Genomic DNA, 144,179 nt, shown 5'->3' on the forward strand with positions numbered 1-144,179 from the left:
GGTCTTCCTAGATTTTGCTAAAGCTTTTGATATAGTGCCACACAAGAGGTTGATAAATAAAATGGAGGACATGGGATTAGGGGCAAGAATCTGTAGATGGGTAGGGAACTGGCTGTGTAATAGAGAGCAGAGAGTGGTTGTGAACAGTGCCGTATCAAATCCGATACCAGTACTAAGAGGAGTGCCACAGGGTTCGGTTCCAGGGCCCATTTTATTTAACATTTTTATTAACGATATTGGGATGGGGTTACTCAGCAATGTATCCATCTTTGCTGATGGCACAAACTTGAGTAGAGTTATTATGTCAACCGAGGATGTCTCCGCGCTTCAGAACGATCTGAGCAATCTAGATGAGTGGGCAAAAAAGTGGAAGATGAGGTTCAATGTGGATAAATGCAAGGTTATGCACCTCGGGAGGCATAACCAGTGTGCTAGTTATAACCTAAGCGGGGAGGCATTGGGTATTTCAGTACTTGAAAAGGATCTGGGAGTCCAAATAGATAACAAACTGGGGTGTAGTGCTCAATGTCACATTGCAACAAAAAAAGGCCAACAGAATTATAGAATGTATTAAAAGGGGCATGGAAACTAGAGACTCAAAAGTAATTATGCCTCTGTACAAGGCATTGGTTAGACCTGGAATATGGAGTACAATTCTTGGCCCCACACTATAAAAAGGACATCATAGAATTAGAAAAAAAAACAAAGAAGAGCAGCAAAGCTAATTAGGGGAATGGAGAATTGAAGCTACAAGGAGAGATTGAGCAATTTGGGACTATTTACACTGGAGAAGAGACGTTTAAGGGGGGACATGCTCAACATGTACAAATATATCAAGGGCCAATATAAGGAACTGTCAAGCACCCTTTTTACTGCAAGAAAGGAATATAGGACACGCAGGCACGAGTTTAGATTAGAAGAAAGAAGATTTTGTTACCTTAGAAGGAAAGATTTCTTTATGGTCAGAGCAGTCAAACTGTGGAACTCTCTTCCTGGAGATGTAGTGTCGACAGACACATTAAATATGTTTAAAATAAGGTTGGACAAACATTTATTGGTTAAAAACATCCAAAGGTACTAATACGAATCATAATCTGTCATTAAAAATCTCAGAATATACTATATAACAAAGGATAAGCTATTAAAACCTAGGTTGAACTCAATGGGCGCATGTCTTTATTCAGCCTTATTTACTTTGTAACTGAGGGGTAGATTTATTAAGCTCGGTAAAGTGTCTGTTTTTTTTATCACCGGCCAATCAGCTCCTATCTGTCCTTTTTTAAACCAAGCCTGTAACTACACAGTTAGAAGCTGATTGGCCGGTGATAAAAACCAGACAAGTTATCACTTCACCGAGCTTAATAAATCTGCCCCTCAATGTGTAACAATTAAACATAGCACGTAGTAAATTAGCAGTGGGCTTACTGCTTGCTTAATCCTCTGTCCAAAATATTTAATTGCAGCCTGCATGCTCCACTTATAACATGTTTCTGCTCGCCCCTTCCTGAGGTGCGAGAGGATGCACATAGAAATCTGTGCTGTCTGGCTTTGTTGGCCTTACTGTGGCTGCTGAGGCCCATTGACTCTCCCATCCCAGAGTCAGCCACTGTATTTTCCCAGTGTCGCACAGTGCCGTGTCCCAATGTAATCCACTGCCTGTCACCCACTGCCTTTCCGCAGTGTTAGCCTCTGCCTCTCCCAGTGTTGCACTACCTTTCCTCAGTGTAAGCCTCTGCCTCACCCAATGTTGCACACTTTCTGTCCCAGTGTAATCCTCTCCCTGTCACCCACTTCCTTTCCTCAGTGTAAGCCTCTTCCTCACCCAGTGTCACACACTGCCTTGTCCGAGTGTCAGCATCTGTCTCTCCCAGTGTCACACACGACCTTTTCCCAGTGTAATCCACTGCCTGTCACCCACTGCCTTTCTCACTTGTAGAATAACATAAAAGAACGTCTCATGTATGTAAAACATGAGATTTTTCAAAACCATACTTGTTAAAACTCTCCCAATGTATTAATGAAATTCTGAAATGAAGCCTCATCAGGATTAATTTAAATCTTTTTTTTTTTAAACACTCTTTAGTTCTGCACAGAAATAATACCACAAATGATCCATTATTTTGGAGTTTATTTTGGGGTTCAGATTTTAGTTTGAATCCAACTTCATATTTTGGGGTTCAGATTTTAGTTTGAAACCAACTTCACCTATATTAAGAATTGGGTGTGACAAATCTTATCACCCATGAAATTCTAGTGGTTGGAGTCCCAGAGTAAGGAATAAGAGATTATTTATACAAGTAGAACAGAAGACTCCTTTTTAGGGCACTCTGAGTAAGTTCTAGAGTATATTTTCACTTGCACATATGTGAGTACACTGAATTAAACTCAAATATCACTTTTATTAATTTTCATTAAAAATGATTTACAATTAGATAAGTGTATATAATTTTTAATGAACTTATATATGTGCACATAAAAAATAAACCCTAGAACTTACTCAATGAGTGCCCCCGAAAAAGTCTTCTGTTCTACTTGTATAATTAATTTAAAACTTAACAAGTATTTTAAGTTTTGTGATGATAAAAACGAGGATTACTGAGAAAACCAAATGGGTAATGAAACTTTGGTGCATGTTCAGTGTTTTATTTTGTTTAAGCAACTAAATACAGCAAATGGAAAGTAATTATTACATTACATGTGTGCAAATACTGTATTCTATATCCTGTAAAGGTTCTGCTAACTACTTTTGACTTACAATTTATACTTCTGTGTGTCATGTACAGTCTCTACTGTATTATAACCATAATGGTTTCAAATAAGGCTCATATTAACTATTTGCAAAAAAACAATACCATGGCCCTTATTCTGGTTGGTGCGGCCAGAGCCGCACACGGGGCTCCGGCCGCACAAACCAATCCCCGCCCACCCTACGGATCGCCACGGCCGTCCGTACACGGACGGCTGGCGATCCGCATAAAAATGGTGGAGGCTACGCCTCCACCATGGTGGGAGCTGCCCCCTGCATTCGATGGTCGTCGACCATCGAAGGCAGGTCCGCACGCCGCGGCAGCTCCCGCAAGCTGAGACCACACGGACAATCGTCCGTGTGGTAGCTTGTATGGGGGCTGAAAGCTGACATCCGGCGACGTCAGCTTTCCGCCCCCATGAGCTGCGTCATGCCCTCATTTCCATGCATACGCCCCGCGTTTGCATGGGAACGCCCATGAAACGCGGGGCGTACACATAGGGAAATGAGGGGATGAAGCCCCTCACGCCCCTATCCGCCCCCTTTGCGGCGGACGAAATACGTCTGCGGCGAAGGGGGCTGCACATGCGCAGAATGACCTCTGCGCATGTGCAGAGTAAAAACATCGGCGGTACGGCCGCACGCGGGCCGTACCGATCCGATCAGAATAAGGGCCCAAATCTGTAGGCACTGTTCTAGCCACGGCTCAAGAGGTAGGTGTGAGTGTCCACTATGGGAATGCAGAACAATAGAAAAAAAGATGAGCAGCGCTGGGTTTAACTGAAAGAACAACTCATAACAGCATATTAAATATAAACAACTAGGTGATTCGTCGCGCCCTACGGGCACTCTTCACACATTCGTAAGGGGCTGCGCCCCCTAAATTTGTGAACGTTTGTATTGTGAGAAATATGGTTAGAATTTTATGAAAGATGCCCTGTATTGCAACTTGAGTTATAGGTGAAATGTGTTAAATAGTGTGCACATGATTTAAAAGGGGGTGTGTATTGTTTTGTTTAATTAAAAAGCGGTTACAGAGTAAGATGTACATTGATAGTGTGGAGGGTACAGTGACATTTGTGGGTGTGGGGGGGGGGTGCATGTTGTTTAGGTGTGTGTGAGTGTGTGTGCAATAGTATAGTAGGGTGTTTTTGAGTCAGCAGCTCCCCACTGGCGGAGTTCATGACACAGGAAAACAGGAGTGAGGGTAGTGATAGGGATGTGTGGGCATATGGGGGACTAAAGAGGAGAGTGGGGGACACTGTGCAGCTTCTGCCAGTGGGTGAGGGTCCAGCGTGGCAGCACAGGAGTACAGGACGGTGGCCCTGAGTCAGTGTCTCCTCCTAATGGGTGGGAGTTAGGGTGCATGAGAGCAGGAGGCTGGGTGGTAAAGCATGATAGGTGTATGTGGGCAACACAGCGTCAGCGACTCCCCAGTGGTGGAAGTTATGGTTCAGGAGAGCAGGAAGCTGGGTAGTGATAGGGGTGTGTGGGCATACCGGGGACTAAAGAGGAGGTTGGGGGACACTGTGCAGCTTCTGCTAGTGGGTGAGGGTCTAGCGTGGCAGCACAGGAGTACAGGACGGTGCCCCTGAGTCAGTGTCTCCTTCTACTGGGTGGGAGTTAGGGTGCATGAGAGCAGGAGGCTGGGTGGTAAAGCATGATAGGGGAATGTGGGCAACACAGGGTGAACGGGTCCCCACTAGCGGAAGTTACGGGGTAGGAGAACAGGAGGCAGGGAAGTAAAAGAGTTGTGTGGGCATGAGGGGTAGTAAAGGTTTTTGGCTGTTGCAGAGTAGGGATGGGCATTGGTGGAGACATCATCAATGGTTAGCATTGATGGCGATTTTGCACCCTGCCATCGATAGTAGTAACATAGGTACTCTTTACCTAGCACGGCGCCCACGATTTTGATCGTGGGCATCGCAGGTAAAAAAATCGCGGGCATTGAATGCACTAAAAATCGGGTGCGACGCGACCGACGCGATCCCCGCGATTTCCCATAGGGAACAATGTTAAATGTCTCAATTGACCCGATTTTTCTGTTCAATGCCTCAATTGACCCGATTTTTCCATAGGAAACAATGTTAAATGGCCCACAGAGGCCAAATAGCCACCCTGAAGTGTGAAATGGCCCCCACAATTGTTAACGCCACCCCACAATCAACGTGAACCCGAAGCGTGGCGAGCGCAGCGAGCCCGCGAGGGGCGGCGGTACGCGTCCTACGACCTTTTCATACCCCCACTATCCACGTCGCCGTGGAGTTGAGAATAGAATAGTGTGGCGAGCGCAGCGAGCCCGAAGCGTGGCGAGCGCAGCGAGCCCCGCGAGGGGACGCGGATACCTTCACAGGTAAACGCGTCCCTTCGCGGGCTTCACAGGTATCCGCTGCGCTCGCCACGCTTCGGGCTCGGTGGCTCTCTGCACTCGCCACACTATTCTATTCTCAACTCCACGCCGATGTGGATAGTGGGGGTATGAAAAGGTCGTAGGACGCGTGTCGCCGCCCCTCGCGGGCTCGCTGCGCTCACCACGCTTCGGGTTCACGTTGATCGTGGGGTGGCGTTAACAATTGTGGGGGCCATTTCACACTTCAGGGTGCCTATTTGGCCTCTGTGGGCCATTTAACATTGTTTCCTATGGAAAAATCGGGTCAATTGAGGCATTGAACAGGAAAATCGGGTCAATTGAGACATTTAACATTGTTCCCTATGGGAAATCGCGGGCATCGCGTTGCACCCGATTTTCTAGTGCATTCAATGCCCGCGATGGCCGCCGTGATAAGTAAAGAGTACCGTAACATATTACTTGGATAACCATCGATTGTTGTAGCTATCGATAGTCATCCATTATACAGATGTATCGGGATTCATCTTTGCAGGTGATGGCATCGCCATCGCCATCACCTGCATCCCCGCCATCTGTATGCCGGAAGGGGACGCGCGCGCACGAGGTGCGTGCGCTTCCCCTTCCGACGGTGCTGCCCTCGGTCGCCCGGTGCCCACACCGGGCGACCGCACCCCCCGCAGCCTCCTCGGGTCCCCCCCAGCACTATCGAGCGGGAGGCGGACAGTATTGCGTCCGCCTCGCCGCCCGGATACTGAGACGCGCGTGCGTGGGGGACGCACGCGCGTCTCAGTCAGATGGAGCACCGTGTTGCTGGCGGTTCGCCAGCAAAGATAAAACCGGCCCCATCTGTATCTGACTGAATAGGCCGTGGGTCAATCAGAACTCGGTGGCGGGACTTCCGGGTGTGGGGGGGTGGAGCTATCCTTGGGGGGGCGGGTTTGTGTATCCCGCTGGGCGGGAACGTTATACACATAGAACACTGGTCTTTTACCTAGGGGGGTGGGTTTGTGTGACAGATCTGGCTAAATAGAGATTTAATAAAATACACATAAATTTGAGCTCAAATTAACATAAAACCAATAATAATAAATGAGGTTAATAAAGGTATTTGAACAGGTCAATGCTGCATTTTTCTAATCAAAGAGGAAGTAAGATCTCAAATGAGAATGAAGTAAAGTCTCTATTGAGGTCCGTGGGCTCCCCAGTCTCAATTTGGATTGGGTCAGGCAAATGGGTGCATAATGCCTTTTAGTATGTACAGTTCTGGTGTAATACCCATCTTGGGAATAAAGGGTTACCCTGATTTGGATATGGTCGGCAGTCCGTCTGGGATGGTCCACAGTGGGCGAATAGCACTTTGTTGGCATAAACGGCAGGGTCCAGAGTGCTGGAGCTTAATAGCAGCTGCAGCCCTGATGAGGCTGGTAATACATGTGGACCATATGGATATATCATCCCTCTTATCTGCTCTATCCCATAGGGTATTGGCATGTATGTATTACATTTTATAATAACAATATGATTTGTATTCTGTTAATAATATTCAAGACACTATTCTGCCAGTATTATTATTCTAGATTACAAATGTCATGGCACTTCAGGATTTACCACCAAATATGTCAAGTCACAACCCTATGCTTTCTCTAAATTACTGAGGTGCAAAAGATGGGGAGAGATGGCTGGACATTAAATTTAATACAAATGGAGTGTGTAGATCTTCGAAAATAGGGATCATTCCCTAGGTGAGTTTTTTCTTTAAACATGTTTACAAAGCAGATGAGAACCAAAGATACCTTTAATGTGAAAATCTCCTAGTAACCCTAGGTGAGTGTTTGTTTGGGCCCACCAAGTGAAATGAAGAATACCCTGTGTTTCTAACATAGAGACTTTTTTCTTTTCCCTGTGGTTTGGAGACCCCTGATGGAACCTTCCAGTTAATTATAAAGAGTCGGATAAATCCTGAGAATAGCGCTGTGAAGATCTACACACTCCATTTGTATTGCATGTATTGTTTGAGTTTGGTAGCCCAGTTTTGTGTGTCTTCTAGCTGCAATTCCGTGTGAGCGCAGGTGGCTACGAATATTTTGCTTGTGGACATTAAATTTGTCCATAGTTGCTCCAACACTGTGGGCCTGATTCAGTTCCAGTTGTTGTAGCTGCTTATGCTGCAAAGATCTGATGTTTGGGACTTTGCGCATGTGCCGGACGACCCAGACCCTTACTGCGCATCGACAGAACAGGTCCGTGACTTCAGTCAAACTATGGGTTTAAAATCTTATGTTCAGACCAATGAGTTAAATAACGGATATAACCAATTTGTATACATTTTTTGTTAATTTTCCAGTGTTTGGGAGCAAATGGCCGATTTCCCTTTGTTCTCATCTATTACCAGATTTCATTCCAACCAGCCAGATCTGGCAGATTATTGTATAGTGCATGCCTAGAGTAAGAAATAAAAGCATGCGTGCTTGTATTAATGCAATGCAAGATGTACATTATAGTGTTCTCACGATGGATAGGGGTAGTCCTTGTGTCCGTAAATGCTAATAAAAATACACAGTATAATAATCATATTTCTTCTTTTTGCTTTAGCCCTACAGCTGATAAGTACAAATCTTCAGAACAGCACAAATGCTTTAGCTCACAGAACCGCGGACTACATGACCAAAGACCTCATTGTGAGAAGAGGGAAACCATTCAATATAGAACTTAAGTTCAACAGAACTGTACAGCCTGCAGACAAGCTCTCCTTAAAAGCTGACACGGGTAATGTAACATACTGTACAGTAATATACCAGCATTGTTGTTTGAAGAAAAGATGGACAAAGTTAATTTTAAATTTGTTTTTTAATTATGCAGTTTCCTTGAAAAATGTCAAAATTGATCTGAAATCTGTAATTATTTTTCGTAGGCCCTACCACATCAGGATCCAGAAATATAAGCTTTTTAATGCCCATCTCTAGCTCTGGAAGTGGAACAACATGGAGTGCTTTCAGTAACGACTCCTCCAAAGTCACCATCAACTCTCCAGTCAATGCGATTATCGGACGTTATCGGTTAGGGCTGCAGTTCTCCAGTGGAGGGAGTACTACCACCAAAAGCCTGGGGAATTTCATTTTGCTTTTTAACCCCTGGGCTACAGGTACATTGTTCAATGTACAATTCATCTATCTACTTATTTCATCAGGAAAACGTATAGACTGATACTGTGTATAATATTGGTATAGTACATTATCAAATCCAGTTAAAAATTAGAAAAATGTTCTATAATTCAACACACTCCCTCTTAGATGCATATTAATGTATTAAACAGAGCGTATCCTACAGGAAGCTTAGCATTTCTATAGATCAGACTTATAAATGTACAGTTCAAAGGTACATACTGTAATTTATGAGTAAGGCTGGGGCCACATTAGAACACAAACATGTCTTAGCATAATTGTCTGGCTAAAATTATTATTAAAGGGATAATACATTCAGAGAGGAGACGATGTCAAACCCAAGTTCTATGTAAGTGGCACGCCTGCTTGGCAAAGGGAGTAATGAGACAGTGGCCTGAAGCCTTCAACATGCAGCAGCTGGTAGCAGGAGAAAGAAATATGTGCTGGCCATAAGCAGTGTATACATAACCTGGTTACAGGGTGTCTCAGATGAGTTGGCTCTACCTAAACTTAAGGAAAGTAACCATTAGGTAGGGCTGCATGGCACATTTCTATTTCAAATTAGGGAAATCCTGTACAACTCAAGGTTTACATCTGAACACTCAGGGAGCTATTTACCAAAGCTTGGAGAGAGCTAATTTAAATGTTACAGACTGTTGTTGAAAAATGACAGGAGCTGATTGGTTAGTTCTTTAGCTCTCACAATTTTCTCTTACCAAGCTTTGACCAATATCCTCTAACAACCAATGAAGTGGGAGGGCAATTGCAGTAATTTGCTTGTACAGTCCTTTTGCTAAAAGCATGATGTAAGGGTATTGTGAATCTGGGCAGCTCAGTAGGTTCTGCCTGTGGACATATGAGCTGAGATCTACCCTACTTGAACCCCAAGACGCGCATGATAATTACCAGATTGCAGGGATGTATATCTTCTTTTTAAAATGTTACATCTTCAAATACTCTCTCATTTGAGCCAAGCAGGAAGAGACAAGTGCCGTACACCATTCCTTTAGATTATTATGCCAAAAGAGACTGTCATACTTTGCTATGGTGACTACACATCGAAGTCAAACTATTATTCAGATCTGATCGCTGTACAAATTTGTTCTCAAATGGGCAAAACCATGTGCACTGCAGGTGGGGCAGATGTAACATGTATAGAGAGAGTTAGATTTGTGTGAGTTATTTTGTTTCTGTGCAGGGTAAATACTGAAAAATAAAAAGTAGCGCTAATACAAGGGTAAATACTGGCTGCATTATTTTTACACTGCAATTTAAAATTTCAGTTTCAACACATCCCACCCAAATGTAACTCTCTCTGCACAAGTTACATCTGCCCCACCTGCAATGCACATGGTGTTGCCCATTTTGAGAACACATTTGTACTACTACTACTGCAGTCAGATCTGAATAAGGGCATATGTCCTCACAGAGCAATAGAGCTTGCCATTTAACCCATTTTCTGATCACATCATATACAGTATAATGGGATTTGAATTAGTTATCAGAACCAGTGTGCAATATCAACACTAAAAATATGTGAATTATACATAGCTACAATATAATCACTCTGCACATTATACATAGCTACAATATAATCACTCTGTACATTATACCTAGCTATAATATAATCACTCTACATTATACCAAGCTACAATATAATCACTCTGTACATTATACATACTGTAGCTACAATATGATCACTCTGTACATTATACCTGGCTACAATATAATCACTCTGTACATTATACATAGCTGCAAAAATGGGGGAGAGGGGAAAGTGGACTCTCTTTGTGGGGCACTCTTGTTTCTGATAATGAATTAAAATTTAACTTTTAATATTATTACTTTAATATAGGGCGGACATACTTTGTCTAACAGAAAGCATAGGACAGACAAAAACAAACGACATAAATTTTGCAGTGAGCTTAAAGTAATACGCTATGCAAATCGCGTTCTATATCGGAACAAAAAGTTCAATAACTCTGGAAATTGCAGTGAGCTTGTGATTGATATGCTATGCAATTGTTGTGTTCTATTTCAGAACAGATAGTTCTAGATGTGCCTAGCAAAGCTAATTGCTTTTTCCTGCTAGGTATCGTCTGAAGGGTATTTTATTAGAAAATTCAAGGGAATTATTCCCTGCTTAGACTGATGTCTGCACACTTAGATACTGATGTTATGTTGATGTGTTTTTAGTTTTAAACAGACTGTGTCAAATTGACTTGGCAAAGATTGCTTGATGTATTATGTGTCACAGTTGTAAACCAAAGTTTATCAAAATAAATTCTCCACTACTAATAGATAGCCTTTTTCACATGATTAAAGTATTAAACACTGTCTGTGGTACTCAAATAAATGTTTCAAAAACCGTTATGCAATTATAGCTCACCATTCGTACAGTATGCAGCCCACACACGCACCGATTCCAGCGTGCGTTGTGGGCTTAACTAGCACACACAGCATCGCATCGTATGCCTTGTGCATACGATGTGCATGCGATGCGATGCTGTGCTAGAAAAAGCTAGTACAAAAAGTATGTGCAGCACATACTTTTTGTACTGTACGATGAGGTGCCGCGGGAGCGCGCACCCCATCGTACAGCATCGCACCGCCGGCATCGACGCGTGTGTGGGCTGCATAAGTGTGATTGAACACAAGTATTAGCAGATTATTCTATACACAATTTATAGACTGCTGTTTGCACACTTGATAAGAAAATCCCAAGAAAATTGTCATCAAATTGTCATCAAATGGTAATGGTAATAGGTACAATTAGAGCTCACAGTTCATATTGTTTTAAATTAGCTGACACACAAACAATAAATGGCTTATCCAAACAAGCTTATTAGGTACAAAATCAACAGGCTGCTGTTTGTACACTTGATGGGAGGATCCCAGAAGGATGTCATCATTTACACCGGTCGACTGGAAATGGTCAACAGACCAGATTGGAGATTTAAATTGTATTCTAGACCAATTTCTTGTGTGGTTGATTAGCAATAAATTGTATGCAATAAGGTTTGTGCAGCAATTTCAATCTCACAGTATTGACCCATCAGCAAGTCAGATCGGACCTACTGCTTTCACTGAGTCTTGCAAACGTGCATTGGACTCAGGATGAGAGAGTCCTTCTCTGTGCTGCAGGGTCAGAGAGAGATATAGAATAGTTGCACTTCTGCTGTTGGGTAAACTGCGGATAAAGTTACCTTGTTGTCAAACTGACATTGCAATGCAAAAATGCCACGCAGTATTCCCAATGAGAGAGTGTCAGAAATAAAGGGTATAGATTCCCATTGACAGTGTTGGTGTTTAGAAAGGGTAAAGGATATCACAAAGTAGTTCACACGGAAACAGTGCCACCTTCTGCTTTTAAATAAGTCTTGCTCCAGCAGCGGACTTCAGTAATGTGAGAGGACAGGCACTGGTTCTCAGTGTGATAGGAATAAGTAGAAGAACACCGTTCTTACTCTTGCTGTTAGGTACCTGCTACCATGTTGTTTTATGCAACAGAGCATGGCAGGCTGTGTAAATCAGCAATTTCAGAGGTGGTGGGATACCTGTTTGACGGAGGAGGGTGCCCTGTGTGCAGTAAGAGAGTGGAGGGTTTGTTCAGAATCCGGTCTCTATCACTCGTTTGCAAGCAGGCTCCATACAGTATTGCTCCGTGTTTAGGTTCCCCAGCATGTGCGGCTGACTTGTGGCTGGATTGCCCGGCAGTCTAAGTGACACTGTCCCGCCGGCGCCGACGGGCAGTGTGATGGATGGATGACGCGCGTTTCGCCTTCCTACAGCTTGTTCACATCAATCACAAGCTCACTGCAATTTCCAGAGTTATTGAACTTTTCGTTCCGATATAGAACGCGATTTGCCTAGCGTATTACTTTAAGCTCACTGCAAAATTTATGTCGTTTGTTTTTGTCTGTCCTATGCTTTCTGTTGGACAAAGTATGTCCGCCCTATATTAAAGTAATATATTAAAAGTTAAATTTTAATTCATTATCAGAAACAAGAGTACCCCACAAAGAGAGTCCACTTTTCCCTCTCCCCCATTTTTGCATTTACATATTGGACTCAGGGGAGCACCACCAACACACAAAGACCACCTATCCCGTAAGGGACATTACGTCAACAAAGTTGGTTACAGGCAACTCAGGCCGAACCCCACCAGAGCGGTGAAAGGGGTCCCCTTTGACCCAATTCACACTCGGCAGGGAGAACCTTGTGCGGCTCTCAAACCCCTTTTCTCCGACATTATACATAGCTACAATATAATCACTCTGACATTATACATAGCTACAATATAATCACTCTGTACATTATACATAGCTACAATATAATCACTCTGTACATTATACATACTGTAGCTACAATATAATCACTCTGTACATTATACCTAGCTACAATATAATCATTCTGTACATTATACATAGCCACAATATAATCACTCTGTACATTATACCTAGCTACAATATAATCACTCTGTACATTATACCTAGCTACAATATAATCACTCTGTACATTATACCTAGCTACAATATAATCACTCTGTACATTATACCTAGCTTCAATATAATCACTCTGTCCATTATACCTAGCTATAATATAATCACTCTGTACATTATACCTAGCTATAATATAATCACTCTGTACATTATACCTAGCTACAATATAATCACTCTGTACATTATACCTAGCTACAATATAATCACTCTGTACATTATACCTAGCTACAATATAATCACTCTGTACATTATACCTAGTTACAATATAATCACTCTGTACATTATACCTAGTTACAATATAATCACTCTGTACATTATACCTAGCTACAATATAATCACTCTGTACATTATACCTAGCTACAATATAATCACTCTGTACATTATACCTAGCTACAATATAATCACTCTGTACATTATACATAGCTACAATATAATCACTCTGTACATTATACATACTGTAGCTACAATATAATCACTCTGTACATTATACCTAGCTACAATATAATCACTCTGTACATTATACATAGCCACAATATAATCACTCTGTACATTATACATAGCTACAATATAATCACTCTGTACATTATACCCAGCTACAATATAATCACTCTGTACATTATACCCAGCTACAATATAATCACTCTGTACATTATACCCAGCTACAATATAATCACTCTGTACATTATATCTAGCTACAATATAATCACTCTGTACATTATACCTAGCTATAATATAATGACTCTGTACATTATACCTAGCTACAATATAATCACTCTGTACATTATACCTAGCTACAATATAATCACTCTGTACATTATACCCAGCTACAATATAATCACTCTGTACATTATACATACTGTAGCTACAATATAATCACTCTGTACATTATACATACTGTAGCTACAATATAATCACTCTGTACATTATACCCAGCTACAATATAATCACTCTATACAAATTGGTTGTTGGTGAACATTTTATTGTAAGTGTGCAAGTGACCTGGGGATAGGGATGCTACTGTATATCATCCTTCTAATCGGGGACACATGAATTGCACAAGGTATGTGGCCGGCTGAATTCACGGGCTGCACATGCTTGGTCCATGAGGCCGCGCATGAGCAGTAACTGGGCATGTTGCAGGAACAGGCTATTCTGTGAATCTGGGTGCTAATAGTATATCCCCTACATTGCATTATAAATGCAGTTCTTGGAAAATTTGGCACTAGGTTAATAACACAAAGATAGAGATGATGCTGCATTAAGAAAGTACTCATAATGAGTCCATTTTTTATTGTAAAATTAACCTTTGTTTCAATGACGGTAGCCAATATTTCCAAGGTCTGTTCTACTGTACGCTTTTTGCTGTTTGGCTATTTACTAAGGCATGAGTTTCTTTAATATAATACTTCCTTGCCTCACATTTCCGTTGTTCTATAAAGGTGGGCTTCTTGTCATTGCTGATGTACTTGTTCTACAGCAGATCTAAACTCTGAAATCCTTTCTATGGAATCCCTTGTTTATAACATAATGTTATCATATGAACAAAGTTTAACCACAATTTATGCATTTTACCACCCATGCAGGGGATGCGGTATACATGGGAAGTGATGCCGAGAGGAATGAATATGTTCTGAATGAGACTGGAGTCATTTTCTATGGCAGCTCACAATCTCAATGGAGTAGGCCGTGGGACTATGGGCAGGTAAGTTTGAAGGACCTTTTCTAGTACATAAACCTGATATCTCTGAAATGAGAGAGGTGACTGTTGTGTGCAGTGTATTCTATTCTGATCACCACTATACAGTACAGAGCCAACTGGTGAGCACTTTACAAGCAGAGACCATTTTATAGTGGTCATCAATAGGTTCTATGTTGTATAATGGCACTTGTAACCAAATAAATCTACACAGTATATATGTAATAAAAATCAGAATATAAGTTTAAAAACCAAGACAAATAAAATGTAAATGATAATTAGAACACACTTCCATGAATAATACATAAAACAGCCCATATACAGTACTTCATGACAAGGCAGACCTTATGTTCTTGGGGGGGTACAAATTCCTGGCGGCCAGAAACAAGACTGATCAGGGTATCAAGTATTTTTACCCTACAGCCTAACCCCTCTCTAGATGTTACTATATAATATACAGAAATAAAATTAACTATGATATAACTATAACTACTAGCCAGCTGCCGGCTCTTTAATTAGCACATAGTATCTCATGGGAATTTTAACACTGCTTTCCGATTGGCTGCTGGACTTCTTCTGGACATTCAATCTTCAATTAGCTTGGCATGTTTATAATGTGCCATATATTGTAACCTACTTTTAACTGGTCCTGGGATGTTGCTCCTTACACTGTTACACTGGGTACTTGGAGAAGACATAATCCTTTTATTCATGACCCGATTCTACGTTTCTATTGCATCATTGCATCATTGTCGATGTTTGCAACTGTTTATTATTATTTTTTTTATTTTCTCCTTCCTTGCAGTTTGAAGAAGGCATCATAGATGCCAGTTTAAAAATACTGGACAGCAGTGTTGAGTACAGAAGAGATCCCACTACAGATTTGGCTCGGAGAAATGACCCAGCCAATGTTGGAAGAGTACTAAGCGCCATGGTGAGAAGCCAATAGTCATAATAATAATAATAATCATAATAACCTTTGTAAGAGACCACTGAATAGCAGAGGCCCAGAGTATGTTTTTTATGTTTAATAATGTATAGTTAATTATTATTACTATATCTGACACTCTAATATATGCAACGTACAAGTAGTGTATCAGGCAAAAATTCTTGGTTGCCTGATATTGAAAAAACAATACTCTTGATACAAACTGTATCAGAAACATTCTTTGCGCATTTGTAAAATGAATCTCCTTGTGGCATAGTTGTAATAATCTATTAAAAGTATTGTAGTCACTAATGGTTATGATAACATTGACCCAAGGGTATGGCGTCTAAAGGGGCTTGTTTTAGGGTTTGCTAAAGATTCCCACAAGGAATTGTGCTCTCCACGGCAGAGATACAGCATTGTTGAGAAGGAGCCTGACAAGCAGGGAGAGATGTTTGCCTATGAACTTAAGACTGGTTGTACACACCAAATATCCCTATTTAACAATAGTCCCAGCAGGATTTAGAAACCAAAGAGAAGAAAACCTCTCTATAACGTGGGTTTGTATGCCAGATTGGTGAATCATGGTATAGCCAAAAATTGTTATTGCCACCCATAGGTGGCAATAACATAGGCAGAATGCTCAGCAAGATCACTCAACACACAGCAATATGTCAGCGATGTATCGCTATGGTCCCTAAATATGGAGCGATGTAGGGGCATTTTGTATGCGATCTAGTTCTATAGATCCTATAGAAAATGCCTTGAAATCGCCCCGTGTGGAGGCATCATTAGAACGCTCAATAGTGAGTGTAATGAAGTGAAATCTGGACAGAAGGTAGAGGATTCCCTGCTGTTTATTAGATAAAAGTTGTTAATTACAACTTGATCACAAGGTGGTGATGTGATAAAACAAATCCCTAGAAGTGCTGCACGTGAAATTCTATGGCAATATTGCCTTCATCCATTGCTTTCAGACATCTTTACCACCCTGTTTACTGGAACTCGCCCCATGAACTTTTGGTTGTGATTTGGTTGTGAGTTTTGTTAAATTAACAGGTATATTAAGAAAAATGCCATATTGTACACTGTACATGCATCATGTGCTGGCTATTCTACCTGACATGTTAACTTCTGCTATAGAGAATGCTATCCTTTGAATGGAAACTGTTGTTGACCACAATAGAGGACACATTGAGTATTTGTAGCATAATTTAAGGGTAGGATGTACGAAAGGGAAGATGCGACCAAAAGCCAGTGTTTAAGCTTTGGTCGCATTTCACATATGTACTAAGCCTCAGTGCTGAGCAAGGCCTCAGTGCTGAGGGTAACACCAGCTCTTGCTGGTGTTACCCCACAGAAGCCTATGGGCTTCTTTCCACATTGTGCTCTGAGAGGTATGTGATCGGACCCTGCCACCCCACCCCCCTGCGGCCTTCTGCACATATGCCAAAACTCGAAAGTGCCAGCATCACCAGTACAGCTATTGTCAGAAGAGCAGTCCTTTGTAATACTAATTGCATATGTTTGTACTTATACGTATGTACAATAAATGCTTACTACAGTGAGCAGATAAGTCCTAATAGGTTTCTGTGGTGACTGTGATATAACTAAATGTTTCACGCTCCAAAAGAGCTGAGTAAGTTCCTTTAGTCACTAAAAGGCCAATAATGTGATTTAATAAAATATAGTATTTTGCATAATAACACAAAAAAAGGATTTCTTAGAGATTTGCAAAGGATTTTTATTACAGAAATGGGATAAATTCCTTAGATTAATCTAAATGGCTATTTAACATTAAACTTTTCATACAGTTTGTTACAAAAATAATTGACAATAACATATCACTGCAACCACAGTATTCTCAGTGTTGGCACAGTAACCATCAGTTGTTTTCTTTAGGTTAACAGCAACAATGATAATGGAGTCATTGTTGGCAACTGGAGTGGGGACTACACTGGTGGAGACACACCCACAAAATGGAATGGAAGCGTTGACATCCTGCGCCAATGGATGCAAAGTGGACCTGTGAAATTTGGACAATGTTGGGTTTATGCTGGTGTTCTTTGTACAGGTTTGCAAAATGACCTACATTGTTAAAGAAAATAACTAAACATAAAAGCCAGTTTGATATAAAAGTATATTTGAGGCAAGCTCATACAAACACCAAGCCAATGAACAATTGGACAGATCAAGCTGTAGCTCTAGGCCTCCATACAAAATACACCCAAAGTAATTACAACATGATGATGACCAGCCACTAGCTGACCACATGATCAGCTGTAAATCATAAGTATTGACATTGTGTTTCTATTTTTCTCACAAAATTATGCATTTTTTTCTATTTTTAAATGTGAAGAGAGTCATTGGGACTAAGGGGTTCATTTACTAAGTATCGGATGAAGATAAAGTAGACAGAGATAAAACATCAACCAACCAGCTCCTAGCTGGTATTTTTCAAACAGTGCAGTATGGCGGTTAGGAGCTGACTGCCCACATTAGAACCAACCAAGGCTTAGTAATTAGACCTCTCAGAACCGCTTTTCGAGAACTACAGTACCAACAATTCAAATTTTCCAGACCACCTAGCTGGTGCACATGTGTAGTTATTACTAACTGTCACATTTTCAAATGTTTGCTGCATTCAACTCTAACCAAGACATTCTACAGATACAAAGGTGGCTTGGAAAACATAAACTGTTGGTAGATATTTAGGATTGTTTCAGCCACCTCAGCTTTAGAGTGTAAGCGTGAAATTTAATAGGATGAAAGATTCCGAAAGTGAGAGATTTGGTAAGAAATCTCCAGTTTTTTTAAAGCGGCAATCATTTACACTGCAAAACCAGTTTGATTTTGCAGTGTAAATGATTGCCGCTTTAAAAAAAACTGGAGATTTCTTACCAAATCTCTCACTTTCTGAAACTCTCATCCTATTAAATTCCACCCTAAAGGTGTACACGACCACAAAGCACTGGTCACTACCGCACAGCACTGGCCACACCTCCTTTGTTTCTCATAATATACTTAAGAACATTTTCACCCACTGGCCCATGTGGCCTTTAATCCAGCCCTGACAAATACAAGTTTTAAAAGACCACTAAATCAAAATTATAATAAAATGAATCCCATTAATTCCAATATATTGCCATATCTTTGTTTGTATCTGTGTTTAGTGCTTAGATGCCTGGGAATACCTGCACGCGTGATCACAAATTTTGATTCAGCTCATGATACAGATGAGAACCTCAATGTGGACCGATACTTCGATGAGGATGGCAATGAAACTCCAGACACAGCTGACAGTGTATGGTAAGAGAAGTTACTTTTTATTTATTTATAGATAACTGGGCAGGTCATTATATCAGGATTCCAACAGGTCTAACCTACCTAAATGGATTGAGCACTATCTTAACTTACGCCATAACATAAAATTAATTCCTGTCATATTCAGATATTTGTAAACATTGTAAATTAGTTCGTTGTCATTAAGGCCAAGTTCATACTTGACACTGGGACCATGGATTGTAGGGGTTGAGATCGTTTGGTGTACAGCAAGATGGTCGACAAGCGTTAGGTCGATACCGTTAGGACGACTTGGGGAAAGGTCAACATGGTTCTAGGTCGACATGGGTTTAGGTCGACAGGTTAATAGGTTGACACAAGCAATAGGTTGACAGCTTCTAGGTCAGTCAAAAGGTCAACATGGGGTTTTCACTGGTTTTTTTACCCGAATGTCGTCACAGTAGACATGGACACAGTTTCCAATGCACCACATCCCCTCACTTTGCTCATAATGCTTAGGCACACTTCTTTATTCTCCCACCACACCCTAGTGGATGGTAGGGCATGAACTACCGTCTGTTGGCACATGTTGACTCAAAAACACAGTGAAAAACATAATGTAGACCTTTTGACTGTCGACCTAGACCCTGTCGACCTAATGCTTGTGTCAAACTAATGACCTGTCGATCTAAACCCAGGTCGACCTTGACCCATGTTGATCTAGAACCATGACGACCTAGAACAATGTCGACCTAACAGTGTCGACCCAACGCTTGTCGGCCATCTTGCTGTAGACGGTGACCCAATGACCGTATCCCGGATTGTAGGCCTCATCGTGCAAAAATTTAAGATAACCTTACAATCAGTGATGTGCAGTCAGGGTAGGTAGGGGAGGCAGAGCCTCACCTGTCATACATTTATTTATTTACAGTTTCTTATATAGCGCAGCAGATTCCGTTGCGCTTTAAAATAGTAGACAGTGATAAGACAAACTGGGTAACAACAGACATACATCAGTGTAACACAGAGTTTTGACTATAAAAATGACTAGAATAATACAAAAAAAGATATTTTTACTTAAATATCTCCCTTTTAGTTTAATAATTTTTATATTAAAAATTCACATAAGTTTTTACCATTGTAGCATGCCCACATGAATCATTGGGTACATATATGTGTATGTAAATCTAGCTCTGATACTAGCCGGATTCAGTATTAAATCCCGGCGGTCGGGATCCCGACGTTCAAAATCCCGACGCCGGAATCCCGACCGCCGAAATCCCGACAAGGGGGGGACGTGGATCGCCCCCCCTTGCGGGCTTGCAACGCTCGGCACACTAATTTATTCTCCCTCCGGGGGTGTCGTGGACACCCCCGGAGGGAGAAAGTGTCGGGATTTCGGCGGTCGGGATTTTGAACGCCGGGATCCCGACCGCCGGGATTTACACTGCATCCCTACTAGCCAGTGCCTACCCAGCCATAGACTTCTCTGTGCCTCGCTGTCTATAATAGACTTATAAATATAAGATTTCCACCTGCGAAGTGTTAAGTCGGACACTGTAAAGCTCAGTTTGTTTTCCAGCTGAACTATATTCTGTTACTTTGAACTGTGTTTAACAGGAATTTCCATGCATGGGTTGAAGCTTGGTTTACTAGAAAGGACCTTGGTTCTACTTATGATGGATGGCAAGTTTTGGATGCTACTCCACAGGAAGAAAGTCAAGGTACAATATATAACATGTAAAAATATTATTCTGCAACACTAGGGGTTTATTTCTCCTTAACTGGTAAGAGTATACATAACAGTAGGCATGCATAGGATATATGTTAAGAGTTATAAAAAAAAAAAAAAAAAAAACTGTAAACACCAAAAAGGAAAAATAGTTGTCCATAGACTTCAAAAGCAACAGTGCGATCACAACGGGTGCCGGATGACTGACCGGCAGTCGTAAATCCGACAGTCATTACACTGACGTCGGAATCCCGAATGCTAAAAACCCTGACAGACGGGCAGTGGCTATTCTCCATCGTGGGGTGCACGACCAACATAGAGGGAGAGTATGGGGTGAACCACTGTGCCTGCAGTGTGGTGAGCGCAGCTAGCCCACTAGAAGCTTCCTTTCGATTGTCCCGCTGTCTGAGTCCCGGCAGTCGGGATTCCGATGTCGGGCTAATGACTGTTGGAAATTCTATACTTCCATGCTTCCAAATGTCGCTGGAGAAAACAAGTGGCACAACAGCAGCACAGTTTTAAAAGTCATTGTTGGGAAACGTATGTGATTAACCCTGGTGCATACTGACTTGAACAAATATGCTACTGTTCGTCACAGAATGTGTCACCTAGTAACCCAAATCATAATTGATGGTACATATCTGGTGACCTTCAGTGGTGCTCCCGAGAGTCAAAAGGTACTGTCAGGAGCCAGGTTTTATGGTTCAGTCTGTTTTGTTTCTGTTTGGCCTTTTGACTCACTGGTGGCCTCCAGTGGTAGGTCTGTTGCCATTACAGCCCTGTGTTCTTTGAGCTATTATTCACAGGCTGTGAGGTATTAGCTCGGTAATCAGGAGCAGCCTGGAGATCCACCAGGTGTTTCAATCACCTGAGGCCTTTATAAGCCATGCTCTCCTGGGGATCTGTGCCAGTGATAGCATTCTGTTTAAGTTCCTGCTGCCTGTGCAGGGAACTTCTGTTTGCTCCCAGCCACGCTTCCTGGTCCCTTGTTCTGGTCTCCTGTTTGGATCCCAGGATATATCCTCTGCAGCTCAGCTTCTTGCTTCACAAGCATTCAGCGCCCATACCCGGTCCCAGGATCTCTTCTGTTCCTGTCCCTGGAGTTCTCTCTATTTGTTCAAGCTCCCTAGTCGTTCTGTCTGCAGGATTCTCATCTTGTCCCAGGCTGTCCCTGTGCCTGTTCCCATTACCCTCCTTGCCTGTGGGTCACGTAAGTGCTCCTTTGGAGCCTGGTTATTATTATTTGCTGTCACACCTCAGGCCCGCCGTGGCTGCGCCCCTCCGTGGGTCCATTATCTGGTTATTACATAAGTACCTGTCTTTTCCTCTGCTTTATTTTTGTCTGTCGCCCTAGCTTCTGTCAGGCAGGGGTTGTTCCCTTTTCCCACTGCACCTGGTTTTGGGGAATCATAGTCTCTCAGTGTCTCCATTCCGAGATTCCCTATTTCCCTCATTGTGTCTGCGACTGGGTCGCTTCTCCCCGCTCTTGGCCAGGTGCCGGCAGTCAGGGGTTCTCCCCTAGTTAGGCCCGGTAGTTAGACGGTCCTTTTGAGATACTCCCTGGCGATCGCTTACCCCTTGTCATCTCATAACACCTGGCTGCATCGGGGTTAGAGCCGGCTTAACTGGCTCTTTCGAACGCGGCGGCTACAGGCGAAGCCTAGCACTCTGCAGGGGTATTGCATCTGCCCGGGGGACTCAACAGAGTCAGTGTAGGTTTCGCTGTGGCCGTCCTAACCGGCGGTCCCAGCTACGGGCTCACGCCTGGATCTCCAGCTCCCTGCCTCCTGCAGCACCACACCAACATCCTCACGTCCCTGTCTTCGGACTCCAACAGTGGGTAACACCCAAATCCATAACAGGTAAAAGTTCAAATGTACAAAATAGAAAAAGAAAACTCTTATGTGGGAGCACACTTGCCAGGAGAGTATAGCTTCAAATGGCTATTTAAAAGAAATTTTAATAAAGTATACACTTTAAAATATTTATGAGTAAAGTTTACTTTACTTTTGTAATTTTGTAAAAATATAGTGATAATATAAAAAGTGAGAAGTTGTCACAATTATTATATTGTTGCCGTAGATGGGAACCTGTATATAGATAGATAGATAGATAGATAGATAGATAGAAAAAAAGGGACCCCAACCGCGCACACCTATATGGTTGCGGCACCTCTGAAGGCCCCCTGTTAGACAGGACCCGAATTGGTTTAGAGATGAAGTAGAGTGTGGTACAGAGTGCGCTACCAAGATTTAATCCACAATTGTTAAAAATATGATAAAATTTAATGACGCGATGCCTACAATAGGCAGCATAAAATACATACAGACTTTTTTACAGCATGTATTTGTCAATATCTCTGATTCAGGTTATATCTGTGATGAAAACAAAGGCCCAGATAGCTGACTTCATCAGGGGCTTACAAGCAGGGTTTGACAATCCAAATGACACTGTAAATTTAAATATACACAGTCATAAGTCCATAACATAACTGAAATTTGACATTTAATGAAAAGAGGAGAGGAGGATAGAACGAGAGGACTATAGTGGGGATTGATGAGCCATGATTAATATTATATAAGCTTCTGAAAGAAGAAAAAACGTGAATTTGTGAAATTTCTATTTAAACGTGTATTCATACAAGAGGTAGTGAACATACCATAGTTGGAAATTCAATTTATAAAACAATTTAAAATGATTTAGTGACGGTTGGGTTAATTTAAAGTTAACCACTTTTACACTTTGAAAACTGAAAATAGTGTCTACTGTGAAAAAACTTGTGATCACGTGAATAACATATAGTGAACTGGTGCTCTACGGACATAGGACCAACGGATATATAAAAGATACATATATATATATATATATATATATATATATATATATATATATATATATATATATATATATATATATATATATATATATATATATATATATATATACCTTCGTACAAAACATTAGTTTTATACACACTTTCAAATCGGCATCAATAATTCATGTACGGTATAGCATAAAAACCAAATGTCTGGAGGGAAAACAATATACAGATAGGGTAATCATTTTCGATTGCCATATACACTTTTACAGTAAAAAAAACTCATAAAGAGAGAGGATAAACTTTTTTCTACTTACAAAAACAGCCAAAAAGTTTTTTTTGGGCTGGTAACAATGAACGGACAGTTTTTTAGACTCAGTACATGGGAGTTGGTGTCCACCCCAAAAAGCAAATGTGACCGGAGTCCAATTTTCCTCCAATAGTATAGGCTTATCTATAAAATAAGCCAGAATGGGTGGCTTTCAATACAATCAGAATAATTTTGATGTGACAGTGATTTTGAGACACAAAAAATAGAGAATAGTACTTACATAGTCTGGACTACCAGATGTGCACTCTTTGGAATCCAAAAGCTGAATGGAAACCTGTGTGCTTAGGTGGCTTTATATAGGGAACCAAAAAACTGAATAGTATTCTCAGGCAGGAAGTGATGTAACATTTATATATATATTAACCGGACCTGGCACGGTCATCTATACCTAAGTGAAGCTGGTGCGATATTCTATACTGCCTATATATATATATATATATATATATATATATATATATATATATATATATATATATATATATATACTGTAGCCTTAGATAAGCTGTTACTATGAGTATATTGCAGACAGCAAAAGCATTGGTCTACCATGAGTATAGTCAGTGGCCGCTCTTACCCTTGTGGAGGAGGCGTGTCCGAGTCAGAACCAGTTTTGGGGGGCTGCCCCGCATTTGCGCACAGAGAGGCATCCTGAAGGAAGGAAACTCCTCCCAATGGGACTGCCTTTAGTGACTGGCAGTTCAGACTTTCAATAGATAGTCACTGTCAGTCACATTGAAGCGAGAGCAGTCTCACAGACTGCATCTGGCTTCACTTATGCACGGATTTTACCTGGGGCCCTGCAGCCCATAGGTAAAAACCACCACTGAGTATAGCACAATTATTTTGCCACATTACCTGTGCAATTATGGATGAATTGCAGAATTGATTTTATTAATGATGGTACAAGAGTATTCCCTGTGGGTCTTCCATTCAAGTACTAACCTGGCCCAACACTGCTTGGCCTACAAGATCAAAGGTTTTGGGCATATCCAGTGTGGTAACACCATAATCTAAAGATGGCCTTGAATCAGAACTGCTGATAAGGTCATAAAGCTGACCGATATAGTAGGCATAAGTCTAATAAATGTAATATCGCTAACAGTGTTGAAGAAATGACCAAAGAAGAAACTCATGGTCAGGCCATGAATATGTCACTGGTGGATTAATAGCTCAAATAAAACGGTTACCACACAGAGTTATCTTTGTGGTCTCTATCTCGGACATATGATGTCACTGGATAGGGATACGATGTCCTGGAATGTTAAGTAACCAAGGTGTGTTTTTGACAAATGCTAAAAGTACTGCAATAACAACCCAGGTTCTTCGGAGATAGCTTTCTCATCTTTTCAGCATTTGTGACAAACACACCTTGTAGCAAAGAGGGATAGTGTGTAATAATCAAACGCGCCTCTGCCCCAGCAGCCCGAATGGGCTCTCCAGCCGGTTCAATCAGCCGGCAATGCAATATGTCATAGAAGAGGGGTTGGAGAAGCCTATATAACACAGGCGCTTGGGGTCAGATGTTAGAAAATAGTAAATCTTCCAATCTTTTAATTATAGAGATTTATTTTTAAAAATGGAATATAAAAGGAAGAATAAAAGATAAAAATGGAAAAAAAACACTCACAAAAAACTCTGGTAAATCTCACAAGATCAGTCGGTCCCGTGTACTTAGTTCCAGGGTGTAAGGGGTGAATCTACACCTCCTCCTGCTTGTGCTCAAGCTCCCTTCAATTGTCAGTCCATTTAAAACTCCCCGCCAATTGCCGCAGCCGTGGTACCGGCTTCCAGGTTGGAGAGGAATCTGTGCACTACTACGGGTTGTGGAGAGATCTTGCGGCTCCGTCCAAACGGATGGTTGGGTAGTAGAAAGTGACCACGTCCACCTGCCTGTGGACGTGGTCACTTTTTTACTACCCAACCATCCGTTTTGCCACATTACCTGTGCAATTATGGATGAATTGCAGAATTGATTTTATTAATGATGGTACAAGAGTATTCCCTGGTGGTCTTCCATTAAAGTACTAACCTGGCCCAACACTGCTTGGCTTCCAAGATCAAAGGTTTTGGGCATATCCAGTGTGGTAACACCGTAATCTAAAGATGGCCTTGACGTGGTCACTTTCTACTACCCAACCATCCATTTGGACGGAGCCGCAAGATCTCTCCGCAACCCCGTAGCAGTGCACAGATTCCTCTCCAACCTGGAAGCCGGTACCACGGCTGCGGCAATTGGCGGGGAGCCAGACAGCACATTTTAAACGGACAGACAATTGAAGGGAGCTTGAGCACAAGCAGGAGGAGGTGTAGATTCACCCCTTACACCCTGGAACTATGTACACAGGACGGACTGATCTTGTGAAATTTACCTTTTTTTTGTGAGGGATTTTTTCCATTTTTTTATCTTTTATTCTTCTTTTTATATTCCATTTTTAAAAATAAAGCTCTATAATTAAAAGATTGGAAGATTTACCCCAAGCGCCCGGGTTATATAGGCTTTTGCAACCCCTCTTCTATGACACCTTGTAGCAAGAACAATAGCTGCTGAATCCTAGAGCTAAGGATTATTCTCTACCTAAGAAGTGAGTTGTTCTAACAATGAGAAAGTGACGGAGGTAGGGCACTGTTTGGATCATAGGCTCAGCTGGCCATGTGAGCATGGCTGCTGAGATGTGGTAGGACTTAGAGATCACATGACAGATTCCAATAAGTCAGTACCCATGCAGCTGGACTATTTCTTTACATCTGATAATGCACAGCTCAGGCATGTTGCAGAGTGCCAGTGGATGTAAGGTGCACAGGGAGACAGCACAGATAAACATGGTAACTAAGACACATTGGGTGAGATTTAATAGGATGAGACTTTCAGAAAGTGAGAGATTTGGTGAGAAATCTCCAGTTTTTTTTAAAGCGGCAATCATTTACACTGCAAAATCAAACTGGTTTTGCAGTGTAAATGATTGCCGCTTTAAAAAAACTAGAGATTTCTTCCAAAATCTCTCACTTTCTGAATATCTCATCCTATTAAATCTCACCCTTAGGGTGAAATTTAATAGGATGAGAGATTCAGAAAGTGAGAGATTTGGTAAAAAATCTAAAAAAAAAAATAAAGCGGCAATCATTTACACTTCAAAATCAAACTGGTTTTGCAGTGTAAATGATTGCCGCTTTAAAAAAAAAACCTGGAGATTTTTTTCCCAAATCTCTCACTTTCTGAATCTCTTAGTTTTACAATTAGTTTTGATTTTTCACATTTTTTATTAAAAAAAAATATATATATACAAAATGTACTACAAGCTTTGTAATTTATCACCTACTGTAAATGCAATAGTAAGGCATCCAGAAACAGACAGCAGAAATCACGCGTGTTTATGCTATGAGTAGCAGCAGCCATCGTGTGGCTAACGAGTTAATCTGAAATGCAATAGACATGCCAGAAAAAGCAGTGCATTGCTTCTACAATGTAAAAGGTAAAATTTAACAACTTTCTTGAATTTTTGATGAAGAAAAATTGCATTTGAGAAACTCAAACTGTCAACCATGTTTAAGACTGTTCAACATTAATGGAATCGCTGCAGACAGGTTCAAGGTTATTCCATTGACTACATTCAAACATAAATGGGAACATTTCAATTGTTTGGCAAGAGATATACAAGATGTAATTTATTGCACATGCTATTGTATAAGAAGGTTGGGATTTCTGATTTATTGCATTTTCCAGTAAAGCTTAGAAAATAGACCTTACTGTAAAGTCTAATTGGATGATATAGGTTGGGTCACCTTTCCTTAGTTACATGCGGAACAGTTTTAAGAAATATCCTTCATGGTTTCTATACATAGAAGGTGATTCAGGTTGGCTCGCAAAACACATTTGGTTTGCTAATGGACAAAACCATGTGCACTGCAGGTGGGGCAGATGTAACATGTGCAGATAGATTTGGGTGTTATTTTGTTTCTGTCAAGGGTAACTACTGGCTGCTTTATTTTTACAATGGAGTACAGCTATCAGTTTGAAATACACACCCTACCCAAGTCTAACTCTCTTTGCACATGTTACATCAGCCCCACCTGTAGTGCACATGGTTTTGTCCATTAGCAAACCAAATGTGCTCTGCGAGCCAACATGAATTACCTCCATAATATGTAAGGACAGATGCAAGATAAGTCTGGTCTCCTTCCATTGCATATCTATGCTATTTATATATACTTTGGTCTCTGTGCAATAGGTTCATACCGTCTGGGACCATGCTCTGTAAAGGCTGTTAAAGAGGGAGATGTGGACCTACAGTATGATGTACCTTTTGTGTTCGCTGAACTGAATGCTGACAGAGTAGACTGGTTGGAGTATTCTGATGGGTCAATAAGAAAAATTCGATCAAACACCAACTCAGTCGGAAAATTAACCAGCACCAAAGCGGTTGGTTCCAATGCCCGCGCAGATGTAACCAATAATTATAAATATGCTGAAGGTAAATAGCATTTCATTTTTCTTTGAAATATGTTTTCTTAGCTGATAAGTGAAATAGCCAATCAATCAAAACAACATAAAGGCAGCTTGTAACTGCTACAAATTTGTAAAAGAAGTTTTAATTTGGAACGGACATACATAAAATTGATGTGATTGACCTGGTAAACTGATAATGCACATGGTCAGCTCTACTGTTAGGTGGCTGCCCAGAGTGTCGAGATTACAGTGGTGACTATAAAATGTAGAAAGCTTTGCCTCCCTTAAATGGTTATCGCACGTGGGGGGGGGGGGGGGGGAGCATTAGCCTGGGAAGTGGCTGAAGTTTTGTCTAGGATGCCAAGAAACCTTGCACCGGGACTGCAAACTTATTGTATAATTTTACTAAAATGTCCCTTTTAGGTCTGTCTGTTGTCTTAATTAATATACTGTATGGTTTCCCATCTTGTAGTATGTGAAATCCAATGTTTTTACATACAGGGGAAGTATAACATTTTAAGACAAGCGTACACTGTGCTTGTATAACGGAAATTAAACCTCCAAAGCTCTCATCTTAAATAACATCTACAGTACTTGCATTGGGGCAGACTTTTATTTACAAATATATATATTTTTTTAAATAAAATCATTTTGAATAGGTTTAAATGCATGTTCTTCACCTTATTCACACCAAAAAAAGGTCTGAATTTTATTATCCTTTTTTAAAAATTCCCAGTGGTCAAAAAGTTGTTGAGATTTGGTAAATCTTTGAAATTGGTAAATAAAATTTGTAAGCAAACTGTAACCATACAGCGTTTTTATACCTTTCTCTTATAACAAGGAACTCATTTGTAATATATTTCAAATATTTTCAGGCACCGCCAAGGAAAGGGAGATATTTAGGAAGGCTCAGAGGAAACTGCAAAGCTCTTCTTACATGGGAAATGCAAGACGGGCTGTTGCATTTGCAGCCAATGACACAGAACCAGTACCAAAACCGGATTTCAATGGCACTTTCATACAAACCAGTGAGACCCAGGTTGGCCAGGATGTCACAGTAGCCCTCACACTGAAAAACACAAGTGCCAATAACATGTCCCTACAGATCAAAATCGCTGCAACTGCCATTGTATATACCAATGCCATAGTTAAAGACATCCTGACCAAAGCCCTTTCTGTTACTCTGTGTCCAAATGAAGGTATGTTTCCTGAAATCACATATCTCTTATTACTTTGGAACTAAACCTTTTGGTATACAGTATATTGTAGAGAAGTGCTCACTGGATGCCTGTTATTTATGTTAGTGTAACTTGGTTACACAAGTGGCTTATTCCACTGTCCTTAACTGAAGTCTGTAACATTGAATTTAACAATGGAGTAAATAAAAAAATATAAATAAAAACATGAACATCAACTTTTAGTTACTTGTATTGATATGTATATGATGGATTCTGTAGATGAATTACTGACCCAGCAGAATAAATGACAGTAGCTCACTTGTAGATTACTTAAAGACTGGACTTGAAAACCACTGATCCAGACCACGGGAAAAGCATTTGTCAGCTGTTGTATCCAGCAGTGAAAACACTGGAGAAGTTGACCCATAGCTCCCAATAAGCTTCTAACTATTATTATATAAAAGATACTTGATAAATGCTGCTACAATGATGACTGGGTGCTATGGGAAACTTCCGCTCTCTTTTCAAAGGACAGACACATCAACCCCTTAGTTTTGGCAGTGAGGCAGCTCATGTTATTGTCCGTTCTAGTACAGGCGTATACCTGTGGTTCTCTAGCTGTTGTGAAACTACGAGTTCCAGCATGCCGTGCCACAGTTTTATCACTCCCTAATAGCAAAAATGTGGCAATGCATGCTGGGACTTGTAGTTTCACAACAGCTGGAGAGCCACTGGTTGCCTCAGCCTGTCCTAGTGCCAAGCAAACATTTGTTATGTCAGTAGGTGCATATGCATATCAAGTTTTCTTATTTTATAGAATTCATCATGATGGAACCACTACATAAGTTTTAATTAATTCATTCATTCATTTATTAATTCAATGTCTAAATACCAAAAGCTGAACTTAGAACAAACTATTGATGTTTTGTTACAGAGAAAAACATACCACTTACCATAGCATATGCGGAGTATGAAAATGCCATAACCACAGACAATATGATCAAACTTGTGGCGGTGTGTGAGGATGATAAAGGAGGTAAACTGCTAGTGGATACAGTCATTACACTGAAGAGCCCACCCATCATGATAAAGGTAGGATTATATAATAACCCTGAAGCACCACAGAAAATATGAAATGCTCACATAAATCTTGACCGTGTATGTAAGTAATGAAAAAATATATATAAAAAAACCACAAAGAATGATTTATTCTCCCTATATAATCTAATATTATTTAAAGTCAACATGGTATTCGGATGACTGACAGACAATGTCTAGCTTGAAAGTTAATAGGTCAACACCTTATAGTCCACAAGGTCAAAATGTCAACACAAGCCAAAGGCCGGTATGGCTATTGTCAACACATGAAAAGAAAGACAGTTTTGTTTTTTAAACTTTCATACTTAAATCAGAGGGGTCAGTTTGTTAATGGGTTTTGTATGTAAAATATTTTAGATGTAATTCAGCAAAATTTCGACAACCAAAATACTATAGTTAACAATAGAGGGGAACAGCAGTATAGGTACGTTCTGCCAGGAAAAGGATTCGGAGAGCTGCATTCAAATTATATTGTAAGGTTAAAAGTCTGGTAGGGGAAACCACAAGAAGGGAGCATGACGAGCAAATAGGGGATATTCTTAAGAAGCTTGGAGGAGCACTGGAGTTGACAGTTGTTTTTATGTAACATTTATTTCCGAAGAGGAGTAATTACTTTATTCTTGATGGAAGTATACAGTACCAGTGGCGAGAGAGGAATTACAGATGTTAGTTAAGACTGGGATGGGCACAAAAGACAGTAATCAACTAATTTGTGAGAGGACTTGTCAAAATTGTCTTTGAACTAGGAAGGCAGACATTGGCCAGTGTCTGGGGTAAAGAGCCTAATAGAATAGATAAAATATTGAAAATATGTTTGTTAACATTAATTGCTTTTAGCTAGGTATGGTCGATCGCAGAGAAATGTGTCTTCCACCAGTGATGTTCTGCTCTGTATAAAGGATCATTGGTGTGCTATGGGGAAATGTGCTCCATGTAGGGAGGAAATATTAGCTAGATGCACTTTATCAATGACAGTTGCAAGGTTTTTCTTAAAATATATTAAAATATGTATACATTAAACACCTTTTCCTTATCAGATCACAGAACAAGCCCATGTAAATAAGCCTCTTCATCTAGAGATTATGTTCACCAATCCCATTGCAGAGGACGTTGATAACAGTGTTCTGACAGTAGAGGGCAGTGGGCTGGTAAAGCAGCAGATACAGATTGAGTAAGTGTCAAAGTGATATTGTTATTTCATTTGTAATAGGATGTCTTTGCTGGCTCATAGGTACTGTTCTGTATAGAGCTTATACATTAAATTGTTCATCCTTAATTTTATTAAATGATATGTTAAAATTATAACATATTCAGAGTTATATTAGGACATATTTTGGTTCCCATTCCCAGAATGTAAATACATATTATCCCCTAGATGATACAAAATATCCCCCTCTTTCAAACACAATTTTAAAAACTCACATTAATTGGAAATACAAATACAGGGGTGCCGGATGACTCATCAACAGTCAGGATTCTGGTGGTCTTTTTTCAGACAGTTATAATCCCGACTTACACAGGCTAATTTCCTCTTGTGGGGATCCACAACCCCACAGCCCTGCAAGGGGCTTGAATGAGCTCAACCCTCCTGTCAGGCTCTGACAGTCAGGATTCCGATGCCGGATAAAAGTCTGTTGGAATCCCGACTGTCGGTAAGTTATACCATACCCAAATACAGAACACTGCAACACACTGGACACCATGGGCCTCATGTAGAGTAGGACGTATATTGTGTCTGGTCTGGAAATATGTGGAAATATTTTGAGGAAAATAACAAAAAAGTACTTCCATGGGTATGCTGCTATTATCAAATTCAAAAATTACAGTAGAAATATTTCTCATGGAACAGATCAAATGGCAATGACTAATAAGTGATCTGGATAGATTGCTACAACCATATGATATAGCCACAATGCTAATGATTACACTACTATTAGCTGGAGTGCTCAGTACATTAATCAGAAGCTTCTAGCTAGTGCAGCTTATATACTTATAGCAGGACTCCAGTACTTCTAATGAGAGACCAGCAGCAGTGTTCTCTACCACCTTGTACCAACCACACTGTAAAACCAGTGATGTCATGGAAGAGGACTTGGCTGCTGGCCAAATATATTGTAGATCTAGCCAAATGCTCTGGGTGGAACTAAAGCAGATGTACTGGCAATAGGGAGCTGTTCCAGGCACCCTGCTAGCCAGATGAAAGAGCTGTGGGGCAGGAGCAGGGGCAGTGCTGTCCCCCAGTCCTGTACACTAGATGACCACACTGTGCTCACTGATCTTGCCCTATGGCCCAGGACACATGTATCTGGGAAGCATCCGTCACTTTCGGTACCATCTTCAGAGAGATTGCCTGCGGGAACATTTATCATCCTTAGTTGCCGTTAGAACCCCAGTTGCAACAATGGATCTGTTTGGATTATTCTGCTCCTTTTGGTCAGACTCAGAAGTGTAAAAATTTGCGAGACAGATGATTTTTGGATGAATTGTTCTGACACCCGGCAGCAAATACAGAACTTAATTATTGGGAGGGGGGCTGACAATTAGCATAATGGATACATTCCCTAATGAGCTACTGGGATACATGAGAAGATGTCATCACAAAACGATTACCTAAAATGTATTAAAATGCATAGACCCACTGCACTGTACAGTATATATCTCGGGTGCATGTGGTAACCCCAGAATCTCTGCACTCACCATATATGTTCTAGACACTGCAAATCCAAATTATGTAATGGTTAGGGTCATTTCCCTGGTGGCCTTGCTAGATAACTTAGGGAGTATTCAATCCAGGATTTCGACTGTCTAAATCTTGGGCCATTTTCGCCTGATCCTACAGTAACTCGACAGTCGCAATTCAATGTTCTGACTGTCAGAAAGTCTGTGGATCAGTGAAAACGTCCACAGATTATCGAAAAATGTCCGTGAATTCAACAATCCACGTCACTTGGACAAAACCGATCCAACTTTTAACAAAAGTCGGATCTGACAGCCTTCAATGCAGTAACGATAGCATTGAATTAGTGAGTGTCAATATTTCCCCTGTTGGGAAATAAGGGCACAGATTGAATACCGTACTTCGTGGTAAAACTTCTCGGTACTTGCGTAGTTTCACGGCGCCAGCATGGCGCCGTGCGTCTGAGTCCCCTTGCGTCTGAGTCCCCTCGCTTCGCTCGCCCACACTGCGGGATCGGTGGCTCGCTATGCTAACTAAAATAAACTCCATGCCAACGTGGATAGTTGGGGTATGAACTACCCACGTTGGCATGGAGTTAAGTTACTTTATTTTAGATAGTTTGGCGAGCGTACAACCCGGAAGTAGCACGGCGCCATGAAACTACACAAGAACCAACTTCTCTTCTACAAAGTACTGCAGAGTTACATTTCCCCCAGTCAGTGATAAATTACCAAAAAATAGCCTTAAAACATGGGCTATTACAACACACAATGTAAATGCTGGTAGATCTGGTGTGCCACGTATACCACTGTTCTACCAAAAACCCAGGTCTGACCCAGGTTTCTGGAAAAGGGGGGTTATGCAGAGTTAATCGCCAATTTGAAAATTCACAATCTTTTAGATTATCGAATGACTGTTCATGTGTACAGCTCATAGCGCATATGCATGACCCAAAATAGCAAAATAATCTAATCCCAAATTGACTGACAGAAAGTTGTCATTGGGGATGGACCCCTGCCTTTTTCTGGGAATGTCCAAAAACACAAGCGGGCCGTTTGAAAGAAGGGTCTGTGACATTAGTGCTGACCCCAATCAGCCCGTCTTGTGGAAGGGTCAGAATTACATTTCCAGAGACTGGAAAAATAATTTGATGGTTGGTGTATTGTATAAGGATGTATGACAGTATAGCAAATAGCTTTATTTTCGCAAATCAATCACATATTTGCATCTGGGCAGTGGCAAACAACTTTGCAGATGAGCGATCAGGTCTGAATCAGGGTCAAGGTTCAAACTCAATTCAGGCCCTATTTACACCTTGGAACCAGGTTATTCTGGGGTCATCCAACTCTGATCTGGCCTGAATGTCAAGTACAGACACTTCCTTGAGGCAGACCTCTGCACACACAGACAGTCAGGAGCTTTTAAGCATAACCTGAGTTAGATAACCCAGGCTGAATGTTTACTGTGCACCATTACCTGGGTCCCGGGTCACATGACTTGGGTTATTATTCAAAGACCATTTTACACCAAACTGTGACCTGGGTAGATCAGACAATAACACAGATTATTGCGGCAGTGGAAAAAGGGTATGAGTACTGCATTTTTTGGTGTTTAGCTCAACCTTAAGTGTATAGTGCAATTTTGAATTTTACTTACTGCATGAGTACTGACCACAACTGCTCAAAGAAAATCATTCTCTTTATTTACAGTGTGCCCTCACTTAAAAAGAATGAAAAATCGGTGACCAAGTTAGACATCACCCCTTACCGAACTGGCCAAAGGTGTCTTGTGGTGGACATGTCATCCAATAAGTTCTCTGATGTTAAGGGATCATTATGTATTAATGTTATCTGAACGTATTCTGTTACTTTACTGGGAAAAGCATTACAGCATTCTGCACAATTCTGAATTCTAAATCTAGTCTGATGGGAATAATTAGCAGGGACTTTTAGAACAATGATAAAAGGATGCCAAAATGTCTTTATTGGAGAAGCTTATGACTGTGTGATACTGCTTGGGGAAAAATATATATATACATGCTTGGGATGATGCTGAGTTGGCCACAATTGTCTACACCTTCAGTTTAATAAAGTGAAAAAAAATCTTGTGTCTTTATCTTGTGTACAAAAGTAATTTATAAAACAGGATGCAGTATACCGCTGCTGGCTTCCAGCCTTCCATATAAACTACCAGCTCCAGATCGACAAAAAGACCAGGATGTTGACGCTGGAACACTGATAGTCGGTAAAATCCCTGACAGTGAGTATGTGGGGCGGGTTGATGGTGTGGGGTTAAGTTTAGGCACTAGTTTGGAGACTTAGGGTTACGCAGCAGGGACAGAAAGTTAGGTGTAGTCATTTAGAAGTGGGGTTTAGGGTTAGGCTGCATGGTTGGAGGTTAGGTTTAGGCAGCTTGGTGCAGGGGATAGGATTAGGCACTAGCAGGAAGGGCTAAGGTCTAGCTGCAGGGGTGGGGGGGTTTTAGGCTGCTAGAAGGGAGGGATAGGGGTGGCAAGGGGAGGGTAAGCTTACCTGAGCGCTGTCGGGATTCCCTCCTTCGGGATGCCAGTGTCAGTATTCTGACAGCCGGTCATACATATGTATACACCCACACATACAAATAATAGATATACAAGCAAAAAAAACTTAAGTGGAATCAGTGAAATCAGAAACAGCCAATTACAAACACACAAATGTTTCTTCTATAAGCCACAGAAGTGACATTTCCAGCCCGATGAATGTGTAAAGGGCAGTAAACATCAGGTAAAGACACTGCTCTGTCTGGGATGCTCTGCTATTCTCCTTCCTTTGAAAAGCTGGAAATTGCAAAGTGTTTTAAATGTATCATAATCTATCCTACACTTGCAAGAAATGTATGTATTTGGTTGGGTCCAAGTCTACCAATCACAGTTGGTACACCAACTTGACATAAGACAAAGGTCCTGGCCACTCCAATAAGAATCCCAGATAATTTGCCATCCCTCTATAAAGTTCTCACCCAAATCCATCCAGCAGAAGTCTCTGAACATGCTCCCAATGCCTATGGTGTGCCCGGCTTACATCTGTCTGTGTTCGGCTCCTGGAAACCAGATTTTTTTTCTTAAACCCCATGTCCTCTCCCCCCTCTATGTCATCCATATCTTGCTTTCCCGACCCACTTTGTGTAGTGACTGGACCCCTTTCTGGTCCCCCGGGACATCCACGGGGGTCTTATTGGCTGTGGATCTAATCTGAATCCAATCAAGCCACCTTACTTTGGTTTAGGCCAAATCGATCAAACAGTGTCTGAATGCATAATGAAAAACAGACAGACAAATAACAAATATGTAAGAGATCATGGCTATGCTCCTGCTCCTCCCACCATATAAAACTTATACCCCTTTTACACCAAAAACCCTGGTCGGACCCTGGTCTTTGAACACTGGAGTTTCCAGGATCTGACCCTGCTTTATACCCCATTTACACAGCACTTCGACCTGGGTCGGACCAGGGTCTGCACCATTTACACTGAACCTGGGTCATCCCTGCTATTTCTTCTAGATGCCATTAAAAATGGCCATCAACAGCTCATTTTGGGGCTACAACCCCTTTTTCAAGTATATCAAACCCCCAGACAGTACAGTTTTACCCTCAGAGTATAATAACCAAGCCCCAGGCAGTATTACCTCTAGAGTATAATGCCCCAAGACAGGTCAGGACAACCTAAGGGCAGAAGCCATCAGGCAGTACAGTATAACCCCCAGACTATAAATACCCCAAGCCCCCCAGCAGGAGAGTGTGTGACAGACATATATAGAGAGTGGGTGACAATGAGCTTCCAGCTGCCTACACTGGGTAGAATGGAGGGAGGTCATGTAGTGGGGGGGGGCTCCCCTCTCCTCTGCAGCCAGCGCCACACACAGAGCCAGTGACCCCTCCGGTCATGCCTGTGACCAGCATAGGTCACATGAAGCCGCTGACCCCCCGGACTACCCCTCCTCTCTCTCTGTCTGTCCCGGCTATTCTACCGAGGAGGGGAGAGGACTCGGAGGAAAGAGGGCGGTGCTGGGAGTTGTAGTCTCCCCAGGCCTTCCAGTTCTTATAGCAGCGGCACATATGATACGGAGACTACAATTCCCAGCGTGCTGTGCGGCTACCGCGCACTCCGCACTTGTCTATGCTGCTGCCCTGGTGAAGGGGAAAACAAGAGGAGGAGGCTTCGGAAGGACATAGCTGCCACTGCAACAGAGTGGCCGTGCATCAACTAATCAGCCAAGTTCCCATCCGCCGCTCAGGTACTACCTGCTTCAACCCGTGCTGCACCATTTACACCGGCCTCTACACGGGTCCTGACCGTGTTCTACCCAGGTCAGGACCTGGGTAGAGGACCCGTGTAAATGGACACGGATACACCCCATTTACACCGCCGATGATCCGGGTCTGACCCGCCGCTGACCCAGATTTTTCGGCGGTGTAAAAGGGGTATAAGTCTGTGGCCTCCTGTTGCCTCCATTCCCCTCCTTGGCATTTCAGGAGGGGAATTTTCAAAATGCGTTCAACTGTTCCTGAGTTTATCACTTACATTCTATTCCTTGTATTCGACTAAACTTGGGCTTAAATGTCATCAGGAGTGTCACCGATCAGCTTAGTAACCCTGAATACTATGAATTTGACACTGTTGCTGATTTTGGACATTTTGTTTTTCACCCTCCCCCCCCCCCCCCCCCCCCCAGAATGTCACTATGCATCTCAGCGACCCCGAAAACTATGGATTCAACACTAATATTGGTCATTTTTGATTATTTATTTTTACATCATCCCATTTAATTCCCCCACCACTAGGGGTGCCATACCCCTACAGTAAATTTTTTCCTGATTGTTACATAGTTACATAGTAAGTAAGGCTGAAAAAAGACTTGCGTCCATCTAGTTCAACCTGGTATAGATATCCATTGCTGATTTGGTAGGTTCTGGCATTTTACAGACAAATTATATTTCTTATTTGTACCCATGGATGTTTTTCTCCAGTAAATGTTTGTCCAACTTTGCCTTGAACGCATTTAATGAGCCAGCCGTTACCACCTCTCTGGGAAGAGAGTTCCAGAGTTTGACTGTTTGACTGTAAAGAAATTCTTTCTACTAGCTGAATGAAATCTTTTTTCTTCTAATCTATACTCATGCCCTCGCGTCCTAGATTCCTTTCTAGTAGAAAATAGGGTGTGTGACAGTTCCTTATATTGGCCCTTGATATACTTGTACATGTTGAGCATGTCCCCCCTTAAACGTCTCTTTTCTAATGTAAATAGTCCCAAATTGCTTAATCTCTCCCCGTAGCTTAAATTCTCCATTCCCCTAATAAGCTTTGTTGCTCGCCTTTGGACTTTTTCTAATTCTATGATGTCCTTTTTATAGTGTGGGGCCCAGAACTGTACTCCGTACTCTAGGTGAGGTCTCACCAATGCTTTATATAGTGGCATAATTACCCTTGAGTCCCTAGTTTCCATTCCCCTCTTAATACATGCCAGAATTTTGTTGGCCTTTTTTGTAGCTACATTACAATGGGCACTACATCCTAGATTGCTGTCTATTTGGACTCCTAGATCCTTTTCAAGTATGGAATTACCCTAGTATTCTCCGCTAAGGTTGTAACTTGCACACTGGTTGTGTCTCCCAAGGTGCATAACCTTACATTTATCTACATTGAACCTCATCTTCCATTTTTTTGCCCACTCATCTAGAATTGCAAGATCATTTTGAAGCATGGTGACATCTTCTGGTGATTTGATGACTTTGCTAAGTTTTGTATCGTCCGCAAAGATGGATACATTGCTGAGTAACCCTATCCCAATATCGTTAATAAAAATGTTAAACAAAATGGGCCCCAAAACCTAACCCTGGGGCACTCCACTTAGTACCGGTATCATATCTGATACGGCACCATTCACAACCACTCTTTGTTCTCTATTACATAGCCAATTCCCTACCCATCTGCAGATATTTTCACCCAATCCTAGGTTCTCCATTTTATTAATCAATCTCTTGTGTGGGACAGTATCAAATGCTTTAGCGAAATCTAGGAACATCACATCTACAGCATTTCCATTATCGAGGATTTTGCTAACCTCTTCATAGAACCCTAGTAGATTAGTTTGGCATGAACGATTTTTCACGAACCCATGTTGGTTAGTACTGAGTAGACGGTGATGATCTAAATATTCCTGGATACCATCCCTTAAAAATCCTTCAAATAGTTTACCCACAATTGATGTTAAACTAACGGGTCTGTAATTAGCGGGATCTTCCTTTTTTGAATTTTGGCACTACCTCTGCTATTCTCCAATCTTTTGGTACTATACCTGAGGATAGTGACTTGCTAAAGATATAATGTAGGGGGGTAGCTAGTTCATCCCTTAATTCCATTAATACCCTCGGATGAATCCCATCTGGCCCTGGTGACTTATTTGTTTTGAGTTTGCTTAGCCTCAGTATTATTTCCTTTGGCGTGAAATCCACAATGAGATCTGGCTTATTTGTCCCGTTTGTGGTAAATGTTCGTTCCACAGTCTGCTCTCCCTTAGTAAATACTGATGAGAAGAACTCATTTAACAGTTTTGCTTTTCCCTTGTCCTCAGTAACACTTTTTCCACTAGTATCAGTTAGTGGGCCTATGTTTTCCTTAATTAAACGTTTACTATTTATGTATTTAAAAAACTTCTTTGGGTTGGTTTTGCTTTCAGTGGCTATGCACTCTTCATATAATATTTTAGCTGCTTTGATTACCCCTTTACAAGTTTTGTTTGATTCTTTGTATTTTGCGAACGCCTCCTCATTCAAGTTATTTTTATAGAATTTAAAGGCTCTGGTTTTATTGTTGATAGCTGACCTTACTTCTTTGTCCAACCATGGTGGCTTTTTTTTGTTGAATTTACCTTTAGTTACTTTAGGAATGTATTCAATACTTAGTGAATCAAGCACCTTTTTTAGAGTATCCCACATTTCCTCTGCATTTTTTCCCTCCATAACCGTTTCCCACCCAATTCCTGTTAGGGCTTCCCTGAATAATTCAAAGTTCGCTTTTCTGAAGTTTAGTATTTTTGCAGATCCTTTTTGATGTAATTTACTGAAGTTGATTTCCAGTGAAACCATATTGTGATCACTATTCCCTAATTGTTCAATTACAAGTCTGTGTTATTTGTTAATACTAAGTCCAAGAGCGCCTCATCGCAAGTTGGAGTTTCTACCGTTTGTGTAATAAACTGGTCTTTAAGTAAGCTTAAGAACCCATTGCTTCTTGCTGATTTACCTGTTTCGTTTTCCCAATCAATGTCGGGTAAATTAAAATCCCCCATAATTAATACCTGACCCTGATTTGATGCTTGTTTGATTTGGTTTAAAAGAAGAGACTCTTCCCTTTCATTTATATTTGGTGGTCTATAGCATACCCCTATTATAAATTTGTTTTTTGGTTTCTTATTATTGTCGGTTATCTCTGCCCACACTGTCTCCGAGTTGTCGTCTTCAAGGTCTGTGCTCATATTTTTCTCACATGATGTTAAGTTATTATTTACATATAGGCACACACCCCCGCCCCTTCTATTTTCCCTGTCTTTCCTGTAGAGTGTATATCCCTCCATGTTCAATGCCCAGTCATGCGACTCATTACACCATGTTTCTGTAATACCAATGATGTCGTAGTCATCCCTACTGATCACCGTTTCAAGCTCCCCGATTTTACTCACTAAGCTTCTTGCATTAGCCAGTAAGCATTTTAATTTATGTTTATTTTTAGATATGGCTCTAATATTGTGATTAGTTTCACCCCAGGACCCATTTGAATTCTTTACTAGCTTCCTCTTTCCCCTCTCCCCTTCAATAGACTCTCTAAAGGCCTCCCCACCATGCACACTGCCTGCCCTCTCCATAGTTCCGGGAATTCTTCCTCTGTCATTCCCTCCTTCCCGTATACTAAGATCATCTGTACCTAAGAACTGTAATGGGGTAACGTGACTGTTACAACATAACATTTTATTACATGACATTCCTGATGCACCCTGAGAGTTACCCCCGATTATACCCTTGTTATGTTCCAGGGCTTTGTCTATGTCTCCGTCCCCCCCCCCCCCCCCCATATCCTTCCCCCATATGATTCCTGATCCCAGTCCGGCTTCTCTCCCTGATGGTCCCATAATGTCTTGCTGCCCCCACCCCCCCGTCGCCTAGTTTAAAATCTCCTCTAACCCTCTAACCATCCTTCCCCCCAGCACCGCAGCCCCCTCCTCGTTCAGGTGCAATCCATCACGGCAAAAAAGATGGCGCCTGACCGAGAAGTCCGCCCAGTGTTCCATGAACACGAATCCCTCTTTCCTACACCAATCCTTAAGCCACACATTTACCTCCCTGATCTCCCTCTGCCTCCCTGAGCTAGCGCGTGGCACTGGTAATATTTCCGAGAAAATTACCCTAGATGTCCTCGCCTTTAATTTCTTACCTAATTCCCTATACTCATTCTTGAGGACATCCCACCTACCATTGACTTTGCCGATGTGCACCAAGACCGCCGGGTTGCTCCCAGCCCCTCCCTTGTAAGTCATATGTGTACCAAATTTGGTGTAAAATGCTCAAGGCATTCCAAAGTTATGCTGGAACATACATCCATACATGGATAGATACTTTCCATACCAGAACTATCTGGGCATCAGTGGCAAAAGTACAAGGAATACAGTAAATTACATGCACTGAGGATTGTAAAAAAAAAAAAAAATGTAAGGAAGTATGATGAAAATGACATCTATTTTCTGCCCTATTGGCCTTAAATATTGAGAATGTTTATGTCTGAAAAGATCACAGGAAACCGGGAATAGTGTACAAAAAGGTTGTTAATAGAAATACAAAATATATAAAATACTAGGCCCACATTTTATGGACAATGGGCCAAAAGCCCACGATATATGGAGGATGGGTAGGAAGCCAGCATATAAACATTTGTCTTTGAGGACAACTTGATTCTTTTTCATTACACAGTGTGGGAGCAGGAAAAGTTACATTTCTTTAAAGCCTCCAAGAAAATCTGTTCATTCTCCAGAAAGTCCTTGTTCTGTTTCAGAAAACAATCACAATTAAAAAAAGAATGACACAATATAATGTATTTTCATCAAACAAATGAGGTTGCAGTAAAGAGCAGTACCTGTTGTGCGGAGAGTTTGAGCAGGGCCAGCTTGGCATGGAAATCAGCCGTTTGAGGACCCCTGTTCTGTTGGCTTTCTGAGTTGGCAAGGGTTGCATTGGGTACAGCTGGGGACAAACCTGAAATGGTTTCATGACATTTATGGCAACATTTATAATTCGATTCTGGACACAATTATATACAAGTAGGAAATCCCCCACAATATTAGTGTCCAATGTATTGCTAAAACAAATTGGTACTTGTGTAGTTTCACAGCACCAATAGATGGCAGTGTTTCAAAGACACAAATGGAAACTAAACATATATACACACACAAAAGTATTTATTTCACAATGAAACAATAAAAATTTTGCAACGGGTTGCTATTTATATCCATATATATTTCACAATAAAATTAAATATAATATCTGTATCTGTATCTGTACTACAGTGGTCTTTAGATTGGCCCTGTTTACTGGCTAATTTGTGAGAAAGCTCACACAACAGTTTATTTTTCTGGGTACAATCACAGATGTGCCCAAACAGATCCTTTACAAACAAGTTGGGAGCAAATTTCCAAAGTCCTGTTATTGCTGGATCTCCAAGGCAGAAATCACCTTAAAGCCATAGACCTGTTTAAGATCATAGGCACAGGTGCATAAAAAAGATGTGTCGCTTAGCTGTGTACTCAGAGTTTGTTATTCCGCATCCCCAAACAAGCTTCCCTTAAGCAGCTTGCATGTAGGACAGTGTTTATTTGTCACCAGTTAGGTATTGTAAATCTTCCCCTTTACACCAAGCTGCAAATCCTGCAGTCACCATGTAGCATCAGTGTAGGGGGGATGCAGGTTATCTACCAGGAGCACCAAGCAATTGATCCACAATTATGTAACCACAAACAGGATACCTCTATCAGGTTTCACCCCATTTCCTGGGAGCTTTTTCAAAGAGTAAAAAAGCTCCTACGAAATGGAACGAAACTGGTTATAGACACCCCTACAATTTGTTTTCCAAATGTGGGTTAATCCTCTCCAAAGTGTTTATTCCCATTGCTTGGTTTCATTTCTTTATGGACAACAAGACTATAGTCACAATGTTCAAAACATCTTCTTTGGGTCTTCATAATGAAAAACAACGCTCCTGTGAAGAACTTTCTGCAGCTACAGTATTAGCGGCTTCCTCGTACACTTCATTCCTAACCCCTTAAGTGGCATGCCCAGAAATCTTCCAAGCTGAACTGCGCTGCTAGTGCAGGCTATCTCTGAAGATTTGCGCCACACCACTTTCTGATTTCCTGGGGACCACAGCACTGATCGCCGCAGCCCAGCACACAGCATAGTACGTTACACACTTAAGCCTGCCCCCTGGGCTCCCATTGGCTAGAGGGCAGGCATAACTGTATATTGCAATATGCCCTGCTGTCCCAAGAACAGCAGGGCGGCTGGAATGAGCGTAATGCTGGGGAACCCTGCTAGTGACCAGCCTAAAAAAAGAAACCTATAAAACGAGCCTCTTTTAGCTACATATGAATTTATCACCATCACATTCCGCTCCTACCTTTGCCTTCATAGCAATGATGAGATTTAGGGCGTTGCCCAAACAGATCCTTTACAAACAAGTTGGGAGCAAATTTCCAAAGTCCTGTTATTGCTATAAAACGAGCCTCTTTTAGCTACATATGAATTTATCACCATCACATTCCGCTCCTACCTTTGCCTTCATAGCAATGATGAGATTTAGGGCGTTGCCTTGGATTACGGTTCATTTTAAAGGCATGTTGTGAATGTTGTGCCATTCAATCCACACCAGAATGTTTTTCCATGTATTCAATAAGGCATCCCCGGTTCTTATAATGTTAGTGTTCACTGCTGTAACACTTTTCATTTCATTTCACACTCTTTTCAAATATTTTACAATTGTGCAAACTGCTGAGTGTGCCAAACCTGGTCTACATGATATCTCAGCCATAGACACACCTTGTTGGCCAAGTTGTATCTGGCATAATATAGCATGTAAAACAAGTGGAATGGGAACTTTTATTCTTGCTACACAAGATGCAGCCCCGAATTAGCAGAATTCCAGAAAATGGGGCATTGCTGTAAAATATGAGATCGTATGGGATGGTTCTGGCATGAGGCTTTGCAGAAAGGTCAGAGATCGCACCTTCACCAGCAGATAGGCCAGGTAGAGAATGACAGTCCCCCCCTTCAATCTCAGAAAGCCGTCACCGCCATGAGCTTTCTAAACACCTTATTAGAATCAGAATCAGCTTTATTGGCCAGGTATACTTGCCTATACTAGGAATTTGCTGTGCAGCAGCCAGGTGGGTAACAAGTAAACAGCATACAGTGTAACCAATAAACAACATAAACAGGTGGGGGAACATGTACAATCATACAGAAAGTTATTCCGAAGGGACACCAAAGAAGGGAACTGTATTGATGTTCAAGAACATTACAAATTTGTATCCCATGCTGTTTATGAAATACTTTAAAGAGGGGAGATTCAATGAAGCGTGAATCCCATTGCACATCATGTACTTTAATACAGCTCACTGCTCGAACCTACGCTATTTTTGTTGTAGAAGACTATTCAGATGAAAAATTCTCTAATCACACTACAGTCAATATGTAGCAGTGTGCATACCAGCATTACACTTAGAAGCATATTAGAATATAATTCATTACACTCTGTGCCTCAGTGAGGGCCTTGATCCCAGTCAATATTTGTTTAACCCACAAAATGGCTGACTAAACTGGTGTGTTCACTTTAACAGTGGCTAGACAAGACTAGGAAGCAAAGAATGCAAACATTATATTAAATATTACTGTAGAATACACACACACACACACACGATAGATAGATAGATAGATAGATAGATAGATAGATAGATAGATAGATAGATAGATAGATAGATAGATAACAAAGCAGTCTCACCATTTAGATTTAGATGAAGGGAGTTTGACAGCGCTGTGCTCTGCTGAGATTCTAGGTGTCTGTCATTGAGCAGCGAATGCATAGTGGGTAGCCCCGACTGAAGTTGGCTCAATTGCCTCCTCTGGTCAGCTATATTTTTACGTGCCTGAGAAATATAACAAGATGATTAGACTGCCAAACAATGGAGGAATGGGAAATAAAAGAAAATAAAAAAATAAATGCATTCAACTGCTTAAATACTGAAATGTCCAGCTTATAATGCAGCTATCTACGGAAAGGAACTTCTCAACTAAATGTTTTACCCTGACACTTTCCTGTATACAAACCCCTCACCTGGTGCATGTGTTCCTCTTGCTGTCTTAACCACTCCAATTGTTGTTGAATGGCTCTTAGCCTATCCAGGTGCTCAGATTCCACCCTCTTTGCCTCAGCCAAAGCCTTTTCACCCTCCTCATGACGCTGTGAGGCAAGCTTGGATATAGAAACATAATACAGGTATAAGTAAAATACATTTGTAGGAAAAGCCTAAAGAGATTATGGATAGTACAGTTTAATCATATGTAAAGAAGGAGAAGTATAGAAGTACAGCATTTGAATTTAGTTCATTTATTTAGACATATTATATATTACATATTATAATTTAACACTGTATTCTTGTATGTTCACCACTTTAAGGGGGATATTCAATCGCCGTCGAGCATCTCCCGTAGGGGAGATGCTCGACGGCCCTATTCAATGCTGTCTTCCCCGACAGCATTGAACAGGGTTTCCTGGCAGAACGAGCCCGACATCTCTAGCTGTCGGGCTCGTTCTGCCGAGAACAGCCGGGAAGTGACGAGCTGCCGGCTGCATCTCATCCCTTCCCGGCCGCAACTCGCGGCCACGCCCCCTTCTCGTAACGCTGCAGGCGGGACATTGAATCCCGCCTGCATGTTCTCGGTCGAGCTGACCGAGAACGGGACTGGGTCACGGCGGGCGAGCAAGCTCGTCTGCCGCGACCCGAAGATTGAATACCCCCCTTAGTATTTGCTTAATGTGACAATTGTCCTCATGCCTATTGTTGAACTAGTTATGCAATCATAATTGCATTATGGGGTATATACAAATGTGTCCACATACATCTAGCCTCCTTTCGCATTGAAAAGCCCTTCTTGTCACACCATGTACTCTGTAGGAGACTCTTTAGTGTTTTTTGCAACTTTCCAATTAAGATTCGCAAAACAGGACAACATGCAGCTTCTGCTGATTAAAATGATATGTAGCATGTCTATATTCAGTGTGTGGAAACTATATCCCATTAACTGCGCTAGTTTACAACGAGGTGTTGATCTTATATATATTCAGTGTTTGACATGTACTTTTAGGGGTCCCTGCTGAACGGGGGTTGGGAAACACTGGAGTACAGCATGTAGCACTCTGTTCTGAACAGACATTCATGAAAATCTTGTGTGTGTAGCAGTGCCACCCCCATGGCATACCTCCCAACATGACCATCTCCAGTAGGGACACAATGCTCTTCTGGACTTCTCTCTGAATGCATGATTGCCATCACCGGAGTTGAAGCACCTTTCTTATTAGATAACCAGTTCAAAACAGGTGATGCCAATCCTACATTGAGAGGGAAGTCCAGGAGCAGAACATTGTGTCTTTCCTGGTGAGAGTCATGTTGGGAGAGCTGGGATGGGGAGATGTTCAGAATCAAGTGTAAGGAGCAGCAGCAAGAGAGTTTGGACTAGTGGACAGTGATTTCATTGACTTTCAATTGTCAATGTAGTTTAAGAGTTTTTTATGATTAGCACTCTTAGATTTGTATTTGCAGGCTGTTTTTACTTCCTTTTTCCAGCATCAAGAACTAAAAAGCTACATGGGAAATTAAGAACTGCAGGACAAATTTTGATGCGGGTTTACCCATTTTATAAAGCATTTGAGGAGGAAAGGTTAAGTGCATGAAACAACGATGACAAAATGGAACTGATCAGTGACGATTTTACGAGGCGTGACAATTGCAGTAAGAGAATGCACACAATGGCCAAGAGTGGTACTGCATTAGTTGTGCTCTCCTCGAACTTTCAGACTTGAGGAAACATCAACGCTCAACCTTACCTTAACATAGGTGCTCGACCTGATCTCTCCTTAATGCTTATTTCACCTGCTTCTATGAGTCATCCGTGATATAGGCAAATCTCTCCCATAAGATTCTCTGCCCAGTGATTACCCAAGTGTGCCTGTGACCCCCCCTTAAGTGCCTTGGTCTTCTCCCTCCCCCGATGCACCTATCATCTCCCTCCCCCGATGCACCTATCATCTCCCTCCCTAATACGTGCCTCTGCATCCTGCTTCATCTGAATCTCCACCCTCCCAATTGTGCCTCTGACCCCTGGCTCCCCATATGCACCCATCTTCACTCCTCCCCATATGAACCACTGCCCCCTCCCCATGAGTGCCTCTGACCCTCCTTTCTCCCAATGTGAACCTTTCATCTCCCATCCCTATATGTACCGCTGCCTCCTGCCTATTCCTCCCATGTGTTCCTGACTCCCTTTCTCAATGTGTTTCACTGACCCCCTCTCACTATCTGTAACTCTGCCTCAGTCACTCACCATCCCTACTGTGCTTTTGTCCCCTTAAGGCTTGTAGCTACTGATCAGAAGAATCATGGAGCTTAATCTAGGACAAAAGGAAACCGAGCAGTAACAATTTTAGTGAAGCTAAAAGAAATAATGGCTCTCTGAATGCAAAGAAGATGAAAAGGTGCATGGTTGGTGTGTGAGAGAATACACAGGTTTTCCCATAGTAAATGAGTATTTGTGGAGTCATCATGCCTCTTTTTGAAGAGCTCTGTATTACCATTATGCGGAGATGGAAAACAAATATAGGTTGTAGTAAATGGTTCTGTGATCTGTGTACCTTGCTCATACTTTCTATTTCCTCAGCTTTCTGGCGCACACGCATGGCAGAAGCACTGACCCGTTCCTTCTCCAGACGTAAATCTTGCCTCTCCTTCTCTAGCACCTCCCTGGCTAAAGCTAGTTGCTCCTCTTTGTTTCGAAGCTCATTAGCCTGTACTTTCAGCTCTGCCTGTTCCTGAAGGAGAGAAACACGTCAAAAGTTAGAAAGTAAATAAATTAAACAAGGTAGTACAGTATGACAAATTCTTTACGTAGCTATAACTTTTTGTCTGTGCACTTGACTCTTCTATTTATTTAGGTGAGTGAATGAGGGAAGGCGCATGAGAAAAATAGGAACAAAGGGATCTCCACAGCAGCCAAAAATGATTTGCCCTTATGGCTGAGGATAGGGATGTGTTTAATCATTTATGAGTCATAGAAGACATACACAAGCTGACTGGGTGCACCATGCATGAAAATCAACTGATCAATTCAATTGGAATATTTTTACATGGGCTTTAAAAGTTTAATTATGCTAAACTGTAAATTTCTGTATTAGTTAATATACAGAGGTTGTCCTATGTTTAGTAACATGTACAATGATGATTTTCATGTTATTCATTAACCTTAGCCAAGCTAATAATGGCTCCTTCTCTCTGGCTCTCCACCATTATTACTCTGCTAATGTCCTTCTCAGCTCGTTCCTTGCTCAATTTCTGCTGGGTGTGAAAATCTGACCACTCAGCAGCAAGTTTCCTTCGTTCCTCAGCACAGCGCGTCATGACCAACTGCTGTTCCTCCAGGAGCGTGCTCTGTCCGTGGAAAAAAATAAAATCAGACGACATGCAATTATTTAATTTTACACAAATTAATGATGTATTTACAATATTAAAACTGTAAAATAAAATCTGTGGTACTTATATGTTAGCCGGGCGCCCAGCTACGCTGACAACGTAGCTTTGGCTACGATGTCAGCATAGCCATTGCTGGGTGCCTGGCTAATAGGTGCTGGCGGGCGAAGGGTAGGTGCGGCAGGGCGGAGATGGCGGCCGCCCTGCTGTTACTTACGGGCAGGGCGGCCGTCCACGACTGTGTGGGCTACAGGGCTGCACGGCGGGGGCTCCGTAATGGCGGCAGAGGGAGGAGATCCCGGCAGCCACTGGGGGAGCATCACATGGTTTCCCTGCTCCCCCAGCGGTATTACACTAATAGCGTAGTAAAGAGCAAGTGTCATGGCGGCCGCGATGTGGGGATCCGAGTCCCGGAGGCGCCAGGGACATGTAGATGGTAAGTATAATGACAAACACACACACACCACCCACTAATACTATCATATGCCCACTATCCACATCATACCCCCAGTGTCCACGTGGGCATGAAGTTAATTTTAGAAAGTGAGGCGAGTGCAGCGAGCCCCGTGAGGGGACATGTATCTGCTTCCGCTCGCCACACTTCAGGCTCGGTGGCTCGCTGTGCTCACCACACTTTCTGAAATTAACTCCACGCCCACGTGGACACTGGGGGTATGATGTGGATAGTGGGCATATGATCCTTTATGTGTTAGCAGTGCTCCAGTTACGTAACTTACATCATTTGCGTAAGTTACGTAGTTTACGTAGCCAGCATAGTGGTGTATTAGAATTCTCAATACACCACTACGCAAACTACGTAACAGGTGCCCAACTAACATAGAAGTACCAAATCTGTTAAAATCTGTTTGTAGCAGAAAGAATGACATTCACCACTGAGCCCTCACCTGGTGACGATAAGGGTCTAGCACCCTGTACTGTTTACAACCCATGCACTTCACCTTTTCTGCCTTGGGTGCTCTGCTCTGGTGCTTCTAGCAGTATCTCTGTGCTGAGATACAGTCCAGAGTGTGCTAGAAGCACTAGAGCAGAGAACGGTACAGGGCGCTAAAATTAAACACTAGAAGTGTATTCAATCTGTAGACATTTAGGGGACATTTATCATTCAATATTTGCAGCTAAATCCCTGAAAACACCAGGTTTTGGGGGTTAGCCGCAAATATTAAGTATCACTAGAATGCAGCATAGGGAAATCACAGCAGGAATCTCCAATCCCTACTGCGATCCCCCCCTGCAACGCCGCTGGCCACATTTCCCATAGGTTTCTATGGGTATACGAAGCTGCAGCGCATCCCTGGACTTATACCATTCTAAGATGGCGGTAGCCCATGGGATACGGATCGCACTGACACCTTTGCACATCCTATTGCAATGAATAGGAAACCAGTGCACTTTCTAAGCTTCAACTCTATTCAGGTGACATTGGTTCCTATTGCCATTTCCATAGATCTATTACATTTTACATGAGTCTAATCATTCAAATTGCAAAATGCTTTCTGACCTTTGCTCTCTCCAGCTCCTCTCTCTCCATAGCCATTTGTTGTGTCATGATTCGCCTTTGCTCCTCAAGGGAACGTTGTAACGACTCCATTTTTGACTGTTCCGCAGAGACCCTCCAATGTTCCTGCCACAAAGAAGAGGGGTTGACACCTGATATACTTTTCCAGATTTATTAAGCCTAGTGAAGTGATAAAGTGTCCAGTGATAAAGTACTAGCCAATCAGCCCCTAACTGTCAAGTTACAGACTGTGTAGTTGATTGGCAGGTATTTTATCATCGGTCACTTAAGGCTTAATAAATCTGCCCCAGAATAACAAAACTAGCATTACACTGGTTAAAATGTTATAGTCACCTGTTCCAGCAGACGGCTCTGTTCATTTAACCGAGTCTCCATGTTCGTTATGATCATTCGCAGGCTGTTCCGTTCCTCCTCCATATCTTTCTGCTGCTGAGTCAGACGTTCCTGCAGCGCTGAAAGTAAAAGCTGCTGGTTATTTTAAATAATTACAAGGCATTGTTTGACAAAAGTGGAACACTGGTTACGCACACACATTGGGCAGGAATATCAGGTAACTGGCCTTAGAAATGTCACCAACTTATTCATAAAAATGATTAATGATTTGACTGTAGTCACTGAATATGCCTGCAACATCTTAGTACTTGGGTGGTAACCACTATTTGCATAGGTAAACAGTTCTTTTTAAGTGGCACCAGTTAAGGAACCAAGTTAAGGTACCAAGTTAGTGATCCAGTTACCTGGCAATCAGACCATATTTTAGGATTGTGGGCAACAAACATTTTATTCTGTATATCATGAAAACACAGAATAGTGTACAGTAAATGTTGATGAGATAGTTGGGCATTTTGATACCTCGAAGCTGTCCCTCTCTTTGCCGTGCCCCAAGTTCTATTTCCTGGCTGGTATTTATCTGGGTGCTCTCTACTCGCACAGAGAGATCGGTTAGCTTGTGAGAGAAAGATTCCATTTGCTCAATGACTCCATTTAGTGACCTAAAAAGCCAAAGAAAGAATGACCAGGATGTAATGGCTACATGCACATGCTATTAATATTATATGATTTTACGGTTTATATTATACGATTTAATTCTCTGCTTTATGATTGATGTCATATTTTAAGTATTGTTATAGGAAATTAACTCAGGCAACAGCTTTACAGTCAGGGCTTCATGCTTGGAGGAACACAGATCAACTTGTATTACTGTGGCACCAAGGTTGCTTGGTACAATAGGCACAGGGGGCATGGGGATCCCAGTCACTTCCTGACGCTTCAGTGACCAGGTCAACCTGAAAGGTGATCCCACAGGCTGCCAGCAGAAGGAGGTACCAATTATATACACAGCTCACCTAGGTTATCACCATATGCTGATGAGCGATGCCATCCAAAGTTTAATAAAATAAACTTAAATAAAAGTAAACAAAAAAAAGTCTGCCTCAGTCAGACAGTAAAAAAGCACCCATCTCCCCAGCACAGACCTAAAACAAGCAGCCAATGGGGGAAATTTACTAAGATGTGTATTGTACTTCACATGTGATGTTGCTATGGGCAACCAATCAGAATCTACTTCTTATTTATTTCGCACCCTCTTGAAGATAGTAGACAGGATCTGATTGGTTGCCCATAGCAACATCACATGTGAAGTAGAATACACTTCTTAGTAAATTTCCCCCAATGGGTTATAGAACAGGAGGAGCTGGAGTGCCCAAACTCCTGCCTCAATACTCCATGGTGTCCAGTGTCCCCCAATTGGATGCTAGATAAATATTGGCTATATATATATCATTTACATGTGCTATTAGACTTGGATAAATAAAAGAGGACATCATTTTTGTAAGCTTGGCAAGCCCTTTACTATCAATATTCAAGTAGTTACTGAAATAAGACTTTACAATAAGGTTGTGTCGCACCTTGTGTGTGATGAGGCGCTGGTCATGGCATCAATTTCCTGATCTTTTAGGCGTTTGATCCGCTGGAGGTGTTCCTCATGGTCTTTACGCATATCCTGGACAGATAATCTGATAGACGGAGAAAGAACATCGGTACTTGTGTATTATAGCGGCGCCCCCGATGTGCATCGCGCAATGTTTTTATCGAATCGCAAGCCATGCACCCGATGGCATGCGATGCGATTTTTGCCCCCTATGCGATGAAACATTGTATAAGCACCCTAAAGGGTGCTTTTAAGCACCCAAATGGGTGCTTACAATGTTAAATGCACCCCCACGCCACCCCCCCACTATAAACGTGAACCCGGAGTGTGGCGAGAGCAGCGAGCCCGCGAGGGGCGGTGGTACACGTCCTCCGACCTTTTCATACCCCCACTATCCACGTCGGCGTGGAGTTGAGAATAGAAAGTGTGGTGAGCGCAGCGAGCCACCGAGCCCGAAGCGTGGCGAGCGCAGCGAGCCCCGCGAGGGGACGCGGATACCTGTGAAGCCCGCAAGGGGACGCCGATACCTGTGAAGGTATCTGCGTCCGCTAGCCACGCTTTGGGCTCGGTGGCTCGCTGCGCTCGCCACACTTTCTATTCTCAACTCCACGCCGACAAGGATAGTGGGGTATGAAGAGGTCGGAGGACGCATACCGCCGCCGCTCACCACGCTTCGGGTTCACGTTTATAGTGGGGGGTGACGTGGGGGTGCATTTCACATTGTAAGCACCCATTAGGGTGCTTATACAATTTTTAATCGCATCGCATTGTATGCCATACACAATGTCATACAATTTTAAAATTGTATGACATTGTACAATATCGCGCGATATCGCATCGCATACCATCGCATGCCTTATGGCAGTGGTAGCCAACCCTAGCCCTCGAGAGCTACCAACAGTTCACATTTTCCAGACAACCTAGCTGCTGCACAGCTGCACTCATTAACCACTGGCACATTTTAAAAGATACACAGATGGAGCTAATTAGCTCACTTGTGATTCTGTGAGGAGACCTGCAAAACATGCACTGTTGGTAGCTCTCGAGAACTAGGGTTGGCTACCCCAGCCTTATGGTATGCGATGCGATGGGCGCCGCTATAATACACAAGTACCAGAACAGCAAATATTTTTGAAAACCTGCCTTGTATGAAAGGATTGGCACAAACTGTACTCCTCACCTTTGTAACTCTCTTATCCTTTCTATCTCAGCGTCCTTTTCCTGCTGGAACTCTGTGATCTTTCGCTGGTACTGAGCCAACATTTCAGCTTTCTCAGACTCTGCACTCTGGCAGCGGGCAAGATATTGTGCAGAAAGCTCCTGGTTCTCCAGACGCAAACGTTCTTCCCTCTGATTGGCAGATTCCTCTAGCAGCTTCACACGGTTTCTATGAATAAAGGGTATGAATTAATTAGGTTATAGATATTTATTCATGCAATAGGCACAGCTTATCAATTTTACTATCGGATCTAAACTTTGATACTGCACAGGTAGTGCTCATTACAGAAATTAACATAGTGGACCCTACAATGTTGCTTGTTGCTACAGCTATAAGACTACTCACGCAGAGGTCTAGTTATTAGTAGGAAAAAAGCAGGTGGTCACCTTTGCCAGCAATTAAAGTCAACTTGATTCATAACAATAGCTTGGCGACAAGGATTGCTGCAGTGCAAGTACAACTACAACACTTGCTCTAACATCACCATCGCCGGAGATCAGAAATTAATGAAAATATATATTATTTGAGCAAATCATCTTTTTTTTTACCCAATATTCAATATGAAAGTAATTATTTAATAAAGATATTTGTATCCATTTGAATGAAAGTAATTATTTAAATAATGCATTTTTCAATCAATAGTATTGAAAACGAAATATATTTTTCTATATTTTACTTATCATGAAATTTGTTTTTTTCTTAAGTAATTATTTTTTCATTAGTAGAACTTAAAACCTGACGTCTCACTACACACAAGAACCAGATAACTGGGTTACTCATCCACACATTGCCAAACCCCAGTAAATAGAGAACGAAAGCCATGCCGTTTCCAGGTCAGTATTGCCGAGGCAGCCAAGTATATCAGTGGGTACGGCCTGATTTTTCACCCAAATATATAAAAGGGAGCAGAGCAAGGAAAGAATATAGTGGTCTTGAAAGTCCTAGGCATAAGTAGTGCAAGTAGAATGTGGAAGTTTTGCTCTTTGTGGGGAGGTGGGCTTTAAATGATAACACACACACACGCAATTATTCATTTTATTATATGAAATGTGTTGGCATAGTGTGTGCACAAATATATGTTCAAGTACCTGTGTGCCTTCTCTATAAGCTCTAGATCTTCTTTGTGTCTCTGCTGCAGAGTCTCCAGAATCAGGTTTTGTTGTTCCAGCTCTCGCTGTAGCTTTCTTACCTGCAATGCACACATGCTTTAAAGCATGACATTGGACCTGTGGACATTAACTACATTTAGGATATTGAGTGGTCTGCACCTGATCTCATACCTGGGCTTTAAGATCAAGTAACTGGTTCTGTGATTGCAATACCTCCATGTCAGGTTCCCTCAACTGGGTGACAGGAACTGGCTGCAACAGAAAGAGAAAGCCAAACTGTAAAAGACAGGTCACCATGCAAGTCATTTCAGAGAGAGGACAAGACTGGCCAGAAAGAGGACTGCCTGACATTTTAAATCTGCCTCTCTTCTGCCAAACACTTTAACACTGGCTATCCACAAAAACCTACAGAACCTGTTCCTAGTAATGCGCCACTTATGAGGCAAGTGAATGGGCAAGAAATGCAGGCCTGACCTCTACTACCACACTTCTCAGTAGAGGAAGCTTCTGAGGAAGAATTGCGGCTCCCCTTCAGTATATACCTCAGTGCTAAGAGTAAGGCAATCTGCAGGAGTTTAAAGGGGGGAGGGGGGGGGGGGGGGGAAGACGACTTCCTTAAAACTCTCCCACTGCACATTTCTGCCGTTGAGCGCTGGGGACAGTATCCAAGCTCATCATGCCATGAATTGATAACATAATTAACTCTGCCCATATCACCCACAAAACTACAAATAACTGTAAAAAACTAGAGACTGGAGGATGGCACTATAGCACTTTCCCCATCATAGCACCTAGAGATTTGAGGATACCCTCATAGTTAATGTTTGGTAATCGGAGTGAAGACCAGACAATTACCTACTTGCACTGAGAAGTCATTATAAAATCCATGGATGGGGAATTACCTCCCTTTCTCTGGCTTCAAACGTTCAGGGGTTACCTCACCTGATGCAATGTGTGGTTCCAGTTTCACAATGGTATGCCATGTTGAGCAACCAGATTATTTCCACACATCACATTTTAAGTCCACATTTATTAAGAAAATCTATTTGTACAATTAGGCATTTTTCAAATGCAGATTAATGTCAAAGCAGAACCACAAAGTTTTCTGTAGAAAAAAATAAGAATGTACACAGCTACCACATAAATTATTGATGTTGGGATGAAACCAATCAAAAAAAAGTATCAAAATAGCTAAACACAGGGGTGAGGAAAGCTTTAATGGCGAAGGGCTTAAAACCTCTCTCCTATATTCATAGTCAGTTACTGTGATTCTTTGTTAGAGCCTCCAACTCATTTCCTCCCATTTTTATTTTATGTTCTCTCTTTTATATGTGCTAGAGCATCTTAAGTCTTTCCAATATGTCCGCAATAAGCATTAGGTCAAGTCCATTTCCCATAACTATATACAGTACACACTCAACTATGTCCCCATTGTGGGCCACTGCTGATGTTGGCAGGTGCTAAGCAGATATTCTAGTCCACCCCTTTAGTGTATTGTAGTGTACACACGGTTTGAATTTGTCTTTTTTTCCTATGCAAATTGAATCGAAATCGAATGCATTCGATCCCGATGCGTGGCCCCGCGGCATCAAAATCAAATAGAAAAATAGACTGTGCTGGCAAGATTATATACAGTAGTACAGATCTGTAGTATATAGTCTAAATCGAATGTGTTCACTGCGCCGTGTGATTTGATACCGATTCGGAATTGAATAGAAATTAAATCACGTGTATACACTACTTACAGTATATTTAACACATCTAGGTTTATGCTTAAAGATTTTTGATATTTCCATCACATATAAAAAGAAAAAGTATTTCAGTAAAAAGACAGGAACCATCTGGTTATTTATCACATACTAACCTGGACTCTGGACTGGTCTCTGTGAGTTTCAGAAAGCCCAGAGGTATGAGCTGTAAAATAAGACAACCAAAACACCATGTTAAGAGAGAGAATCTGAATATGTGGGAACAGCAGTGACAGTGAGGTGGAGCAATAGTAATGGTGCAGCCAGTGCTTTTAGTACTAGATTGCATCATATCTAGTACAAAACCCACGCTGCTGTAGCACATTGTATGCTTTTTGTACTAGATACAATGCAATCTAGTACTAAAAGCAGGGAGTTTATAGCACCGTGTATGGGCACCTTAAGAGATACAGTGCAATGGTATATGACAAGCTTTACTGTTTGAGGAGAATGAATGTGGTTCTTTGAGGGTAATGTATATGAAACTGATGAAGGTATATTTAGGCTACAGTACCTGTCCCACGGTTTTCTTTTTGCCTGGATGCTGCAGCAGTAGAGGACGACGATATTTTTACAGGACCATCCCAAGGTAAAGTGGCCCTAAAGTAGTGAATTCATGGTCAGTGCAACAAGTAACATGGTGTATATTGGCTAGAGTATATTACACACTACCAGTAGTTAACAGAATTAATAACACATACCTAGATGCCTCGGCTACAGCAGGAATGGATTCTCTAACCATCTTCCCAGAGTCTGATTGCTGAGGGGTGTTCAATGCTTGACCACTGGGAAAAGTGTAACCAATTTAACACTGCATACCACCATAAGCCCGGTCATTGTATATGCATTAGTTTAGTAATGAAAAATAAGAATGCATGCCACAATCTGTATACAGTCTAGTTACATAGCTGTATAAGACATACAATAAGGTTAGTTACGTTATAGTAAAATAGCGGTTACCAGGAAATAGCAAGCACTCACAGGGAGCACCCTCATCCCTCGTGTGCTTTTTCCTTTATCATTCTGTCGAATTTAGGGGTACAAGAGAGAAAAAAGGTTGGGAACCACTGCTTTAGTCCAATTGTCATGATGTTATTTTGGGTTTACATACACATTATTTTTATATATATATATATATATATATATATATATATATATATATATATATATATATATATATATATATATATATATATATATATATATATATATATATACAGAAGTACCAACACACTCGCCATTCCTAGGAATGGGGTGCAAACAGCACCCACATCCCAGGGTGGGGTGCGGTGGCCTGTGACCACACACTCTAGTAAATACAAACACAGGGGGCCCAGCACTCACTACAACAAACTAACTCACCTTAACATTCAAATAATCAATAAATAAATAATGGGGTTTTAGTTCATGAATTGATCAATGCATTTAAGCTTGCAGCCCATCGCCAAGGGACCCCATTTCACTGCAAGTCCTACACTAAAAACTGGTTTTCTTGGGAACCTGGCACCTGCTTACACATCATAGCTAAAATGAACATGTGTTTTTTTCCTGGGTTAATGCTCAACTGCCAAGTAACTAATGGCTTTTATAAGGTGAGACAATCCCAAACACAGCACCTGAATTAGTATTAAAGGGGCAGCTGTCACAGGTTTCAGGTAAATTAGCTTATCTAGGGTGCATGAGAAAGCTATGATCACAGTAACAGAGGTTAATTAAAAATCAACCCAAATATATAGATACAGAAGTACCAACACACTCGCCATTCCTAGGAATGGGGTGCAAACAGCACCCACATCCCAGAGTGGGGTGCGGTGGCCTGTGACCACACACTCTAGTAAATACAAACACAGCACTCACTACAACAAACTAACTCACCTTAACATTCAAATAATCAATAAATAAATAATGGGGTTTTAGTTCATGAATTGATCAATGCATTTAAGCTTGCAGCCCATTTAAGCTGCAAGCTTAAATGCATTGATCAATTCATGAACTAAAACCCCATTATTTATTTATTGATTATTTGAATGTTAAGGTGAGTTAGTTTGTTGTAGTGAGTGCTGGGCCCCCTGTGTTTGTATATATATATATATATATATATATATATATATATATATATATATATATATATATATATATATATATATATATATATATATATATATATATATATATATATATATATATGTACAGGATAGGTGCGGCACTCAGCTTTCTCAAGGAAAAACGACAATACAGTGTCTTGGTGATCAACGTTTCAGTGCTCTCTTTATTGGCACTATCCTGACGATAGTGCCAATAAAGAGAGCACTGAAACGTTGATCACCAAGACACTGTATTGTCGTTTTTCCTTGAGAAAGCTGAGTGCCGCACCTATCCTGTACCTACAATTTGCTGCACCATCAGCTGTGAGGGCACCAGCGCCAGTACTCTCCTTCAGCTTGGAGTGCCAGTCCAACCGTATCATATATATATATATATATATATATATATATATATCTTTGGTTAGCTTGATATTAGAGATTTGAAGTATTAAATTGAAATATTTCTGGAAACACACAGCACTTGAATTTTTTCTCTTTTTTAGAAAAACAAAATTAAGCTTTTTTGACTCATTCCAATTAAATGCAATTACTAGTAAAAGTATAGCCAATCCCTGTCTTCATAGTATAAAGAACAATGTTTAACCAGGACAACCATGGAACATGACAAAACTGCATCATAACGAACCTGTTTCCAGAAGTCTCATTTAGCTCCTTGAGATTCTGGCCTTTGTGCTCTTCCATTTTCTCATGTATCGGAGCTTTCTTCCGAGACAAGGAAGAGGACAGCCAGTCATCATCATCATCAACATCTTTTTGCCCAGTAGGAGTCTCAATAAGGTCAGCTCTTGGCTGCAGAGAGGGTCTTTTATCTACTTTTGGTGCAATTGTGGGACGGGCAGCAGAGCTGGGTGCACCAGTAGTGGATTTGGAAGGTTCACTTAAAGCAACTGAGGAAGTTAAATTTGGCACATCATCTTTGAGACCTAACCAATCTGCCCCACTCTTCTCACCCTGAGCTGGACTCTGGGCCACAGGGGTGGTGGAGCGAGATCTTGCATCAGATTTCAAGCTTTCATTGTCTGCTGAAAATCTGTGTGTTGATATAAAAAGGTGACAGAAAATCTCATAAATGGAAAATAAAAATAAATAAATAATTGAGTGACAGAAGTATTGGTAGAGGTACATTAAGCTAGGGAAGAGTGTACAAGAGTGAAACTAAAGGTAAGAAGGGGGCCAGGTATCTCTGATACCTGACTGATGATCGTCGGGATGGGCGTCCTTCTGGGCTGAACGCCATAGTTGGTTGGTAGGAGCCAAAAGCAAAGTCCTCATCACCCATTGGATCATCTTTCTCTGTAAAAGATAGGACATTTCTTATAAATTGCAGAAGGAATTCTTTGCATTTGCCATGACCTCAATTACTTTATATAGGGCAGTAGTGGATTGATCTGCAGATGGATGCCACCAACACCTTTTTTTGCTTTACAATAAAGCACAGATAAGACTGGGCAGAAGCACTATATCTGTGTCATGTGACTTCCTGCTAGGCATGTGGAAAGGCCTGATGGGAACGTAAGGGAAATATAGGGAGGTCGGATGGCATGTGGGAGTGGCCAAAATATGGTGTGAGGGCTGTACCTATATGGCTCAAGGAGAAATGTAAATGACACTTGCTCACCTGGCATTTTCTGGTACTTCGGATCCAGTTTAAACTCCTTTTTATCCCCCGTTGCTGGCCGCTCTAACAATTTGGCAGAAGTCCCCCTCCCAAGCAGCTCATCTAATTTGGAACGCGCAGGCTTTGGAGCAGAGCTGAAAAATAAAAGAATACTCTCTATTACATTGGTCAAAGGAAAATAAACAATTTAATTTGTTTGTTCTTCAATTATAACAATTTTTATGTAGGTATTAAGAACTTTATACATGTCTTTAAATGAATGCGTTGATCTTTTAGTTTATTATCTAATACTCACCTGTCTTCTTTCTGTGGACTTTGAGGACCATCTCTGAATCCCAGAGCATCCATGAGGTCATCAGTATCCTCCTCAAAGTTTAATTCGTCCTTTTTGCGAGAAGATGGAACAAGTCTTTTTGGGCTGACAACAGATGAGTTTCCTGGGACTGTTACAAGAGGTGGAATTAACAAAATTTTCAAAATATATAAAAAAGACATACAAATTGGAGGTGACTAACTGGTCTTTATGGAGTTATCAGAGATCTTCCATTACACACACAAATATATGAAGGACTAAGGGCCTGATTCAGACTTGCTTGCTAGTCAGTATGTATTGCAGGTAAACATCGCCCCACCGAACGCACGCACAGCCGCTGCCCCGACGGTCGTGGACGCAAACCTAGACGATGTACAATGTCGCTGGGCCATTCGAACAGCGTCGACATGAAAATTCTGCTCAATCCCATGGGAATGCAGACGGCTGATGTCACATGACGTCAGCCGCCCACCCTGTCTAAGTCCCGCTGCCCGCAAATAAGTCAGTCTCCACTGACTTATATTTGCGAAGGAAGAAATTATTCGATGGTCGGTGACCATCAAATGATTTTTCCTGCTGCGGGAACATGCATCACCCAGTGTCTTCATGACACATCCTCTTGCGTGGTTGCGAGGGGAAATGTCGGTGGCGGGGCGTGCATTTGCCAGGGTGGCGTCAAAAGGACTCAGTAAGCTGTGAGCTTCGGATCTTACCTAATCAACTAGAATCAACCCCATATTCAGCAATACTAAGCATCGAGCAGTAGAATAACCAACATAGCAGAAAACCATAAAATGATAATAAATACAAATATAAAAACAAACACCAAACTGGAAAACGCACTCTAAAAAATACTGTTTTAACAGGGACTATGAGTGTAAATGGAAATGCCCAAACCCCCACAAGGCCTCTGTACTAGGGATGGCCATCGATGGCAATTCTGCAACTGGCCATCGATAGTGCTTAACTATGCAATGGATGACCATTGATATTTTTAATCATCCATTGTATTTGATTGATTGGCATGTGGGCCAATCAAAACAGGGGACGGGGCTTCGCTGGTGTCAGGGGCGGAGCTATGCTCTTTGTCCCGGCACTTTAAAAACAAAAACATCGTTTTGCTATTCCATCGATGGAGAGAAACCATTTGGTTCGCCCCCATCGATGGCAAAAGCATTCAACATCGCCCATAAACCATCAATGATTTCGAATCATCGATGGTCGATGGCCATCCCTACTCTGTACACTCCCTTCCACTACCATGTTCCCCGCATGACAAAGAATCCATCGCTGCAACTGCAATTTTTATCCACCAGCATGCTCACCAGTGGTCTTCACGGGGGCAGGGACAGATTTAAGCCCTCCAGTTTTCGTCTTCTTAGCCAATCCATTATCTTCATCAGATAAGATGCCATCAAGTGGATCATTCATGTCTTTGGAAGTGGAAAAGAACAGAAGACACTATATTGCAGAGAATACGTGAACAGAAAACTGGGAAGCACATTTTTACTGTAAAACATCAATTGAACAATACTGAGGCTGAAGTAGACGTGCTAATGTAACCTTGCTGACTGGCTGCTAGATTTTGTATTCTTACATTAATTAACAATTGTGTCCTGCTTGGTCTTTTAACAGACTTAAGCTACTGTAGGTACACACTATACATTTAAGACGATGTTCAGCTACTCGGTTTGATGATCTCAGTGTGTATGCAAAACAGGGGCGGATTATTAATCCAAAACCAGTCAGATCAGAAGTTTGGATCTGTTACAATGAGCCAATATAATTTTTAGTGTCTGTGTGAATAGCTGATCATCTGTCCAACATGTTTCTGCTGATAGTTAATTTAAATACATCACTATTGTCATCATCTTAAATATGTCACTTTTGTGACGATTTTAGGACAGATAAATCAGTAGTGGATGGATGGTCCAGATTATTTCATCACTTTAAAAATAGTAAAGTTGGTCCATTTGTGAGTAAAATCAGTCAAGCATGTACCAAGCAGATAAGGCCTTCTTATCTGCAGACAAATAATAATGCTGAAATACAAAGGAAAATTACTTTCCTTCATAACACAACGTTTAGTTCAAATCTCTGAAAAATTGTTCTACAAAACAGGACATCTAAATTCATGTTAAATCCTTTCTTTTGACACATTGGGAGATATTACGTTTTTTTTTCTAAAAGTGTATTTTTGTGTCAAGCTATAGCCACTTACCATCAAATGAAAACTTTTTGTACGGACGGGCTGGGCCAGCAGGTGCAGACAGCGGCTTCTTCTCAGTCTCCGGAGCAGAGCTTCCTGGTATGTGGGAATAAAATGGGTTTATCATTTATGGGCACCAGACACATGTTCTTATTGTTTAGTTATTTTTGCTATAAACTACCATCATGAACTTAAGAAACAGTGAAAGCATATGTCTATAAAGTTCATTTTAATTTAAGTTGCCTTAATACCAGACCCTTTCCCCCCAACTTGTAGGATTAAAGGAGTCCCCTAAGCCCCATACACACTACGATATTCGCTCCTGAAGTGATTTCGTTAACAATATTTCTGGAGCTCCCGGGACAATATAGCGCAAACACACTGACCGATATCGCTAATGATATTGTTCCGTGACGCCATCTTCCCCCCACTGCTAGCTTGCATCATTGCCGATATATCGGGGGATATGAAAAGGGGGAGTTAAAGATGTGTGCTCCAGTAATATTAAATGCACACACTAGAGGATATGTACGATATATAGTTATTGATATAGTTATCATTCATATTGTAAACAATATATCATTTAGTTTGTACAGGGCTATACACTAAATTTGTACTCCACACCACCAGGGTTTCCACATTTTAACAATGAGGAATGTTAAACTGGTGGATCTGTGCAATTAACATTTGTGGTAAAATAAAAAACAGTACTGTTTGCACCTACCTTTTCCCATTCTCTAGTGGAAACATGATTTATTGCATTCTTATACAGGAGTGTGTACTACAGTACTGCAGGTGCCCCAGTAATGCAGGCTGTTGACTAAAGCTGGAAGCTGGGTACACACAGAATGCCATCGTGTGTGTACACACTGCTGTTGACTATGCCGGCTCTTGCACTGACATGGTATGTTACAACATGCAAAGAAGTGTGCAGAATGCAAGCATTTCATTGTATATTTTTAGGCAGAGAGTTGAATAGGTATGGTTACATGGTCATGATTGGACGCCATTCTGTTGCCAGCATAACTGTAAATCATAATATTATTGATAAATAACCTGCATTTGCCCCTATGTGTAGTTATGTAGGAATCTTGTGTGAAAAGGTTATTCCAACATCCCCTTTGATATGTCAAGCAGAGAAAGCTTCATGAAAGTAATTACCCTAGAATCCAGCATGAGACAATCAGATAGGGATCAAGCCTGTCTTGTGTAACCCCAATCAGGTTGTTTATACCCCTTTTACACTGCCACAAAAACCCATGTTTTTTTGTTCCTGGTGGACCCAGGTCAGCAGTGGTGTAAAAGGGGTCAACCTATTTCCATTTACACTGGACTTCTACCCAGGTCCAGACCAGGGTGGAACACGGACAGGACCTGGGTAGTGGACAGTGTAAACGGGTATGCTAGGTCATCAGACCAGGCTCCCATTTACAGCAATGGGAGAAGCCCAACCTCCAGGCCACAGCGTCCTGCGATCAGTATGGAGGTTGGGCAGAGGGTGCACACAGCCTCCGCTGCTGTCTGCGGAGGCTGTGGAATGAGTCAGGTCGCTAATGCTGGCTCTATAATGATCCAGAAATAAGAAGCGATTCCACTTCATCCCACCGCTTCATGCTGGGTGTAATTGACTTGGTGGGTTTCATTTCCCTATTTTTAGTGAGACTTTTACACACATCTTTTTCCATAATATTAGTTCCGGTGTTGTTATCCACCCAAGTCTCTGAAGAGGCGTTACCAAATATTAATAATTCTGTACGCAGGCAAGAGCCATTACATTGCCTTGAATTAAAGGGGTCAGTACCCCTGAGCCCCCCATTAGCTAGGGGCCCCCTGTGGGAGGCATGTATTTAAAAAAAAAAATTTAGCTAAAGGTTTTGGGAATGGGGTAGTGCTGAAGCTTCACCTATCTGCCAATGTGACAATGATTAATGGTGCTGAGCATCGGGTGCCAAGGCACACTGACTGCTCAAGTGTGCAGTGCATTACTGGGAGTTGACTAAGTCCCATGACACTTTGCACAAGAGGCCAGAAGCTGAGAGGTTGGAGGACAGCATGCAGCAGCCTAGTCATGGGAGGGTTTTTATTTAGAGGCACCACTGAGCCAACAGTCCTACAGAGTAAGGTGCAGAAGGAGAAACACAGGCTTTTCATGTGGTATGTATGTACAGTATGTATATCCCCCCCCCCCCTGCAGTTACCCATTGACCAAGTTTATATTGTCTTTACTGTGTGTTTTGACAGTGTTATATACTCCCATGCAGTTTGCGACCAGTAATGACAAGTGCAAGGGGGGCCCCCCTATCTAAAGTGCCCCGGCACCCCCGAAGGCTTAATCTGGCACTGGTGTCGGCAACCATATGAAACTAACGCACAAGCTCAGATATCCAGTAACAGTGTCATGTGGCAGGGATTCGCAGATTGGCATATCTGGGGATCATCCTGCCTAGGATCATGACACACATGGTCAATAGATGTGTGGTTCTTTTACCTCTTTTAGCACCTGCTGTCTTGTCTTGAGGTTTCAAGTCACTGCCAGTAATTTGGCTCATTCCAGAGTCCTTTGCTGGGGCCGATTTTGGCTTTTTAGATCCAAAAATTTCCGCATCCATATCATCCAAGTCCTATAAAAGAAAACTATTTTGTTTAGCGTATTTCTGGTATGTCATCCTATACGATATACACATATCCATACAGCAGTGATTCTCCATTAGTAAATGGTGTTCCAGTAACCTTGGGTTCTCTATAGAGTGTTAATGCACTTTGTTTACATACTACTCTGTGACATTTACTCTGTATAAAATTATATTTTTCTATTTTTGAATGTTCATGATTTTGTTCTTTGCATTGCTCAACATGCATCCTATTAAAAATAAAATAAAGGTACAATGCGATTAATTACAAAAGGTCGCTTCAGTCACTACTAGTCACACGCCTACTACAGCTAGGGAACTCCATTTATATATAGCAATGAGGAACAAAATAGACCAGTGGTTCCCAAATGGTGTGCCATGGCAACCCTGGGGTGCTTCTGGACACTTGCAGGGAAGCATCTCATTTGGACTAGGAGCAAATCAAATTATTTATGGTTAGTTTAATCATAAAATATTTGGACAGACAGACAATTAAACCTAAGGATGACATATAAAACACAATTTACTTCATTCAATATTTTCTAAATTTCTCAATAAGAAAAATTAGGCCTAGGGGTGACATAAGGAATATTCTGGTACTCTATGGTGCCATGATTCAAAAAAAGTTTGGGAACCACTCGGATAGGCACAAAAAAAGGCAGAATATCTTTTCCAAAATGGGGGACAAATAAAATGAAAGGAAAAGGATTTCGTGCTTCTTTTGAAGTCAGTGCACTGCTGGGAGAAAAACAAGTGTTTGTTCTCAAAGCTTCAATTGGTAGGCATTAAAAGGTGGAACTTAAACTAACATAGCCAAGTCCAACACTCTCTGGGCATAGCATATAATCAGAGTGAAAATGGTCCACTCGAAATAAGTAAAGACCCAAATTATTATCTAACTGAAGTGTCTGTTGAGGGAAAGGTAGGTAAACATAACCACTGCATAAAAAATAAAAATAAATTATGCTCTGGCAAAGGGGCAAGAGACGTCTATGAAATAATGGACACAACTGAAATTTAAACCCAAAGCAAGGGAGAAGCTTCGAGCAAAAATACCAGAGTCCTGTCAGCTGGAGGTCAGATACATTAGGGATAATGGAATCTGGTAACTTCAGTGTGAGCAAAACTGCTTAAAGCACTGAAACTTGTTGGAGAATAGTATTCATGGGATCCACTGTAAAATGAACCGATCATTCATCCAATATTAAAAACAGATTTTATATAATGCTCTAAAACAGACACCATCACTCTATGGCCTTTATTCAGATCTGATTGCCGTACAAATTGGTTGCCCATTTTCCTAACAAATTTGTACTGCGATCAAATCTGAACAAAGGCCTATGCTTGGATGGATGTTAGGGCTTCATGGAAGTCACGAACTAAAAAAACTTGCCAGGGATATGGCACATTGCAGTTTTAGAGAAGAGCCAAGGCCATTCCCTCACCTGGGTTAATTTACATAGGCTATGTGGCAGATGTATTAAATCTTAGGCAATAGTAACAACCAAAGCCCAGTGTGTTTAAACCTTAACACATTTTCTGAACTCTTTAACTACTGCGCATACTGTATTTGTTAATGTTACTAGTAGGCCTTTCATCCAAAGCAGAGGAGAGCATTACTCATTTTTCACATCAAACTGGAAACTTCAATTGCCAGATATAAGCAGAGATTATTCTATGAACATGTTTCTGTATAAAAATAAGTGTTACCTTCAAGCTTTCTAGCAGAGCCTGGGGATCAGCTTCTGAGACATCGGACTCCTGTAGAAAGATATTTATCAATAAATAGCAAACGTCTACTACAGGTAGGCTTGCATCAATGCAATCAATTGTGCCTATTGCTATACTGAAAATGTTACGGACATGGAACATAATGTAGGATGGCATACAAGTCTTGGAAAGCTTAGGTTTTCCAGCCAAGTGATGGCAGACCACATAGTAAGAGGTATAGGGCTGGAGACCCATCTGTAATGTTGTTATTAAAAATACAATGGGTGCAAGAAACATGATAGGGAATGACAACTGGAGAGCACACAAAAGAAAAAGATCAGGAGAACGTGCCCGAAGACAAACAAATAGACATTAGAAAACATAGATAACCTAGATAAAGAAGGGCATGGAGCTGCAAAAATAAAATATAGAGGCCTGATAATTCTGAAAGATTTTTCAAATGGACACACAAAAGGATGGTCATCAATTTACATGTGGGTCATCAATGTATGCTGTGCAATGGTGACACAATTCACCGAAAAACTGCCTATTTCTTCCAACCGTTAATGCCAGTTTGTGCGGTTCGCTAGTCTAATTAATCTCATAAGGGCCGGCCAGAGCTGTGCTTACTTCAAGCTTCCCAGGCAGAGAACAGGTCAGATAAAAGGCTGAGAAACGCCTCAATGGGCAAGGCAGATTAACACGATGCAACACAAAGCCCTTGAAACTATATATTATAATGGTTAAGTCACATACAACCATATTTTACTAAAGTGACTTGCATAGAACCGCAAATTAAACGGATATAACAAAACCATTAATGATAATCATGTTGCATTTATTATAGGTCATGTTGCGTGTATTATATGTTATACGTGTATTCCTTAAAAGCCCATCAAAGTGACAGCTTAAGATCCATATACACTGAACGATTTTCGCCCATCGTATTTTTGTTTATATTGTCAGAATAGTTGGTTTCTTAATTATACCACTTTCACATCGCCGACACGTTTTAAAAACCGGTATTTTAAAACGGTAATTAAAACGGGTCAGAGCCTTACATTGCCGCAGATTACCGTTTTAAATACCGGTTTATACCCCTTTCACATCGCACTTTTAAAACGGTAAATTGCCGTTTTTTTTCCCTTTTTAAAACGTTTAAGCCTGCACTGTGAATGCATAGCATTGTACACATTCACATTGCACAAAAAACGGCAAGGAACCGTGTAGGACTCTGCTTTTTACACGGTTCGAAATGCCAGTTAACTTTAAACGGTAAATCGGCTGTGGTGCATTCACAGTGCAGGCTTAAACGTTTTAAAAAGGGAAAAAAACGGCAATTTACCGTTTTAAAAGTGCGATGTGAAAGGGGTATAACTGAACATTGCAGATTAGTTTTATTCCACGGGCTGTACTATTGATACAGACACAATTCCCTTTCATTTAGAGCTAACATTGTCACCTGTGCAGCTTCTTGTGCTAGCTGAGTGAAGAACGCATCATCAAGTGGTGACCTGAGAGAAGGAAAAGAGTGATAGCAGATAAACTTGCATATATCTATTTAATACTTTGGAGGAGGTTGCCTGCCACTCACACAGGCTGTCTCCCCAATTCGCCCGCAAGGCTGTGAATGGATGTTTTGCACAAACATCCATTTGCAGCCTATGGTGCAACACCCACATCATTCGATGGTCGCCAAGCATCGAATGACATGGGGAGTACATGTAAATCTAAGACAGACACTCTCAGGTGTCTTAGCTTTGAGGGTGTTCTGTAGGGAAACATGGCAGGCAGCTGACATTCAGTGATGTCATCTGCCCGCCCCCAGGACCCGCGTCATTGGGGCATTACTATAGGAATGCCCATGAAATGCTGGGCACATCAAACAGCCCACCTCCCATGGCCCATGCCCGCACTGTTGTGTGCACATGCTCGGCGAACACTCTGTTTGCTGTGGCTGCTCACACACAGTGCATGCACATGCGCAGTTAGGAAACATTGTGCTCCCATGCGAATTTGCATGGGAGCGCATGAAGCATTGCATGGGAGCGCATGAAGCATTGCATGGGAGCGCATGAAGCGCATAATACATTGTGTACTGGATATGAAATGTAAAAATGAAAACCAAAATCTCTCACTTCTTAGTGGTGCTAAGCCGGGATTTCCTAGCAGGAACATTGGCCAGAGGTGATGCTTTGCGTGGCTTTGACGGAGATAGATCTATAGAGATAAAAAATATACATACAGTAGGCCATTACTTCTTAATGTCACTTTAGGTCATCGGTTTATATATTTTATATTTAGCACATAGCATTGAGGAACACTGTCATTGGTGTAATGTTACAGAAAACACATAGTAGGATATCCAATTATACCCAAAGAACCATTCACTATTTTTCCCCGATATTTTTTTTTTTTTTAAGGCTAACCAATTAGATTTCTAAAAAAAAATCTCCCAGTGAGACCTGTGTGTTTTCACCTGCTACAGCGCCATCTTTGCTGGGGGCAGGTCTAATAAAACTCCAGATAAGCCGGCCATATATACACCCCATATAGTATTGTAGTATTGAGGCAGTATTGATGGCCATACGTTAAACAATTATCTGGGCCAACTTGGAGTTGCAAGCTGGTCACCTCAGGTAGTGTATGGAGATTTACCTTGCTATTTTATGTGTGAGGCACATGGAAGATTCTCCTTTCTGTGAATGGACACATTATATGCTAGTTTACAGTCTGTAGGTCTGACATGCATTTTTTTCTGTGTATGCCCAACATATGATTAATGTGCTTTGTACTTGACTCTCTACAATCTCAAAAACTAGAGGACATTAAACTGAGCCAGATTCAAAAAAAATGCGTGGATATTCTATTGTTTGTCTCTGTAGAGGCTGATACCCGAGAAATATTCAATATTTATTGTTCAGTATTATAAAGAAGGTAGTATTAAAATTATACATTTTGGAAGAAGTGGCTTACAGCACTACAAAAAGCAAAGAAATATCCCAAACATGGGCCCTTATTCTGAATCGTGCGGTACGGCCCGCGTGCGGCCGTACCGCCGATGTTTTCAGTCTGCACATGCGCAGAGGTCAATCTGCGCATGTGCAGCCCAATTCGCCGCAGACGTAGTTCGTCCGCCGCAAAGGGGGCGTATAGGGGCGTGAGGGGCTTCATACCCTCATTTCCCTATGCATACGCCCCGCGTTTCATGGGCGTTCCCATGCAAACGCGGGGCGTATGCATGCTAATGAGGGTATGACGCCAGTGATGGGGGCGGGAAGCTGACGTCGCCGGATGTCAGCTCTCAGCCCCCATACAAGCTATCACACGGACGATTGTCCGTGTGGTCTCAGCTTGCGGGACCTGGTGGGGCGTGCGGCCCTGCCTTCGATGGTTGCCGACCATCGAATGCAGGGGGCAGCTCCCACCATGGTGGAGGCGTACGCCCCACCATTTTCTTGCGGATCGCCAGCCGTCCGTGTACGGACGGCCGTGGCGATCCGTATCGTGGGCGGGGATTGGTTTGTGCGGCCGGAGCACCGTGTGCGGCTCCGGCCGCACAGATCTGAATAAGGGCCATGGATGGAACATTCTGGAGGCCTCCTCTTCTTAAAATCAATTATGAATTAGGTAATGGGGTCTGACCTAGGACATTTAAGCACAAGACCCTAAACCAGCCTTGTGAAATGAATGAGCCATATAGTGAAATGTACTACAATCATGATTACATTAAGCTAGGCTTCTTTTCTTCCCCAAATATTATTTTCACAGAACTTGTACCCCCTATCCAATGAAAAGATTTATATAATGTAGCCAAGCCATTACAACTATTTTACTTGGAAGATAAAGAGAAGCATTGGATGGGTGTGAGGAAATGAGCAGATATCAGGCCACATAGGTGTCGGAATTGTTGGCTAAAAAAGTTATTAAAGCACTAATATAATGGTGCTAAACTCACCATCATCGCCGAGAAGATCTCCAAGGACATCATCAATAGAATCTAGAGACAAGAATGAGATGTATCATTAGAAAATAATACATTTCTACATGCTGATAGAAATACAAATAAAACAAAGGAAGTGTGTAAATAAATGGCACATAACCACAGTGACAGCTAGTTAAAGAAAAATGTTGGTAGAACTAGAGTACAGGTACACGACCATTTATCTGGCACCCTTGGTTCCAGCAGTGTCCGATTATCGGTTTTGGTAGAATATCAGTGGAATATACAGCAGCATCCTGCCGGCTTAGCCTCCACTGCCTAAATCTAAATCTCCCATAGCCTGACTCCCTCCCACATCATAACTAACCCACTCCTGCATCCTAACCCCATCCCATAGTATCTGAACCTCCTACAGCCTGACGGGTTGGGATCGTTTTTGTCTACAGCAAGTTGGTAGACAAGCGTTAGGTTGACATGGTTCTAGGTCGACAGTCAAAAGGTCGACATTGGGTTTTTCAGTTGTCAATGTCGACACAGTCGACATTGACACAGTTTCCAATGCACCACATCCCCTTGCTTCACTCGCAATGCTTCAGGCACGGTACCTTGCTGCACTCAGCACACTATTTTATTCTCCCACCACGCCCTAGTGCAGGCCTGGCCAACCTGTGGCTCTCCAGATGTTGTCAAACTACAAATCCCATCATGCCTTGCCACAGTTTTGCTATAAGGGAGTGTTAACACTGTGGCAAGACATGCTTGGATTTGTAGTTTCACAACATCTGGAGAGCCACAGGTTGGCCTGTCCTGCCCTAGTGGATGGTGGGGCATGAAATACCACCTGTTGGCACATGTCAGCTCAAAAAACAGTGAAAACCCCCATGTCGACCTAATGCTTGTGTCGACCTAATGACCTAAACCCATGTCGGCCAACTTGCTGTAGAGCCAATGACCGTATCTTAGCCTGACTCCCACCCTACAGCCTAACAGAGCCCTCCCGCAGCTTAGCTTAACTTCACTCCCCGGCACCTGATGAGTCTGGACCATGAAGATAAATTGATGTTATTCATGTACATAATAAAAAAAAGCCATGCAAACCGGAAACAAAATTACATAAGACTGACCTTTTACTCCTTTCTTACTTTTGGAAGCCTGGAAGATAAAACAAAAAAAAGTTTATATTTTTCTCTGTGACTGAAAGGAAGTCAGTTACGTGTATGAAGAGCTGTATGAAACTAGCTCCCTGAATTTGTGCAGGAGGGAAAATACATTGCACTAGGGGCATGATCAGGCTGCAGCCTGGAGTAATGAGCCCTGGGGATGCGCCGCACCGGCATAAATCTGCAGCAGGCGGCATGGAATCTGCAAAAATGGCCATTACCTTCTAGGAGACAGACACTAGGGGTGAAGTTTTTTAAAGCAGCAACCATTTACACTTCCAAATCAAACTGGTTTTGCAGCGTAAATGATTGCTGCTTTAAAAAAAAACTGGAGATTTCTTACTAAATCTCTTTTGAATCTCTCATCCTATTAAATTTCCCCATAGCGGTCTTATTCAGTGCTACCTGGAAGGGCAGAAATCCCCCTTGGCAATGAGCATGTAACCCCCCTGGCAACAAGCAAGAAACCCCTGACAACCCCCTGTTAACAAGTATCTGTAATCCCTCGCAATGAGCATGTCACCCTTGGCAATGAGTAGATACTGTAGGTAAGAATAATTATAATTAAAGTATGGAAGGGGTGGGGAGGGGGGGGACTACTGTATTAGTCAACGATGACTGGACCCCTTAATCAGGCCCTCATTGCAATCACAAAGGATGATACCTTGTCATCTCACCCGGCAGCTGCTGGAGGCAGGATCGCTAATGATACTTCATATGTATCCTTTTGCATACAATGTATCTTATGCGATCATCATCCTAGCAGGAGCTACAGCTGGGACAAATACACATGGCAGCTTATAGCATCTGCGACTGCGATGCGAGGCACACCGGTACTCATCTCACATCGCAATTGCAGGTAAATTACATGTGATGTATCACTTTTTATGCGATCCATCGCAGCAATGCATCGAAATCGCATAATGGGCAGAATGTACTATGACGAAAATGCGATAAAAGCTCGGTTTTACTGCATTATCAAATTTACTAAAACCCAGCCGCACTGTCTTCGGTGGGCAGGGTATCGCCACCTTTGGGCTTCTATCGCGGCCCTATGCCCAGCGTCCACACCCCCTTCCCCTGTCCACTGTGCTGCTCCTGCAGCATGTTACAGCCGGGGACAGAGGCGTAGGGAGGGCGAAGCCACCGGAGCTCACGCTCCGGGCGCCGATTGGACGACTGGCGCCGCCGGCCCGCCCCCCCCTCCACAAATGAGTAAGATGAACACAGACAGTACTTAACGAAATAGGACTAACGGCGGGCGGCAGGCAGCATGCGCCGACGGCTGCCCTGCCCCTGCCTGGTTCCTGCCACCAACGGGGAGGCAGAGCGGCTGACTCTCTCCTCTCTAGTGCTGCTGCTGCTGCTCGGTCCGGCTTTCGGGCAGCGCAGCAGCACTCAAGACTCCTACCAGAGTCACCTGCCCTTGACTCCCTCCTCTCTCTCCCGCGTGATGTCACGGGGATCTGCGCCCAGTCTGTCTGTCATACTGTTATATGCACTGACAGCCGGGCAGACAGAGAGCCGAGGGCTGTCCGGCCTTATTCGCTATGCTGCACGCGAGGCTCCCGACTCCCTAGTCTCGGCTATTTGAAATCTCGCGCTGCCGCAGTGGAGCGAGCTTTGAAATAGCCGGGAGTCCGGGACGTGCAGCTCTGTGAATACACACTCAGGCGCTCCAGAGAGCCTCTCTGGCTTCTGCCCTGCTGTGCTGTATATATCTATATCTGTATATATATTTATTTACAGTGTCTTATATAGCGCAGCAGATTCCGTTACAGTGTCTTATATAGCGCAGCAGATTCCGTTACAGCGTCTTATATAGCGCAGCAGATTCCGTTACAGCGTCTTATATAGCGCAGCAGATTCCATTACAGCATCTTATATAGCGCAGCAGATTCCGTTACAGCGTCTTATATAGCGCAGCAGATTCCGTTACAGCGTCTTATATAGCGCAGCAGATTCCGTTACAGCGTCTTATATAGCGCAGCAGATTCCGTTACAGCGTCTTATATAGCGCAGCAGATTCCGTTACAGCGTCTTATATAGCGCAGCAGATTCCGTTACAGTGTCTTATATAGCGCAGCAGATTCCGTTACAGTGTCTTATATAGCGCAGCAGATTCCGTTACAGCGTCTTATATAGCGCAGCAGATTCCGTTACAGTGTCTTATATAGCGCAGCAGATTCCGTTACAGCGTCTTATATAGCGCAGCAGATTCCGTTACAGCGTCTTATATAGCGCAGCAGATTCTGTTACAGTGTCTTATATAGCGCAGCATATTCCGTTACAGCGTCTTATATAGCGCAGCAGATTCCGTTACAGCGTCTTATATAGCGCAGCAGATTCCGTCACAGCGTCTTATACAGCGCAGCAGATTCCATTACAGTGTCTTATATAGCGCGGCAGATTCCGTTACAGTGTCTTATATATTTCAAATGTAACATGCCAACACATGTTAGCCACGCCCCCAATTCATTACGGGGGGGGGGGGGGGGGGGCGCAAAACATGTCCTTGCTCCGGGCACCATGGCACCTAGCTACACCGCTGGCTGGGGATGTCCTTCCAGCTGCAGGGGGGAGGAAATGCTGGGGACGCCGCATAGCCCAGGAAGTGACGGAGACCCCCGCAAACCACAATACAGGTATCACAGGGGGATCCGTCACCGCAACGCGATGCCAGCCACCTGTTAGTACATATACGCTGGCCGGGCGGCAATGTATATTAATACATCCTGCCCAAAAAGTGTCCATATCGCACTAGTGGATGAGAACCTTAACAGTAATACAATCATACAATTGCTCTGCAGTCTGCACTAAAATATAGAGGGTGAATCACATACAAGTGAAATCCATGTGCATTAATAGAATTACTTTCATTCCCGCACCATGGTTACGTCTACTGAGTCCGGGCGCGTTCAATCAGCTCCGCTTACGGGGTCCAGGAAGCACAGACGTCTGTTCGTACTATCAGTGTCACACATTAGACCACCAGCCATGTCCTATTACCAGGCATGCGCCCGGAGGCGTCTCCTCGTTACCATAGTGCCCGCATTATCTCCGCCTATCGCAACGTAACCCGCCGTGTGTCCGCGGCGTTATGTCTATTCCCATACACAACCGCCGCTCTCTGCAGCCCGCTCCCTGCCCTGGTAGCTGCGGCATTTCCGGCCTCCGAGCACAGCAGCTTCATGGGAATTGTAGTTAAACATTGCCAGACGCCATGTTGTACGTTGTCTCATCAATTCAATGCCAGGCATGGCTGCCAGTTGTTAAACAGGGAAATATACGGGGCATTTATACTTGGACATTTCTTTTACTTGGTATAACACATACAGTTGTATTTGCAATTTTCAAGTGTTCATCGCTGGCATTCGCATTGTTAATAATCGCATATTCACTAACATATGCGATTGTTAACGCAAAGGACAGCTCTTGCATTAAGAGCAGGGTTGCCGACCCTCCCGGAATTTCGGAGTCTCCCGAAAATCGGGTCCCCCTCCCGGCCCCCCGGAAGGGTGGGCAACCCTCCCAAAATCAGGGGAACCCCCACTGAGCGCCCCCCCCCCCCCCCCCCCCGATCGCGGCGTTTAAATGCCCAGCCCCCTCCATGGAGATCAGTTATTTTGGCTATTTGCCGTAATGGGGTCGGGGCTTAATGACGTCACCGTTAAGCCCCGCCCCCAAACTCGTAATAAAAGATTCCTCTCTGGGCTTCTCCCGGAGAGGATTTTTTGCAAGTCGGCAACCCTGATTAAGAGCTGTCCTTTGCATTGTGGCCGGCGATGAGCAGCGGGTCCCACCTCCCTCCCTGGACCCTTACCTGGCTGCCAGGGCCAGGTAGGGTGACCAACTCATCCCTTTAATCCGGGACACATATTAATTACACAGGTTCTGTGGCTGGCTTTCACCTGGTTTTAAACTGCCACACCTCAAGACTCCATTTCACCTGGTTTTAAACTGCCACAGAACCTGTGTAATTAATATGTGTCCCGTATTAAAGGGATGAGTTGGTCACCCTAGGGCCAGGTCACTGGTCTGGGCAGCACAGCAGGAGGCTGGCCGGACACAGGTGAGGGGGGCATAACAGATGCAAATGTGGTAAAAAAAAAAGAAAAAAAACAGGGTTTACGGCATTTTTGTTTGTTGCATTTCGCCATTTGGGCGGGATGCTGTAACATCCGTGCCCCCCGTGTGCCCCTGGAGCGACTCGTCGGCCTTTGCTGCATCACCCGCCAGCCCCTTCCCTCCACACACACACACACACACACACACACCCCGTGGAGCGTGTAAGCGCCAATGTCTCTATTGATATATTTGATAGGTTTGCCTATGTCATTCTTTATTAATTCTTTTTTGTAGATTGTGTGTTTGTTATAGTATGTTTCTTTCTTTGATTGTAAAAATTTTCTGTATGTATTTGTATATATAATATTATTTTTGCATGTTTAATTCCTCACTTGCATTTGCATGCACTGGGTTCCGGCTCAGCCGGGCGCGCTGCTACCAGAGGGATGCACCTGTCGTGATGTTTGGTCTCCAGGGCAACTAGTTGAGTTACCTAGCAGTGATGTCATCTCTCACTGCCTATTCACGGTGGGCGTTCCCCTGGCGGCGTGCGTGGCTCGGTGTGCTGGATCGCAGTGGTGCATTTTAAGGTGAGTTGTTTCACATTACATGTATGTGTTGCTCTTGAAAACGGGGCTCAACCCCCGAAACGTTGAGCTGAATAAATGAGCATATATATATATATATATATATATATAAAAATACAATATGGTCCTCGTCTTGCGCTAAAGGATTTAATATTAGTGGTTCCTCCGATAAGGCTCCCCTGTTAGTGAGAGTCTAACAACAAAAATACAAGAAAAATAATTTATCAGAGAGCGCTGGACTTAGTACCACCTAGTCAATCATACAATAGTTTATTGAATGAAACACCAATCACATTTCATATGAAAATTCTTTGTCCCCTTCCTGAATGATACGTGAGATTCGTTCAAGATAAGAGTTCTTTATTGAAACCCAACGCGTTTCGTCAGAACGACTTCTTCAGGGGTGTGACAAAAGGATTTATTATTAGGCCTGTGTGGCAACTAATATTTCATTTAGGACAAAGATAAAATCAGTAAGGTGATAAGTTTGGGGGAAGCCAATCCTGCTTAGTATACTAGATAATGTCTGTAAAGATGGGGTCCTTGAGTATTGGGCTCACAGGGCCAATAAAATGATGGATTTAGGGAAAGCCAATTTGGCTTAGTGTGCTGGATAACTTCAGTAAGGATAAGGTTCTAGAATATTGGGCTCACAGGGCCAATAAGGTGATGATTTTTTGGGGGAAGCCCATCTGGCTTAGTGTACTAAATAGTTTCTGTATGGATGAGATCCTTGAAAGTTGGGCTCACCGGGCCAATAAGGTGATAGATTTGGGGGAAGCCAATCCGGCTTAGTGTGCTAAAAAATTCCTGTAAGGATGAGATCCTCGAATATAGGGCTCACAGGGCCGTGTTCATACGGATAAACCTTATAGATCACGTGAAAAAGAGAGATCCAGATAAGAGTATCACCTCTCAAATAGTCACCACAGTGTAGTAAAGTCCCAAGCTCCTTCACTGGCTGACAATCTATATATATGATACAATGTCCATACAAGAAAATTAAATATCATGTGATCTTTGGGGGGGGAAAAAACTAGTTTTTGTCGATTCCTTCCGTATGGTATGATCCTGCTAAACTATAGTGCTGGATTCGTATGGAATAGAATATGTTATCTACCAGAAATATAGCATCAACATTTAACCTGATTGTTAAAGGGTTATGAAGAAGAAGACATTTTAGAAGAAGAGGAATAGGGATAAAAAGAAGGGAAAGAAAAGGGCGGAGGAGGTATCTGGATAATGTCTCCTGTAATTTAAATAGAAGAGGACTTTTACTATTAGGACTCATTGTCTGTAAACTCGTGTGTAACTCGCCATGGCCATTCGCTGTTGAGGTTTGCACAAATGCGCAAACCCTGACCAACGGGGCAGGGTCCAAATTCGGATAACTACGGGTGATCCAGAATCGGCCCCATTGTTTGTTTTAGAAGTTTACTATATATCATTTTAGTTTAACATTTAATAGAAATTTGGATATCAATGGATTAAAAGAATCAGTGGGTGCCTGTGTAATATTAGAAGATGGAAGGGACGCCTACACTGTTCTTAATCACAGACGTCTATCAGATTACATACCTGTTGTTGCTGGGAACAGTAGTTTCACAATCACACAGGAACTTTTTCATGTCAATATCCTGTGCTGTGCTGCTCACAATAGCCTGATAATTAGGAACCCAATCTTGTAACCATACTGCCATATCAATGACCCAACCGCATTATGTAGACAGACAAAAATGTGGATATTTGCCGAGTTGCACGTATCTATGAAACCATACTGCCCGTATGCTTCCCCATTGCTACCACAACAGAACAATCAGTGGCAATCACCAGGCACGTGTTTTGTCCTGAATGTAAAAAAAGGAAATACCAAATAATTGTTTTTGTACTACCATGCTCAGGTTTATTTCTAAAACCTAATCTGCTTATTAGCTAGCTTCTGTCCCCTAATGATGCATGACAGCACTATTGGGAATAATGCCAGCAGGATTCCTGGGCAGCCACCTACATTACACTGGTCTGCCAGCAATAAACAGCCAAGTATTTGCCTACCCTCCGAGTTGGGTGCCCCTCCTAGCCTGACAGAAAGGTGGGCAAGTTCCTCACAACCCCCCCACACACACACACACACACACACACACACACACTCAGAATACAAGTCCACCACAAACCCCCACCATCACTGAATACAAGTGGGCAGTCTGAGGGGACCAGGTGACTCGGTTCATGCCGAATTGCATCACTGTGTCCCCACCCCCACAATGCCTGTAATATTGGCACACCCCCGGCCTATCGCTTGGGTAGCTAATCCACCATCAAGAGTAAAGTGACTGCCATGGAAACCCTTATATCAGGAAATCCCAGGTGCTGGATCTTCCACATTACTTTCATGTGGGGAGATGCTGACTCTGCCACACTCCTCCCCCCTTAGCTTTAACCACCCTGGTGAAGCTACACAATTTTCAAGCGAGCTATTTGCCTCGCCCACCCCTACTTGTGTCATCCGCCCAGGTACACAGCCCTCCACCACTTTCCAGAGGTCGCCCACCTCGCCTTCTTCCTCCTCCCTTACCTTCACCATAGGGTTGCTTGTAGGATCGGGACCTACAAACCTCCTAGAAAGGGCATCGGCATTGAGGTGCTCTTTCACAGAATGTTGCCACACCTCAAACTTAAATGGCTGCAAGGCCAAAAACGATCGTCACCTGGCCAGGTGACGATCGCTCTCCTTACCAGGCATCCCCCTACTACCCGCTGTTCCTGTGTTGGGTGCCCGAGACGCCGAGTCCACGTGGAGTGACCAGCGTTCCTTGCTGTGGTTTCCCCCAGAGCTCCGGAGGCGGTAGGAGTGATTGCCTGGATTGTATATATAATATCGTGTGGTAGCCAGCCCACAGCAGTGTGTTTTTTGGTACAAGCATTATATTGGCTGTTACCTTGGAGCTTTTTACTGCCCATTAAAATATTGTGGTTTCACACTATGGAGCGCTCCTCCTTTGTTCTATTTTGACATATATATATATATATATATATACTAGGTGAATCATCGCGCGCTACGTGCGCTCTTCACACCGTCGTAAGGGGCTGCGCCCCCTTAATTTGTGAACTTTTGTATTGTGAGAAATGTGGTTAGAATTGTATGAAAGATGGCCTGTATTGCAACTTGAGTTATAGGTGAAATGTGTTAAATAGAGAGCATATGATTTGGAAGGGGGTGTGTATTGTTTTGTTTAATTAAAAAGCGGTTACAGAGTAAGATGTACATTGATACTGTGGAGGGTACAGTGACATTTGTGGGTGTTGGGGGGTGTGCGTGCGTTTTGTGTAGGTGTGTGTGTGTGTGTGCAATAGTATAGTAGGGTGTTTTTGAGTCAGCGGCTCCCCACTGGCAAAGGTCACAACACAGGAAAACAGGTGGCTGGGTAGGGATGTGTGGGCATAAGGGGGACAAAAGAGGAGAGTGGGGGACACTGTGCAGCTTCTGCCAGTGGGTGAGGGTCCAGCATGGCAGCACAGGAGTACAGGACGGTGGCCCTGAGTCAGTGTCTCCTCTTACTGGGTGGGAGTTAGGGTGCATGAGAGCAGGAGGCTGGGTGGTAAACCATGATAGGGGAATGTGGGCAACACAGGGTGAGCGGGTCCCCACTGGCAGAAGTGGGGCAGGAGAACAGGAGGCAGGGCAGTGGGTTGTGTGGGCATGAGGGGTAGTAAAGGTTTTTGGCTGTTGCAGAGTAGGGATGGCCACTGGTGCAGACGCCATCGATGGTTGGCATTGATGGCGATTTTGCACCCTGCCATCGATAGTTGTAAAATATCACTTGGATAACCATTGATTGTTATAGCTATCGATGGTCATCCATTATATCTGACTGAATAGGCCGTGGATCAATCAGAACTCAATGGCGGGACTTCCAGGTGTGGATGCTCCGTGTCCCGACACCTTGAAAAAAATAGAAACTTAATCAGTTCTCCTTTACCATCTATGTAGGGAAACCATCTGGTCCTCCCATATCAATGGCAACATTGGCCATAAACCATCAATGATTTGAAATCATTGATGGAGGAGGGTGGAGGACAGTATGCAGCTCCCGGCAGTGGGTGAGCGTCTCCTACCACTGGGAGGGAGTAAGGGGGTGTATGAGAACAGGAGGCTGTATAATAGTAGTATGTGGGCAAGACATTGATAAAAGTTGTGTCGCTGAATCGCGGGAGGGGGGGCGCGGGGGGCCCGCAAATCATGGGGGAGTTCGGGCAGGGGGGGGGGGGTCACCTGGTGGCTGTGGAGTAATGGTGGATGGTGGGCGTCTACTGTAGCCCTGGCTGGGCGGGGGGAGGTGATGTCAAGGGGGCGGGTTTGTGTATCCCGCTAGGAGGGAACGTTATACACACAGGGGATGAGTGACAGATCTGGCTAAATATATAAGATATATATATTACTTTCATGTGGGGGAATGCTGGCTCTGCCACTTTATATATATATATATATATATATATATATATATATATATACACACACACACACACACAGCAGAAGAATACAGCACTCATTAGGATAAGTGTGTACTTAATGCAGTTTGGTTGGTACTTTAATATGATCTCTTTTATGCATATTTGCCTACCTGACCCTCTCCATGAGGGTGAAAATCCTCTGTTCCCGGGCTTCCCTGGTAATGTATGATTGCCATCACCTGTGGTGAAACACCTTTCTTATCAATTAACTAGCTCACCACAGGTGATGGCTATCATACATTACAAGGGAAGTCCAGGAAGAGCATTTTCTCCCTCATGGAGAAGGTCATGTAGGCAAGTATGCTTTTATGATCTGTAAATTCTTCTGCCTCCATATCTCCTCTCTGTAGGGACCTCAGTTATTTTTTTTAACCAAATCCCACAGGAGAGAACCAACAGGAAAGAATTATAGCGATAGAAAGAAACTACATTCTTGTAAACATTAACTATGTCAATATTTAACAGGAGAACGAGAGCAAAAGGGCTGGTTGACATGTAGTGTCCCTCAGCAGATTTAGAGAAATTGATTTTTATTTTTTTTATAGCAACATTTTTTTATTAGAGTCACAGGTTGATATTACAAGAGTAGACTCTGTACAAAATGGATTTATTTAACATAACAATAAAAGGTACTTGTTTCCTAGCACGGCCACAATCGCGGGCATCGGGTGTCATTTTTAGTGGTCTGCGACGCGACCGACGCGATTCCCCCGATTTTCCCATTGAAATGCATTGAAAAAAGTCAATATCGCGTCGGTCGCGTCGTATGCGGCTAAAAAAGGCTTAAATGGTCCAGACGCGATGCCCCCGATTTCCCCATAGGGAACAATGTTAAATGCCTCAATTTAGCCGCGATGCCCCCGATTTCCCATAGGAATCAATGTTAAATGGCTCAATTTACCAAAATCATCATAGGGAACAATGGTAAATGGGCCAGAAAACCCAAAAAACACCCCTGAACAGTGAAATGTCCCCCCAAAAGTAGTTAACGCCACCCCAATCAACGCGATCAACGCGAACCCGAAGCGTGGCGAGCGCAGCGAGCCCGCGAGGGGCGGCGGTACGCGTCCTCCGACCTTTTCATACCCCCACTATCCACGTCGGCGTGGAGTTGAGAATAGAATAGTGCAGCGAGCCACCGAGCCCGAAGCGTGGCGAGGGGACGCAGATACCTTCACAGGTAAACGCGTCCCTTCGCGGGCTTCACAGGTATCCGCTGCGCTCGCCACGCTTCGGGCTCGGTGGCTCGCTGCGCTCGCCACACTATTCTATTCTCAACTCCACGCCGACGTGGATAGTGGGGGTATGAAAAGGTCAGAGGACGCGTACCGCCGCCCCTCGCGGGCTCGCTGCGCTCGCCACGCTTCGGGTTCGCGTTGATCGTGGGGTGGCGTAAACTACTTTTGGGGGGACATTTCACTGTTCACCGGTGCTTTTGGGGTTTTCTGGCCCATTTACCATTGTTCCCTATGATGATTTGGGTAAATTGAGCCATTTAACATTGATTCCTATGGGAAATCGGGGGCATCGCGGGTAAATTGAGGCATTTAACATTGTTCCCTATGGGGAAATCGCGGGCATCGCATTGGTACCATCGCACCCGATTTTTTAGTGCATGCGATGGCCGCGATGCCCCCGATTTTTCCTCACGATGCCCACGATCAGGATCGTTGTGGCCGTGCTAGGAAACAAGTACCCAATAAAAATACCCTCATTCTATTAGGGAATTGGTACAGATGAACAACATATGGTTTTATTTTCCACCAAACCAATCTTGGCCATCTGAAATGTATTTTAATGAACAATCAATATTGAAATGTAAGCACATAGGCACATGGTGTTCTCCCAATGCTGTAAAAATGTGCAACCCTGGGGGCGTGGCCTGGATGTCTATGGAGTAGGTTGCATATCCTTTGTGCTCCCTCTCTAAATCCTGAAAAATATCCTGCTGTGCTGCCACCGAGGACCCTGATCCCTGTTTTGGTTGTGGGATATCCCACTTAAAGTCCTGCACCCCCGTTGCTGGATCTCCGCGCCCGTCTGTCTGCTGGACTGGAGGTGGAGGGAGCCGCGGCCTACATCTACACTGAGCTCCGGGAACTGCTGTGGATCTCCTGTGCCCCTGAGGTATCGGGGTGACGCTGCTGCTGCCGCACCGGGTGTCGCAGCCGGCGGGAGTGACGGGTGCTGGCCGCTCTTTGTTCACTGAGCAGAGTGAGCGGGAAGCGCTCCCGTTAGGGTAGTGCTGCCGCGGGCCGCGCAGGGAGAGCCGGCGCCATCTTGCCGGCGCGACTCTGGGGCTGTGGCACTTGTGGAGTAAATCTCCTGAGCCTGGCTGAAGCTGCCTCTCTGGGCTTGACAATTTGCACTCTGAAGCATATCGGCAAGTGCGTGCCGCGGCTGCCCGGTGACTCCTGATAATATTGTGGGGGACAGATTTGAGTGCGGCCATCCTCTCATATCACTGGCTTCCTGGATAGGTGCTTTGGCCTGACATATTGGACTCTTCAAACCCCCTGTTTAAGTAACACCCCCTGCAGTATGGAAACCCTTTTTCACTACATCCTACAGGCAATTAACTCTGCCACAGACAGGCTTATAACCAAACTTGACGACCTACGTCAGGATACTATTTTATCATCTTATGTTTATGTTGCACCTGTTGAAGCGCTTGATGACACTGCGTATATAAGCAGTGTCTCAGCAACATATTTGGTTCCCGCCTCATCAAACATCCCGAACAAGCGTCCACAGAATCCTGTTCCAATAATTGACAATCTGCCTATAATCCGGCCTTGGTATCTTATTTATGCTGACACACGCTCTAGCATGCCCCGAGTATATATATTACACTTCACACTTCTTTGGAACTGGCCCTGTTCGTATTATGGAACTCATCCTGTATTCCTCTTCGATGATGACGGAGATCCTGGTCCTTTATCTCTTTCTTTTCCTGGGTTTGGAAATTGGTTTGACTAATATTATGCACCATACTGCGAATTGAGTTATTCCCTCATGTTTATCTTATACCCCGCCTCTTTTGTTGTTTGCTAAAACTTTGTTAATTCAGCTCTAATTTGTAGGCGATAGTTCAATGTGGCATACAGGGCCCTATGTTGTCATCAGTCATTACATATCCTGGCTACCATATATAGTAAATCATATTTATACATCCAGGCGGGGGAGCTGGATATACTGTATCCTGTATCCAGGGTCAAGATAATAGCCCGCAACGTAACAGTTTTTTCTTTTTAATATCCTGCACGTTGTTTGAAAAGTGGCCGGACTAACAATATGAATCATATTGTGATTTGGATACTTCCCTATGTCTAACTTATGTTCTGATTCTATTGTTCTATCTCCTGGGAAGATGCTTCTTTTTAGTTAAATTTTTCAGTCTAATGCTTTATATTTGGCAGCCTAGAAATTCATATGGGGCCTATGACACTAATCCTTATATATCCTGTTCAACATGTACGGTATATTGTACTTGAATATCTGGGTGGGGGAGATGGACACATTTAGCCTGCCTTGGGGTCCTGGGTACACAGCCCTTAACATACTTGATTTTTAATACCCTGCAATTTTTATTTTTTTTGGCTCCTTGGGGGGGGGGGGGTTGGGGTTATACATTTAGGTTAGTATAGGATAGTCTTAGTGGGACAGCTTAGGGTAGGAATGGGGTAGTTATTGGGATCCAAGTACGCCTTAGTTGGGGTTGGGTTGTACAGGGTGGGTGGGTTATTTGGGAGGGTTGATTTGGGTTTTAGTGGGGGTTTTATTTAATTTTATGTAATAGAATTACTGAGTTTAGGATAGAGTTTCCGACTGATACTTATTTCCCATTATATTTCTCCTATTTGGGACTGCAGTACCATACAAATCTTTACCCTATAGGTGTGCTCTATTATCTCCTGTTATGTATGCCCGGATGGCGCCTCCGGGATTGAAATGTGCTAGCTATAGTGGTTAAAGGAGTCCATCCTGTTTAATTCCTACCTCTGCATATATTCTCCTGTCTGTACCCAAGATATTGCTTATTCCCATACGATATTTGTCTACTCTGTTTATGTCGGAATATGTTCGTTTTAAAACGTAAAACTTTCAATAAAAATGATTGAATTAAAAAAAAAAATGTGCAACCCTTCAGGTATACCTCAAAGAGCAGCTGCCCTACATTTATTGTTTGTAGCAAGGTCAATTATAAATATGATTTGAAAATCTAGAGATGATAATGAATCACTTGTAAAAAGGGGGCAGAGCCATGGGAGGGTGGATGTGGCCTCATGTGGATGGGGCATGGCCTAGCACAGCTACCCCAACCCCCCACCCCCCAACAGTGGGACAGTGTCCAATTAGTGGGACTGTCCCGCTGTTATAGGGAGGCATGCTCAAGGTACAGCTGTTGATTAACCCACAACATCATCCGCTAGTAATTGTGGATGGTAAAGGGCTGCGCACTACCATCGCTGGGGGCCCTACACACACACACATAGTGATTTTGCTTAATTTCTAAGCGATCTAGTCAAAACGCTTCTAAAATAGGCAAAAATCTCTACATGTGTAGGCCCCATAAGAGGGACATTTTGAGTGAGGAGGTTCTTTTACACCAAAAGGAAAATAGGGAGATATGCAAAGCTATTATGTGACAAATTCAGTACCGTGTCTAAGTTTAGAGTACCCGCCCCCTCCCCTCGGAGCCAAGAAATTAAGAATTTTAGACCGCGGGGAAGGGGGGAGCAGGGGCTGTGGCAAATATGCGGGAAACTTGGCCGGGAAGGGAACCCGATTTGCGGGCCATTCCGGGAGGGTAGGCAACTATGATTTACATTTAAGCCATAAAACAAACATGACAGCAGCCAAATAAAGTAATAGAGACTATATATATATATATATATATATATATATATATATATATATATAGAGAGAGAGAGAGAGAGAGAGAGAGAGAGAGAGAGAGAGAGAGAGAGAGAGAGAGAGAGAGAGAGAGAGAGAGAGAGAGAGAGAGAGAGAGAGAGAGACATTGTAGGGGCTCTGCACACACTAAATTAACTGATAATAAGTAGTGGAGATTTGGTTCATGAATTGATCAATGCATTTAAGCCTGCAGCCCCCTTCAAGGGACCCCACTTTTCTGCAGGTCCTAACACTATCACTGAAAATGGCTACAATACACATAAGACTAATTAAAAAAAAATAATCTAATAAACAATATATACACTTAACATCGGCACTCACCTTTCCTAGTTTTGGGGTGCCCTATGGCTTGTGACCACATTGTTTAAACAGACATAGGGCACCCCAAAACTAGGAAAGGTGAGTGCCGATGTTAAGTGTATATATTGTTTATTAGATTAATTTTTTTAATTAGTCTTATTGTGGTCACATTCTCTCATGCAACCTGTTTTTAACTAAGATTCCATAGCTTATGTTAACCATTTCCCTAGATGATTAGTGACAGGTGTGTTGGTAGCTGCTCACCTATAAAAGCAAAGTGTGCTGTGAGCTTCAGACCAGATAGCATGCCTGGAATCTAAATTGATGTGATAGCTATGTGTATTGTAGCCATTTTCAGCGATAGTGTTAGGACCTGCAGAAAAGTGGGGTCCCTTGAAGGGGGCTGCAGGCTTAAATGCATTGATCAATTCAAGAACCAAATTTCCACTATTTATTATCAGTTAATTTAGTGTGTGCAGAGCCCCTACAATGTCTGTTTAAATAATGTGGTCACAAGCCATAGGGCACCCCAAAACTAGGAAAGGTGAGTGCCGATGTTAAGTGTGTATATATATATATTTAATATGTAAACCATTTGGGAATAAGAATTATTAACTGTTCTTATTTCTGGTAATACAGGACAACTTATGTTAATTCTTAAAACGTGTCTTGAAAATTGCTCCACACCACTGCTTAGCAACTGAGAGAGACACTACAGCTGGCAGAGACCTGAGGCTGGTGCTCAGCCAGTGGGGCGTGTCTTCTAGAGGTGCTTGTGACAAGGAGGAGACAGCATGGTTTTACTTAGCACTGTGATCAGCTAGTGCAGCATGAGCAGTGCAGTCTCTGCTTTCCTTTAGTATTTATCTAGATTACATATACATATACATTGTCACTTACAGAAATCTTAAATATATTGCAACACCTGATGTAAATTTGTGCTTACATTGGAAAGAGGAGTATGGCAATGTTAATCAGTCTCTTTGACTTGGCAAATATGTCCATTGGGACACCTGAAGTTGGAGCTGTTAATTTTAATGCTCTGCATACTCTACTTCATGCCATACTCCAGCACTTAAACATCAAAGATGTAAAAGCTGAAATTCCAGAAGAAGAGAGGAGTTTACACAAACCACCAGTGGGGTTAGCTAAGGTGGCAGAGGGGCAAAATGGCCGTGTAGCAAATGTCTACCACCAGCTAGAACACAAGGTCCTGGAGATGGAAAGGCAGCTACAGGCATTTAATAAACTGCCTACTGCACAAGAGTTTATGGGAAGAACAAAAGCAGAGTGTGGGGGCACCACTCCCGTGGAAGATATGTGGCAGATGATGCAAATGAAGAAGAAACTTGAGGCCAATGAGGACGGAGTGTCTAAGGTAAAGAAAACCAGTGGTGTACTTCCAATCTATTTCCCTAGCCCTCTTGCAGTTCGGATTAGTATTTTTTTTGTTGAAAGGTGACATTTGTTGCGTGTTGTCTGGCGAAGGCTAATCCAGGTGTCTGGGTAAAAACATGGAGCCAGAATCTGATTCCAAAACTTCTCTTCTAGCTACATACATATGTATACTTGTAATCATCTGATTCAGAACTACAATATAGAGCAGATTCCTGTTAAATTGGTACAGATAAGTAACTCATTTGGGTGTTTGATGATAGTTTGATAGTATGCTAACTCTCCATTTCCCTGACATTGCCATGTGTACATGACCTTTGCAGTTCTTGTAAGAATCATCTATTTATAAGTCCTGTCTGAAATACTTTGTGCTGTGAAAGTTATGTTGGCTTGATGCATGAGACAATGCAGGCTTTCCCTCTATACAGTTATACATTCATGTCTAAATGCCTGGGGGTCTTGCTTATTGACTTATACTCATGGGTTGTTGCCCATCCAGAGAATATAAATAGAAATATTAATTCTCCTAGTGAATAATATATCACTACAGTACTTTGATTTGTGCTTAACCTGTACTGAGATTTAGGGGGGTATTGAATCCAAGGTCCGGACAGTCGGAATCCCGGGACGTTCTCCTCTGATCCGACAGTAACTCGACAGTCAGAATTCAATGTTCTGACTGTCGAGTGTCAGAAAGTCCATAAATGAAACGGCTGTGGATTGGCAGAAATTCCAGCCTATGTACCAGCCTGTAACATAATTTTCTCTGACATTTGTTTATTGCACTGTACCTTGTTCACTATGCAAATAACATATATATCAGGGCTAACCCTTCTTACCATTTATGTGAGAGCGCATAACAGAGTGCAATATTATGTATTAGCCAATAGATTTATGGGCTACTTAAGAAGCTGGTTTGGAGAATGTTAAAACAAGCGCCAAATTGAGCTTTTTGTAATATTGCTTAATGTGTATGGAACTTTATATAGAGAGCACTGGCGATGCCCCCACAATGGAAAAAATGGGGCATGGAAAGTGGGGCTGCATAGGCCATGACCCCCGATTTTCGACATGCACATATTTCCCTCTTGCCTATTATTTAAACTTGGGAGGTATGGATATAGTAGGCAGATCCTACAGATATCGGAGGGCATTCTGGTTCACACGCAAAGCTGCAAAATTCTCATGCATATGCTTTAAACGCCGCCTGCACAAATGCCAACCACCTGCACCACGAATGTCCCCGCATGCATGCGAATGGATGTTTTGCATAACCATTCGCAGCTTGCATACGGGGAGGAAATCATTCGATGGTCACGGACCATCGAATGATTTCTACAGCGAACAGAGATCTAAGACAATATTTGGTGTCTTATATCTGCATGCTCCCTGTACCGGAAGAGGGCGGGCAGCTGACATCAGCTGCCCGCCCCCCCCCCCCCCGCACTCCTGTTATCATTGAATTACCATGGGAACGCCCCTGAAATGCTGGGTATTCCCATGGGCGCAGCAAATCACTGTGTGTCTGAAACCATGCAAAGGTAAATGTAAATGCAGGGTAAATACTGATTGCTCATCACTTTTCTGCAGCATTTCTGTTACCCAGTGGCGTAGTCCCATAGAGGCCCACACCACACACTGATCGCCACCTTTATTCCAGGAATCCAATTGTTGTGCTTGCTGGTGGCCCCTGGATGGTGTCTGATGGAGCAATTTGAATGTTGCTCTGTTCGGCCGCGCACAGCTGGTAACTAGTGTGATGCATTTTCCAATTGGATCTGATGGGAACCTGTGCAATCATTTGCCTGTCTTGATGGGTATGGGTCATAGGGTTGCCACTAAGGTCGACATACATTAGGTCGACTACTAAAGGTCATCAGGGCTTAGGTCGACATATGAAATAGGTCAACATGGCTAAGGTCATCATTGACGGAAGGCCGACACAAGTATTAGGTCGACAATGGGAAGGTCGACAGTCAAAAGGTCATCATGTTCCCCCCCCCCCCCCCCCCCTTTTGTTTTTTTGGGCCCGAATTTTGATGTCGCTGCACTCGGCACACTGTTATATTCACCCTCCATGTCCTAGTGGATGGTCGGGTATGAAATACGGCTTTTTTGGGGGGAAAAATTGAAAAACTTCTGTAGACCTTTTGACTGTCGACCTAATGCTTGTGTCAACCTTCAGATCCTGTCGACCTTAGCCATGTCGACCTTTAGTAATCAAACAAACCAAGAACAACGCATGAGTGTTCACTAATTGTGCACATTGTAATGTATGTCGACCTAGTGACCATATCCCGTCTTGATATGCAACTTGTGCATTCTCTCACCTGCTTATTTATTCTACCTCGGTTGATCTTGTATAGAAGTATTTGATGTATATGTTCTGAGTGTATGAATGCTATGCAGTTATTGTCACTGTGGCAGGTAACAGTCATTTCCCATCACAGTGTTACACTGCTGTGAAACCTTCCTCTTGCTTCATATGTGCTTCTGGCTGCTTAGAAACCAGGCTGCATGAGAGAGTAGATGTCAGAGAGAGACCCCCAGCACATGAAAGCACGTCATTTACAGGGAAAGTAGATAATAATTTACGAACCCGAGCCCGAAACAATCATTCTGCATGGTAACAAATTGTTATCTCTGTCCCCAGGAGAGAATGAATTGGCACTTTCATACAAATAATGCTGTAGGTTCTTTCAATGTTCCACAATATTTCTATTATTAATGAAGATGAAGCAGCTAAAACAGCCCAAAATGTTTTAAGCCAGGGAGTTAACCCGGCGATATTGGCGGCGGTGGCGGGAACTCGGCGAGGTTCATGCACACTTGCTGATGCCAGTGGGGAGGGATTGATGTAAAATAGTCCTCCCTGAACTGATCTTTTCAGATGAGGGGGGGGCGTTAACAATGCATGGGAGCGCACATTATTAATGATTTTGAGTGTACACACTAGACGAGTAAATATATCACTCAGAAGGGCCCTTTTGAGTGATGTCTATGGGCTTCTCTCCGCAACACTGTGGGCCCTTTTCTGGTTCACTCTTATGCCTGGTACACACCAGGACGACTAGGGCCGATCCCCTCAATCTAGATCCAATTCCAACCAATTGGATGTAGATTGTGACATAACACATCCTATATCTGAATTAATGAAATATTCTTATTAAATACTTTACATAGTTGAATGTGCTGAAAACAAAATCACACAAAAATTGTCAATAAAAAGCAAATTTATTAACCCATGGAGGTCTGGATTTGGAATCACACTCAAAATTAAAGTGGAAAGACACACTACAGGCTGATCCAACTGTGATGCAAAGGCGCCGATTCTGTGGGTGCTCAAGGGCTTGAGCACCCACAGAAATTCAAGAGCACCCACTGGCCGCCCTCCGAGTCCCACTGGCTGCTGCTGGGCTGCCGTAGGTAGTATTACTAGTGCACTGCAGGCTGCAGCAGTGCTGAATCCGACAAATCAAATCATACCTAACCTGCCGCAGCCGCTCTACTGTTCTTCCGCCCTGCCTGTGCAATCCACACCCCGCGCACTCTCTTACGCATCATGCGTCACGCTCACACATGCCTGGCGCCATCGCCAACCTCCCTCTCCTCCGCTCGCTATCACACAGCGCACCCAGCCTCCTGCAGTGCGAGGAGGTGGCAGCAGCTTATCTGTCCCATTACCCCACAGCCAGAGGTCAGTGCCGAGTCTCCCAGCAGGTCAGTGGCACTGGGACTTCCTGCAAGTCAGTGGCACAGGGTCACCACGCACTTTAGCAGGACCGGGTCTCCCCGCACTGCAGCAGCACCAGGACTTCCTGCAGGTCAGCGGCACCTGGATATTCCAGAGCAGCACAGCAGCACCAGAAAGCATTAGGAGAGGTGGGATCAGCGGGTCCTCCTCCTTCCACATTATGTAAACCAGCCCCTTAAGGGCACGGTTCCGCTGATGTCCCTTGTACCCCCTCCACTGATGGTTCTGCTGATGTCTTTTATTTTTTTAACAATACTTAAGGGTGCAGGAGATTGCCTGCTAATCCTCGGGCCCCCCCATGCCCCGGCCCCATAGCAGTTGCATCCCCTGCACCCTCCATAGTTATGCCACGTAATATAAATTGGTATTATTTTGTGGCTATGCCCCTTCTCCATGAAGCCACTCCCCTATAGTTTTGGCTTGAGCACCCACCAGCAAAACGATGAATCGGCACCTATGCTTTGATGTAATGTCCTTACAACAAGTCAGAATGAGGCTCAGTAGTGTGTGGCCTCCATGTGCCTGTATGACCTCCCTACAATGCCTAAGCATGCTCCTGATGAGGTGGCGGATGGTCTCCTGAGGGATCTCCTCCAAGACCTGGACAAAAGCATCCGCCAACTCCTGGACAGTCTGTGGTGCAACGTGGCTTTGGTGGATGGAGCGAGATTTGATGTCCCAGATGTCCTCAATTGAATTCAGGTCTGGGGAGCATGCGGGCCAGTCCATAGCATGAATGCCTTTATCTTGCAGGAACTGCTGACACACTCCAGCCACATGAGGTCCAGCATTGTCTTGCATTAGGAAGAACCCAGGGCCAACCGCACCAGCATATGGTCTCACAAGGGGTCGGAGGATCTCATCTCGGCACCTAATGGCAGTCAGGCTACCTCTGGTAAGCACATGGAGGGCTGTGCGGCCCCCCCACAGAAATGCCACCCCACACAATTACTGACCCACTGCCAAACCGGTCATGCTGGAGGATGTTGCAGGTAGCAGCACATTCTCCTTGGCATCTCCAGACTCTGTCACATCTGTTACATACTCAGTGTGAACCTGCTTTCATCTGTGAAGAGCACGGGGCGCCAGTGGCGAATTTGTGTTCTTGGTGTTCTCTGGCAAATGCCAAATGTCCTGCACGGTGTTGGGATGTAAGCAGAACCCCCACCTGTGGATGTCGGGCCCTCATACCACCCTCATTAAGTCTGTTTCTGACCGTTTGAGTAGACACATGCACATTTGTTGTCACACGTAGCCGCGACGGAGCGCGGCGGGTACAGTACTCACCCGTCCGCGCCCGCCGCCGGCTAGCGTGTGCAGGCTCCGGTCTGCGGTGTGCGGGTAGCGGCAGCTCTGGGTAGGGATGGCAGCAGTAGTGGTGCCGGGAGGCCGGCGTCGCCATCTTGGTTGAGGGCAGGAGACAGATTGGCCCAGAGTGGAGGTTCCCTCCTCATCCTGTGCTGACAGCCAATGGCAGCCATCCCCTGGGGATATAGGGGATCTGCCTAGGCTGTTCAGTGTCAGTGCAATGAGTCTTTGGAGTCATTCACAACTCCTAGCTGATTCCCGGATCCTGGCTCTTTCTCTCCTGACTCTGGTGCCTTGCTCCCTGCATCTTGCTACAAGGAAGTTTTCTCCTGACACCAATGCTGCAAGTCCTACCTAGTGCTTGTTCCTGCTTGTGTCCCAGAATTACCCTGCACAGCTTCCCGCTGTCCTCCTTCATACAACTCATTCATTCCATCATCTTTCAGTCATCCGGATCCATTTCTTCTGTCATCAAATCAACCTCCTTCCGGATCCTCATCTATGTACTCTGGCTCACCAAGTATACGTTTCCAGATTTCCCTGCCCGTTATTAGTATTGTGCTGGACTCTATTTAATTTATTCCAACTGTCACTTAAAGAAGTATTTGAGTGAAGTTTATCATTTATGAAATCCGTTATTAAACCTGCACGTTTCAATCCTACTCCTCCTGGTCCGTCTCCGGTTCCTGTGCACCACACGACTCCATCCAGCCCTTTAGCCGTGACATTTGTGGCCTGCTGGAGGTCATTTTGCAGGGCTCTGGCAGTGCTCCTCCTTGAACAAAGGCGGAGGTAGCGGTTCTGCTGCTGGGTTGTTGCCCCCCTACGGCCTCCTCCACGTCTCCTGACGTACTGCCTGTCTCCTGGTAGTGCCTCCATGTTCTGGACACTACGCTGACAGACACTGCAAACCTTCTTGCCACAGCTCGCATTGATGTGCCATCCTGGATGAGCTGCACTACCTGAGCCACTTGTGTGGGTTCTAGACTCCGTCTCATGCTACCACTAGAGTGAAAGCACCACCAGCTTTCAAAAGTGACCAAAACATCAGCCAGAAAGCATAGGAGCTGAGAAGTGGTCTGTGGTCACCACTTGCAGAACAACACCTTTATTGGGGGTGTCTTGCTAATGTGCCTATAATTTCCATCTGTTGTCTATTCCATTTGCACAACAGCATGCAAAATTGATTGTCAATCAGTGGTGCTTGCTAAGTGGACAATTTGATTTCACAGAAGTGTGACTGACTTGGAGTTACATTGTGTTGTTTAAGTATATGTTGCACAGATTATCTCACAGAGATGTTGGCACTCAAAGGGTTAAACACAATTTTTATCAATTTACTCAGTAAACTCAGGTGACTGCAATCATAAACTCTGTGGGAAGTCCAGGAGCAAAGGATTTTGTACCTGAAAGAAGGGGTCATGTTGGAGGTCCTGCTTACATACATGCTGGGATGTGTGATGTACTACTACTGTGTAACCTCCTCTCAACTTGCTGCACTAAGGCACAAAACAGTCAGTTCCCCAGTTGAATTATGTAGCATGACCCCCACGGGTCTCATTATAGATAATAACAGTCCTCCAACATCAACAAACAGCTCATCATTGTTTCTGTGATAGCCTAATTACTGCAATCTGAGCTGTGGTAGGTATTAACTTATTATAGCCAGTGGATGGGAGAGTTAAAGCTTTCAATAGGTAGAAAAACAGAGCAAGAATTTATTTTGGAAACTACAACCTGTATTTGGAAAACCTAGGGAAAGAAAACACAAAATCTGGAGGGATTTGATTTATTTGTAGAGCTATGCTATGTTACTGTCTGCTATGTTGAAACACTGCATAATGGGTGCAGAATCTCTTCTTATTTTTACAGTCATGGGATAAAAATGCCAAACCACAATTCCCAATATTAGTGGTGAACAGAATGAGAAAGGGGGAGTGTCAGTTTCACAGGGTAGGAATAGCTACAACCCTGGGGTCATGTCTGGTACTGAATGGAGCTAGGCTGTGTGTCCCCTCCTACCGCCCTTTTACTAATACACATCAGTGGCAGTAGTGTGCTCTACCTGTTCACAGTTGCTCTGTTATTTAGACTTACCTCATAAATGCCCAGTGTTTGGGACATTTCTTCCAGATCAATCGTGCAGGTATCGCCTCCATGTTCTGGACACTACGCTGACAGGCACAGCAAACCTTCTTGCCACAGCTCACATTGATGTGCCATTCTGGATGAGCTGCACTACCTGAGCCACTTGTGTGGGTTGTAGTCTCCGTCTCATGCTACCACTAGAGTGAAAGCACCACCAGCTTTCAAAAGTGACCAAAACATCAGCCAGTCTAGATATTTAATTTTTTTCAGGTGTGGTCTAATAATAGCGTTTAGTGGATTCATCAAGACGGGGAAAACAGAATTTTGTTACAGATGGAGCCGCTCTCATTAGAGCAGCTCCTGTAGATTCCATAGCCGTCCTCCACCGCGCACGACATTCTGGAAGTGCTGCAGCCCTGTCCCCGCTCCCTGCCCGTCTCTCCACCATCTCCCAGATCTGCCCGCTCCCTGCCGCCCAGTTTAGTGGGATGCATGGGTGAGTGAGACACTCGCGCGTCCCCACCATGCCACCAGCTCCGCCAGAAACATCGCCATGGCGAGCTGGTGGCATGGCTGAGAGGGGCTCCATCAGTTTTGAATAAACCTACTGCACTGCAAAGTAATGGGTAAATAAATGTTTATTAGAAAACTGAGGTTATGAAGTTTTCTAATTCAAGAGAGCATACAAGTATTATCAGGAGCTGACCAGGTCCCCCGATACTGTATAACTATATTAGTATAAACAGTTTAATAAATAAATATGTGCAGGCAATAAAATGGATGGACACGCACCGCATTTTCTTTTTATAACCTTTCGCAGTCCAAATTTTACTTTCTAGTGACCACATTAAAAGCAGAAGGGTGCCTGAAGGGTTGAGAGGAACCCTCTCTGGTCATGATAAAGTGGAGAGTGATAAAGATAAAAGGACCAGCCAATCAGCTCTTAACTGCCATGTTACTGGCTGTGTTTAAAAATGGCAGTAGCTTATTGGCTGGTCATTAATCTCTTTATCACTCTCCACTTTATCAATTGTTAAGGCTTAATACATTTGGCCTATTGTTCCTTGTGTATAGGCTTAATACATTTAGCCTATTGTTCCTTGTGTATATGCTATTTCGTTAGTCTGGGAGCACCGCTAATATCGTCAACGATATCTGCTAAGCCACAAATCACCAAGTGTGTACGCGCCTTAATGTTTTTTCTTCCGAAGCAAAGTAATAATTCTGATAAGTTAGTTATTCAATAAATTATTGTATGATCTTTACTGAAAGAATGTTTTTTTTCAGGTCAGAACACTTGTAACTGGAAACATCCGATTCTCATATTTACCATTCCCAGTCATAGCTAGAGAGTATTCCAACCAATACTGCGGCACTGAGGTTATCTTTGTCACACCAAGGGGTTAATTTATTAACATTATTTTTACTAATATAATGTGTTTTCATACCTTTGCAGCTTGATTTTAGTATTACTGGAATGTATTAGACGGCTTTTGGAGCAATTTTTGGGAAATGCTGTTCCAAACCATTTAATTCACCTTTTTATTTAGTAACAAGATTGCATTTCCCATACTTATAAAGGGAAATGTGATCTGGTGAAATTTACTGAAAGAAAGGGTCCAGTGAAGGTTGCCGTCTTCAGGGCTCCCTGCTGCTCTGTGACTCCTGGTGCAGTAAAGGGATGCTGCAAAGTGGCAGATCACTTTACAGCAGCAGGGGTCACAGAAGGAGGAAGCCATGAGGACCGGCAGCACTGCAAGAGGCAATTCCCGGGTGGTGAATATGATCAGAGGTGTGGGATTCTCCTGACAGGGAGGGGTATCGGCTGAGCTACTGGTGCATTTGACGGTGGCAGCGCATGCACAGCACATGATAGCTGTATTTTTATACTTGCATACTGATTAAATATCACTATATAATAATATATTTGTACTGTTAACATTACACGTATAGACTTAGGAGAATAAAAAAATGCAGCTTGAAGATGATACTCCACTTTCTCAAACTTTCTTATTGCTGTGATAATCCGCAGTAAGAAATTATAATTACTTAGTCTAAAACGCAACAATTAATAAATTGGCCCTAGAGAGAGATCAATGGACTGTAGTCTAAAAAGGAACTTGTGTAAATATTCCCACACATTGCCAAATTCTAAGATATATGATACATCATGAAGTGCACGTTTCCTTTTATGCAGCTTACAATTGGAAATCAAGATGCAATAAAGGAGCCAGTAGTATTGATCACATAACCTGAAAGAGACCTAGATGTTAGGCCCAAGGTGTTGGCACAACTATGTAATCCATGGTGCAATAAAACTGTTTTAAAGGTCACCTACTAATTAAAGGTATTTTACACCATCAATTTGCTATTGGCTTTTATGCTTCATTGTGAAACTTCTCCTGAAATCATTGTATTATCTTACTTTTTCTCTGTTTTCACCTAGTCAGGTTGAATTATCTCTTAATCTCCCAAAGGAAAGAAAACTTTTCTGTGGATACAGTTGTATACACTAAACAATGCAAAACTGAATTATGTATTATCCAAGTACATTAGTAATTAATTTAACATCTAGAGCTATGTGGAGAAGGAAAGAGAAAGAAAGAAGCTATGTCCAACATCTAGTCAGGCTCAACAGCCCGAGCGCTAGTGGCAGATTAATTGGTGAGCCACTTTAAAATAAGAACATTAACATTGTTCAAAAAATTACAATGATTTTAAACATTTAAACCAGACTGTTTGAATTCCCCCCAAAATTGGAACTGCAAAAGGTTAAGACTTTGGTGAAAACATATGTGCATGGCGGACCACGGCGCACGTAGCGTAGCGCGGGATGACGCGCTCCCACCTCCCTCCCCCTCCGGTATGCATGGAAGCCCGATAATGGTGCCTCGCAGCTGAGATTGCCGTGATTTTCTGCCCCCCCTTTTGGTCCCTGACCCGACATGATGTGGTGTCTGTGCCGGGTGGCGAGACACATTCCGATGCGAGGACCCCGGCGCTGAAGGAGCCGCACGTGTGTCGCGTGGTGGACGCGTCTTCAGAGGGAGCCTGCTGCAAGCGCTGGTCGTGCCGGGTCGGCATCCACGCCGGGTCGACTCTCCCAGCCAAGAGCCCGCCTGCCGGAACTGCCAGGAATCTGCCCCCAGAGGGAGAATTACCCAGCGGCCCGCAGCCCAGCTGTCAGGCTTGGCCTGTCTGGCACGGAGACCGCCTATATCGTTTTTCATCTACTGAACCGTGAGTGCCCTGATTCACCCCTATTTGTGCTTGGCAGAAGAAGCCGCTGTCCCTTTAGGACTGTGTCAGGTCTATTTGACAGTGTGAGAGTCAGCGGGCCTATATAACTGACACCATTCGGGGCAGTGGGGCAAGATATAGCAGGGCAGAGCTAAATAAGGCTGGACTGTGATACAGGCTCCTGCCCCTTGTTTGCTCTGGACTAACGGGCGTGTGGCTTAAGGCTGGGCTGTGGTGACTACTGGTGCTTCAATCCTGCCTGATAATTATGGGAAAGACAGGTCAAAGCGCAGCCGCTGCTAGGCTGGAAAAGTTCGCCAGAACGCAGGTCCAATCCCAGCCGGGAGGTAGTTCACGGGCATCTACCCCCTCGTCCTCTCCCAGTAAGGGTGATGGGGCCCAGGCCACTCCGGATATTACCTTGCAGCAGGTCATTGAAGCCATAAATAAGTGTGAAACCCGCCTTGCGGAACAACTGGGCAAGGTACAGTCGGACATTATGTTAATTCGACAAGATGCGGATAAAATGAGAGAACGCATGACAGAGGTTGAGGCCCGTATTTTGTCTTTGGAAGATTTGACCACCCCTCTAAATTCACAAATTAAAAATATCTCCTCACAAATGGGGGAGCTGAAGCTAAAGCTTACGGACATGGAAGGGCGGTTGCGTCGTAGCAATGTCCGGTTTCTGGGCTTCGACGAAAGAGTCGAGGGCAAAGAACCGGAGAAGTTCTTAGAGGACTGGCTGGTCCATATGTTTGGAAGAAAGGCTTTCTCGCCCCAGTTTGCTATTGAGCGGGCGCACCGTATTCCAGGGAGACCCCCGGCGCCAGGGGCACCACCACGAACAATTATTGCCAAGTTCTTGCATTTTAAGGATAGGGACACTCTGTTGCGGTTAGCCAGGGATAAGGGGGACTTGGTACACGACGGGAAGAAGATCTCTACCTTCCCCGACTTCCCCCTGGAGGTCCAGAGGGATAGAATGAAGTTTAAACTGGTCAAGGCCCGCTTGCGGGACCTGAACATTCAGTTCAATATGTTATACCCATCAAAACTGAGAGTGGTGGTGGACGGTGTGTCTAACATTTTTTTCTCCCCAGGTGATGTTGCGGAATGGTTAGACCGCTCATATCCAGGAATGCGTCAAGTCCTAGCTAGTTAATTGGGGGGGGTCCCATTCGTGGAGGCCCGGGGGGCTATGTTTCTGAGATCAGGTACGACGGGCTTGCGAGCAGTCATAATTATTGGTAATCTAAAAAAAAAAAAAAAAAAAAAAAAAAAAATATAATAAGGAAAAAAAAAAAAATTTCAGGCCGGAGGTAGGGGGGGAGGGGGGAGGGGTCCTTTTGTGGTTAATTAATTAAGCCTCAAAAAACAGGGAGGGGGATGTGTAGAATTGGGATAGGTTCGCTCATGGTTGGGCTTACAGGGAGGGGGGAGGGGGGGGGGGGGTTTGTGTATGTGTTTGTTTATTGTTGGGAAGCCTACGTGGTCCGGTCACCTCCGAGAATATCTAGATTCGATATGGGTGTTGTTAACATTGTTATTGGCTGCGGTGGGAAACAATTCTTTGTGAGTCTATATGGGAGTGCGGTTTTTGTCTTGGAATGTTAGGGGCCTGAATGACAGAGTCAAGAGGGCGACAGTTCTAGGTCAATGCAGGAAGTATGAAGCAGAAATTATATGCCTCCAAGAGACTCATTTGAGTGCCGAAAAAGCTACTGCTCTGAAGCGGCCCTGGATTGGTTCTGTCATTCATGCCCCTTTTACCAATATGTCAAGGGGGGTTGCCATATTGATTAAGAAGTCCATAGCATTTAAGATGGGTAGCCACCAGATTGATCCGGGGGGGCGGTTTATTTTTATTGAGGGCCGTATTGATCAAGTCCAGTTGTGCGTATTGGCTGTGTATATTCCTCCTCCCTTCTCCTATGATGTCATCAAGAAAGCAGTGGAATTTGCGGCTTGCTTCCCTCGTGCCTCCGTCGTATGCCTTGGCGACTTTAATAAAGTCTTAGATTCCAGAGTAGATAGATGGAGGCCAGGTGTGCGGCCGACGCATGAGGGCAGCAAGTTTAGGGATTTTATTCAGGAGGTGGGATGGTGGGACCCCTGGAGGTTAAAATACCCCGATCGCAAACAATTCTCATGTTATTCCGATTCACATGGGGTTTTCTCGCGGTTGGATTTAGTACTTCTCTCCAAAGATCTCTTAAATAAAGTTCAGTCGGTCGAATACAGGGCACGGGGTATTTCGGATCATTCCCCGATTACGATGGACCTTGATCTGGCCTGGCAGGCTGGTTATAGGAGTTGGAAATTACAGCCTTTTTGGCTTGCTCAAATAGGTGAGGTTGAGGAGGTGGAGCTTGTAATGGGAGAGTTTTTTCAATTGAATGCGGGTACGGTTTGTGGTTCCACCCTATGGGATGCCTTTAAAGCGTATGCAAGGGGAGTGCTTATAAAGAAGATTGCCTATGCCAAGAAGAAATATCGGGGGGAGTCGGAAAGATTAGAGGGCAGGGCAGGGGAACTTGAAAATAGTTACGTGTCTAGTGGTCGGGAGGCGGATCGGATGGCGTGGCAGGCTGCTCGTAATGAGTGGCGGGACCACGTCCAAAACGCCGCATATCAGAGAGTAAGAATTGGGGACCATAGGCGCTATGTAGAGGCGGATCGGGGGGGGAAATGGTTAGCAGTGATGGCTAAGAATGAACGCTCCTCTAATCTCATTTCTGAGATTAGGGAGGATGATGGTAAAATTGTGACGGATACCCCCACCATTGTATCCAGCTTTGTGTCTTATTATAAAAAACTATATGCATCCCAGTCGTTGAACAGGAGTGAAACCATTGCCGATTATTTGGGGTCATTGGAACTCCCGAAATTAGTCGGGGCTTCCAAGGACCTACTGGACTCCCCTATCACACTAGAAGAGGTAACATCGGTAATTCAGGCTCTTCCCCGTAATAAGGCCCCGGGCCTCGACGGTCTACCAGGAGAATTCTATTCTAAATATTCTAAGGTGCTAGCCACACCATTGTGGCAGATGTTGGGCGACGTTCTGGCGGAGGGTAGGCTCCCGCCCTCTATGGAGGAAGCTTATATCACAATGATTCCTAAGGCCGGGAAGGATCCCTCCCGGATCGATTCTTATCGACCGATATCTATTATGTCCACGGACGCAAAAATTTTTGCAAAAATTTTGGCTAACCGTTTGGGGAGGGTGCTGGATGAGATTGTGCACCAAGACCAGACTGGGTTTAGACCCGGAAGGTCGACTGCGGTTAATCTTAGGAGGGTCCTGTCCTATATTCAAATTATTAAATCGGGTGATAAATCAGCGGCAGTGGCATCATTTGATGCTAGTAGGGCGTTTGATGTAATTGAATGGGAGTACTTATGGCCTGTTTTAAGAGCCTATGGCATCGGGGAGGGGTTTATTGGTTGGATCAAATTGTTGTATCGACAGCCATTAGCCCGTATTTCTATCAATGGTTTCACCTCCCCGTCGTTCCCACTGGCTAGGGGCACTAGGCAGGGGTGTCCGCTGTCCCCGCTGTTGTTTGCGGTGGCAGTGGAGCCCCTGGCTCATGCGCTTAGGCAAAAGCTGGGGTGCAATAATAAATGTGGGAGCAAATTGGTATCCCTGTACGCTGACGACCTCCTTATTGGTTCTGATAATCCAGATGCTGATCTGCCAGTAATTGTCAACCTCTTGGAGGAATTTGGGGGTTTATCAGGTATCAAAATGAATTGGGACAAGTCCCATGTTATGTATGTGGGCCCTATGACCCCCGGTATTCAGCCTCCCTGCCAGATCAAGTCCTCTAATAGATTTAAATATCTGGGCGTTATGATATCCGATAACCCGCGTGATTACACTTCTGATAACCTGAGGCCGTTAGTTCGTGAAATCAAGTCTAAGTGTCGTAGATGGGTGGGACTACCTCTGTCGCAATTGGGGAGGGTCAACTTGGTGAAGATGTGTATTCAACCCAAACTTCTGTATTTGCTTCTCCATTCCCCGTGCTATATAGGTACTAAATTCTTCCGTGAGTTGAACAGTGTCCTCTCATCGTTCATTTGGAAAAATAAAAGCCCAAGGATCAGGTTATCTATTCTAAATCGTGACAGAAGTGAAGGCGGTCTCGCCCTTCCGGATTTTAGACTCTATTATTATGCGTCCCAGCTTTGCCATTTTTGTCCATGGTTGCAGGGAAGGGAGGGCACTGGGGAATTTAAAACTCTGGCCGCGGTTGGGCAACGTGGGTTGTCACCACTGCAAATACTCCTGGCGGGGAAAATAAGGGGTAATGCACCTCCCTTGTTGGATCAAGCCCTACGTATATGGCGTCAGGTACAGAGGTGGACCAACTTTGTGGATATAGACCCCCAGACCTCGATTCTTTCTTTGTCAGAGGTTAAAAAAATGAAAGATCTAGTTGGGGACGTGTGGGAGATTCGGGGATTGACGGCAGTAGAATCATGGGTACAGGAGGGGACCATTCGATCCTTCGAAGATCTACAAAGGGGGCATGACCTCCATAGCAAATTTCGTTTTAATTATCTTCAGGTCAGGAGTGCACTAGTATGTATGACAAGGAATGGTTCTTTGAATATAAGGGAAGCACCGTGCAAGGTATTTGTTAAAAAATTGGGCCCCAGAAAACACCTGTCGAAATTATACAAATATCTTCACTCCCTTAGACAAGAAGGCGGACTGGACAAGTTGAGGACCCAGTGGGCCAGGGTCATCCCCCAGATATTGCTGATTGACTGGAGGGAGGTATTGTCGGCTCCAAGTAGATCTTCGATGGCTCTCTCGGTCCAGCAGGTCCAGTTTAACGTTCTTCATCGAATGTATTTTACCCCAGAACGCCTGAGGCATTTGGGGAACCCCGCTAACGCTGGGTGCCCGAGATGCGGAGGTGAGCCTGCTACACATTGGCATCTAATTTGGGAGTGTGCGGATGTACAGGCGTTCTGGTTGGTTATTTGTGATGTTTTGTCGGAGCTGGGGGTTTCCAGTTCCCTATTCAGTCCACTGTGTCTAGTTATGGGGGTTGTGGATTCCCAGCAAAGTGGGCATTTGACCCAAGTGATTAGGATTCTTACAGCTTGCGCTAAAGTAATTATAGCGAGGAAGTGGATGGCCAAGGAAGGGCCCTCTGTGGTGGAGTGGATCAATCTGGTCAATGCTACCTGCTCGCACGAGAAATACGTATATGCTACACGGGGGTGTTTTGCAAAATTTCATAGGATATGGGGTCGGTGGACGACCTCAAAATTTTACAATTCAGTATAAGGACACCTGGATTCACTATATTAATGCTTTTTCTTATTTATGGATTTAATTATTTATTTATTATTTATTAATCCTTTTTTTATGTGTTGTTGTTGTTGCTGGCTCATATTTGTAGCCTTTGATCACGAATGCACTTTATTAATGACCAGTGTTGGTTAGCGCTGGATTTTGGCACAGGTTCACGATAGCCCTAGGAGGTCAGTTAAATTTTTGATTGAATATTACACAGGAAATTACTTAACAGATATATTGAGCACTATGTTAACGAGGTCGGGTTAGAAACTAACACATTGTATGTCATACTCATGCGTGGGTTGTTAACTTGAACAGAAGAGGAAGCGTGATGGTGAGCCACCTACAGCCTTTGCCTTGGTAAACTCATAGGTGTAGATGTTTTATGTCTAGTTGGGGGCGTGACCGGCCACGGGGGTGTAGGCGTATTTTATGTAATGTATTGTATTTAAGTGTTTGTTTTGTGAGATTCCCTTTGTAAAAGTAAATAAAAACTTAATTAAAAGACAAAAAAAAAAAAAAAAAAAAAAAAAAAAAAGAAAACATATGTGCATATACATGGTACAATTAAATTAGCAATATTGCTAATGTAAGCCCTTCTGAGAGATATTGATCATTTTATCGCAACATGTGTATGCTACATCTGGAGGGCAATACGCACTCCCTCGGGTCGTTTACGACCCCCTCGGTCATCTGTACATGCACGTGTTGTCCCACTGCCGGCATCGGCAAGTGTATAAGCACTTGCCGATACTGCCACCCGGCTGGTGTGTACGCCCCTATAGAAGGGACCTGGACAGATAAAATAATCCAGTATATTTAGTAAGTGATAAAGCACAAACCAATACAGTTGTATGAAGATGGAAATTTAGATTTCAAATATTGTTTTTATTCTGCTCTGAGGTTTTAATTTTAATGTGTATTATGTATACATCATAAAGCAGTGGTTCCCAAACTTTTTGAATCACGGCACCCTAATTTATCATAATATTTTTCATGGCACCACTAGGCCAAAAGTTTGTTACTGAGAATTTCAGAAAAAAAAATATTAAATTAAATAAGTTGTGATTACATTTTATCCTTGGGTCCAGTTATGTGGTTACATGATTCACTCCTGTTCACCCACATATTTACCAACCTGAGGCACCCCTGCAAGTGCTCCTAGAAACTCCAGGGAGCCTAGGCGCACAGTTTGGGAACCACTGGCATAAAACAATATTTCCTGTGCACAAGTAAGAATACCTATTCCATTCTGAACCCTTAGGTTTACTTATGTTGTTTTTTTTCTACTTGGTTTTAGACAATGACACTTATTCAGGAACTTGCACATGAGATCAACTCTCTCAGAGATTCCCAGGGCGAGGTGGGGGAACAGCTGCAGAAAGTGGCAGAGACCGTGGGGTCGGTGAGTAACACACAACACAAGATATATGGTGACAAGTGAGGAAACAGGACATTCTTACAAAACAAAACAATAAAAAAACACACAGAATCAATCCGATCATAGTCAATTACAAATAATGACTAGAATTTGCAACCTTAAAATTACCCCCCAATGTAATCATGCATACCTTCATTTAGGCTATGTGTGGTAAAGCCAAGTCTATATAAAGTAAAATACTGGAATCTTTTCTGAATCTTGGTGTACAGGCTTGATGAAATAGAAGAGTTTCTGTACACACCAGCAGATCTGCAGACAATAAGTTGCTTAAACATTGATGTGGTTTATGGAAGGAATAATGGGTAAAGATGTACTCACTGTTATACACACTGGTTGGTTGGTTGGTTGGATGGATGGAGTGGAGAGCTCACAGATATGTGGCCAGTGGGTAGCAGTGAAGGATGGTGGAACAGAGTTTGGAAGTTAAGTAAACACGGGTCTCATCTAAGACTACGGTCTCCCACAGTGACAAGATGGAACTGCGCATGTGCAATACTTAAAGCTGGTGGCCATTTTAGCGCAGATTATGAAGCCTCCCAGGAGGAACAACAAGGTCTGCACAGTAGTGCACTCTTTAAACAAATCTGAACTCATTTTCAACACTATCAATTACTTTACTTGTGCATTGGCGAATAAGTTTGATGTTGTTCTGTTAAGTGTTTAAACAGAAAAGTTAATAATTAATCTGTGTCCATTACATAAGATGCTAATGTGAACCTGAGGCTTTCACGTCTGTCCATTTACACCCTAGTGACTATTGTCACTAAGTATGTTCTTCTTTCAACTCATTAAACTTGATGAAAGCACATCTTGTTATCCCTCCCAACTATACATGACATATTACTTTCCTAGCTTACAAACTTTAATGCTCTCTGTTCTAGAACAGTACTTGGGAATAATGCTAGGTGCTTATGTGTAAACAAATAGGTCATGCTTGACTTCTGCAATCCTGTTATGTAATGCCAATAGAGATTACATTTAAACTGACAAAACCTCTAGTATTCAGCATGTACTCCTCAAATTAAGATTACTTGACCACTTAAAAAAATCTATCTGTAAGATAATTTGTCAATATATCACCTCCGGTTCCATAGATCAGTGCTGCACTTGGGGTTATATTTATTAATAATCATATTTTGCTATTTGCATTGATAAAGGATGTAATTTCAGTATAAAATTTATCAATACAGTCATGGCTGCTCTGATAAGCAGCTTTCCTAATAAATGCTAAAACCTGTATATTTAGTTCTGTTCCCAGCAGTGAATGATCACACTGCCAGGAGTAATGAAGTAATTAAAAAAATGAATAAAACACAAAATGTATTTAACTGATATACGCATTATTGGATTGAGAGAATATACAACAAAATGTATAGTCATGGGTGCAGAGGCGGATAGACAGAGGGGGTGAATAGATGGGCGTACCCTGACTCACAGGGTGGAAAAATATGGAAAGCACATAGGGGTTTCTTTTTGAAGAAAAGGGGAGTGCGTACCCCAACTTACAAAGTCAGGTGGTGGTATAAACTACAATACACTAGCCAATCTGTGATTTTGCAATCGTGTGATCTATTTAGACACACAATGCAAATCACAGATGGGACAAAATCAGGCGCACAATAAACCCAAAGTCATTGATACTATCTATAAAAAGAACCACAGGGGAATAAATTTAAAATTTATAACAATTTTGCTGCTCCTAAGAGTGATTCTGTAACACTCAAATTTAAAGCACAAATAATTTTTTAGGAGAAAAGGATCACAATTGTCATAAAATTCAAAACATTTATTAATACAGTAAAAAATATATATAAAAAATTGAAAATTTCTGTTTAGAAATAAAAATAAAGATTATCACAATGACATATGTGGGACACTTCTGCAAGTTCGTATATCAATAGTTTCAACAGAGTTTTTAACCATAAATTGCAGCACTGTCCATAGGTACACACATGGGGATTTAGACTTTCCAATTTCCGTATAAGTGGGCTCATATTTTATAGAGCGAGAATAATGTAAAGTTCCAGTATAACAAAAAGCCGGCAATGCCAGATAGTTGATGTTGGGGTCGGTACTCCAAAGTAAGGATAATTGGTGTTAATGTCAACACTCTCAATCGACAGAGGTTGTGTCGACACCGATAAATATGTACTTGGGTCAAACAGTTACTGGAGTGGAATAAGAGCTCACCAGTTGTTGAGACACTGTCTCCGGGGCTATTAGGAGACCTCACTGCGGCGGTTTTTCAGGCTCCTGCCCTGCTGACAGCTCCGGGACCTGGATCAGCTGCACACCCTGTGTGCAATGTGTGGGGCAATCCTCAGGTGCAGGGACCGCTGTCAATCCGCTTCGAGGCAACAACAACGCTGCTGTTTGTACACTCCCGGCTTTGAGCAGATGGATAGCCGTGCGAGTCCAGCGTTAACCTGGGTAGCAAGTGATCTGCCTGGGACGTTTTCCCAACGTAGGAATGAAGTGTCCCACAAGCGTCAAGACCCTGTTGATCCAATTGACAAGTGTGGGACACTTCATTCCTACGTTGGGAAAACGTCCCAGGCAGATCACTTGCTACCCAGGTTAACGCTGGACTCGCACGGCTATCCATCTGCTCAAAGCCGGGAGTGTACAAACAGCAGCGTTGTTGTTGCCTCGAAGCGGATAAACTAAATAGAGAATCAACAGAGCTGGGGAATCCAGCCTCACTACTTAGAAACAAGGAAGTGTGGTGGAGACTAACCTGCATCCAGATGCACTTTTATATAAAAGGTCCAAGCTGATGTCCAAAATAAGTGTGACTGCTCTAAGCCAACATATTTCAAGACAGTATGTCTCTTCTTCAAGGTTAGAGAGCAGTCTGAGGGCAGAGATTTTAAAAGCTGAAGGGCTGCTGATGTCATTTCCGTTTTTGCCGGATTTTAGTTATTCAGCATACTTACTGTAGCTAAATGCTGGAATATACTGTGGAGTTGTCTGTAAGTATCTGATGAACGACGCAAATTCCATGACCGGAAGTGCAGGATCTCTGAGACTGGAAGTTGTTGATATTGGTGGAGAGATAGGAAATGGAGTTTGGGACTTGGCCTGATTGCCCCGAACTTATGTGGTCACAGTTTTCATGGAATGTTGGGAGATGTGGTTTCATCGCCCTTCTATCGTTCTGATGGACAAAAATGGGTAAAAACTTTTTCAATGAATCTAGGACATAGAGAAAATGTAGCAACCTAGATGCATATAAATGAGTTTTAATATAACAACATACATTCTGGTAGAAATTACAACTGTTATTATAAATGTAAAAAGTGAATATAAAAAAGGTGAATAAAAAAAATAAAATAAAAAAAAAATATATATATATATATATATATATATATATATATATATATATATATATATATATATATATATATATATATATATATATATATATATATATATATATATATATATATAGTCCAGGGTGTTTCCAAAACTGTTCAAGTTAATGGAATGTCGGGCACTCGCCTCATAAAGAATCCAACACAATGTGTATAAAAGTCCAAAGTATAGGAGTTTTATTTTCAATTGGTCAAGTCGATTTTTACTGTCATGCAGATAGGTTATGCCCCGACGTTTCGGTCCTATGCGGACCTTTTTCAAGGAGCCTATAACATACAGTACAAAAAAATTTCTTCAATAAATATTTTACTTTAACAGAGTCATAAAGACAAGTTAAAAAACAAGTCAGATTAAAAAAAGAAGATAAATCTTACTTTCTCAAATAAAGTTCAGTGAAATCAACGGAGTAGGGAAGAAAGAGCCCACTGGTGCCTGGAGCAGCTGCTACATTGCACTGCCCGGGCCCGGCTATTTATCCCTCTAATGGCCAATCAGCGTGTCAGCGCGTTCGCGCCGAATCCACGCTCTAACATTGTGGCTTCCGGCGTCACCGGAAATTCGGGACCCGGAAGTAACAGTGACCCGCATGTATGGAGCGCAGCGTACGGCGCGTTAGCGCCGGGCTCACGCTCTCATAGCCAGCCTGTCAGACGGAATGCGGAAGTTGGATGCACGTCTGCTATGGAACGCACATCTTCTATGGAGCGCACGCGTAACCAGCCCGTCTATCAGACGGAGTGCGCACGGCATCTGTGGAACGCACGGCTTCCTGTAAACTGCAGGAGTCGTGTGTGTACCACGGAGATGGAAACATATGCCTGATATTTTAAGTTCCAAGTGTTATACGGTCATGGAATCATTGTATTACTTAATGGGAGATATTGGAGGTTAAAAGAACTGGGATAGGAGCCGGGGTCGGTATATAAGCCAGATTTAATTAAATGAAGGTATCACCTCCCTATGTTGATATTAAATATTCATTAGACTATTTCAATATAGTTTACTAAGGACATTACTGGCTAAGTATTTATCAATCTCTAGTAGGATATAAACACTGGAAGAAATGTGATAGGTATGACATGTATATATAAAAAAAACACTAAAACAAGGCTGCCACAGCAAAAAAACATTACCGTGGTTGTCATAATAAATGATAATATTTTTGTAGGTGTTTATACCATTTTAATTCATTTCTAAGTCCTATAGATCTTCTTGGAAAAAGAGGAAAAAACATTTTTTAGGTTTTTGTTGAGGAAATTTTTGTTATTTTATTTTATTTTATATTATATAAATTTTTTTATGTATGTAAATATTTTATTTTTTATTTTTTATTACTATTTTTTCACTACTATTTTTTGGTTTCAATTAGTTATTATTAATCGGTTTAGTGTACCCTGATAATGGTGGATGCCAAATAGCATCCATCATTATTTAATAACAAGTACATAAGGGGTGATAGAGCATATACAGGAAAAATCATATATCTACACAAAAAATAATTATTATATATTGTGTCCTCAGATAATATATTTTCAAGGAAGGGATATAAATATACGTATATATATATAAAAAAATGTAAGAATTTTGAATAGGAAATGGTGAAAAAAGTATATATAATAATGATGAGTGTGAAATAAATCACAGTATGTCCATATATGTACACATCCGTTCGTAGTTTGAAGAAAGTTCTTCATCATCCCAGGTGGTTATCAGAAAGAATTGTGGACAATTGAAGAAGGCCCCGAAAAAGCCTAAAAAATTTTTGGGAAAGAGTTCTGAAAAAAAAATTTTTAGAGAAAAAAAATTTTTTTAGGGAGAAAGGCAAGAATGAGTAGATGATCTGGATATCTAAATAATATTTCCTGATAATATTTTTTCGGAAATACTCAAAAATCAGATGGTGGGCAGTGCGGTGTTTCATCTTAAGAAGATATTATAGGGGTTGTTTTCGTTTAAACCCCGTGGGGCTAGAGTGCCCAGTTGGTGGATCCACCTACTCTCCCTCTTCTTGAGTAGGAGACCCCGATCGCCACCACGGGGAGGTGGGGGGATCCAGTCAATTAGGCGGCAGCGGAGCGTCGAGATTTGGTGACCAGCTCTTAGGAAATGACGCGGTATGGGCAATTCAGCTTTGCCTGTTTCCAAAGCGGACCTTACTGAATTCCTGTGGTTAGCCATGCGTTCGCGAAATTTGCGAGAGGTCATCCCGACATAGGCCAGTCCACAGGGGCAACTTAATAGATATATCACATAATCCATCTGGCAGTGTAAACGATGTTTTATTTTAATGGCTTTACCAGAATGTGGATGAGGGAATGTTGTTCCTTGTATTAAACTGTTGCAAGTTGTGCAACCTGTGCACCGGAAACACCCCGGCCTTCTTGAGTGTAACCAGGTGGTGTTCTGTTCCGCATTAGGTGTCAACATAGGCCTCATGAGGAGCTCCTTGAGGTTTGGTCCCTTCTTATACGCCATCATGGGTGGTTTGTATCTTTGTAATTTTAATGCGGTGTCTGAAGCTACGATAGGCCAATGCTTCTTAATGCTCTTCTGGATGTCACTTGAAGTGTGGTCAAATTTATTAACATATATCATCCTAGGTGGTGTTTTAGGCTGTGTTGGCCCTATCGTTGACAGTTGTTTAGCCGCTATATTCTGACGAGCTTTGCGTAAACATCTACTCAGTGTGCTCTTTGCATATCCTCTCTGGATGAATCTGTCGGTCATCTCCTTCAGTTGTTTCTCCATTATACTGGGCACTGTGTTGTTTCTGATGACCCTCATATATTGTGATATGGGGAGATTTTCCTTAAGAGTTGGCGGATGCTGGCTCTCAACGGTTAGCAAGGTGTTCCGATCCGTAGATTTACGGAATACACTGGTTTGTAAGATGTTTTCGGAAAGGGTAACTGTAATGTCCAAAAAGTTTATGGAAACTGGCTCAATGATATGTGTGAGTCGGATTGGACCATCAATACTGTTTAGTTCAATGACCATTTCTTGGAAGGCTTCTATTGAGCCAGACCAGACAAGAAAGATATCGTCAATGAATCTTTTATAAAACTTGATGTGTTCTGAATGTTTTGTTAGTATGTACTTGGTCTCGTAGTCACACATATACAGGCCCGCGTAGGCAGGGGCAAGGTTTGAGCCCATAGCGGTGCCTGATACCTGAATATAATATTTGTTGTTATAAAGAAAGTGGTTACACGTGAGGATGAGTCTGGCCATTTCCACTAGGAAATCTGTCGGAGGTGACAAATCCGATCTCTCATTCAGTTGGTCTCTGAGAACACGAAGGCCATCAGCATGAGGGATAACTGTGTAGAGGGAGCTCACATCCATGGTGGCTAGATGGAGCTCACCCACAAGGTTAATTTGTTTCAATTTCTCAATGAAGTCTTCAGTGTCTCGAATGTAGGTTTCACTACCAGTGATCAACGGTTGTAGATGATAATCGACGTATTTGGCCAAAGGTTGTAGTAAGGAAGCTCTAGCAGAGATGATTGGCCTGCCCGGCGGTTGAGTCAAAGATTTGTGTATTTTAGGTAAAGTGTAGATTATTGGACATACTGGGAAGTTCACTGTTAAAAATTCGTGGTTTTCTTTAGTGAGCCATCCAGCCCGGAGTCCCTGTTGGAGCAAAGAGTCTACTTGCTTTTTAAATTCAGGTATTGGGTTCTGTTTAACAAGCTTATACGTATTAACATCTGACAGTTGTCTAATGATTTCGTCATGGTACTGTTGCCAGTCTTGTAAGACAACAGCTCCCCCCTTGTCTGCCGGTCTTATCACCAAACTGGTGTTCCGTTTTAGCTCATTTAGTGCTGTTCGTTCCTCGATGGAGAGGTTAAAGTACCTAGGTTTTTCAGGCAGATTCTGAGCATCTTGTTCAACGAGCCTATTGAATGTTCTAATACTTGGGTTTATCGAGCTTGGATCAAAGGTTGATGTTGGACGAAATTTAGATTTATTTGATGGTATCTCAGAGTCGCCAAATTGCTCACGCAGCCGGAGTTTACGACTGAATTTAAAGATGTCAATTGTAGTTTCAAATTTATCATGAGTCGATGTGGGCACAAACGATAAACCTTTTGATAAAACGGATCGCATGGCAGGGGTCAGTGGGGTTGAGGATAAGTTGTAAATTAAGTCAGGACCGGTTTCCTGTTTCGTTTTCCTAGTACCTCCGCGACGAGGGTGTGGTCTGCACCCCTTCCTCTTGCTCGTCGGGCAGGTTTGCCGGTACTGCTGTTTCCATCCTCTAAAAAATCGGATTGCTGTCCTGAGAGGTCTGTGTCAGAGGCCGAGGCCGAAGTGGACGAGCCTTTATTTGATGCATATTGGTTTCTGGATTGGTGTTGTGGTTGTCGTCGTGGTTTATAGGGTCGTTGGGTCCGTCTGGTGTTGGTATTAGGGCCACCCGCTAACCAGCGGTATACAGAATGATTCTGATAATCGGAGGTGACAGCGGTCATTTTGCTTCTTTTAAAGGATATTAGATCATTCTTATATGTATCCAATTGTGTGCCGATTTTCTCCATCAGGTTATTGGTTTTATCATTCTTGATCGTGGTTAGATACAGAGTGTTGAAATCTTCAATATCTTTCTTAATTTTTGCCAGTTCGGTACCCACCTCCTCCACGACCAGCAGCATCAGATCTAGGGAACATTTGTTAAGAACCCCACACCAGCGACTACAAAATGTGGGGTTATTCCTCCCTATAGTTGGTATATTGGGAACCCTGAAACCTCTCGGTATGTACCTCTTCCGATAATATTCGGACAGGAAGTGTCCGTGCATTGATAAATCGGTTTCTCTTTTCCTGAGTTTTAGTAGTCTCTGGTAGAGGTCTGTAGCAGATTCTGTTGGTAGCGTTTCGAAGTCCGATTGATCGAAGAGGACTTTGTCCGCATCGTCATCTGTTAATGATATAATGCCTTGTTCAGCTTGTAATAGTAAATTGTCGTTTAGGAAGCCCAGACCTCCAACAGCCATAGTGATGTCTGGAGAGAGCGTTATCTCCTTAGGAGATTGTGATTATTTGTTCCGTAATTCAAAAAAGGTATTTCCGGATCAGGTGGTTAAAGATCCAATGGACGTGTAGAAATATATTTTCCAGGTTTATTTTACTAGAGATCTTAGATTGCAGTGTCAATCTGTAGCTGTCCCAGTACCCTTCTGGTGGGTCTTTCAGTACGTGGGTGACCGGTCAAGGGGATGATGATAGTGATAATCACCGCCCCAAAATATAGTCTATGTATAGACCGCACTCACACTGAGTGTAATGCAACACGGGGTGCCAGACAAAGGGTGCACATAATCAACATGCAACCAATTATAGTCCAGGGTGTTTCCAAAACTGTTCAAGTTAATGGAATGTCGGGCACTCGCCTCATAAAGAATCCAACACAATGTGTATAAAAGTCCAAAGTATAGGAGTTTTATTTTCAATTGGTCAAGTCGATTTTTACTGTCATGCAGATAGGTTATGCCCCGACGTTTCGGTCCTATGCGGACCTTTTTCAAGGAGCCTATAACATACAGTACAAAAAAATTTCTTCAATAAATATTTTACTTTAACAGAGTCATAAAGACAAGTTAAAAAACAAGTCAGATTAAAAAAAGAAGATAAATCTTACTTTCTCAAATAAAGTTCAGTGAAATCAACGGAGTAGGGAAGAAAGAGCCCACTGGTGCCTGGAGCAGCTGCTACATTGCACTGCCCGGGCCCGGCTATTTATCCCTCTAATGGCCAATCAGCGTGTCAGCGCGTTCGCGCCGAATCCACGCTCTAACATTGTGGCTTCCGGCGTCACCGGAAATTCGGGACCCGGAAGTAACAGTGACCCGCATGTATGGAGCGCAGCGTACGGCGCGTTAGCGTCGGGCTCACGCTCTCATAGCCAGCCTGTCAGACGGAAGGCTGGTCTGGCTGGATCCCTAGGAGAGCACATGCACTTGGGTATTGTTCACGTTTTTGAAAAATAAAAGAAAAATTTTCTTCAAAAGAACCACCTATGAAGTGTATCTAATTATTTTATTTATTATATTATTAATGTGTATTATATTGTATGGACATTACAATCTAAGGGCGCTGAAGACACTATTGTGTTGTGTATTGTAGGTATTTTCAGTCCCAGCTAGTAGGGGACTGAGTGTCAACAGCGACCAGTATAGAGAATTGGAACATAATAGCGCAATTTTGGAGATTTTGGGTTGTGATTATATATATATATATATATATATATATATATATATATATATATATATATATATATATATATAGTAGGTAAACGACCCGGCACTGTGTAAGGTAAGGGATACTCGATCCGGTGCCCCCACTTCCAAACAGGATAAGTAGATAACAGCAATAGAGTGGCACTCTGGATACCTTCTTATAAATAAACGGCAGACACTGTAGAAGGTATCCAGAGTGCCACTCTATTGCTGTTATATATATATATATATATATATATATATATATATACACACAAACTAGAGAAACCTAAATCTTATCACCTTTGAAACTTTTTTTTTTTCAAAGTTGTTTTTATTGCAAAGAATGAAATACAATAATAAAACATGTTGTTTAACAGTATTGTAGTTTGCAAATATTTTCAATTTTCTCTTCCTTCACATTTATGGTGTGTACACACGGTGAGATTCCCTTGCTATTTGACTTAAGAGTTGAGTGCTATACAATCTTTGCTATCTCTGTACTTTTTACATACAATCTGCATTAGATTTGCACTATATAGTCATTGCTGCCCTGTCTATCTGGGTTTCTCCACTTCAGTCGCTGCTCGGCCACGCTTCCTTCTGTGTTCGGTGTGACCTTGCTAACATCATGCTGCACACAGCCATGTAGGTGGGGGCAGGGCTGGTAGGTGGCCGATTTAGTGCTTATATGGAATTCCATGAATTTAAAATACAGCTATTTTTATTAATAATAAATATATTGTAAAAGATACCGTTCTATTATAGCTTTTTTTCCACAGCCTGCGCTGGTACATACATTCACCTTTGTTCCTACATTCTCGGGGCCTGACAACCCCAGTACCAGCAGCAGATAGTAGCGCACCCATCAATCTTGTTATTTCTGAATGTTAAAAGTCTGTAGGTTGATAATCAAAAACAGTACGTACTTACACCTCTGGCAGTACTAATGTGAAGTGATTATTTCATTTGAACCAAGACGGACCTACAGGATCTGGAGCAGCGACTGAGCCACATGGAGATGAAAACAGCAGAAAAGGGAGATGTGGACAACTTACAGAAAGAGCTGGATTCTATGAAGAAGCAGGTGGTAAGTAGACAGGAATGTTTTTCAATGGGAAAAAAAAGAGCAGAATTACTGCAGCACTTTCTGGGTGAAAGTGAAGCTTGGTGGACTCCCACCAAGTCCGCTAAATCAGATACCTCCTATAATTCTGCATGACAGAATGTGGAAAAATTAAGTAATTCACACTTTTCCATTTGCACAAAACACTTTCAGACTTGTGCAAAGTGTGCCATGATCACTTATCACTGCTTCGTTCATCTAGCCCTCAGAGACTGGGAGGTGAGAGAGAAGTTGGTAGGGGCAAGCACTTAAAATGTCAATGTATGAGAGTGTATACACAGCTATTTACATCCCTCTTGATATACCTAGATATAATAAAGTAAATAGTAGTATGGCACATAGATACTTATTAAATATGTTCATGTATATAATAACATGTAGTAAAATCTGTTCCTCCTTCTGTGTATTTTTGTAGAAGAACATGGAGGAGAACCTGGCAACATTTCCAAGTGCAAATGAGCTGAACAATATTGTACATTTGGAAGAATTGTGTGAGGCTTTGGTGAAATGCCCGGTACGTAACCTGGAAACCTGAAACTGTCCCAGAGTGGGTATGTCCAGGTACTATTTGTGGAGGGCATGGTGCAGTAATTTAAATCAACACAGCCCCACCTCACAGTAGAATACTGCAAGTGACTACTCTATGCAGCAGGGATGAGGCCATGATGAAAAAATTCTACGTGAATTATGTCCTTATGGCACCACCCACTTTATGGAAATATTGGGCATGATTCCGGAGCATTGTCTACTCTCTGAAAATCAGGAATCTCCGGGAAATTCTGTAAATGTAGGCAAGTATGATTTTGCCTCTTGTTTCTACTTAAGTTAGCAAAATGGCAATACACAGGGGCACTGTTAAAGAGGAAAGGGCCCATGTGCAGGCTCGGTGAGGGCCCCCTTCTCTCTGGCAGAGCAGTAGATGTTTTATTTGTGCCAGAGTCTAGTGCACATGCCCAGGTCTTCGGGAACATGGCGCCTGTTCTATTTAACACCGCACTATTTCAAGTGAGTTTTGACAATCACCTATATAATTTACCCGTGTATACAGTACAATAGTACAATGACTCAGAGGCACCTGCGGAACTAGCATTGGTGCAGCCGGTGCATTGTACCTCGGCTCACAGCAGACACATCTCTGGTGTCTGTTTTGAGGGGGCAATGCTTATTGTCACAACTTGACCCCACTACTTGCTACTTCTGCCATTGCAATGACTGTATTTAATGCTTCAGAGCTGGTATTAAATAGCACTAGATTAGTTGCATCTCAAATTGTATGATATAGTCCTCTTTATTCTCTTATCAGGATTCCAAGGTCATTCATGGGGGAGAAAAGCCTGATTTTACAGACCTTGGACACCTTCAGGGAACTACAGGTAATATATGTATAATGCACTCATGTAAACACTATCAAATAGGTTATGGCATAAAGGGTTGACAGTCAATAGGTCCACACCAAAAAGTCAACATAGACAAAAGGTCGACACAAGCAAAAGGTTGCAATCCCCATGCTTTGGGCAAGGTGCCTTGCTCCACTACCACTGCGCTCGGTACACTTTGCTGATCACAATTGGAGTCCATATAGATGGTATGAAAATATAATGAAACCAGTCCCAAAAAATAAATACATTCCAAAACACTCATGGAGACCTTTTCACCTGTCAATCATTGCCATGTCAACCTTTTGTCTATTTCGATCTTGTCCATCATACTATTGACTGAACACTATCAAATAAAAGCTGGAGTTTCATTTACAGTAGTAAAGCTTCTGAAGCTGGTTATTAGACATCATGAAAGTAGTAACCATATTTTGCTATTGCAACTGATGATGGTAAACCCAATTAAAGGTATAGTTTGCCAAAATGCATCATGTGGTCAGGAGTAGAATATTGACCAAACAATCCTGGTGGTCTAGGAATTGCATTGTTTGGAGGGTCTTGCTACTCCCGGTGGTATGTCACGGCTCAAGCCCATGCCTCCATCATGTACAGACTCCACCGCCCAGGCTCCCTCCTCTCTGCTAGAGTCTAAGCCAGTGGTGTCAAACTCATGGCCCTCCAGCTGTTTTAGAACTACATATTCCAGCATGCCCTGCCACAGATTTTATATAATGGATTGCTAAAACTGTGGCAGGGCATGCTGGGACGTGTAGTTCCACAACAACTGGAGGGTCATGATTTTGACACCACTGGTCTAAGCACTCAGACTGTATAGCACATGCGGAGATCTCTGGTAAAAATGGTGTCAATTTCCCTAGCGTTGCTGCCTTCATTGTGGGACTCCGGCGGGATAAGTATTACAAAAACGGGTTCAGCGAGTACGATGTGAGACCCCTGTATACATTATAAATATGCAACTGCCAATCCCTCTTCTCCCACAATTCATGTGTTAATTATGTGAACATGTCGACATTTCAGCAATGTTGGCATCAAACCGGTCAACATCGTAGTATCAACAATATGATTGTCAACAGTTTTAAAAGTAACTGAATCCCAAATTGCACAGCTCTGGTAATGTATGGAGGAATTTAATTTGTAACTATATTTTGGTACTCTGGTGTGACCTGTCTAAGTGAATTAGCAATACAACTGTACAATATTTAGGGCCTAATTCAGCATGGATTGCTAATCAGAGAATTCGCAAATGGAGCGATTATCAAACAACTGCACATAACAACAACAAATATCCGTACACATCGATGTCTTAGAGTAGCCGCAGTTTGATTGACAGGAAGCCAGTGTTTAGCGGCAGAAACAATTCGTTTACTGGCTGTGTTTCAGCAGTGCCCTGGCATTTTCCGAGAGGGTCTCTGTTAGTCAAACTGTGAGAGGGCGACTATTATGATCCTTAGGCATTTTCTGTTACTAAATCCCCATTGCGAATGTGCAGTGCATACAATATGCATGCACAGTCATTCAATAATTGCTTGATTTGCACATTTTCTTTTTTTTTTTATTATTCATTTTTATTAAGGTTTTATGAAAAAACTGTTTAAACCAATTGACAAGGTAATCACTGTAGCAGTACAAATAATGATCAGTATAGTCACAAGGTCATTGGTAAAGACTAGAAAGAGGGGAATCAGGGAGGAGAGAGAAGGGGGGGGGGAGTGGGGGGCTGGGGTAGGGGAACTGTAATATATATTTATTTTACAATAGCAATCACGAATAATCACAAAGACATGGGTACAATCTGTCAAGAAAACATATTCTGAATACTAAATACTAAGGAGGAGAGAGTGGTGTAGTAATCGGATCCACGTTTTTATAGGAAGACCATTTAGCCCATTTACGGTTAAGAAGAGGGGATGGAGGGTTATATGGGTTTGGGGTCATTTCAAATGTGAAATGCTTATGAATCTTGGCTTCTATGGCTTGAATTGTAGGGATATTCGGAGTCTTCCATTGCTGAGCAATAGCGGCCTTAGCTGCAATAAGTATATGACCCAGGATGTAACCATCAGCTTCAGCCACTTGAGGGTATGTGTAGTGAAACAGGGCAGTTAAGGGGTTCTGAGGGATCCGGTGTCCTAGTACCTTCGCTATGAGATCAAAAATCGCTGACCAGAGGGCTTTTATATGAGGGCAGGCCCAAAAACCATGTAGGATATTACCTATTTGTCCACAGCCCCTCCAGCAGTACAGGGAGGTCTCTGGCCAAATTTTGTGCAAGAATTCGGGGGTAAGATACATTCTGTGAATAAGCTTAAGGAACATCTCCAGGTGTAAAGTACATCTTGAGATTTTAGAGCAGGAAGAAAAGATCCTGGACCATATTTCTGGGGTAAAGGTGTTGATAAGGTCCCTCTCCCATTTAGTCTAGGATGGGTATATCGGATTCTTGGATTTAGATAAAATCTAACCGTACCACCTCGAGATATTCCCTCCACTTGATTTGGCATGAACCTAAAGGGAGAATTGTTTCCAATGACTCTCAGGGGGCCTGGTGTCATTATGAAAAGTAGTGAGCCAGCTTCTAATTTGAAGAAATTTGTAGAAATCTTGTTTTTGAATTAGGAATCGTTCCTGGATTTGAGAAAAGGATAGTAAATTACCCTGTGATAGGATATTATGGAGGTATATAAGGCCTCGTGATGTCCAAGAATTTAAGTTCAGGTTAGGGATTATAGATGCAATGGCTTGAAGGGAGAGGTTTGGAGACCCGTAAGAGTTGTTTGTGGTTTACATAGTTTGTGCCATATAGATATCGTGGTGGCAATCGCTTTGCACTTACCGGTCGAGGGTGGGATTATGGATTGTGGGAGCCAAAGAAGGTCACATAGTTGAAAGGGGAACGTAATACTTTGTTCTATAGCCACCCAGGGTTTAACAGATTCTACCTGGGCCCAGTCTCTGGTCTGACTTAGGATGCAGGCCGAATGGTACTTTTCTAGGTCTGGGTATGCTATTCCCCCCTCACTTTTTGCGGCAATGAGAACATTTCTGGCAAGTTTGGATTTCTTTCCTCCCCATACATATTTTGAGAGAAGATTTGCACATTTTCTATTTAGCGATCAATGCTGAATTAGCCCCACAGTGCATTATCATTACACCTGTAATTAACTAAAATACCAAAGTTGAGGATTTATTTTATCTGCAGTTTGATTATGTAGAGTTAAGTATTGTTGCAATGTGAATGTACAGTAATACTGTTATACAGTACAAATTTGTAAATTTAAATTCATGATACATCTATTGCAGAAAAATTGTGCATACAGCATGAAGCATGTCCCTTCATACTTATACACACACACATGCAAGAACACACACACACACGACCAGTTTAAAAACCCTATCCTTTTAACTTCAACAAGTCCAAGTTATATGTGGTCAGTAGAAGGTTCAGTATGCATATACTCAGCATGCTGCCCAAATACAGCGGATTTGTCAAATATTCCTCCATTTCCTTCCAGATGAGCACATAAACAACCTTCCTGACCTTCAGGAGAAGGTGAACACCCTGTGTCAAGAGATTAAGGACCTGAAAGAGGAGCTAAAACCGGTGAGGCAGAGGTCTCTTTTGCTGCTTCAGCTGAATAATTCTATACCTCTGGCACTCACAGATCTACTGCTCCTTTTATATCGTCTCTTCTAATTTACCAATCATTTCTTCCTCCTATTTCCTCTATTTGTCAGACTCAACCATCCATGTGTAAGTAATGGGGCTCATACGCCTACGGTGTTTCGGACATTCCCCCATTCCCCTGACCGTCGCAATGGAATCAGAGATATAAAACATAAAATCCATATTCCCCTCATTCTGGCAGGGATCGCGGAATCAGGACTTTTTTACATGTTAAATATACCCGATCACCTGATGGATCGCTGATCATCGCAGTTTGTGGCATCCAGTTGGCGGAACAGCAGTGCTAGCAGGCCAGGGGATCAGGGGATTGAGCCCACAGATGTATGTACTCCTTTACTCAGTATCCAAATTTGCACACAGTTGTATAGTGGGAGAATAAAGAAAATTTCTACGGCTGTCACCAAGTGCTGACATTTAAGATAGAGAAGGGACTGGAGGAACTGTGTGAGAAGTAGCAGCAGGGAGTATTCAGAGTGGAGCAGTCAGTAACTTATATAATTCACTTCACAGGTCAGCACATTTTTACAAGCATACACAAGGTGGCGCCCTACACCCACAGAGTTGTTGGGTTTTCATTGATATTGTGTGCATTATCTGCATATATGGCACACAGCATTCGATCTATCTGCAAGATTTTTAAATTAGATGTCGACTATAATTTGAACACATTCTCTGTCAGAGACTACAGATAACGCATTGGGGGCCTGCTAATGACTCAGATGCCTTCTAGCACATAGAGGTGACCACTCCTAAAGTGGGAACATTGGTTGCACCATTGAAACTTTGAACAACCCTATGATGTCTCAAAATGATAAGCATTGGCCTCTCCTGCGGTTTATGAATTTTCAGTGGCTGACTAGGGAACACCCAGAAAATCATCCCAACACACCTACACTACCACCATGTGCGCGCATTACAGCTTTGGTACATGCAAAGTACCAAAATATTCATAGCTGATCACTGCTGAGCAAATGTGCAGTGGCCAGCGAACAGGCAGACGCCGCTACGTTATAGTCAAATCTCATCTTGCTAATTAATGTGTGCGGCTAGCAAAGAAATTTGAATTTGTTCAGATTGTGCAAATGCAGGCTGCCATAAAGTGCAGCCTCTACCACGATGATTCGCATTGCATCAGAGCTGCTGTGATGCATGTGCCTCATGTAGAGTGTGTCGCATTACAGCCAAGTCAGGTTGCGATGGCTAGAATGGCATACGATTCAATATACTAGTTAAAAAATGAACTACCACCCGGGTAGCTGCCAGGCAGTCCAAGAGGAATTGTGTGTGACTTCTCATGCAGAAGTTGCAAAAGTGTATGGGCACCATCAGGGCCGCCGACAGGGGGGTGCCATGGTGGGTACAGCTGTCTCGGGCCCCGGGCAGCTGCCCAGAGTGGCACAGCTCACCCCCCGGAGGCCGCAGAGATGCCGCCACTGCTGCTGCTGGATGCTGGTAAGTAATGGGGGCGGGGTGCACGTGGGTCCAGGCGGGGGATGGAGCTGTGTCCCTAGGGGTGGGGACTGAAGGTCAGTCCTTGGCCCCAACATTTCTAGCGGCGGGCCTGGGTACCTTTAAAGTTAAAGTTACAGTTTGCAAAACAGGAACGCAGCAGGGAACACAACAGGGTAACCAGGTCAGCTACTCTCTGGAAAACGTGTCCACTTTTTGTCATCTCTTACCACTTTTCTGGTGTACGTTTATTGTCCATAATCTCTAAAACCATTTACTTTACTCTCTCAGGACGTGGAACGCCTTGGTCATATCCAGAACACAATGTTGCAGTTGCAAGAGGAGTGTGGCCGGTTGAACAAGACCACTGGATCGTTAATCCAGGATAATCAACTGAAGCAGGAGCACATTAATGTGAGGAAGGCTTCAAATTGCTTTCTTTACCTCCTGCATCCCTATGTACCTTGTGGATTACTATCATCATCTGTTTTCCACTTTACTACATGACACCTGCATTATTTTTCGGATGCTTCTTGTACATCACACAGTGGGGGTTATTGTGGTTGATTCGCAAGGCTGCAAATTAGCAGCCTTGCAAAACCACCAAACCCCACCGTGCGAATGTCCGCCCCCCTCGCAGCGTGGGTTCGCCCACACAGGCTGCGAATGGATATTTAGCATTAACATCCATTCGTATGCCTTGGGTAACCTCCCACATCATTCAATGGTCGCCGGCCATCAAAAGATGTGGTAGGTACACGCATATAAAAGTGACTTCCATATGTGTGTACGCTGGGACGGATATGAGCAGGCATGTGATATCCGGTGATGTCAGCTGCCTGCCCCCCGCGTCAAGTCCTCTTTACCATGGGAACGCCCATAAAATGCTGGGCATTCCCATATGGTAATGGCGCTGCCTGGCGCCCTCCGCACGCCGTGTAGGGTGCATGCACCCAGCAAACCGAAAGTTCGCCGGAGGTGCACGCACCCTACATCTGCATACATCATGCGCAGAAACGTACATGTGAAAGAACTAGTATAACTCCCATTTTCTTGATTAACAGATCCTTTACCAGTCTGTGGAGAAACTGGAGGAGAAGAAAGTGGACAAGGAGCACACCGATTTGGAGATAAATGTGGTAAGCTCTGGGAGGCTTTGCAATGCAGTATGTGGTTAAACCTACACATTTGTAAATAAGCCCCAGTGAGGACACATTGCCATTATTTGCTGTCTTTTCTTATGGGGACACTGCCACCATGGTGTGCAGAGATTGGTGCAGGAGCTGGGCACATAAGGATTCATGATTAAACAAGGCTGAAGCTTCTCCCGTTGCTATAGGCTTGAATGGTCAAGAGTAACCTTTCAACATTTATAAGGTCAACTCCACAATGTAGACAACAGAATGCTGGCATGGTTCTAACAGTCAACAGGTTCAAAATGTCAATGTCTAATTTGGGATGTCGATGGTTAAGGTTAAGAACCATCAGGAAGATTAGTGTTAGGCCGTGGGAGGATGTTAGGTTTAAGGTGTTGAAGTAGGGGGAGTGGGATTAGGGTTAGGGTCCCACCCTAAATGCTCATTGGTTCTGTTATTTTATGAATGTTAGTTTTATGGAGTTTGAGTTTGGTTCTTATGTACCTTTTGGCTATATTATCCTTGAGGGAGGAGCCATTTCTCAATAGCTGTAGAGAGAAAGAGCTTAAGTGGGTTTTTTTCTGTCATTTACTCTGAAGGTCTCTTGTGAGTTTTTATGGCAACAAAGTTCCCCAACATATAGGAGAGAATGGGTTTAATAATGTTAGCAGCAAAAAATCCTCTTTTCAGGTTCACACTGAATAAATACACTTTTCCAGTTGTGTGAGATATAAATACATCCATCTGGAGTGTGAAAGTACCAATAGGTAGTATCCTTATAGAGGATATCGGTTAACCATTATAGGTTCTATATCAAGGGTGGCCAAAGTGATGGTCCACGGTTTCCAAATCACCTAGCTGGTGCACAGCTGTAGTCATTACTAACTGTCACATTCTCAAACATGCTGCATTCATTCCTACTATAGAGCCACATGTTGCCTGAAAAACATGAACTGTTAGAACTTGAGGACAGGTTTGCCCACCCCTGCTCTGTATACACAGAGCTGGAGCAACCATTAGGAAAACAAGGTGGCTTGGAGGGTGGCAAAAAATTGAAAGAGTGTCAGTATATGAAATGCCGCCGCCGCGCCCCCCCCCCCCCCCCCCCCCCCCCCCCCCGTTGAGTGCCAGACACTGACATCTGCCAGTTGTGGAACTGAGATATGATGCCACAGTCAAGCACTACATCCCTACTACCGGACAGGGTATACCACTTCAAAACACCCCCCCTTCCCCAATTTGACCCGGAAAGAGGAAAAAACACCTGACGAGGGCACCATTTTTGGGATCAGACACTAAGGAGTTGATTCACATACATTGTGCTTGCCGTTGCAGACACCTGCTAAAGTCTAATATACTATCATATGCTACTGCAAGCATCACTTCAACTAATTCTGGAGCAAGTGCAAAGTGGGGTTGTGTATTTGCAGAGGGAGTGAAGGGACAACTGTGTACACAGGAGAGGGAGAGAAGAGGACGACTGTGTACAGGGGAGAGTGAGTGAAGACGGAGACTGTGTATTGGCAGATTGAGTGAAGTGAAGGACTGTGTAGTGTTGAAATTAGTGAAGTAGAAGACTGTGGGATATATCCTAAAAAGCAGTAATTTACCGCTGCTAAAAGACTCTCTCGTTTGCCCCAATTCCAGCATCCTGACCCCGATGCCAGCATTTATTGAGTATTCTGCTTGCATGCCTGAAGCAAAGTAAAATAATATGGGGTGCTGTTAAGTTTTTTAACCTGGGTAGTACTCTTTTCCCTTTAATCTCTGATATGTGTCTAATGTTCCCTACCATTTTATCTTTGTTCTGTGTATCACCTGCTACCAATCTGCTTCCTGTCTGACCAGAAAGCAGACAAGCTTGCAGGGGAAGGTAAGGTGAGTAGGCAGCGGTTTGATGAGACCACCGAGCAACTGAGCAGCATGATCCAGGACCTGCTAGGAAAAGTGAGCGGGCAAGAGCAGGACTGGCAGAAAATACTGGAGAAGATCAATCTTGAAATGCAGAGTAAAGTGAGTAACTATGTGTGTATATATAGTATCTTCTTTTTTTCTCACCTAGAATTGGGGTATAGAAAAGAGACTGCAAAACATTATCCCAAGAATGGTACTTGTACTGGAGTCTGTGATATCAAGTTCTTTAGAATACCATTTTTGGAGCCTAAATATAAGATCCAGAAACAGTGAACTGGTTACTATGGAGATTTAGTGTTTTACCGATGTACAGCTAATACAGCTAAAGGCCTTTTCCTGGTGTCCATTCATGGGTCTGCATGTGCAAGGACAGAGATGCTCATTTTATCATCTGTAAACAGTGACGTACCGTCTGGTACTTATTTAGATGCCACCATTGGTCATGCCATCTAAACTTGCACCATAGGCAGTATGGATGGTGTAGCATTACTGCCTTAGTGCACTGAGGTCATGTATACGATTCTCACCATGGCTCTGTGCTTAGTTTGTATAGTCTACCTGTACTTGCTTGAGTTTCCTCCGAGTTCTCTGGGTTTCCTCCCACAATCCAAATATATACTGGTAGCTGAGTAGGCTCCAAACAACCCTCGTCTGCATGTACATGGAAACACTATATAAGTGGTTCTGCTATTAAATTCTAGGTATCTATTTTAGGTACAAAGTCCTATTCAGAGAAGGAAGAAAGTTCAATGCCGCATGCAGGCAGCATTGAATTTCCATCCATTCTCTAGACAAAATGCCTCCTGTATGTAGCGATGATCCCAGCACTGCAATTTTCTCGCAGAAGGCCCGCTAAGTCTCCACTTACAACTGCACACAAAGGAAGTGGTGGCTGCAAGGCCAGGAAGTCTATGTGGTAACAAATTAATGACAAGTGGTCACAAGCAGCCCCCTGGCTCTCCTATCCCAGAAAATGGTGGCAACATGCCCCCTTGTTTTTAGGAACACAGGCCTTCTACTGCCTCTCCACAACCTCTTCAATGCTGGTGACTGTTAAAGAGGCAGCAGAGGAAAGGAATTATGACCAACAATGCAAGACTTGTTCTCTGGATGCGCAGAATGGACCTTGCACACCCGTAGATTACAAAGTAAAACACATGGGGCCTTCGTCAGGTCTGGTTGTAGTACAAATTTGTTAGGAAAATGGGTAAAACCATGTGCACTGCAGGTGGGGCAGATGTAACATGTGCAAAGAGAGTTAAATTTGGGTGGGGTGTGTTGAAACTGAAATCTAAATTGCAGTGTAAAAATAATGCAGCCCGTATTTACCCTGAACAGAAACAAAATAACTCACCCAAATGTAACTCTCTCTGTACATGTTAAATCTGCCCCACCTGCAGTGCACATGGGGCCTTATTCTGATCGGTGCGGATATTCCCGCATGCGGATGGACCGCCGATGTTGATCGTCTGCGCATGTGCAGAGGTCACTCTGCGCATGTGCAGGCGATTTCGCCGCACGGATTCTTTATACGCCGCACAGGGGGCGTAGAGGGGCGTGAGGGGCTACTTAGCCTCATTACCCTATGTATACGCCCCGTATACATAGGGGCCCTTTTACTGTGTAAAAGGGCCCCATAGGAGACACCCGGGAATTACATCTTTTCCCTATGGGATATTTACTTTTTGCCACAAGATCATAAGTCTCCCCGAAAAGGTCTGGTCTGTGTCATCCACATATCATCAATTTCCCTAGGAGGCAGTAACCATACTATAAAAGGAACTGTTTTTGGATATTTTATACATTTTATATACTTTTTTATATCTTTTTGCGTTACTTTTGTGATGCATGTTTTATGGTATATGAAAGCCATTTTTTGTGGAATTTTTTGTGGATTTCCGTGATGTGGAGTTTTTCACGTTTTTTTGAATAAATTGTTTTGGAATTTTTAAAGGAGGAGTGGACTGAAATTATTTGTAAAAATCATCCTGGTTATCCAAATTCCTCAATTTGTCCCTTTTCCTTGAACCCTCTGGGGGTTGAAACACAGGCAGAACTATCTCCTGATTTAAATGAAAAGCAGAGACTACTTTTGGTAAAAATTGGGGTACTGTCCGAAGGACAGCCCTATCATCCTGAATTATAAGGAAGGGAGACTTGCAGGACAATGCTCCCAACTCCGATACTCTTTTTTGCTGACGCCACTGCCAACAGAAATACCAGTTTCCAAGTAAGGAATTTAAGGTCAGCCGACCTTAACGGCTCAAAAGGCGCCTTTTGAAGGCACTCCAGAACCAGAGATAAATCCCATTGTGCTACTGGTTGCTTGTAGGGAGGTTTCAATCGAGAAACCCCCTGTAGGAAGGTCTGTACTTCCGGTAACAATGCTATCCTTTTTTGGAAATAAATTGACAAGGCCGAGATCTGCACTTTGAGTGACTGAAGGCTTAACCCAGAGGAAAAGCCATCCTGCAAAAACTCCAACAATTTAGCCAATCTAAATCGCGATGTATGAGATTTCTGCCTCTCACACCATCTAATATAGGTCTTCCAGACCCTATAATAATTTGCAGAAGACACTGATTTTCTAGCTTTAATCATAGTGTTAACCACAGCCTCTGAGAACCCTTTGTTCTTCAAGATGGCGGCTTCAACAGCCAAGCCGTCAAATTTAACCGAGCTGAGTCCAGATGGTTGAACGGTCCTTGGTTTAGGAGGTCTGACCTCAGAGGTAGGCGCCACGAGTCCACAGACAATCTCTGAAGCCTCGAGTACCAGGACCTCTTTGGCCAATCTGGGGCCACTAAAATCACCGGGATTGCTTGGGTCTGTATCTTTTTCAGAACTCTTGCCAGCATTGGGACTGGCGGAAAAACATAAAGAAGATTCCCCTCCCAGGGTATAGTCATAGCATCCACCGCTTCTGTCAGTGGATCCCTCGTCCTGGCATAGAACCTGGGTACCTGATGGTTGAACCTGGATGCCATCAGGTCCACCTCCGAAGTTCCCCATTTCAGTGTAATCTGATAAAATACTTGTGGGTTCAGGCTCCATTCTCCTTCCATCAGCTCCTCCCTGCTCAGGAAGTCGGCCTCTATATTCTCCACTCCTGGTATGAATATTGCTGATAACGCTGGAACATTCTGTTCCGCCCAGCTGAAAACCCGGGACACCTCCCACATAGCCAGTTTGCTGCGTGTGCCTCCCTGGTGATTCAGATATGCCACAGCTGTGGCGTTGTCGGTCTGAATCCTTAAAGGGAGCCCTTGCAATTTTTCTCCCGCCAGAGAAATCACCTTCCACACAGCTCTCAGTTCCAGGATGTTGATCGGTAAGGCAGACTCCTCCGAAGCCCACAAGCCCTGCAGACGCAGATCCAAGACCACTGCCCCCCAGCCCCTGAGGCTGGCATCTGTAGTGACTACCAGCCAGCTCCAGGACTGCAGGGACCGGCCCCACTGAAGGGAATCCACCTCCGTCCACCATTTCAGGGAGGATCGAGTTTCTGGAGACAACACCATTTGCTCTGACTTCATGGTCAGAGTATTTCCTGACCAGGCTGTCAGAATATTCCAGTGGAACACTCGAGAGTGGAACCTGGCGAACTGTAACGTCTCGAAAGACGCCACCATCTTCCCCAGCAGTTTGAGGCACCTCCATACTGATGTGCTCCGAGACCCGAGGATCTTCTGTACCAAGGCAGCCAGATCCCTGGCCTTTGCCTCTGGTAGAAATACCCGATGTAGGTGGGTATCCAGCACAACTCCCAAGAATTGGAGTCTCTGTGACGGCACCAACTGAGACTTTTGTAAATTTAAAAGCCAGCCGTGAGCTTGCAAAAACCCGATGGCTTCTGCCAACTGACTCTTCAACTTTTCTGCTGACTCTGCTTTGAACAGCAGGTCGTCCAAATATGGAATCACCGTGATTCCCCTCAGTCGAAGCGCTGCCGCCATTACTGACATTATTTTGGTGAATACCCTTGGCGCTGTGGCCAGACCGAAGGGCAACGCCTGGAATTGCAAATGCAGGTCTCCTATCACAAACCTCAATAGAGCCTGATGTTCTGGGTGGATGGGAACATGAAGGTATGCGTCCTGGACATCCATGGACGCCAAAAATTCTCCCTGGTCCAGGCTTAGCAGCACCGACCATAGAGACTCCATTTTGAAATGGTCTACCCACAAATGGACATTCAATGACTTTAAGTTTAGAATCGGCCTGAAAGACCCGTCTGGTTTGGGCACCAAAAACAGGGTGGAATAAAAGCCTTTTTTCCATTCCGCTCTGGGGACCGGGATTACCACGCCCTTCTCTAAGAGAGAGTGAGCCGCTCCCAAAAGAGCCGTACGGAGCCGAGCCTCCTTTGGTAGTGGTGTGGGAATGAATCTTCTTGGCGGAAGACCCTTGAAGGGAATTCTGTAACCCTGGGATACAATTTCTAACACCCAAGGATCCCGGTCTAACAATGCCCATGCGTCTCTGAACCCTGTCAGATGTCCCCCCACCTTGACCACCACCGGGCAAAACCCTTAGTAGTCATGCGGAGGGTTTGTCCTCTCCTTTAGTGTTTGGTTTCTTATGAAAGGAACCAAATTTTGACTTTGGGGCCTTGCCCCTGGAGGACTGAAACTTTCCCCTGAAAGACTGCCCTCGAAAGGACGCACCTCCTCTAGGGGAGGGCCGAAAGGACGGCCTGAAAGCAGAAAACCTTGATGTCTGCTTGGCTACAGGAGCTGGCAGAAAGGTACTTTTGCCACCTGTGGCCTGCTTGATAATCTCCTCCAGTTCAGAACCAAATAACAGCTTTCCTTTAAAAGCTAATGCCTCTAAGGCCTTCTTAGACTCATTATCTGCCTCCCAAGCCTTAAGACAGAGCACTCTCCTGGCATTTACAGACACAGTGGAAAATCTGGCAGCCATTTTGAGAGCTTCCTCCTCAGCCTCCAGTACATACTCTGCAGCTGCTTTAAGCTTCTCCGCAAGCAATAACACACAAGGGTCAGCATGTAAAATAGTGCACAAATTACTTGCCCACACAATCATGGCCTTAGAGACCCAGGCTGAAGCAATCAGAGGGCGTAGGGTGTATCCCACCCCTTCAAATATTGCCTTGAGGTTACCCTCCAGCTTTTTGTCTACGGGGTCCTTAACCCCTTCCTGACAGAGCCAGTTTTTGCGTTCCTGACAGAGCCCTTTTTTTCAAATCTGACATGTCTCACTTAAGTGGGGATAACTTTTTTTTGCTTTTACTTATCCCAGTGATTTTGAGATTGTTTTTTCGTGACACATTGTACTTCAAATTAGTGGTAAATTTGGGTCGATACAGTCTGTGTTTTTTTGTGAAAAATACCAAAATGTCGTGAAAAAATGGAAAATTTAGCAATTTGCAAAATGTTAAATTTTCTGCTTGTGAGACAAATAATCATACCACTCAAAATAGTTAATAACTAACATAGACCATATGTCTACTTTATGTTGACATCATTATTTCAACTTCCTTTTCATTTTTTTGGACACTAGGAGGCTTACAATATGAATAGCAAATTCTCAAATTTTCAAGAAAATTTCAAACACTGATTTTTTTAGGGACCAGTTCAGTTCTGATGTGACTTTGAGGGACTTGTATGTGAGACACCCCCATAAATGATACCATTTCAAAAACTGCACCCCTCACAGTATTCAAAACAGCATTTTGGAAGTTTGTTAACCCTTTAGGTGTTTCACAGGAATTAAAACAAAGTGTAGGTGAAATTTCAAAATTTCATTTTTTTTGCAGATTTGCAATTTTAATACATTTTTCTAAGGAACACAGTACATTTTACTAGAGAAATGTGACTAAAAATTGATTCCCCCAATTCTTTTGTTTTCATAAATATCCTATATGTGGCCCTAGTGTGCACGTTGACCAAACCACAGGCTTCATAATAGAAGGAGCACCTACTTGATTTTGGAGCCTCCTTTTTATGAGATTATTTTTTAGGCACCATGTAGGTTTCTAGGCACCATAAGATGCTAAAAGTTAGGAACCCCCCCACAAGTGACCCCATTTTGCAAACTACACCCCTCAGGGAATTCATCTAGGGGTATAGTGTACATTTCAAACCCCCAGGGGTTTCACCAATTTTGATACAACTGGGCAGTGAAAATGAAAAATTACATTTTTTTACACAAAAATGCAGTTCTGGCTCAAAATTTTTCATTTTCAGAAGGTATGAAGGAGAAAAAGCACCCCAAAATCTGTGCCCCAATTTCTCCCGAGTACGGCAATGCCTCACATGTGACCAAAAAATACCATTTGGGCGCATGGCAGGACTCAGAAGGGAAGGAGTGATTTTTGGATTTTGCAGCTCAGATTCTGGTGGAATTTTGGTGGGTGCTATGTCGCATTAGCAAGACCCCCCAAGCACCAATACAGTGGAACCCCCCCACAAGTGACCCCATTTTGCAAACTACACCCCTCAGGGAATTCATCTAGGGGTATAGTGTACATTTCAAACCCCCAGGGGTTTCACCAATTTTGATACAACTGGGCTGTGCAAATGCAAAATTACATTTTTTACACAAAAATGCAGTTCTGGCTCAAAATTTTTCATTTTCACAAGGAATGAAGGAGAAAAAGCACCCCAAAATCTGTGCCCCAATTTCTCCCGAGTACGGCAATGCCTCACATGTGACCAAAAAATACCATTTGGGTGCATGGCAGGACTCAGAAAGGAAAGAGTGATTTTTGGATTTTGCAGCTCAGATTCTGGTGGAATGTTGGTGGGTGCTATGTTGCATTAGCAAGACCCCCCAAGCACCAATACAGTGGAACCCCCCCACAAGTGACCCCATTTTGCAAACTACACCCCTCAGGGAATTCATCTAGGGGTATAGTGTACATTTCAAACCCCCAGGGGTTTCACCAATTTTGATACAACTGGGCAGTGAAAATGAAAAATTACATTTTTTTACACAAAAATGCAGTTCTGGCTCAAAATTTTTCTTTTCAGAAGGTATGAAGGAGAAAAAGCACCCCAAAATCTGTGCCCCAATTTCTCCCGAGTACGGCAATGCCTCACATGTGACCAAAAAATACCAGTTGGGTGCATGGCAGGACTCAGAAGGGAAGGAGTGATTTTTGGTGGTGGAATGTTGGTGGGTGCTATGTCGCATTAGCAAGACCCCCAAAGCACCAATACAGTGGAACCCCCCCACAAGTGACCCCATTTTGCAAACTACACCCCTCAGGGAATTCATCTAGGGGTATAGTGTACATTTCAAACCCCCAGGGGTTTCACCAATTTTGATACAACTGGGCAGTGAAAATGAAAAATTAAATTTTTTTACACAAAAATGCAGTTCTGGCTCAAAATTTTTCATTTTCAGAAGGTATGAAGGAGAAAAAGCACCCCAAAATCTGTGCCCCAATTTCTCCCGAGTACGGCAATGCCTCATGTGTGACCAAAAAGTGTCAGGACTCAGAAGGGAAGGAGTGATATTTGGATTTTGCAGCACAAATTCTGGTGGAATGTTGGTGGGTGCTATGTCGCATTAGCAAGACCCCCAAAGCACCAATACAGTGGAACCCCCCCACAAGTGACCCCATTTTGCAAACTACACCCCTCAGGGAATTCATCTAGGGGTATAGTGTACATTTCAAACCCCCAGGGGTTTCACCAATTTTGATACAACTGGTGAGTGAAAATGAAAAATTACATTTTTTTACACAAAAATGCAGTTCTGGCTCAAAATTTTTCATTTTCAGAAGGTATGAAGGAGAAAAAGCACCCCAAAATCTGTGCCCCAATTTCTCCCGAGTACGGCAATGCCTCATGTGTGACCAAAAAGTGGCAGGACTCAGAAGGGAAGGAGTGATATTTGGATTTTGCAGCACAAATTCTGGTGGAATGTTGGTGGGTGCTATGTCGCATTAGCAAGACCCCCAAAGCACCAATACAGTGGAACCCCCCCACAAGTGACCCCATTTTGCAAACTACACCCCTCAGGGAATTCATCTAGGGGTATAGTGTACATTTCAAACCCCCAGGGGTTTCACCAATTTTGATACAACTGGGCAGTGAAAATGAAAAATTACATTTTTTTACACAAAAATGCAGTTCTGGCTCAAAATTTTTCATTTTCAGAAGGTATGAAGGAGAAAAAGCACCCCAATATCTGTGCCCCAATTTCTCCCGAGTACGGCAATGCCTCACATGTGACCAAAAAATACCAGTTGGGTGCATGGCAGGACTCAGAAGGGAAGGAGTGATTTTTGGATTTTGCGGCTCAGATTCTGGTGGAATGAATGGTGGGTGCTATGTGGCATTAGCAAGACCCCCGAAGCACGGTGAAATGATGAACCTAAAAATCCATAGATGTGTGGTATATTTTAAAACACTCCTTTATACATAGGCCGGGTTTGTCGGGGCAAGTGTCACACTGGAAAATAGTTTGCATTCCCTTTTTATAGCAAACTTTGCACCTTTTTTGTGTCCTGCCCTTTTTTCCAGTGGAGGGGATTTCATCAGGAAAATGCTGCCCTGGTACAATACGGGGGCCAGTACTAGAAGTACTGGGGCCCTCTGCCTGCTGGTTCCCAAATACTAGGCCCTTTATGACTTCCTCTTGAAAGTGCATAAATGTCCCCCTCTGGCCGGTAGAACGGAATAGCACGTAAGCGTTATACAGTGCCATCTGGATGATATACACGGCCAGCTTCTTGTACCAGATTTTTGTTTTCCGCAGGGCACTGTACGGCTTCAGTACCTGATCTGAAAGATCCACTCCGCCCATGTACCTATTGTAATCCAGGATACAATTAGGTTTGGAGGTGTGGGTACTGGTACCTCGTACAGGGACGGAGGTGGTACTGTCTCCGTGAATTGTTGTCAGTATAAGGACATCCCTCTTGTCCTTATATTTGACCAACAACATATTTTCGGTGCATATTCCCCTGCTTTCACCCCTTCTCATTACTTGGGCAATGTGCGTTTTTGGGAGGCCTCTTTGGTTCTTGCGCACAGTACCGCAAGCTGCTGTACCTCTTGAACCAAGGGCCTTAAACAGGGGGATGCTGGTGTAAAAGTTATCCACATAGAGGTGATAACCTTTATCCAGGAAGGGGTGCACTAAATCCCAGACAATTTTTCCACTAACACCTACGAGGGAGGGGGGGCATTCTGGCGGTTCAATTCTTGAATCCTTCCCTTCATATACCCTAAACCTGTGGGTGTACCCTGAGGTGCTTTCACACAGCTTATACATTTTTATGCCATACCTTGCCCTCTTACTGGGAAGGTACTGGCGGAATTTAACCCTTCCTTTAAAATGTATAAGGGACTCGTCTATGCAAATGAATTTATCTGGGATGTACATCTCTTCAAATTTGGCACTGAAATGATCAATGACCGGCCTGACTTTGAATAGCCGGTCAAAGGTGGGATCATCTCTGGGTGGGCACTGTGCATTATCGTTGTAATGCAAAAATTTAAGGATCGTCTCAAATCGAGCCCGGGGCATGGCCATACGGTAAAATGGGGTGCTGTACAGAACATCTGTACTCCAATATTGCCTAATTTCTGGCTTTTTTACTATGCCCATATGAAACACCAGACCCCAAAACGTCATCATCTCTACTGCATCTACAGGGGTCCACCTAGCAAATGATGACGTGGGGTTTTGAGCAATAAACTGCTGGGCATATATATTAGTTTGGTCCACAATTAAATTTATAAAATCATCAGAGAAAAATAATTTGAAAAAGTCAATTTCTCTGAGACCTGTGGAATCAAATTGGATTCCTGGCATGGCCAAAAACTCAGGAACCTGGGGCTCAAAATTGTCTGGTGGTGGGGTCCATACGAGATCAATTATTGGGGGGGGGGTCTCAGCTGCTCTACGGGGGCGTCTTTGAGGGGGTCCCTCATCACTAGAGGAGGAAGATGAGGTTAAGATGAATCCTTCAAATTCCCCGCTTGCCTCACTGGCTGTGTCAGAATCAGAGGCAAGCATGGCATATGCCTCCTCCGCTGAATACATTCTTCTGGATGACTGGGATGACATTTGGGATGACATTTGGGATGCCATTTTTATTTTTGTGTTACTGGTAGTGAAATGTTTCAACACGTGTATAGTGTAGGGGGGGGTACAAACTTTATTTCAACCCAGGGGGTATGTAGTGTGTAGTGTGTATGTAGTGCAGAAAAAAAAAATACTTTATACAGGAATTTGAACCCAATTAAAAAAAAAAAAAATTGAAGGGGCTAAAAAAAAAAAAAAAAAGGTCCTGCGCCAAAAATTGAGCACAGATGTTGGTCAGTAACGTCCGTCACTGAACAGCGCTCAAAGGCAACAGGAATTTGATCCAAAAAAAAAAAAAATAGATCAACCCTGTGCCGAAAAAGCTGATCAGTGATGTACGTCACTGATCAGCGCACAGTGGCCACAGGACACCCACAAAATCACAGTGTGTGTAAAAAAAAAAATTAAAAAAAGACCCACAGCAGCCTCAAAAAAAAAAAAAGGTGATCAGTGATGCAACACTGATTACCAGTGAGGGGCAGCAGGTGCACAATCTTTGGTGCAACTGACAGTGCAACTGGCAGCAACTGACAGGTATATATAAAAAAAAAACCTCTGCGCCCCCAAAAAGTTGCTGATCACCTCAGATATAGTGATCAGCACAAAAGGCGGGGGTAGCAGACACAAAATATACACTCTCTATCACTCTCTGTCACTATCTCTCTCTATCTCTCTCTATCACTATCTCTCACTATCTATCACTATCTATCACTATCTATCACTCTAGGACACTGCAGCAGCAGCACTGACAGTTATATGTATAAAAAAAACCTGCACCCCCAAAAAGGGGGGGTAGCAGACACAAAATATACACTCTCTATCACTCTCTGTCACTATCTCTCTCTATCTCTCTATCTCTCACTCTATGACACTGCAGCAGCAGCACTGACAGTTATATATATAAAAAAAAAACCTGCACCCCCAAAAAGGGGGGGTAGCAGACACAAATCTCTCTATCTCTCACTATCTCTCACTATCTCTCACTATCTATCACTATCTATCACTATCTATCGCTCTATGACACTGCAGCAGCAGCACTGACAGTTATTTATATATAAAAAAACCCTGCACCCCCAAAAAGGGGGGGTAGCAGACACAAAATATAGCTCTCTCTGTCACTATCTCTCTATCTCTCTCTCTATCTCTCTATCACACTGCAGCAGCAGCAGGAAGTCCCAAGAAGTCAGATCCAGGAAGCGTCCAGCACGCTACAAGCAGTGATCAAGTGATCAGGTAAGGTATTTGCAAGGATCAGGTAAGTATTAGCAAGGATCAGGTCAGTATCACGGCAGATAGGCACGGTGACCGCTCTGCACGCTATTCCAGACCGGAATGGCGTCTGCAGCGCAGTCACCGTTAGTTTAAATGTCGCGCCTTGGCTGTGATTGGTCCGTGGGTCCCACGGACCAATCACAGCCTTGGGGGCAGGTGGGGTGAGGTGTCATCGTCACCGATGACCCCCTCATGCCCCCTGACGCCCGGCGGTGATTGACACCTGTGTTACCGAGCGTCTGATTCGCTGGTAACACAGGAAAACGCTGTGAATGGCTGTTCACACTGAACAGCCAATCACAGCGATCGCCGACGGGGGGGCGACATCGCAGCCCCCCCTGGGCATGCAGGGACATGTCTGCTGTCAGGGACAGCAGACATCGTCCCTCTGTCACTGCGTCTCGAGACGCAGTGACAGTTTGAAGTCATGACGTACATTTATGCCATGTGTCGGGAAGTACATCCCGGCCATGACGTAAATGTACGTCAAATGTCGGGAAGGGGTTAAAAGCTGCTCCCCCTTGCACTGGTAGCACAGTGGCTTTTGACAAACGTGCCACAGAAGCATCTACCACTGGAACTTTCTCCCAGAGATCTGCATGAGCCTCAGGCATGGGGTATAAACTGAGGAATCTCTTTGGCATTTGTAGCCTTTTATCGGGCGTTTTCCACGCTCCTTCCAATAAATCCTGTAAACCTTCATCTGCCAGGAAGGTAACAGCTTCCTTACGCTGCCGTTTAAACACACCTTTTGCGGGGGTTTTATCTTCCACAGACAAATTCAAAGTCTGTTTAACAGCAGTGATCAAATCCTCCACCCCTGCGGCTGAGGAATCCTCAAAATCATCACCTTGCTCCCAGGGAATGTCTGCATATGCTCCATCCTCATCATCAACCACTAAAGGCACTGAATAAGTCCTTTTAGGGGTCCCCACAGTATCAACATCAATCTTGTCTAGCAATTCACTAAACCTGTTAATCCCCTTAGCAGTATCCTGCATGACCTGAAGAAAACCAGGATCTGCCTGGGTCAGAGGCAAGGAGCCAGAGGACTGCTGAGATGATGACATAGGTCTCTGAGAATCTACCAAGACATCACTCTGTCTATCCAGCAATTGCACTAAGGCATTTACAGACCTGCCCAGGGCACTGGCCCACGCGGGTTCCAATTGCTCTACCCTCTGGGGTTCACTCCCCATGGGTTTCACAGCAGCGCAAGCATTACACAAGCCCCCTTTGGTCATCTGCTCAGGGGCAAATTTCAGTGCACAAACACTGCAAGCGCTCAATGTATCTGGGGCTCCCTCCCCCAAAACCACAGACTGATGCACAGACATGATGTTCACAAATAACACAGTCACAGCGCAAAATGTACAGGCGTTTACACAGAGCCAATGTACTCAGTCACTTAGCTGTCTGTAGTCTTCAGAATGGGGAAAACGATGCCCAGGAAATCCAATCACTCTGTCAGGATCTGTCAGCCAGCTCAGCTCCGCTGCAAGGGTTCCGAATGGCGCCAAAACAGAGTGAGGGAAGAGACCAAGTCCCTGCTGCTGCGGGGTCCGTGACTTTTGGCGCCAACCACCCCCAGACAGCCGCTCCCATTGCAGGATCTCCTAGTTCCAGTATCTCCCCCTCCACTGGGGACCACTTGGAACATGCCTGTAACACACTGCTGTCCTCTCATCTAGGAGCTCAGTGTGTAAGCTCCGCAGAAAATGGCCACCGCCATCACCGAGCGCCTGTCCCCCTTGATCCCCACCTAGCGTGAAGCCGGTTTCAGAGCGCTCCGGAGCCCAGGCAGCTTCTTAAAAGAAGCTGTAAGCGCTGCACAGGGAGGCCAGACAGCGTCTCCCCTGTGCACAGCGAGCTGACAGGACGCGCTTCTGTCAGCTCCTGCTGCGCTAGCAGTGTGAGGATTCACTAATGAGAATCCTCACACTGTGCCTACCTAGCTAGTGTAAAAGTTAATAAAATAATAAAAACCCTAACTAACACTAATCCTTCGGCTGCTCCGGCAGCCCTTTAGAATAGCACCCACTCCAGTGGGCACCTAACACGAACTGAAGAGTCTGGGATGCAGAAGGGAGGAGCCTACCCTCCAAAAGCTTTAGGATAGGTGCCTGGCTCCTGCGGACCCTCCTACATCCCAATGTTGAGCTGTGTCATTGAAAGAGAAATTGGAAATCAGCATGCCTCTCCTCTACTGCACTCAACTTGCAATCATGCTCAGAAACTGCACCAGACTATGGGGTCCAATGTGAGCAATTAAGCTCCTGAGTTTGCAACCAGTTCAGTAACACTCCCATAAGAAGGACCATCTTCATGCGTGCCACCCCAACCACGTCTAGATTAGCGTTTCCTAACCTCAGTACTCAAAACATACTAACAATCCAGGTTTTGGTGATGTCCATGCATGAGTACCAATAGGTAAATCAAAAGAACTAAGTTTCTAATTAAGCCTCCTCAAGTATGGCTATCCATAAATTGACTATAGGTGTGACACATGCCATGTGTGACATTTTAGTGAATTGGAGGCACACACACACACACACACACACACACACACAGTTGAAAAACGTTTGCGTGAATATTGTAATTGCATCCCTATAAAGCACAGAATCAATATCAATTTTGTTACTTATTTTTTTATTATTTCACTTGGTAAAAACACTTTTTTCATTTTCTGTGGCTGCTAGAAGATTATAAACTAATTTAATATCTTCAACATTTAGAGAATTTCATCAGTGTAAATCAGTAAATTGTCACACGCCAGACCTGACGTCTTACCTTGTCTGGAGTCAAGCTTATGCCCTTAATCCTTAGCAGTGGAAAACTACAACTACAACCTTAAGCATCTACAACTCTACATAGCTGAGCGAGTAATCTTTTGAAATACAGAGAGCAGCCATTGCTGTGTTTTAAGGGGGAGAGAACAGTATGTCTGACCCTTTTGTTATCTTTACCACAGAAAGTGACTGAATTGTGTGACATCTATAATTGTGCATGTGAATCAAGAACATAGGAAAAATGAAGATGGATGCTTATTAAAATGTATCCATATAGAATATTGGGTACTTGTGTAGTTTCACAGCCGCAGCCTACGCTACGTTTGAAGCTACACTATCAGTGTAGCCCAACGGCTGCCTTACTTGTGTAGTTTCACGGCAGCAGACTAAGCTACCTTGTCAGCATAGCCCAACGGTTGCCTAGAGTAGTAAGTGTAATGTCTCCGCTGCAGCCCTGCGTAGTTAGCGTAGCCACTGTACTGTCCCCGGGAGCTGCAGCTCTGTCCCCGGCAAGCCTAGTGAGTGCCTCTCACACAGCACCGGCACCCGCATGATCCCCTCTCCACTGGCAGACGCTGGATAATGCAGGCACCGGCGGAGAGGCAGTCCATCTGTCTGAGATGTAGGAGCGTCTCAGATGCGTGAGTGTTTCAGTAAGTATTGCGGCAGGATACGGCAACCCTGCTGACAGGGTTAGGGGGTTCAGTAGCACGTGTATCTCCTGCACAAAGGGGGGATGCGGCCGCAAGTGCGTCTCATGCACAATAAAGGAGGCATTTGCCAGTGCTCCATGTTACATACTGGCAAATGCCTCCATTTGAAACCCCCACTATCCATGCCAGCCCAAAGTGTGGCGAGCGCAGCGAGGGGATGCGTTACACGTCCTCCCGACTTGTTCATACCCACTATCCACGTCGGCGTGGAGTTGATTTTATAAAGTGTGGTGAGTGCAGCGAGCCACCGAGCCCAAAGCATGGTGAGCGTATTCCACGTCCGCTCACCATGTTTCGGGCTCGGTGGCTCGCCACACTTTATAAAGTCAACTCCATGCCGACGTGGATAGTGGGGGTATGAACAAGTCGGGAGGACACAACGTGTGGGTAGTGGGGGTGTTTAAAGAAAACATTCACACCTGCCATATCATACACTACGCTACTTCTGACAGGGACGCTGACTACGCTAACTACACTAAGCGGCCGCGGGAACACTAAACTACCTTTGACTGACTACACTAACTATGCTGGCCTACGCTACTACTGATGGACTGCGCTAACTATGCCGGCCGCGGGAACACTACGCTGATTCTGACAGGGATGCTACTCTAACTACATAACTGCTGCCGTGAAACTACACAAGTACCGAATATTGTGTGTGTGTGTGTGTTAGTGTCTATCATAGGGCTGGTACTGTACAGTATGTCCTATGTAAACTGATAGAGATTTGGTACTGAATGGAATATGGTGGAAACCAACATTTAGGGTGGATAAAACACCAGGATGACCGGAAATCCTGCCAATGGTTGGGCCAAATTAATTAAACCTCATATCATGCAAGATTGTTGGCACACACCAACAGGATTTAACCCTTTGAGTGCCAACATCTTTGTGAGAGATGTGCAAAATATATCTGCTAAAATAATGCCAGCATCGCTCACATTTGTTACATATATTCAAATAATAAATGTTCAGTAAATTAAGGATTATATTTCCTATATAAAAGGTAAACATTGCAGGTCATGATGATGAATAAAAATGTTTTCTTGACAAATTTACTTGGTACTCAGTCCTATCCTCAATTTATATGCACATGCCACATAATCTGGTTGGCTGTACTGGCAGGGGCGTTGGGAGGGCAGAGCACGAGCTCAGAGATCAAAGGGCGCCGGAGCCATGCAGCCCGCTCCCTGCTCTGCCCGGCTGAGCTCAGCTGCCCTGTCTGCCGCTATTAAGTCTCCCTCTGGACGGCTAGCCAATAGGCTTTTGTGGCCCAGCAGCCAATCAGAAGCAGCATTGATGGATGCTGGACCGCAAGTGCCTATTGGCTAGTGGTCCAGCGGTAGACTTCATTGAAAATAGCGGCGAACAGGGCAGAGCAGAGAGCAGGAAGGGGTTGTGGGCTGCAGTCCCCCTTAGCAATTAGCTATTTAATCCCCCTTGGCAACGAGCAATTTTAGTCCACCCCTTGGAAACAAGCGATTTCAGCCACCTTGGCAACGTTCCTAGCAATGAGCATGTAGGTAAGTGGAACTTGTGTCAGATGTGTAATGGGCATTACGGTTTGTTATATAGCATGTAATGGGCATAATGTGTGGCCTTACGGCATGTGGCTTCATGCGTAATGGGTATTACAAAGTGCGCTAAACTGTGCAATGGGCATTACAGTGTGTGGTATGCTAGGCCACGCCCCCTTTTTGATGTGCAAGAGTCCCCCCAAACTACAAATCGTGGGGGTAGGGGAGGCACAAAACATGCCCTTGCTACGGGCACCGTGGCACCTAGCTACACCACTGTGTGCAGAACTGAACAATTGAGCGTACCTATTAGATAATATGCACGATTTGTTATTGACACTGCAAATCATGCCCATATTGGCCTGATGTGTTTTATCATTATAAAATATGGTAGGTAATAACAACATTTCGAAAGGCACCTTCTCATTTCTGCCTAGGACTAAAGATACAATCAAATAGCATTAAACAGTGTTCAGAGAAGTCATAGCTGAAGCTTTATTGCATTTGTCTGCTTAAAATAGATTAGCTTGTTAGGACGATTCCACATTTACAATTTGAAATGGTCTATCTAATTAAAGTAAAGTGTGTGTGTGTGTGTGTGTGTGTGTGTGTGTGTGTGTGTGTGTGTGTGTGTGTGTGTGTGTGTGTGTGTGTGTGTAACTGGCTATATAACATACATATAAAGAATACACTATGAGGGCAAAAAGGATTTTCACTCATCTGTTCTTCAGATATTTCAATCACACCTGTTGTCGCATTTATGATACAAATTAAGTTGTCCTGACAAGCTCAGTGACTTTTAAGCGTGGTACTGTGATAGGATTCCACCTTTGCAAGCAGACCGTGATTGTGAGTGATATTATTAGAAAGTTGAAGGATTTATGAATAACTGGAACTCAGCCAGTAAGGTGCATGCTGCTTAGAAGCGGTAAATGTGCTGCTGATTCCATTGCTGAAGAGTTTCGAAATTATACTGGCATTTATGTAAGCACAAAAACTGTACAGCTGGAGCTTAATGGGTTACCATGGCTGAGCAGCATCATGCAAGCCTCACATCACCTAGTCCAATGCCAAGTGTCGGACGGAGTGGTATAAAGCACACCAACACTGATTGTGGAGCAGTGGAAAAACGTATTCTGTGGAGTGATGAATCACTCTTCTCTGTTTGGCAGGCAGATGGGTGCGAGTCTGGGTTTGGTGGATGCCTGGAAAACATTACCTGCCTGACTGTATTATGCCAAAGGTGAAGTTTGGTGGAGGGATAATGGTGTGGGGCAGTTATTTAGGGTTTGGGCTAGACCCCCTACCTGCAGGGAAGAGCAATCGTAATGCTTCAGCATGCCAAGGCATTTTGACCAATGCTATGTGTGCAAGGACTATGACATGATTTGGTGTAGAAGAAATTGACTGGCCTGCACAGAGTACTGATCTTAACCCTATCGAGCACCTTTTGGATGAACTGGAACATCCTCCATCAATACCTTACCTCATAAATGCTTTTCCCACAGAAACACTCCAAGATCTAGTAGGACGCCTTCGTAGAAGAGTGGAAGATGTTATACAGTAGATGCAAAAGGGGGACAAATTCCATATTAAAGTACATGGTTTTTATATACACTGTAATTACAGTCCGTGTCAGTGTAATGGTCAGGAGTCAGCATAAGTTTGTACATATAGTGTGTGTGTGTGTGCACTGATTATATACGATTCCCTTGTACAGTTGGACCGCATGGAGCTGGATCCTTTTAAGAATAAGTTAGAAGACCGTTGGAAAGAAATTCGACAATTGCTGAAAGAGCGTCCTGCCCAGTATGAATCAGATGAAGCAGCAGGTATCCGCAAGTAAGCACCAAATGTAGAACACAAAGGGGAAAGGGCAATTTGTATAATAAATAAAGCACTACAGATAATATAAGGATTCTCTTTATGGTGTACAGTAATGGCTCTCACCTGGTCCACAGGTCACCCAGCAGGAGAACTGTATCACCAACTGTCACACAATAAAAAATCCACAAATAAAACATGAACTGTGTCAGGTCCTGAGGACCAAGGGCCAGATAAACTAAGCTTGAAGTGTGATAAAACGGAGAGTGATAAACCACCAGCCAATCAGCTCCACATTTTCATGTCACAGACTGTGTCTGAAAATGGACAGCTAGGAGCTGATTGGTTGGTGGTTTCTCACTCTCCATTTTATCACTATTCAAGACTTAAGTCCCCCCATACATTAGGCCGACTTGTCCAAAGGACTGGTTTGCCCCGGCAGCTCTCCGAGGGCTTTTGATTTGGCACTTGATGTGCCAAGTTTTGCATGTGATAAATCACATGCAACTCCCGGAATGCGGAGGGAGCAGGGCGTGGTTTACGGAGAGCGGGGACTGAGGAGCCGGGAATCGAGCTGCAAAAAAAAAAAATGTCAATCAGTGGCTTCCTATTTATTTGTATGGGATTTTTTTTTTTTTTTGCACCTAGCCTCCTGTGTCCCCTGCCTGGCTCTCCGCGAACTTCATCCTATGTGCATCCACTTGTCGCCTCTCTGCATCCCTCTCCTATCACATGTGAAGCCCATCCAACCTCCTGACTCGGATCGATGCAGACG

At 43.3% G+C, this 144,179-nt stretch overlaps 3 protein-coding genes across 6 annotated transcripts in view; 2 read left to right on the forward strand and 1 right to left on the reverse strand.

Moving 5' to 3' along the window:
* The first annotated feature begins 4,547 nt into the window (after window positions 1-4,547).
* Window positions 4,548-34,925, forward strand: LOC146009673 (protein-glutamine gamma-glutamyltransferase E-like). Its single transcript, XM_083150130.1, has 13 exons — window positions 4,548-4,575; window positions 7,689-7,862; window positions 8,008-8,238; window positions 14,343-14,461; window positions 15,261-15,389; window positions 17,286-17,457; window positions 18,557-18,692; window positions 20,286-20,389; window positions 27,773-28,015; window positions 28,866-29,189; window positions 30,103-30,260; window positions 31,304-31,437; window positions 34,653-34,925. The coding sequence occupies exons 1-13, from the start codon at window positions 4,548-4,550 to the stop codon at window positions 34,795-34,797; spliced, it is 2,097 nt and encodes a 698-aa protein (XP_083006256.1). The 3' UTR covers window positions 34,798-34,925.
* Window positions 34,926-41,779: 6,854 nt separating this feature from the next.
* FBF1 (Fas binding factor 1) lies at window positions 41,780-75,166 on the reverse strand. Of its 2 annotated transcripts, none has more exons than XM_083147932.1 (29): window positions 74,866-75,166; window positions 71,956-71,983; window positions 70,847-70,888; window positions 69,027-69,108; window positions 68,351-68,402; window positions 66,889-66,939; window positions 65,037-65,169; window positions 62,561-62,644; window positions 61,665-61,772; window positions 60,322-60,469; window positions 60,027-60,160; window positions 59,599-59,701; window positions 59,034-59,438; window positions 57,005-57,088; window positions 56,818-56,903; window positions 56,420-56,469; window positions 54,727-54,807; window positions 54,535-54,635; window positions 53,408-53,614; window positions 52,205-52,312; window positions 51,150-51,289; window positions 50,631-50,749; window positions 50,280-50,402; window positions 48,536-48,721; window positions 47,929-48,105; window positions 45,355-45,492; window positions 45,022-45,166; window positions 42,106-42,224; window positions 41,780-42,015 (listed from the first exon to the last, which is right to left on the reverse strand). In XM_083147932.1, exons 1-29 carry the CDS (start codon window positions 74,869-74,871, stop codon window positions 41,935-41,937), a joined length of 3,321 nt encoding a protein of 1,106 aa, XP_083004058.1. In that variant the 5' UTR covers window positions 74,872-75,166; the 3' UTR covers window positions 41,780-41,934. The 2 variants fall into 2 exon arrangements, with proteins under 2 accessions (XP_083004058.1, XP_083004060.1); XM_083147934.1 differs by having other exon boundaries at window positions 74,880-75,165.
* Window positions 75,167-87,182: 12,016 nt separating this feature from the next.
* QRICH2 (glutamine rich 2) overlaps window positions 87,183-144,179 on the forward strand; it is a 74,586-nt gene continuing 17,589 nt past the window's right edge. For all 3 annotated transcript variants that reach the window (XM_083147935.1, XM_083147937.1, XM_083147936.1), the window contains exons 1-10: window positions 87,183-87,750; window positions 104,781-104,885; window positions 115,497-115,607; window positions 116,059-116,157; window positions 116,947-117,016; window positions 120,553-120,641; window positions 122,466-122,588; window positions 123,239-123,313; window positions 125,159-125,323; window positions 143,301-143,422. In XM_083147935.1, coding sequence (XP_083004061.1) covers window positions 87,334-87,750; window positions 104,781-104,885; window positions 115,497-115,607; window positions 116,059-116,157; window positions 116,947-117,016; window positions 120,553-120,641; window positions 122,466-122,588; window positions 123,239-123,313; window positions 125,159-125,323; window positions 143,301-143,422 — 1,376 coding nt within the window. In that variant the 5' untranslated portion in view covers window positions 87,183-87,333. The remainder of the gene's footprint in view (window positions 87,751-104,780; window positions 104,886-115,496; window positions 115,608-116,058; window positions 116,158-116,946; window positions 117,017-120,552; window positions 120,642-122,465; window positions 122,589-123,238; window positions 123,314-125,158; window positions 125,324-143,300; window positions 143,423-144,179) is intronic.

This window comes from Crinia signifera, chromosome 6, assembly GCF_055691185.1.
Source record: "Crinia signifera chromosome 6, ASM5569118v1, whole genome shotgun sequence".
NCBI lineage: Eukaryota > Metazoa > Chordata > Amphibia > Anura > Myobatrachidae > Crinia > Crinia signifera.

What these genes read in the sequence shown, in the direction of transcription:
- FBF1 (XM_083147932.1), bottom strand. An exon ending in GAGACCAGTCCAGAGTCCAG is followed by an intron (nt 54,808 to 56,419) that starts GTTAGTATGTGA and finishes TTTCTGTTGCAG; the next exon opens with CCAGTTCCTGTCACCCAGTT. An exon ending in AGGAGCTGGAGAGAGCAAAG is followed by an intron (nt 48,722 to 50,279) that starts GTCAGAAAGCAT and finishes TTCCACGGACAG; the next exon opens with AGCACGCTCCTGGAGGAACA.
- LOC146009673 (XM_083150130.1), top strand. Translation starts at nt 4,548, where the DNA reads ATGGGCATTGGTGGAGACATCATCAATG. An exon ending in GACACAGCTGACAGTGTATG is followed by an intron (nt 18,693 to 20,285) that starts GTAAGAGAAGTT and finishes TGTGTTTAACAG; the next exon opens with GAATTTCCATGCATGGGTTG. An exon ending in TACTCTGTGTCCAAATGAAG is followed by an intron (nt 29,190 to 30,102) that starts GTATGTTTCCTG and finishes GTTTTGTTACAG; the next exon opens with AGAAAAACATACCACTTACC.